Raw genomic sequence first — 144,179 nt, 5'->3', positions numbered from 1 at the left:
ATGACATCAACTCGCTGCTGTACTTAAGCTGACCAGCCCATTGCTAAGACGAGTTAGCAAGGAGTTCCCTCATTGCTGAATCCACTCCATTCTTGAACTTCTGTTCCAGATTCCTTCTCGGTGTGTGGACGCCCTGGGTACCCACTTCTCGGGGGCTCTTCCACGTCCTGGCTATCCGCTCCTCAGAGGGCCTTTCTGCCTTGGACTTCTTCTTGTCCTGCTACTCGGGACATTCTCCTGAGACTTTCACTTGTGAGTACCGATTATGGATTTCTATGGTTCCAGCCTTACTGAAGCCTTCCTACGGTGTACCCCATGCCTCAGGCCACTACCGATCTCTCTTCACTTCTACTTGTTCCAATATACCCTGAGCTGCAGGGAAGTGCCATTCCAGCTACGAGGTCCACTTCCAGGATCTGCATCTCTGACTACCTCACTATCACCATCGTCACGACAGACATCCTCAGCGGGCCACTACCGGATCTACACTTCTGAGGTAATCTCTATTCATCTACAAAGACTTCCTGGTGTATCCCCGCTCTGTGGGCCACTACCGGATCTGCTCCTCTGAGATAACCTCTACTCATCTGAAGTGACTTCCTGGTGTACCCCACTCCGCGGGCCTCTAATGGACATATACCCAGTGGCATCTCTCTGGGTATACCCCATTGCTCATAACTATTTATTTGCATTCCCCGCTCTGTGAGCTCTGCCTTCCTTCCTGCAAAATAAAGTTTCTACCTAACAACTGTGTCCTGCACTGCTGAGAGTACGCCTACCGACGGTGAGGCTCACAGGGCTCCTCCCTGTGGGTGGAGACACCTCTCACCTCGGCCCAGGGTTCACATCCATACAAAAACATAACACAGACTAACCTATCTGTAGTTCTCATCCTCCTCCTTACTTTCACTTTTATGAATAGGAACCACATCTGCCCATATCTAGTCTTCTGGAACTACTACCACTCTAAAGAAGCATTGAAAAGGTCAGACAGTGGAGCTGTGCGATCATCTTTAAGTTCCTTTAGTTTCCTTGGATGTATCCCATCTGGCCCCATCGTCTTATCTACTTTAAGTTTAGTTTGCTTCTCATGAACAAACTGTTCCAAAAATTGGAACAGGTTAGCCGCACTTCCAATCCTATTTGTGTTTGTTTTTTGTGGTCCTGCTCCAGGCCCTTTCACTGTGACCACCAAACAGAAATATTTGTTATAGGAAATTTGCTTTTTCCTCATCAGCCTCTACATATTCCTCCTTTTCACCTTTGAGTCTCATAATGCCATTTTTCATATTGACATATTGGGGTAGATTTTCAAAAAGCGTGCCTTCGCGTACTTTTGTTGGCGCATCAGGCGCAAGCAAAAGTACGCTGGATTTTACTAGATACGCGCGTAGCCGCTAAAATCCTGGATCAGCGCGCGCAAGGCTGCCGATTTCGTGTAGCCGTCACGCGCCGAGCCACGCAGCCTGCCGCCGTTCCCTCCGAGGCCGCTCCGAAATCGGAACGGCCTCGGAGGGAACTCGCTTTCGCCCTCCCCTCACCTTCCCCTCCCTTCCTCTATCTAACCCACCCCCCTGGCCCTATCTAGACCCCCCCCTACCTTTGTCGGGGGATTTACACCTCCCGGAGGGAGAAGTAAATCCTCGCGCGCCAGTGGGCTGCTAGCGCGCCGAGACGCAACCTGGGGCGGTTCCGGAGGGCGCAGCCACGCCCCCGGACCGCCCCGGCTGAAACCACACCCCCATCCTGCCCCCGAAACGTCACGTCCCGCCCCCAAAACGCCGCGCCGATCCGACACGCCCCCTCGAAAAACCCCGGGACTTACGCGAGTCCCGGGGCTCTGCGTGCACCGGTAGGCCTATGGAACATAGGCGCACCGGCACGCAAGGCCCTGCTCACGTAAATCCGGGCGGATTTACGCGAGCAGGGCTTTTAAAATCCGCCCCATTGCATCTATCACTAAAATAAAATGTTTTCTTGCTTTACTGTATTTGCTATTTTTCCTTCTATTTGAATTTTTGCATTCCTGACTACTTTCCCAGCATTACTTTCCCAGATATTGTTGCCTGTCTTCCTTTTTCTGCGATCTCTTGTAGTTTATAAATGCTAATCTTTTCTCCCCTACTTTTTCAGCTAACGTTTTAGAAAAACATATCTGTCTTTTTCTTCTTCCCTTTATTTACTCTGATAAAAAAAAGGTTACTTGCCCTTATAATATTTCTTTTAATTGTGCCCGTTGCTTTTCTACTACACTTAGGGGTAGATTTTTTAAAACGGCGCGTTAGCGTACTTTTGTTCACGCTCCAGGCGCAAACAAAAGTACGCTGGATTTTAGTAGATACGCACGTAGCCGCACGTATCTGCTAAAATCCAGGATCGGCGCGCGCAAGGCTGCCGATTTTGGGCAGCCGGCGCGCGCCAAACCGCGCAGCCTGTCTCCGTTCCCTCCCTTCCTCTACCTAACCCACCCCCCCGGCCCTATCTAAACCCCCCCCCCTACCTTTGTCCGGGGATTTACGCCTCCCGGAGGGAGAAGTAAATCCCCGCGCGCCAGCGGGCCGCTGCTGCGCCGAGACGCAACCCGGGGGCGGTTCCGGAGGGCATGGCCACGCCCCCGTACCGCTCCGGGCCGAAACCACGCCCCTGGGCCCGTCCCCGAAACGCCACGTCCCACCCCCAAAACACTGCGTCGATCGGCCCAGCCCCCCGACACGCCCTTGACACGGCCCCAACAAAAAACCCCAGGACTTACGCGAGTCCCAGGGCTCTGCGCGCGCCGGCAGGCCTATGGAAAATAGGCGCACCGGCGCGCAAGGCCCTGCTCGCGTAAATCCAGGCGGATTTACGCGAGCAGGGCTCTTAAAATCTGCCCCTTAGATTTTACCTTCTTGAGGCACTCTCCCATTATAAAAAGGTTAGTTTTCCTGAAGTCTAGGACCCTTACCTTTGAATGAGCCTAGATCTCTTGCACCCTAATACTGAACCACACCGTCCGGTGATTACTGGATCCCAGATGATCATTCACTGCAACATCAGAAATAATGTCCCCCTTGGTAAGCGTTAGGTCCAGTATTGCCCCGTCTTGTTGGCATTCCATTATCAGTTGACAAAACAATTCTAATTGCAGAAAATCCAGGTTCTTCTTGCTTCTAGAAAACACTGCAACTGATAGGGGTGTGCATTCGTTTTGAACTTAAATGTAAAACGCAATTTTTTTTTTTTTAACTTAAAAAAGTGATGAGGCGAAAACGATCGGATTTCCAACTTATTCAACATAGCTATGTTGAATAAGTTGGAAATCGCGATTGTTGATCCTAAATAAAAATTTAAACCCCTCACCCTCCTTAATCCCCCCCCCCACCCAAGACTTACCAAAACTCCCTGGTGGTACAGCAGGGAGTCAGGACACCATTTCTGAACTCCTTTGCGAGGAGCACGTGATGTCGGCGTCACGTCGGAGTGACGCGGCGTCATGTGATTCCCCGCGCGATCGCTCCGGGGGACCCTCGTTGCACCCAAAAGGAACTTTTGGCCAGCTTGGGGGGGCCTCCTGACCAGGGAGTTTTGGTAAGTCTTGGGAGGGGGGATTAAGGAGGGTGAGGGGTTTAAATTTTTATTTGCACGTATGGACATAGACTCAACTTATGGAATTCTCCATATGTCCATATTGACCGCAAATGGGACCCCCTTTCGACTTATGGACTTATGAACATAAACTTTTGCTCTGCACATCCCTAGCAACTGAGATGTCTCAATCAACATCCAGTATTGGAATCCTCCATAGCACCTCTTTTTTCACAGCAATCCTGTGAATATCCTCTATTAAATCTCTATCTATTTCTTCTGTCAGCGATGGAGGTGTGTATATTACAGAGATATGTAAAGATTTGGCAACAAATTCTAATGTCCACATCTCTTCATATCTCTGCCACTACATTGGTGATTTGATCTACCACTTATGTTTTACACAGGTCTGTTTATAAATTGATGTTCTATTCCCTCTTTCCAGATTAACCTACAGTACCTACTCCTTATCTCGGAAGCCCAGCAATGCTGTTGCTTTAATATTGTGTTTTATATATTATGCCATGCCTCCTCCCTTCATGTTTCTTGGGTGGGTAAGGGGCTATTTTTCTTTCCCTCCTGCACATTTCCTATGTGCAGCTTAAACAGATAGTTTTAGTTTAACTCAGTTTTTACTTCGCAGACAGAGGTGGCCGCTTCTTCATCTCCAAAATGTATTAAAAGGTAAACATGTAAACAGTCTTACTGTGAATAAACTGCAGGGAAAAGCAACCAAAGCAGTCTGGGTCACAGAAAATAAAGACAAATACAAAGAGGATTGCTCTTTAGTGCTAGGGCAGGTCAGCTGCTGAAGCACAGGCTAAGCCGAGCTGATGGACCCAGGAGGAAAAACTCTGGCGCTTTCCAGTCAGAAGTTAATCCTTCAGAGTCAGCTGCCCTGAATGCAGCAGAAGCATTGAACAGGCAGGCTAGCCATCAGCTGGCAATATCAGTAAACAAAGAACTTTATGCAGAGCAAAAGCATGAAGAGCAGTACTATCAAACAGAAACAGACGAAACTGCTGTGGAAGCAGGACACTGTGAAAGCAGGAGAAGAGTTAACAAACAGGAAAACACCCGTGGAGACAGGACAGTTATATTATATGTATGAATCAATCTGCAGATTATGCCTTTTGTCTAAATTGGCTTTGACATCTATAATCAAAGCTTTAATAAAATCATATATTGACTATTGCATGGGGTTCTACTTGGTTGTCCCAAAAAGCTAATTTACCTGAGTGGGAATAAATTAACACAGCTGATAGTGCAGACCACTAGAAGAGAAAATACTTTGCCTGTGTTGAGGAATCTCCACTGGCTGGCTGAGTCCCTTCTAATACAGTTTTAAGATCTTGGTGGAGCATAACATGAAAATGGCACAATCCACACCAGAGGAAGGTACTGAAGTGATGTCACTATGGCACCATCCTCCAGGTGGATGGCATCATTTTTAAAGCCAAACGTCAAAAAAGACGAGATAGAATAGTCTCCACTGCTGTGCAAACTTTTAGTAGATCTCAAATTTTCATAAATTGAAATGTAACCGCATCAGCAAGCCAGACGGTGGCAGTGCAAATCACTTGCCGCCCGGACTACTCGTCACTTGCGGTGTAGAAGTATTGAAAATTGTATATGAAGAACAATCTTGAAAGTTATATCTAGAAACTATGTTAGGATATCAGCTGGTCCCTCAAGGTATGCTTCAGAAAATCCCCGACAGCGGCCGGTGTTTCGCGATACTGCGATCGCTTCCTCAGGAGAACTCTTATGAATAGTTAAAGCGGGTGCTTCTATACGGACGAAAGCGTCTCAAGCATAATTGTAAACGGGACAGCCATCATTTTTAAAGCACCAGAACCTGAGTGGGAGCTAGAGGGCCTCGCTGATTTCCTTTTCAAATCAATATCTGGAAATAGGTAAGTGGGGGCCTGGGTAGGACCTCCCCAGCTCCAAAACTTTTAAATGGGTGGTGGGGAAAAACCCCGTTCTTGGCCACAGCTTCAGGACTAGTATTGAGGCAGTCCTAGCCAGGCTGGGCTTGGGGATGACCCTGGCCAGGCCATTCCTGGGGCAGGCTAGGTTAGTACTTTTTACCCAGGGAGATCCAGCCACAAATACCCCAAACGTCTGGGGTATTTTTCTAGGAAGCTTTTAATTTTTACATTCAGAAAAAAGCAAAAATGGTTTCATTCTTTGCAGTTTTGGCATTAACATCCCTAGTAATTGTGAGTGGTTAGTTTTGAGGGCTGTGGCACGCATGTTGCACCAGTTTTCAAAATGTGCATAGTTTACGTTGAAAACTGGTGTACCTTATGCATGTATTAGCCCATAAATTTGTATGGGCTATTACAAAATTACCCATATTATAATGGTTTCAGGGTTTTAATGGATTGGGTTTTTGGTCTATGTTTTTAATTAATTACGGAATTCAAATCCTGTTTTTCATATTATAATGGTGGATGTTTTATATTTTACTGCTACATGGTCTTATTTCCTTTTTCTGAAGTTAATGGTTCATTATCTTAGGAAGAAAGGCAAACTTATGCAAAAAGGTACCACTACGTTTTATACACACTTATAAAAAGAGGAGTTCTATCAATTAATATGTTTGCTTGTATTTGAATCCAGTCTCTTGCCCATGAAGAGCTTCAAACAGTGTCATGCAAAAGCATTCTTGAATACATCATTTACAAATTCCCACCTACCAAGCTATTTTAATGGAAAATATTTATTGCATAATTATTCAAAAGAAAGTTATTTAATTGTACAAAAATCATTCCTATTCACAATATTAAAAACTTTAAAATCTCTCAAACAGGTTCATTTATAAAATTGTGTTAGGGCCTTATTGCAGTGGAAGGAGAGAGGGAGGGAGAGAGAGAGAACTTCTGAGATAGCATGCAGATACAACTATAGGAGGGTCAACTAGTAACTCAAAGTGAGGTTTTGGTGGTGTCAACATTTTGGGGGGCAGTTTTAAATGCATAGTCAGAGGTACGAACATCACAGTACACATCAGTGAAGAATTGATGTGATTTGGAGTGAGGAAAGGTAAACAAAGATGAGATGTGTACATTGTACTCTCGACCTAGCGTGATAGCAGCTAGGGAGAGAGTGCATCAAGCTAGGTCGAAAGTACAATGTATAAATCTCATCTTTGGGTACCTTTCCTCACTCCAAATCACATCAAATCTTCAGTGATGTGTACTGTGCTGTTGGTATCTCTGACTGTGCATATAAAACTACCCCCCAAACCTAGACCATGACCAGAACCTCACCTCGAGTTACTAGTTGACCCTCCTACAGTGGTATAAATAGTTTACTTATAGGAGAGCCTTATAAAGAGTCTCTCACTCAAAAATTACCCTAACTAGAACCCCCCCCCCCCCCTTTTTTTTATCACGGGCGCTATTCATTGAAATTTATAACAAAATGATAAATCTAGGTCAAAATTAGCAAAACGTGCACTTAACTGGCTATGCGCTTAGAGGTGAATTTTAAGACACGTACACACATGTACAAACGTTGGCTATCTCGCTCACATGGATGCGGCGATTTTATAACATACACACATATATTGGTGTATATTTGTGCCTGTTATAAAATTGGCTAAACGCACTTACAAGTGCATACGACTTTATACTGACACGAGCATGTGTGTGCAAATGCCACCTTGTTCTCGTAAATGCGGGGGGATTTTAGTAGATATGTGCGCTGATCCAATTGCCCGATTCCCCAGTTCATTCCCAGTTCACTCCAGTAAAGGAGAGGACTTCCTAAACTCCCTAGCTAACTTGCCTTCCTTTTATCCTATTAGCCTCAACCATTACAACCCCGCTGACTAGCCTAGTTATTGTTATTTTATTACTTACACGCGTCCATAGCAGAGGTAAAGTAACATTGTGGGGAACCCGGCGCGCATTTGTGTGCGTAACTATTTACACGTAGACTTCATGTTACAGACTCGGCCCGTCCATGTGCCACCCATGCCATGCCCAGACCCCATCCACACCCCCGTTTTTGAACTTTTAGATTTGTGTGCATACCAGGAGATATGCGTATACTCAAGTGGTGTTTAAAATCTGTGCGGCACGTGCTGGGCCTCGTCATGTGCATATCTCCTGGCTTTGGCGTGCGTAGAGATTTTAAAATCCGCCAGTTATTATATTCTTTGCAACTCCCAACACTGCCCATGGAGAATCATTGGAATGCACCTGCTCCATTAGCTACCTAACATTGACAATGTTTCGGTGCTAAGATGATTCCATCATTTTAAGTAAGCTAAGCAGCGCTGCCGGCATCTTCTATCATTCATATGAAATCCATGATGCAGACGTGTCTTAGCACTGAAACATTTTCAATGTTGGGTAGTTTATGGAATGGGAGCATTCCAATGATTCTTCATGAGCAGCGTTGGGAGTTGCAAAGAATACAAAATAGCGCACATGATAAGAAAGGGGGCAAGGTTAGGGTACCACTTCGTGTAGCTATTTTACTGCAACTTGTGTTAAATGTATTCACATCACAAGCCGAGAAGTCCCTGAACAGGCTTTTATTGCATTTTGGGCTGCTGGCTAGAGAAAGAGAGAGAGAGACTCCCTTGAGGTTCACAAAAAAGTTAACCATTTATACCACTGTAAGAGGGGGCACTAGTAACTCAGGGTGAGGTTTGGGGGATGGGTGGGTTCTGGGGGGCCAATTTTACATGCACAGTCATACGTACGAGCAGCCCAGTTACCATCAGTGAAGATTTAATGTGATTTGGAGGGATGATAGGTGAAAGAAGAGTAGATTTGTAACATGTTATAAAATAACCTGGGCATGAGCACATATGCACCCAATTTTAAGTTTCTGCAAGTCCGGCTGTGCATATCAGTTTTCTGTCTCATAAGTCAAGGAATTTTATAACAGGTGCACGTCCATGCCATGTAGGGATGTGAATCCGGCTTCGGACGATTGAAAATATTGTACGATATTTTCAAAATCGTCAGAACTCAGGGGCTCCCCCAAAACGATAGGAAAACCCCACAAAATTGTTCGTGGGCGTTCTCTTATCATTTTGGGGAAGGGCGGGAAAAAGGGCACACAAAAATAACCCCTAAACCCACCCCGACCCTTTAAAACTAATCCCTTAGCTTCCCCCACCCTCCCGACCCCCCCAAAAAACTTTTACAGGTACCTGGTGGTCCAGTGGGGGTCCCGGGAGTGATCTCCCGCTCCTGGGCCGTCGGCTGCCACTAATCAAAATGGCGCTGATGGCCCTTTGCCCTTACCATGTGACAGGGTATCTGTGCCATTGGCCGGCCCCTGTCACATGGAGGGGGCACTGGATGGCCGGCTCCATCTTTAAAAATGGCACGGGCCATCCAGTGCTCCTACCATGTGACAGGGGCCAGCCAATGGCACGGATACCCTGTCACATGGTAAGGGCAAAGACCATCAGCGCCATTTTTATTAGTGCCAGCCGATGGCCCGAGAGCGGGAGATCGCTCCCGGGACCCCCATTGGACCACCAGGTACCTGTAAAAGGTTTTTGTGGGGTCAGGAGGGTGGGGGAAGCTAAGGGTTTAGTTATAAAGGGTCAGGGTGGGTTTTTTGTTTATCGGCTCGGGCGCAGCCGATAAACAAAACCACGATCGGGCCGGACGAAAAAAAAAAAACCACGATGTGAATCGGAACCGGAATCAGAACAATTTATGTGCACATCTCTTGCCTATGTCCTGAAATGCCCACACCCCACCCAGGCCATGCCCCTTTTCTAATCCAAGTGAAATGTGTGCTCAGTGGGAGATGCATGCCATCTCGGGGCTTTGAAAATTCAGTGCATGTAAGCCCGACTTGTATGCATATCCCCTAATCAATGTACAAGCCAGCTTTTTAAAATTCACCTTACAGAATGGGAGAAAAGCCTTAATAAATCAGGCCCTTAAATTGTAAGCCCTCTGGGGATAGGAAAATACCTACAGTATATGAATGTAATCCACTTTGAAGTGCCAAAAAGCAGAATATAAATTTATTATTTATTTATTTATTTTATTTATTTGTTTTTATATACCGTCATTTGGTTTAACCATCACAACGGTTTACAGAATCAAAACAACAATCAGATAAATTATATATAGTTGCAAAAGAAGAAAACAATAACAATAGTGAAATGATAGGTAGAGGGGGATGGTGGGGTGAAAGAGGGGGAGAAGGGAAAGATGTAAAAAAGGAAAGTAACAAAATAGTATTAATTCATCTTAAAGGAGGGCTTCATATTAAATTTCTGAAATTGTAATACTTAAGGTTGATGCCAGTTGTAGTTACTGTTTTTTCTTGTTTGGGTTTGAATGGTTGAACTGATTGTAGAAGGATTATTGTTAAAAATTAGAGATGTGAATCGTGTCCTCGATCGTCTTAACGATCGATTTCGGCTGGGAGGGGGAGGGAATCGTATTGTTGCCGTTTGGGTGTGTAAACTATCGTGAAAAATCGTTAAAATCGTGAGCCGGCACACTAAACCCCCCTAAAACCCACCCCGACCCTTTAAATTAAATCCCCTACCCTCCCGAACCCCCCCCCCCAAATGCTTTAAATTACCTGGGGATCCGGCGGTGGTCCAGAACGGCGGCGGTCCGGAACGGCCCCCTCAATAGAATCGTGTTGTCTTCAGCCGGCGCCATTTTTCAAAATGGCCGCCACAAAATGGCGGCGGCCATAGACAAAAACGATTCGACAGAGGAGGTCGTTCCGGACCCCCGCTGTACTTTTGGCAAGTCTTGTGGGGGTCAGGAGGCCCCCCCAAGCTGGCCAAAAGTTTCCTGGGAGTCCAGCGGGGTTCCGGGAGCGATTTCTCGCTGCGAATCGTTTTCGTACGGAAAATGGCGCCGGCAGGAGATCGAGTGCAGGAGGTCGTTCAGCGGGGGTTCCGGACCGCCGCTGAACGACCTCCTGCACTCGATCTCCTGCCGGCGCCATTTTCCGTACGAAAACGATTTGCGGCGAGAAATCGCTCCCGGAACCCCGCTGGACTCCCAGGAAACTTTTGGCCAGCTTGGGGGGGCCTCCTGACCCCCACAAGACTTGCCAAAAGTCCAGCGGGGGTCCGGAACGACCTCCTCCGTCGAATCGTTTTTGTCTATGGCCGCCGCCATTTTGCGGCGGCCATTTTGAAAAATGGCGCCGGCTGAAGACAACACGATTCTATTGAGGGGGCCGTTCCGGACCGCCGCCGTTCTGGACCACCGCCGGATCCCCAGGTAATTTAAAGCATTGGGGGGGGGGTTCGGGAGGGTGGGAGATTTAATTTAAAGGGTCGGGGGTGGGTTTTAGGGGGTTTTAGTGTGCCGGTTTTCCTGCCCTCCCCCTTCCCCCGATTTACGATTTTTTAATGATAAATCGGGGGAATTGGTATTGTATCGTGGCCCTAACGATTTTTTGACGATTTAAAATATATCGGACGATATTTTAAATCGTCAAAAAACGATTCACATCCCTATTAAAGATGATCATTGATGTAGACTGTATGGAAGAGGAAAGTTTGTAAGTCCTTCTTGAACGTTTTGATGTTAGATTGAGTTCTTAAATAAGGCGGTAGAGAGTTCCATTTTTTGGGGGAAGCAATGGAGAATGCTCTGTTTCTAGTAGTTGATAGTCGAGCATCTTTAATGGGAGGAATTTTTAGACAAGAAGTGCTGTTAGATCGAAGATTTGTTCTGGTAATTTGTGGAGTGATTTTTAAACCAGTGTGTTTATGATGATCGGCATGTATTAATTTGCGAGTGATGATCAGGATCTTATAATCTATTCGAGATTTAATAGGAAACCAATGGAGCAACATTAGGATTGGGGTGATGTGAACATATTTTTTTATTCCTGTTAAAATTCTAGTTGCTGAATTCTGAAGAATCTGCAGAGGTTTAATGCTTGTTGATGGGAGGCCAATCAGAAAAGAATTACAACAGTCTATTGTTGAGAAAATTGTAAGTTGCAAGACGGTTCTGAAGTCCGTTGAATTTTAAAAAGTTTTTAAAAGTCTGAGAACTAGGAGCTTATGATATCCTTCTTTGATTTTAGTTGTTAAATAAAAAAATAAAGAAATAAAAATAAACTTTTTATGATGATATTATACTAATATATAGTACTCTGTGATTGTTTCATTTTACATAAAAAATTGGGGCAGATGATTATAATAAGGCTAGTACCATAGGGGCGGATTTTAAAAGGCCCGCGCGCGCCGGCGCGCCTATTTTGCATAGGCCGCCGGCGCACGTAAAGCCCCGGGACGCGCGTAAGTCCCGGGGCTTTCGAAAAGGGGCGGGAGGGGGTGTGTCCAGGGGCATTCCCGAAACGACGCGGCGTTTCGGGGGCGTGCTGTGGCGTTTCGGGGGCGGGCCCGGGGGCGTGGTCGAGGCCTCCGGACCAGCCCCCGGGACTGGAGGACGGAGCGGGGCTGCCGGCGACGCACGCAAAGTTACGCCTGCTGAAAGCAGGCGTAACTTTGCCGACAAAGGTAGGGGGGGGGTTTAGATAGTGCCGGGGGGGTGGGTTAGGTAGGGGAAGGGAGGGGAAGGTGGGGGGAGGGCGAAGGAAAGTTCCCTCTGAGGCCGCTCCGAAATCGGAGCGGCCTTGGAGGGAACAGGCAGCGCGCGCTGGGCTCAGCGCGCACAGGTTACACAAATGTGCACCCCCTTGCGCGCGCCGACCCCAGATTTTATAAGATACGCGCAGCTAAGCGCGTATCTTATAAAATCCAGCGTACTTTTGTTCGCGCCTGGTGTGCGAACAAAAGTATGCGATCGTGCAAGTATTAAAAATCTACCCCTTAGAGTGCAGTAGCCCGCTACAATATGATTCCCTCCAGAATGAAAAATGATTCATGTGGCACGCTTTGTTTTTCTTAGTTGAAAAAGACATAGAAATTAAAACAGATAAAAATCAATACTAACTACAGGATATCCTGATAATTTGACTGACTGTGGAGTCAATAGGACTGGTTTGGGAAGTTCTGTCATAGTGAAATCTGCCACAAGTATCGTACAGTCCTACTAATCAGAACATTTGATAGTTTTGAAACACATTAGTCTTTCTGTCGATCACTGAAAGATATGGACTTGCCACTAAATTTTATTTTTTTATGTTAAATCATTTTTCAGACATTCTGTTAACTAGTTATTTGCATCCTCTGTATTGTGAGGTCACTGATATAGCATCATGCCGGAAATGAATAAATGGTTTATTTTTAAATATGCCATTAAATTAGCAATATAAACGTGGTGGATGGGAATCAACTGAGTTTATTTCTGGAGCTATGTGGATTTTTATCCAATTCATTTGAAGATCACTTTGAGTGTAAAGAGTAGTGTTTTATTTGTTGGGTTCTGAGATAAAAGACAGTTTCAATTGATTCTTTTCAAGGTCTGCTTGTGTATTTGAAAGTGGAAGAGTGTATAATATACTCGTGCATATTTTTTTTTTTTGGGGGGGGTGCTTTTACATCCTGCATTGAAGGTCTATTAGGCTTTGATCTATAACATGATCTATTGACGCCTGCATTTCCTGTGGCATGCCATATCTATAATGAATGCAAAGATAAGCTGCTTGGTTTAACTACAACTGTTTAGAAATACATAAAGATGTCCATTTTTAAAACTGATTTCAATTTCATACATGACAATAATGACAGGATTTTATTCTTGATGAACATTTTTCTCTGGTCGCTCAATCCTTTAAAATGTAATGTGTTAATATGTCTGACACTCACTGCAAAGTCACACACAATATTCCTTATACATACATAGTGAATAAATGAATGAACAAATGAATTGAAGAATTTCTTATAATAAAAGGTTAAAGGAGTTAATGTACTGACATTAGACACTGAATTAATGCTGTTCTGATACAAAGATGTGACAAACTACTTATGCATGAACTGCAGTTAAAGATGAATGTAAGATTCTGTTTAAATATAGAATTCTACTCTGTGAAGAATGTCCATGACCGTATTTTGCAATATTTTCTTTATATTAACTATTCCATTTTATCTTTCATACTTGTGGAAGCAGCCTGTTTCATTTCCGTGACTCACTAAAATGATCTGTTTTAAAGTCTGTTGTATTATTTAGCAGACTCCCAACATTGTAAACATTGGATTTCATGCCACAGCAATGTAGTATCTCCAGGATTTTGAACTTTCTCACCTTCATTTCCATTTCTATTCTTCTTGAACTATTTAATTTCAATATTTGATTAGTCATTGTAATTGAAAATGCATGTTTCATGGACAGAGATGCACAGAAACATAGAAACATGACGGCAGAAAAAGCCCGTATGGCCCATCAAGTCTTCCCATCCCCCCAATTAATTTAGCATTATAATTCCCATAATTTCCTTAGAGATCCCTTGATTTATCCCATGCTTTCTTGATTTCAGAAAGTGTTTTTGTTTCCACATTATGAAATACATCTCAGAATAAAATATAAGGTGTAATGTAATCATATAAAATTTTGATTTTAATTAATTTAAAAGGCCCAAAATTCTAATGCTTTCATTGACACAGGCAGGTGCTAAGTGCTTTGATAGCCTCAAGTCTCTAGAACATACTTGGCCAGATTTTAAAAGCCTTGCGCGCTGGCGCGCCTATTTTGCATAGGCTGCCGGTGCGCGCACAGCCCCGGGACGCACGTAAATCCCAGGGCTTCGTAAAAGGGGCGGGGAGGGGGCGTGTCCGGGGATATGTCTGGGGTCAGGGGCGGTTCAGGGTGGGACCGAGGGCATGGCGCCAGCCCGGGGGCATGGTCGAGGCCTCCGGACCAGCCCCCGGGTCGGGTGATGGCGCGCCAGCAGCACGCTGGCGTGCGCAGATTTACGCCTGCTTTCAGCAGGCGTAAATCTGCCAACAAAGGAGCGGCCTTGGAAGGAACAGGCAGCGTGCGCCGGGCTCGGCGTGCGCAGGTTGCACAAATGTGCACCCCCTTGCGCGCGCCGACCCCGGATTTTATAAGAAACGCGCGGCTACGTGCGTATCTTATAAAATCCAGCGTACTTTTCTTCGCGCCTGGTGCACGAACAAAAGTACGCGCGTGCATAAATTTATAAAATCTACCCCACTGTGCTTTGCTTGCACTTCTCTGGCATGCAGAATATCTGCTAAATGCCCAAAATTCCTCTGCAATAAAAATATGCAATGCATATAAAGGTGAATTTTAATACTGGCATGCAGGCGCACATGTTTGCATGTGTGTCTGCCCTTGCCCAGGGTCGCGACTGTTTTATAACATACGTGCATAGATGCATACATGTTATAAAATAGCCTGGCCGCATGCACATGTGCTCAATTTTTAAGTGGGGGAATTTTAATAGGGACACGTGCAGACGCCATTGCCAGTTTTCTCAGTTGAGGAATAGGTCTTCCAAACCTCCCTAGTTTAATAGCTTTTCCTCCCCCCCGGATCCTTAAAATCCCGCTTATCTGCCTATTTCTTTTTATTTTAGCACATATCATCCATACCAGAAGTAAAGTTACATGGCAGCGTGTGCCAGATAGCGTAAATAGTTACGTGCATATTTCAGGTTAAAATCCTGGAATGCCCATGTCCCACCCATGGCCTGCCCAGACCATGTCCTCTCCCTGCCCCTTTTGGGAGTTCCGAGGTGTTATCTGGGCGGCAATTAAAATCCACTGAGCATGCACTGGCCTGACATATTCGCGCATTCCCTGATTGATACATGCATTGGGCTTTTAAAATTCACTGATAATGTTTATTCAGTTATTTAATCCCTATATTTGAAGGATTATATACCGCATTATTATTCTATAGCAAAATGTACAAGAGCGATTAAACTTTTATTCTGAAATATTTCTTTTTCTCTGACCATGAGATTGTATATGGAATGTTTTAAAGCTCATAAATGGTAACTTTTAAACAGGCACGCAGGTATACATATGTGAACATTGGTCAGATAGCCGGTCATCCCAGCCGCATTCAGACACTGGCACTCCTCCAACGCAGTTATTGGTGACCAAACATGCAACAGGATATTCAGGCCTATGTGGACTGTTGTCCCACCTGCACGCAACAAAAGCCATTGCTGGGACGCCCCTGGGGGCTGTTACAGCCATTTACAGCCCCCAGGGAACTCTGACCCACCGATTTTGTGATGGACCTCCCAATTACAATGGCAACACCGTAATATGGGTGATCAGCCCATGGCCATTTTATAACATATGCACCAGGGGCATAGGGTAACTCCTGAAGTTGGGGGTGAACTAGAAAATTTGCTGCTGCCTGGTGCCCTAGAACACAGTCCACCCTTCTACATTACCCTTGTGAGCACTACTTTCTTTGATGCAAAAAGCCTATCAATTTTATGCTCACCGCAACCCAATCCTTAAATGGAAAATTAGCTAAATCTATCTCTTAAAATAATCTCCTAATCTACTTGCATCAATTACAATAAAATATGTGAATGAAAAAATATTTTCTGCAAGAACATTCAAAACCATTTTTCTGCATGCAAATGAAATTAATAAAGAGCAAACTTCTGTTTAAATAGAAATGAGGAAGAGATGACCATAATGCTGTAAAAGCCAGTGATGATAAGTATCATAATTTTCACAGCAAAAATTCAAGTTACACAAGAACTGGACCTTTAAAATAAAGATAAACCCTCACCAAATGCAAAATAGAAATATACCACCAAAAGCTGTACTGGAAACCAGAAGCCTGACTGCATTATTATTCCTTGCAAAACATCAAACAATAAAATCAAGAGATATAAAACATAATTCATAATATCAAAACCATGATAATAAAAATAATAAATGTCAATAAAGCCAATGAACATCCAATAATTTTTAAAAACTTGCATAAATTTGTTCTAATATTTCTGAAATATCAGAAAAACATTTCAAAAAATCTGATGAATAAAACATCCAATAATTAAAATATGTTCTATTTCTCAAAAAACCCAATAAAATATTTCAAAGCAATACAAACATCAAATTATACCCAATAATTAAAAAAAAAAAAGGATTAAAAAATCTCCTGTTTTCATAAAAGAAAACTTTTGATTTCCACTCACCCTGAGATTATTATAGATTATGAGGAGGTAGGACCACACAAACTCTCTCTTCTCTCTTTCATTCACACATACATTCTTTCACACATTCCTTCTCTCAAATACATGCCAATGCTCTCTCACACACTCCCTCTCACACACACACACACACACACACACATACACACACACACACACATACACTCTCACACACAGGTTCTCTCTCCCAAGTGCCTGCCTGTGAGAGCCTGCATGTGACACACCAGGCCCTAGAACACCTACTGGGCAAACAGAACAAGCCAGATTGCTACAAATCCCTACAGGAAAACTACATACTAGTCAAAATACTGTACCCCTGTCACGCATGCACAAAACAGACAGACCCTTACCGAATACAGAATAAGGGACTACAAATTAGAAACAGAAATATGCAGGCAAAACCAGAGTCTGTGATTTCTGCAATACTGAAGAAAAAGCAAAATACAAATATATAAGAAATGCAAAATCCCAAAGATGGCATATTCCAATTGCTGAAAGGCAAAATATTTTTTTTTATCTTTGTTGTCTGATCTTATTTTTCTAATCGGTTGGTCCCAATCCCTTCCACCCCCCCTTGTCTTTTTTCTTATTCCTTTTTTAGAGTCTCTTTCATTCTTTCTGTTCCTTCTCTTTCCTCCTGTCTTCCTTCCTTCCTCCATACACATACACAGGATTTTCTCACATGTATGATCTCACAAATAAATTTTCTCTCACACGGAATCACACTGTTGCATGCTCTCTAGGGATGTGCAGAAGGAAAAATGTGTTGCTATTTGGTATTTGTTTCGCCGGGACCCAAATTCATTGCATTCGTTTCATACGGGGGTGGGAGGGGGGGGGGAAACAATTCGTTGATAGTTTTTATTCGTTTTCAGATTCCCCATTAAAGTCAATGGGGGAAGTATTTGCAGCCTATTTTTGGCTGCAGAATTGGAGTTTTCTTATCAATTCTGATCAAACTTCTGGGGAGCTATCTTCAGAACAAGAAAAGAGCTCCAAGGTACTTAGACTGTGGCAAAGTGGCACAAAAGTGGCATGAATAGACTAAGGCACTATAAAGGGGCAAAGGGGTACCAGGAGTGGCAAGAGTGCTTTAACAAAGGTGCAAAGCTGCAACGAGGGTGTCAAAAACACAGCACAGCTTCAAAAGAGAGCACCGATAACAGTTACATGAACCCTCGAAGGCAGCACAACAGGCAAAGTGGCAAGACAAGTGGCATCAATATCCTTCAGCACAATGAAGGGGGAACATAGCAAGCAGAAAGACTAGCACCAACACTCTGAGGAACCATGAGAGTGGCAAGAACACCACAAGGAGTTGAGTGAGTCATCTGGTATATGGAAGCAAGGCAGAGTGGCAGAAAGTTGATAGGGGCAAGACAGGCTAGCAGAGCGGAGGTAGTCTGGTCCCTGTGGTTTTGACAGGGGAAAGGCAGGCTGGCAGAGCCGATGTTGTCAGGTCCCTGTGGTTTTCATAGGGGCAAGACAGGCTGGCCCCAGGGAGAGTTCCCTTTCCTTTGAGCAGGAAAGGGCTCTTGGACTGTCAGGCACAGTGTTAGATGTCAAACCCTCGTAGAGACGTAAATCCTGGACGGACAGGCACAGCATTCAAGGTCAAGCCCTCGTAGGGACATAAGGCCTAGATGGACAGGCACAGCATTAGAGGTCAAACCCTCATAGAGACATAAGGTCTGGACGGACAGGCACAGCATTAGAGGTCAAATCCTCATAGATACATAAGGCCTAGAAAGATAGGCACAGTACTCGAGGTCAAAAACTTTTAGGGACATAAAGCCTGGATGGACAGGCACAGCATTCGAGGTCAAACCCTCATAGGGACATAAGGACTGGACTGACAGGCACAGCATTCGAGGTCAAACCCTCATAGAGACATAAGGCCAGGATGTACAGGTATAGCAATTGAGGTCAAACCCTCTTAGGGACATAAGGCCTGGATGGACAGGCACAGCATTAGAGGTCAAACCCTTTTAGGGACATAAAGCCTGGATGGATAGGCACAGCATTCGAGGTCAAACACTTTTAGGGACATAAAGTCTGGACGGACAGGCATAGCATTAGAGGTCAAACCGTCATAGAGACATAAGGCCTGGATGGACAGGCACAGCATTTGAGGTCAAACCCTATTAGGGACATAAAGTCTGGATGGATAGGCACAGCATTCGAGGTCAAACCCTCGTAGAGACATAAGGCCTGGATGGACAGGCACAGCATTCGAGGTCAAACCCTCGTAGAGACATAAGGCCTGGATGGACAGGCACAGCATTCAAGGTCAAACCCTCATAGAGACATAAGGCCTGGATGGACAGGCACAGCATTCGAGGTCAAGCCCTCATAGAGACATAAGGTGTGATGGACAGGCACAGCATTAGAGGTCAAGCCCTCATAGGGACATAAGGCCTGGACAGACAGGCACAGCATTAAAGGTCAAGCCCTCATAGAGACATAAGGTGTGATGGACAGGCACAGCATTAGAGGTCAAGCCCTTGTAGGAACTTAAGGCCTGGATGGACAGGCATAGCATTCAAGGTCAAACACTTTTAGAGACATAAATCCTGGACGGATAGGCACAGCATTCGAGGTCAAACCCTCGTAGAGACATAAGGCCTGGATGGACAGGCACAACATTAGAAGTCAAGCACTCGTAGGGACTTAAGGCCTGGACAGACAGGCAAAGCATTCGAGGTCAAACCCTCATAGAGACATAAGGCCTGGATGGACAGGCACAGCATTAGAGGTCAAACTCTTTTAAGGGACTTAAATCCTTGACGGACAGGCACCACATTCGAAGTGATACTCCCATAGAAACATAAGGATTGTACGAACAGGCATAGCATCAGAGGTCAAACCCTCATAGAGACATAAGGCATGGATGGACAGGCACAGCATTAGAGGTTAAACCCTCTTATAGACATAAGTCCTGGACGGACAGGCATAGCATTAGAGGTCAAACCCTCATAGGGACATAATGCCTGGATGTACAGGCACAGCATTAGAGATCAAACCCTCATAGAGACATAAGTCCTGGATGGACAGGCACAGCATTAAAGGTCAAGCCCTCATAGGGACTTAAGGCCTGGATGGACAGGCACAGCATTTGAGGTCAAACCCTCGTAGAGACATAAGGCCTGAATGGATAGGCACAGTGTTAGAGGTCAAACCCTCATAGGGACATAAGGCCTGGTCAGACAGGCACAGCATTAGAGGTCAAACCCTTTTAGGGACATAAAGCCTGGATGGATAGGCACAGCATTCGAGGTCAAACCCTATTAGGGACATAAAGTCTGGATGGATAGGCACAGCATTCGAGGTCAAACCCTCGTAGAGACATAAGGCCTGGATGGACAGGCACAGCATTCGAGGTCAAACCCTCGTAGAGACATAAGGCCTGGATGGACAGGCACAGCATTCAAGGTCAAACCCTCATAGAGACATAAGGCCTGGATGGACAGGCACAGCATTCGAGGTCAAGCCCTCATAGAGACATAAGGTGTGATGGACAGGCACAGCATTAGAGGTCAAGCCCTCATAGGGACATAAGGCCTGGACAGACAGGCACAGCATTAGAGGTCAAGCCCTCATAGAGACATAAGGTGTGATGGACAGGCACAGCATTAGAGGTCAAGCCCTTGTAGGAACTTAAGGCCTGGATGGACTGGCATAGCATTCAAGGTCAAACACTTTTAGAGACATAAATCCTGGACGGATAGGCACAGCATTCGAGGTCAAACCCTCGTAGAGACATAAGGCCTGGATGGACAGGCACAACATTAGAAGTCAAGCACTCGTAGGGACTTAAGGCCTGGACAGACAGGCAAAGCATTCGAGGTCAAACCCTCATAGAGACATAAGGCCTGGATGGACAGGCACAGCATTAGAGGTCAAACCCTCATAGAGACATAAGGCCTGGATGGACAGGCACAGCATTAGAGGTCAAACTCTTTTAAGGGACTTAAATCCTTGACGGACAGGCACCACATTCGAAGTGATACTCCCATAGAAACATAAGGATTGTACGAACAGGCATAGCATCAGAGGTCAAACCCTCATAGAGACATAAGGCATGGATGGACAGGCACAGCATTAGAGGTTAAACCCTCTTATAGACATAAGTCCTGGACGGACAGGCATAGCATTAGAGGTCAAACCCTCATAGGGACATAATGCCTGGATGTACAGGCACAGCATTAGAGATCAAACCCTCATAGAGACATAAGTCCTGGATGGACAGGCACAGCATTAAAGGTCAAGCCCTCATAGGGACTTAAGGCCTGGATGGACAGGCACATTATTAGAGGATTTCCTTTGTGCAGCTATGTTGTGGTTTGATCTGTCACTTCTTCAGGAACTGGTTCACTGCCAGAAGAAAATGGCATATTTTTCATTTCTGAAAGATAATTCAATAGAGGTTGCTTTTAGAGCAATAGAGACTGCCATTTGTGAAGCAAGAACTGAGCTGGAGATTATTTGTGAATACCCAGAAGCTATTAACTGTACGTATGCACTTCAGCTGATAACAAAGGAACATGAAGAGCTCTCAGAAGTAAGAAAAACGCTACTCAAGTTCAAATCTACAATATCAACCTATGTAGACTTTGTGGTTTACACAGTGCCCCTGTAAACTATGGGAAGACAGAGGATGAACTAGAGTGCAACTACCAGCAGTTATCGATAGTACTAGAAATATTACTGTTGACATCTAAGAAAGATTTCGGAAACATGGCCCTTATTATGAATGTCAGTAGAACTATTGAGCATATGAACTATGCAAGCTCCAAACATCTGAACAGCTTTTTATGTTCTTATATTCCAAATGTTGCAAAACAGGAAAAGTATATTCTGGAAATAAGTGATGAGCAAATACATGAAACTCAAATTAGAAATACCAGAACTAAACTCAGACAGGCACAGCGTTTCATGTCAGGCCCTTGTAAGGATGTACGGCCTGGACAGTGGACGGACAGGCACAGCATTTTATTCATCTTGCTATTCACAGGGAAAATTTGGAAACCCAAGCAAAGGCAGGTTTATTTTCAAAATACCTAGCATTTCCATCAACTCTTGTGCCAGCCTTGAGCGGTGAGTGCTTATGATATCCCCTGTCATTGAAAATACAATGGTTGGTGGATATGACAGATATCACTGAGACACTTTGGCTAGGTGTGGCCAGACAGTGGACTTGTGTGCCCAATATGCCAGCAGATCTGTCTGCATGTCCTCTGTGGGCTCTGAGAGATACCGTGTCACTGACAGTTGTGCTGGTGTCTCCTTTGCTGAGTGGGCTGAGTGTCACTTATTCCAGCTGCTTTCTCTCTAGCCCATAGCACAAAAGATGAATCTCTATGGGCAACATGCCATTGGCATACTGAAGTGGAGGAGGAGGAGGTACTAGCTGTCGCTGACAGAGTGCTGCTCATGCTTGGGCTAGCACAACTCTCTGAAGTGCCTGCCGCTGTTTCCTCCTCTGCTTCATGCCTAATCTGTCTCTGCCTATGGCGCTCCTGATCACGGAGTTTTGCTAACAGCAAGTCCTTCACAAACAAGAGACAATTGGTCTGTAGGGGGAGTTTCCTTTTCACACGGGGATCACAGACTTTGGTGAGCATGTATGTGTGGTCTTCTGTTAAAGGCCTTAATCTCTCTTGTGCCTGCTGCTGCAAAACTTCCAGACAATGCAGCACCTCAGCTGAAATTCCCTCTTCCTGTTTAAAGCACTCCAAATTTTCATCTAGGACATTAACTATAGGGATGATGTCAGCCAAGGTGGCACGTCTAGAACTCAGCTCCTCCGTGACATCCTTGAAGGGCTGCAGGATTTTTACCAGCTGACTCATGACAAACCAATCATGATGCCCTAGGGGATTCTGCACACCTATGTCCATTGTACCAGAAAGTTCATGAAGGGGTGTCTGCAGTTCCACTAACCTCTGCAGCATCATATAGGTAGAATTTCACCGAGTGGCAATGTCTTGAATGAGATGCTTGTGAAGCATGTCCAAATCAGTCTGCTTTTGTCGGAGAACCTGCCCTGCCTTCACACTTCTGTGGAAGTGCACTGCTATGTTCCTGCACTTGTGTATTAACCTATGCAGGTATTCATTCTCTTGGTGCTTGGACTCCAACCCCAGAGCTGACTTTACTACCAGGTGCAGAGTGTGTGCAAAACATTGGATGTTCTGAAAGTGCTCGTCGGTTATTGCCTTTACCATGTTTGCACCATTGTCTGTGACAAAGAACCCTGCCTGAGGATTCCTGTCTCGCTGGTGTAGTTGCCAGCCCTCCAGCATCTGTCTGATGCATGCTAGAATATTGATGGTGGTATGGGCCTGATCCGTCAGGTGGGTGTGCAGTAAAGCCCACCTCCACCCTATACTGTTATGGCCGCCGGCCACAGCAAGCCGCGACTGGGACCAGGTACTCACCCGCGACGTTGGGGTGAATACCTGGTCCCAGCCGTGGACCACCGCAGCTGGCGGCCATGACAGTCAGCCCCGGTTACGGCTTGCTGTGGCCGGCGGCCATAACAGTATCAGGGTGGAGGTGGGCTTTACTGCACACCCACCTGATGGACCAGGCCCATACCACCATCAATATTCTAGCATGCATTCTTCCCACGGCCTTGGCCGCTGTCTAGGCCGGCCGCGGAGCCCAGCGGGGCTGAGCTGACTCCACCCCCTTCCTGGCTACATTAGAGCTGCGTGCACGGCTGAAGAGAAGATTTAAAGGGGCCACAACAGGAAATGGTCGTGGCTCCCTCCTGAGACTCCTCCCTCATTCCAGGTATTTATGGCAAGGTCTGCTCCTCAGATCTTGGCTTGGTATTGAGGCTTCTGGTTCAGGTTTCCGTGCTGGTGTTCCTGGCCTCCGTTCATGATCTCCATTCCTGGTCTTCGTCCCGCTTCTGGTCTTCTTCCTCGTTGGACTGATTCTTGGCTTCTGACCCTTGGACCGGCTATCGTTCTTCTCTTGGCTTGACCTTGGACTGACTGCGGACCCTTCTCCTGGTTTACTTCTGGATTGGCTTTGGACCCTTCTCCTGGATTGCTTCTAGCCTGGCTGCTGACCCTTCTTCAGGCTTCGACCCTCGGAACTGTCTTTGACTACTCTTCAGCTTCTACTCCTGGACTGACTCAACCTGCTGGAGGCGCCAGCCATCTGGAACCTACGACCTGCAGGAGGCGCCTGCATCCAGACCAATCTTCAGTTTTGAGGGAGTCCTAAGTCCCAGCGGCCGGGTTCCTACAGGCTCCTCCTGGGGAACCACGAGCTTCCAGGGTGAAGTCTTTACTCTACGGGTGAACCTTCAAGCCTTGCCCTCTGACAGTAGGGACCAGAGAGGGTTAACTCCCTTTTTGGCAGCGCTAACCTTACCTCGGAACAGGGGTCCACTTCTGGAACCGCAACAGATACTTAGTCAGTAATAGAGCTGCTGCCTGCCCCTGCCTCAGCCAGGTCCCACCAGTGTGCTGTCAGGGAGAGGTAAGAGTGTGCAGCATTCATGGCAATCCAGATATCGCAGATGAAATGTAAATTCCCCTGTGCCTTAGCTAGCAGCGCTTGGATGCGACTGCGACACTGCTTGTACAGGCTGGGGATGACTTTTCTGCTAAATGTGTTTCTGGAGGAGACTTTGTAATTTCGAACTAAGACCTTCAGCAAATGCTTGAAACCCACATTCTCCACTATCTGCAAGGACTGGCCATCAAGGGCAATCATTTCTCCAATGCTCTTGGTTACAACTTTTGAGGCTGCCTGCCTCCTACCCCGGGATAGCATTATTGCACTCCACCCCATTTCCTCCATGGTGGGTTGTCGCTTCTGCCACATGGCAGGGGGCTCCTGGCCTGCCACCTGACTGCTAGAAGGGGCTGAGTGCATGGGGTGACTCTGCTCCTTTTCAACCCCTTTACGCTGCCTTGAAAAAGGTGTCCCCCGACTGGTACTGCCACCATCCCCAAATGGCAGTACTATTGTTGGGTGTTAGCTCTTCATATGATGTGTCATGCCAAAATTAGATAGATGTCCCATTTGCTTGCCTCTGCTAAACCCTGCCACCATAATTACTGTAAAGTTGTTCCAGATCGCAGATGTCTTTCGTGATCCCTTCTCTATAGCCTTCGGGGTGGATGCTGGCACTGGAGCTGAAGTAGTGGGTGCACCCTTAGAAACAATGCCAGGGGCATCAGTCACACTCTGTGCCTGCGCTGACTGCTCTTCATCATCATCATCATCAGTTTCATCTCTTCTCTGCAGCACTGAAGTGGAGGCTATGACAGGACTAACGAATCCTCCTAATCCTTCCCCAGATGATAGTACTGTTGTTGGGTGTTGCCTCTTCATATGATGTGTCATGCCAAAATTAGATAGATGTCCCATTTGCTAATAGCCCTGCCACAGTAATTACACCGAGCAAAATGCGGGTCCTCCGTCACTTTAAAGTGGCTCCAGATCGCAGATGTCTTTTGTGATCCTCCCTTCTGTATAGTTGAAGTAGTGGGTGCACCCTGAGAAGCAATGCCAGGGGCCTCAGTCACACTCTATGCCTATGCTGACTGCTCTTCTTCCTCCTCATCATCATCAGTTTCATCTCTCCCCTGCTGCACTGAAGTGGTGGCTAAGACAGGACTAACTAATCCTCCTAAAACTTCATCAGCTATTACTTCTTCCGTTTCTGATGAGAATCCCACACAAGATGATTATTCATTGGAATCAGAAGCAAACAGTGCCTGCGCTACATTGTCAATGCTAAGTTGTGACTGCTGTCGCACTGTTGCTTTTGGGTGTCGCCATTTTGTCTTGGATGACCCAGCCTCCCCTTCCCTCAACTCCAAAACTACAGGGTCAGAAACAGGTGATGGCGATGCATCATGATTAGATTTCATTTTTTTCCTGATGGAACTGGCTGCCCCTCCAGAGATTTTAGATTGGAACAGGTCCCTTTTTAACTTTAATGGGGACTGGCACTGCCTTTTGAGGTGCCTCCTCTCCCAATCCCAATCACTCAACCACGTCTAGCTTTCTCTGACATTATGGATTTAATGTCACTGCCTACTAGGCATTTCAATTAGAAGAATTATTTCTAAAAGAGGCCCACTAGGGATTTGGCTTCACAGACCACTGCTGTCCCAATATACATGAGTCTGCAAAACTGGATACCCACAGGCACACAGGTACAGTGCCTTGATGTGCACTAATGTTATGTGTGTGCACACACCAAGCTTGTAACTACAAAAGAGGCCTACTGGGGATTTGGTTTAAAAGAGCACACTGCTGTCCCAATATAGGTGAGTCTGGAAAACTGCCCACAGACTCCCACGGCACTGCCTTCTTGGCTTAAAAGAGCACTGCTGTACCAATATAGGTGAGTCTGGAAAACTGCCCGATGACATCCCGGGCATCTTCCTTTTCTTGGCCACCGATGGCCTTACAGGACTCTTCCTCTTCTCAGCCATCAGAAAGATGGAGCCTACCTGCAGTCTCCTGGGCATCTTCCTCCTCTCAGCCACTGCTCTCCTGGATGTGCATGCAATTGGTTGTGCATGGCATCCCCGTTTTAAAGCTGGTGGTGCCTATGCACCACTGTGCACTATGGATGCTACACCCATGATTAGAGAAAATGTTTTGAAATATGGTGAACATGCATACATGTGTGTGCACCTATGTGTCCAAATGCCACTTCTATCGCATGAGAGGGAGGATTTTAATGACGCTTGTGACAACTCTTTTATCAGTTTTCCCAGTTCATTCCCAGTTCACCCAGGTAAGGGATAGGACTTCCAAACCCCCCTTAGTTTAATAGCCTCCCTTCTCCCCTGTTAACCCCGACTCTCAAAACACCGTTGATCTATCTAATAATTTGTATTTTATTACTTACACGTCCTCCATAGCAGAAGTAAAGTTACGAGATAGAGGACCCCAGCGCATGCTGAATATCACTACTAAGCTGGATAACTTATCCGGCTAAATTAGACCTGCTCATTAGTAGGTCTAAACTTAAATGGGTAAGACTTATCCATCTAACAGGGTCATTGATCAAATCACTTAGGTGCCATAGAATGTCTTTTTCAATGTTTTTATTAGCTGGAGATGTATGAAAACAATAAAACATGCCCGACTCAGGCCGAGTTTCGCCACATACATGTGGCTGCCTCAGGGGCTTGCAAATAACTGTCAAATTTGTAGCAGATTGGAACTTATTTGCAGCAGATTAATATTATGGGTTCTTAGACATAAACCGCAGCACAGGACAGTATACGTCTACCAGCAGCGCTAAATGCATAAGGTACGTATAAGGCACGTATAAGGCACCATTAAGTATATGGAGCCAACAAGTGTATATGAGCCACTTGTTCTTCATTAAGATATGTTGTCCTGTGCTGCGGTTTATGTCTAAGAACCCATAATATTAATCTGCTGAGAATAAGTTCCAATCTGCTACAAATTTGACAGTTATTTGCAAGCCCCTGAGGCAGCCACACATATGTGGCGAAACTCAGCCTGAATCAGGCGTGTTTTATTGTTTTCATACGTCTCCAGCTAATAAAGACATTGAAAAAGACATTCTACGGCATCTACTTTCTTACGTTTGCCCACGGCTCTTCTAGATTGCCTACCTTGTTGCTTTTTCGGCTCAAATCACTTAGGGCCTTATCGTGGGTGTTATGGCCCTTAAGCCCACAATATCACCATAATGCATGCGATAAATAATGCATTGTGAGATGCGTATCCAAATTTTGAAAATGTAGTCAAAGGGGACGAGTTTATGAAAATGAGAGGTGTGTAACATTGTGTGTGATAGTGTAATGCACATTTTAACACTGGAAATAACAACACCTGTTTTCCTGGAATTAAGCAATGTGATATGCCCAAACTGGAATTTGCGATATTTAGCACAAACCCCATTTCAGGGGAGGGAGAGAGAGAGAGAGAGAGCGCACCTCTGGGGTGCTGATTGTCCCATCTAAGAGGGTTAATTTCTAACCCTATCGTGTGCGATACCTAGATAGGTGCGGAGTCGGGGTGGCATCAGCACCGGAAGAGGAGGAGTCAGGGTAGCGGTGGGGCAGAGACTGCGGAAATTTCGCTGACGGTGAAAAGGTAAGGCCCCTTATCGCTGCTAGTAGCGCGTCCAATAGCACCACCTTTTACGATGGTGTTATTGGGTACAAAAGCCGGCAGCAATTGCACCGCAGTGGTGCGATCGCTGCCGGCTTTCACAGGCCCACCCACCACTTCACCCCCCCCACCCCCCATTAGTGCCGGGATTCACAAACCGGTGCGAAGATAGAAAATCCAGGCCTAAGTTAGCAGGATATGTCTATCTGGCTAACTTAGATAATCAGACAACTTTTGAATATTGACCTCTAAGTGTTGTTATTGTTGTTCAATAGAATCCCTGTACCTCAGCTAAGTAACACAGCCCCAATCTGCCCATTGCCTACCCATAACTTGTCTGGCTAACTAGATAGATATACGGTTATATTCAGCGACTGCTAGATAGTCGGATAAGTCCTATTTATCTGGCTACCTGCTGGCTGAATATCAGGCCCATGTCACCAGATTCAAGCTTCATATGTAGATGGTTACAGGATTTGTCTAGACCAGCTTGTGGTTAAAATGGGACAAGGGGGATGAAATCCTAGGAATCTATGAAGAAAATAAGAGACAAAATTAAAAAATATATTTTGATTCATCCCCTAAAATTGATCAGATGTAGTAATATCACAGGTATCTCCAGATGTGTCATGACTCTGTAGTTCTGCAATTTGTTTACTGAGAATTATACTTAAAAATATTCATATGAGGGCCTTTTCTGAATATAAGGTAATGGTAATATAAGAGGACACAGAGTGAAAATAACCAAGGATGAGTCAGAAGAAAAAAAAATGTAGAATCATCTGCCATCTGAGTTAGCTGAGGTAATTCTGCTGGAGATATTTAAAATAAATTGGAATTATTCTTAGATGATAGTAATAGCTAAGTACAAATATCTGAACAACAGCTTGAGGATGGTTTAGATTCTGGTGGCTAAGATTTAATGTTAAAATATGCAAAGTGATGAATTTGGGCTGGGATGCATTCTTTTGGAAATCCTATGTGTGCAGGCTGTTTTCTTCTCCCTGACATGCTACCCTCCCACCCCATACCCAGGTCCTTTTGTTTTAATCCAGCTAAAAGTGTACTCACTGAGGAAACTCATGCATACTTTTAGCCAGGAAGAAGAGAGCAATTTTGAGAAGGCAAAATTACCTGGAGAAGTTGCTTGGAGAATTGCCTTCCATGTGATATCATAGGTTACCGAGGCATTTTCTGCATGAATGTGGTTTTGGAAGGAATGTCTTGAATATAATAGTCTCTTCCTATGTTGCAGGTGAGCCAATAACAGATTTATTTGCATTTAATTTGCATAGCCTCCCCATTTCCTTAGAATCAAGCATGACAGGATGATTGATTTTAGAAACAATTGGTTAATTGTTTAACTGGAGGAGCTCAGCTTTTAATATTTGACAAAGTAAGCGCAATCCAAAAACACATAAAATAATCAAAATATAAATTCCTGTGCTTCTGATAATTTCAAGACTATAGAGATATGATAGCTTTCCTTTACTTTAAAAAAAATGAATTCATGAATATATGTTTTCATACTCCACGCTAATGTGGTTCGGTGCCAAGTTTATTATGGAGTCTCCCAGAAATCTATCTGCAGTTGAGGCTCTGTATTCCTAAGAAATCTCTATTTTTATCTCTTTTGGTTTTTAATACTGTAAGTTAAGCGACTATTTGCTCTTAACCTTCTTATCTTACTATCCACATCAGTTTGAACTGGTTTTATGGATCATGGCAACAGCTATGCATCCAAATTGGTGTTGCACATGAATGCAGTGAATTGGTCATAGTGGGGCAGATTTTTAAAAAGTACGTGCGCGCATACTTTTGTTCGCGCAACCGGCGCAAATAAAAGGTCGGCGCGCACAAGGCTGCGCAGCCTGCCTCCGTTCCCTCCAAGGCCGCTCCGAAATCAGAGTGGCCTCGAAGGGAACTTTCTTTCCAGCACCCCCCCACTTTCCCTTTCCTTCCCCTAACTAACCCGCCCCCTGGCCCTAACTAATTCCCCCCCCCACCTTTATTTCAAAAGTTACGCCTGCCCGAAGCAGGCGTAACTTGTGTGCGCCGGCGCACCATGCTCCGGTCCGGGGGCTGGTCCGGAGGCCGCGTCCTTGCCTCTGGAATGCCCTTAGGCCGGAAGCATGCCCGCGGCCCCGCCCCGACATGCCCCCCGATGACACACTGCCGCGACACACCCACCAACACGCCCCCGAGACACCCCCCCAGGAAAGCTCCGGGAGTTACGCTCGTCCCGGGGCTTGCGCATGCCGCTGAGCCTATGCAACATAGGCTCGGCGTGCGCAGGGGGCGGAAGGGGCAGCTTTTCTGGGGTTACGCGCGTACCCCTTTGAAAATCTGCCCCAGTATTTATCAACCTGGTTTTTTATTCTTATTAATGTGTAATATTTCATATGCATCCTCTCCTGCAAAAAAAAAAAAATTAAAATAAAAAAAAATATATATATATATACATACACAGAAGACAAACCTTTATCAAAACAAAACTCATATTTTAAAAATATTAAAAAGCCTTCTTCCTGTTCACTTAAACAAACAGTATATTATGGAGCTGGTGTTTGTTCCCATGCCAAACACAATCTAATGTTGGTCCTTTCATTGTGAACTTTAATGCTCAGTTTGTCTGAGGCTTTGTTCTTTTCCAACCTGTGCGTATAAATGTAAATGCTGAAAACCAAAAGCAATGTTTATTAATGTGAAGATGCTGGCTGTTCCTTGTTTGTCAAGGCTATTGGAGAAGAGAAAGCACAGGATGATGACTTGAATAAATACTCCTGCTTAAGGCGCTCTGCATTTGTGTATGTGTGGGTGTGTGATTGTTTGTGTTTGGTGGGGGAGGCAAGGTGATGTGAGGATGGAAAAGGTTGGCACTTGAGAGGACCATTTGTGACAACGTTCTATATACAATCATCACTATCTGTATATTTTCCATTGCTCTTATAATCGCTATGAGCCCCCTGAAGTTTTCACTTTCATTCAATAATAAATACAAACTATAAAACTATACAGTACCATATCATTCATGGCTACTTTTGAGTTTTGGGTTGTTTTTTTTCTCTATGTAAAATAGCTGTTACTAAAATCACATACAGCTACAAAGGAAAGCTAGCTTGATGGCTTGTCCCTTGGCTCTACATCACAGACATGCTGATACAATAAAGTGTACTCAGCTGAGTGCTCTGTTTAACCTGGGCTGGATGCGCGTTTTGGACACACGTCCACAACCCCTTATACAACAAGGGGTAGATTTTAAAAGGTTGCGCGTGCGCGTCCACATGGGCGCGCATGGACGCCCGATTATATAACACGCACGCAATTTCGGAGTGGCCTCGAAGGGAACTTCCCAAACCCCTAACCTAACCTCCCTTCCCCTTCCCCTAACCCTCCCACCCCCTAGCCCTGCCAGCACGCGATCCTCCAACACGGCGGCAAATGACTGCTGTGCCAGAGGCCTCTGGCCCCGCCCCCATCCCCAGACCGCCCCACCCCTTTTTCGAAACCCCGGGACATACGCGCTTACTTTGCAGACTCCTTTGAATATTTATCATCTACCTCAGACCAGGTATTTTAACACACATGCTATATAAAAGAGCTAATAGCATGCATTGTGGGTTTCAAGATGAAACGGCTAAGAGCTGAATTGTAGAAGCCTAATGCGCACATTAATTAGGGGATGCACGAAGAAGCCAGGATCACACACCCAGAGAAGATTTTAAAAGTTGCCAAGATATGCACATATCTCCAGCAGCACGTACATCTCAAAAATATTCAGAAAGGGTAGGGTGTGGGCATGGTCTGAGCATTACAGAGCATTAACCTAAGATGTGCGTGTAAATAACTTACACAGCAAGCATCCCCCCGACCTAAGACAGGAACCCTGCCTCCTAACCTTCAGGAAGAGACTTAAGACTTGGCTCTTTAAGCAAGCTTTCCCGGACTCCAGCTAACGTCCCTCAATTTCAAGGGCTATAACACAACCAGCTCATGTACCTGTTCGTTGTAAATATTTAAATTGCTTTTTAACCTTTTTCTTTTTCCTTCCGCTCCCAGTTTTAAGCATCCCTGTTTTTTGTAACTGCTCTCTTCCGCACTACAGTTCCTGTTTGTGTTTTCTGTTCATGCACCATCGTTTTATTGTAAACCAGCATGATGGGATTTTATCTTGAATGCCGGGATATAAAAACCTTAAATAAATAAATAAATAAATAAATAAATAAATACATACATACATACATACATACTGATGTGATTTGGCGTGTACTGAGGCCCCCAGCTGCTTAACTTTACCTCTGCTCTGGACGCTGTGTAAGTTAATATTTAAGGAAAACTAGGCACATCTGTGGGGTTTTAATGGTCGGGCTAACTGGGGAGAGGAAAGGCTATCAAAGTATGTGTGTGTGTGGTGGTGGTGGTGGTGGTGGTGGTGGGGGGGGGGTTGGAGGACCTCTCTCTTAACTGGGTGAACTGGGGATGAACTGGTAAAACTGGGAATGATGTCAGCATACACCCCTTTTAAAATCCCCCAATTTGCACTAGAAGCAGAATTCACCTCTATCTTTCTACATTTAAGGGTAGATTTTCAAAGGGTTGCGCGCGTATCTTACGCTCGCAACCCCCGAAAACCTCCCCCTGCCTCCCCCTGCACGCACCGAGCCTATCTTGCATAGGCTCGGTGGCGCGCGCAAGCCCCAGGATGCGAGTAAGTCCCGGGGCTTGCAAAAGGGGGCATTCTGGGGCGGGGCCGTGGGCGGTGCACTGGCCCAGGTGCGTGCCGGGGGTGGGACTGAGGCCTCCGGCACTGCCGCCGTGCCGGGGGATGGAGAGCCGGCACGCTGAAGTTACGCCTAGACAAGAGGCGGGCGTAACTTCTTTGATAAAGGTTAGGAGGGCGATTTAGGTAGGGCTGGGGGGCGGGTTAGATAGGGGAAGGGAGGGGAAGGTGTGGGGAGGCGAAAGGAAAGTTCCCTCCGAAGCCGCTCCGATTTCGGAGTGGCCTCGGAGGGAATGGAGTCAGGCTGCTTGGCTCGGCGCGCGCAGGTTGCACAATTGTGCAACCACCTGCGCACGTCGACCTTGGATTTTATAACATGCGCGCGGCAGAGCACGCATGTTATAAAATCAGGCGTAGATTTGTTCGCGCCAGGTTGCGTGAACAAATCTGCGCCCGCGTGTACCTTTAAAGATTTGCCCCTAAGGGGCAGATTTTCAAAGGGGTACGCTCATAAGATACGTGCGTACCCCCAAAAAACCTGCCCCAATCTCCCCCTGTGCACGCCGAGCCTATGTTGCATAGGCTACCGGCGCGCGCAAAGCCCCGGGGCACATGTAAGTCCCGGGGCTTTGCTTGGGGGGCATGTTGGGGGCGTGTCATGGGTGTGGTGCCAGCCCGGGAGCGTTCCGGGGGTGTGGCCGAGGCCTCCGAAACTGCTCCCGGGCCGGGGAATGGCGCGTCGGCAGCTGGCCCGGGCAGGCGTAACTTTTAAAATAAAGGTAGGGGGGGGCGATTTAGTTAGGGCTGGGAAGTGGGTTAGGTAGGGGAAGGGAGGGAAAGGTGGGGGGGGGGGAATTCCCTCCGAGGCTGCTCCAATTTCGGAGCGGCCTCAGAGGGAACGGGCAGAGCGCGCAGGGCTCGGCAAGCGCAAGGTGCACAAATGTACACCCCCTTGCGTGCGCTAACCCCGTATTTTAAAAGATACGCGTGGCTACGCGCTTATCTATTAAAATCCGGCGTACTCTTGTTTGCGCAGGGTTGTGCAAACGTACGCCCGCACGCTTCTTCTAAAACCTACCTCTAAGTGTACTTTTACTGAAGACCAAAATAAGTCAAATGTAAGCAACGTCTCTTTCTCTTCTTCCATTCAGACGGAGTCCAAGTCAGACTTGTACTCCCAGCAATGTTGATCCTTTTGAAGATGTTTCATTGTCCACCTTTTAATTTTTCTCCAGCAGATACTCAACCTAATCAAATGATCTAAGGTGTAGACTACACTTTTGTTTTTGTTAGAGTCCAGGATGGCAACAAGTATTCTTTTCTCTCCCCTTACTACAAGGTAATGGTGCATGGGGAGAGCAGAGGCACAGCCTCTCTTTTAGGGGGAACATAAGGCACAACAATTATGCTCCTATTGAAACCAAAATGTGAGGACCTACTCCCTCCTCAGATGTGGCAGCATCTCAATCGGCATGTCAAGGTGTCCTAAAATTGTCCGGCTAAGACCTACATGCACTAAGCCGTGATGATATTTTGCGGGAGGGTTCTCACTATTGCAGGGAGTTGTCATCACAATAGTGGGCCCCTCCTCCCAAAAAACATTACAGCTGTATCACAGCATTGTTTTGTCTTGCTGAAAAACACCGTGGGGCAAAACACCGCGGCACTGGTGCTTTAGGCATGATGGCAGCCCCAAACGTACGGGACCCTCATTGCCTTAAAGGGCCATGCCAAAAAGAAGTAGTGAGAAAAGGGAAAAAGTGTGAGGGGAGTCAAAGCAAGCCCCCTGCTCACCCCAGGGCTGTCACTCAAGGTGGCCCTGAAAACCAAATGTAAAAAAAAATGAAATAGTTCACATGACAACAGCCCCCTCCCCTCCACAAAACTATCAGATTGAAATAAAGTATGTCCCCCATCCCCCGTTCCTTAAAAAATGTAGCAGCATGGTTCCCCCATTCCTCCAACTTTTGTTAAGTCCAAATCATTGGCATAGAGGGCCCCTTAAATGTGTCCCCCTCCCCCATCTCCCAAATGTAAATAAATATTGAAGTAATCCCTGGTTGGGGCCTGGGGTGCCCCCTAGCCCCGGACCTTGTTGGCGCCATTTTTTCAAATTGGTGCCAACCTGACCTTGTCTCAGTCACATAACCGGGAAAAGATTCAGGAATTGGACCACAGGCACATGGCCTGGGTATGATCCCCAGACTGTGCCCTAGTCATGTGACCGGGGCAAGGTCAGGTCGGCGCATTTTGAAAAATGGCACTGACTGGACCTGAGGCTAGGGGGCACCCCAGGCCCCAAAGCAGGATTGCTGGATACTTTTGAGGTTTGGGGTACAGGAGGAGGGTTCAAGGTGTTCAGGAGGGTGGGGGGTTAGGTGTCCACTTGACGCCAATGATTTTTTTTTACATTTGGGGAATGGTGAGGGGTGTTGGAGGTCCCTATACCCCAACAATTTGGTCTTAACGTGAAAGGGAGGAAGGAGGAGAACAATGCCATCATATATTTTTAAGAAAGAAGAGAGAGGAACATACTTTATTTCAATCAGACAGGTTGGGGGGGGGGGGGGGGTGGCATCATTGTGCAAACTATTATTTCATTTTTTTAATACTTGGTTTTCAAGGCTGCCACTCACACCTTTTTTTTGTCACAGGATTTATTGTTTTTTTATTGTATGGCCCTTTAAATCTAATGCAGGAGCCTCAGGACCCACATTAGGGTTCTGGGGCTCCCACGTTAACTTAACAATACTTTCTCAGGAAACATTAATCTATTATCATCAAATTACCTATGAATGAACTGCTTTGCATGGATTTACAAAATTCATGCATGCAAAGCAGTTCATTGTAATAGGGGAGGGAGTCTGGGCAGGGCCATGCAAATTATTGTGCATATCATGCGATATTGCCACAATAGATGTATATCGCACGCTAAACAGTGTGCATTGCAGGATATACACTGTTTTGACACGTTACAGTCCTATTGTGGCTTGATGTATTTCCCTATAACACTGAAAACTCCACCCTGAAAAATGACCAGAACTCTTCTGACTTATATGGATAAGTTTTATCCAGCTAAATCCTTCAGTGAACATTACTGAAATAAGTCAGAGACATTGAAAGTAGTGGAAAAGTAAAAAACAAAACAAAACTGGGTTTGTCGTGCTAAGTCTCAACATAACCAGATGAAGTCCTTTGAATATGCATCTCTATAATACCTCCAAGGTATAAATGTACACAATGCTGGTCTGGATGGTCCTTTGGTCTAACTCAGCATGGTATGTCTTGTGTTTTTGTTTTCATCTAAACCTACTGCACACTAATTATGTTGAGTTCTGATCATTAGAGGCTATTTAGGTTCCTCAATATAAAAATCACTAGTGGAAACTTAAAAGTTGCTTGCATATATATGACACACTTCTAACAGCATGTGGAACAAAAGTAAACATATGAAATAAAGCAAACCCAAGATTAGTTCAACCTCTCCATGGATAGCTAGAGTCATCTGGTAATCATACACATCTAAAATTGGAAACATGCAGGAACAATCCATGATAACCCTCCATATGAGGTTTTTCATTTTTTATAAACATACTCTCATGAATTGCAAGGACATTTGTCATCTAAAGGATAATTGTATTGACTATGGACAAGGTCTAAAATTTTCTAACTGTATTTATTAAAAACTATTGTAGAAACCAATTTTATTTATTGGACTGCAAAATCATGTGTTACTCATATGTATAACTGCAGCAGCTGTAAGACTTGCAGAAAATCAGAAAAGAATACTCACAGTGGCTGGTCTGATACTGTGGAACTCATTATCCAAATCTTTGCAAAAATGAACACAGTCTGAAATTGTTCAAGAAGAATTAAAAAGCCTATCTATTTAATGAAACTTTTGGGTGACTTTCCTTAATTGCAGCACAGAGTATTGCTAGCTAGGGTTAGCATTTTATGATTTGTTGACGCTTGAAGTTTAATAATGATTTTTGACTGACTATGATGCCCAGCTTGTAAAATGATGCACTGATTCTGTAGGAAATTTTTTGTTTGTAATTTGTAAATTTAATATTATGTGTGTTCTTATGTAACTGCTAAGAACTTAAGGCTAAGCATCATACAGGAATTTTAAAATAAATACATAAAAGAATAATGCAACTATGAATTTAATCATTGATTATGCATCATATGTTCAACTGTCTGAGAGAAAGTTTCTTACAGTACTCACTTTTTTTGCATTCTCCTTTGCTACCTTAAGCTCCTACGTGTCAAATCCACTGAGCTGCTGCCCATTACAGGCTAGCTGGAAACTAAAACTGCTTAAAGGAATCAATTTCTTGTTATAGAGCAATCCAGTCAATTTCATCCAAGACAGCTGGCAGCAGAGAGAACTATAGGGGATTCTGTCAAACACCAGCCTGTTGTTTTGCTCCTGTCTGCTGGATTTTAGCTGCATTAAGCTTTATCCACAGTTATAGAGGTCAGGATTTTTTTTTTTTTTGCCTTATAGAAGTTTGCTCAATCTGAGTTTTTAAACTAAGTTTAGGATCACAGTTAAAAATGTTGGAATTGAAACCTTGTATTGTGTTGTGTTCCTCTACCATACTAGTCCAATTCGAATATGAGAAATATTCAGGTACCTACACACTGAAATTTATACCAAAATGGTTTTGTGTACACATTAAAATGGCTCTTAATGGGCGCAGCATAACTTTTTTTTAGCGTATATGCTAAAATTCTTCATGCACACTGACAAACTGAAAAGTGCCTGCTTGAATGGCTTGTTTCTTTCCCCCCTCCTGCCAACTAAATGCACCAACTGAATAACACCCTTTCCAAACTATGACCCTTCCTCCTGACCCTTTCTCAGTTAACTCATATATAGGGTCATTCATCAAAATGCATTAAGGCGTTAACGATGCGATAACGTATTAATGCATGCATAAATGCAATAACACATGTGATAATAGTACTATCACATGGTGCAAATGTACATTTTTGGAAGGGGCGGGATTAAGGAGGGATTTGGGTGGGATTAATTAAAGGGAGGGGCAATATCACATTGTGCGATAACATAATGCACATAATTTGGGGAGGCCTCCTAGGCCACTGCAGATGATACAGAACGCCGCAGCGAGATTGCTGACCAACACTAACCGTGGAGAACACATCTCACCCATCCTCAGAAACCTACATTGGTTACCAGTGAATTTCAGAATCCTGCACAAATCAATCACCCTAATACACAAATCCATCCACAATCAACTTCAACTCGACCTCGAAATCCCCTTCAAACTACATTCCTCCAACAGACCAACTAGAGAAATTCACAAAGGAACCCTGCAATTTCCCCCAACTAAAGCCACACACCTCATCTCGACCAAAGACTGAGCGTTCTCGATAGCAGGCCCATCTGTCTGGAATAACATCCCCTCAGACCTCAGATTGGAACCCTGCCTCTTAACATTTAGGAAAAACTCAAGACGTGGCTCTTCCGCCAAGCCTTCTCTGACCCCCCAGATACACACTAGTTTGCTCTTATTCTATACCTGAACGATGGTCTTATTCTCTGCCTGAACGATGGACTCTGGTACTTCTAAGCACATTATGCTCTAACCTGTCTTCTCTATTGTATTATATTTATAATTACTGCCTGCTTTAACCTCTCTTTCCAGCAGATTAAGCTTCCAAGTTCTTACTCCTTGTTGAATGTAACTTTGCCTCTTCCATTTCATTTGTTTATTTACTTTAGTTGTCGCTCCAGTTTTTACCCTTGTTCGATGTAAACCGATCTGATATGGTTATTACTATGAAGGTCGGTATAGAAAAGAGTTAAATAAATAAATAAATAATGCATGCTATTGCATGGTTTTAATGCCAGAAATAACTACACCTTTTTTCCTGGCATTAAGCTGTGCGACATTCCCAAAATGGCTGTAATGCAATTCTTACTAAATTTTGCAAATTGCATTTCAGCCATTTCAGGGCTTGGGAGAGGGAGAGTGGATGGATGGATGGATAGAGAGAGAGAGAGCCTCTGGGGAAGCCCTCACAGTATTCAACTATTTATATGACCATAAGAGGGCCAGTTAATAGCTCGGTGGTGGTTTAGGGGCCAGTTTTACATGCAGAGTGAGACGAGACATATGAATTGCACAGTACACCTTGGTGAAGATTTGATATCATTTGGAGTGTGGAAAGTCTCACAAAGATGAGATTTCTACTATGTTATCTCAACCTAGATTGATGGTACGTTCATAAGAACATAAGAAAATGCCAAACTGGGTCAGACCAAGGGTCCATCAAGCCCAGCATCCTGTTTCCAACAGTGACCAATCCAGGCCATAGGAACCTGGCAAGTACCCAAAAACTAAGTCTATTCCATGTTACTGTTGCTAGTAATAGCGCTGGTTATTATCTAAGTCAACTTAATTAATAGCAGGTAATGGACTTCTCCTCCAAGAACTGATCTAATCCTTTTTTAAACAGCTATACTAACTAGGGATGTGAATCGTTTTTTGATGATTTAAAAAATCGTCCGATATTTTTTAAATCGTCAAAAATCGTTAGAGTGCGCGATACAATAGAAATTTTTCCGATTTATTGTGAAAAATCGTTACTCCCGATAGTGTCCACTAACGGGAGTTATTTGGGGGAAGGGCAGGAAAACCGGTACACCAAAACAACCCCTAAACCCACCCCGACCCTATTAAACTAATCCCTTACCTTCCCCCACCCTCCCGAAGCCCCCCAAAAAGTTTTATGAGTGCCTGATGGTCCAGTGGGGGCACGGGGACCGATCTCCCGTTCTCGGGCCATCGGCTGCCACTCATAAAGATGGGGCCGGCCATCCAGTGCTCCTACCATGTGACAGGGGCCGGCCAATGGCATGGATACCCTGTCACATGGTAAGGGCAAAGGGCCATCGGCGCCAACTTTATGAGTGGCAGCCGATGGCCCGAGAATGGGAGATCGCTCATGGGACCACCACTGGACCACCAGGTAATTTTAAAATGTTTTGGGGGGATCAGGAGGGTGGGGGAAGCTAAGGGGTCATTTTTAAAGGGTCGGGTGGGTTTTTTTTTTTATCGGGCCATCGGCGCCATTTTTGAGTGGCAGCCAAAATGGCGCCGATGGCCCGAGAGCGGAAGATCGGTCCCCATGCCCCCACTGGACCACCAGGTACTCGTAAAAAGTTTTGGGGGGTTCGGGAGGGTGGGGGAAGGTAAGGGGTCAATTTTAAAGGGTCGGGCCTCACTAAAAAAAAATTAACGATGTGAATCAGAACTGATTCCGATTCACATCTCCACCGATCAGATTTTTTTCTCCCTCCAGCCGAACCCGATCATTAAGACGATCGGGCACACGATTCACATCCCTAATACTAACTGCACTAACCACATCAAGCTAGGGTGAGAGAACATTGTAGAAATCTTATTTTTTGTGAGACTTTCCTCACTCTAAATGACATCAAATCTTCATCGAGGTGTAGTCTGCAGTTATACATATCACTCTGCATGTAAAACTGACCCCTAAACCACCACCGAGGAACTAGCTGGTCCTCCTTTAGAGATATAAATAGTTGACTACTATGAGTACCTTATAAATAGTCTCTCTCTCTCTCTCTCAGTCTGTCTGGAGACTTTGTGAGATGCAAAATAGAACTATCGTGGGGTACAAAATAGAAGAATCATGGGGTGCAAAAACCACGCGATACTACCTATGTGAAGCACTATGTTATCACATGGTGTGGTAATTCTAAAAATTATCCTAAACAATCCCTTTTCTCTTGCCATGGGCGTTATAGCATTTTGATAAATCTAGGGGATAGTTTGGAAGTCCAAAGAGTGGCAGAAATGATCCAGACTGTGCCATGTTTAAACATTAGGGATGTGAATCATTTTTTGACGATTTAAAATATCGTCCGATATATTTTAAATCGTCAAAAATCGTTAGGGTCACGATACAATACCAATTCCCCCGATTTATCGTCAAAAAATCGTAAAGCGGGGGAAGGGGGAGGGCAGGAAAACCGGCACACTAAAACACCCTAAAACCCACCCCCGACCCTTTAAATTAAATCCCCCACCCTCCCGAACCCCCCCCCCCCAAATTCCTTAAATTACCTGGGGATCCAGCGGCAGTCCGGAACGGCCTCCTGCAATTGAATCGTGTTGTCTTCAGCCGGCGCCATTCTGCGCCGCCATTTTGCAAAATGGCGGCGCAAAATGGCAGCGACCATAGACCAACATGATTCGACTGCAGGAGGTCGTTCCGGACCCCCGCTGGACTTTTGGCAAGTCTTGTGGGGGTCAGGAGGCCCCCCCAAGCTGGCCAAAAGTCCCTGGGGGTCCAGCGGGGGTCCGGGAGCGATTTCCTGCCGCGAATCGTTTTCCGTACGGACCCCGGCTGAACGACCTACTGCAGTCAATCTCCTGCAGTCGATCTTCTGCTGGCGCCATTTTCCGTACGGAAAACGATTCGTGGCAGGAGATCACTCCCGGACCCCTGCTGGACCCCCAGAGACTTTTGGCCAGCTTGGGGGGGGCCTCCTGACCCCCACAAGACTTGCCAAAAGTCCAGCGGGGGTCCGGAACGACCTCCTGCAGTCGAATCGTGTTGGTCTATGGCCGCCACCATTTTGCGCCGCCATTTTGCAAAATGGCGGCGCAGAATGGCGCCAGCTGAAGACAACACGATTCAATTGCAGGAGACCGTTCCGGACCGCCGCTGGACCCCCAGGTAATTTAAGGCATTTGGGGGGGGGTTCGGGAGGGTGGGGGATTTAATTTAAAGGATCGGGGGTGGGTTTTAGGGTGTTTTAGTGTGCCGGTTTTCCTGCCCTCCCCCTTCCCCCGATTTAGCTACGGACCGCCGCTGGACCCCCAGGTAATTTAAGGCATTTGGGGGGGGGGGTTCGGGAGGGTGGGGGATTTAATTTAAAGGGTCGGGGGTGGGTTTTAGGGTGTTTTAGTGTGCCGGTTTTCCTGCCCTCCCCCCTTCCCCCGATTTAGCTACGGACCGCCGCTGGACCCCCAGGTAATTTAAGGCATTTGGGGGGGGGTTCGGGAGGGTGGGGGATTTAATTTAAAGGGTCGGGGGTGGGTTTTAGGGGGTTTTTAGTGTGCCGGTTCACGATTTTAACGATTTTCACGATACTCTAAACACCCAAACGGCGACGATACGATTCCCTCCCCCTCCCAGCCAAAATCGATCGTTAAGACGATCGAGGACACGATTCACATCTCTATTAAACATGACTGGTCTCAAAAGAGCTGGCACCATTTTAAAATTTGGCAGTGAAAAGGCAGGAGTGTTTGGGGATATCTCATGCTTTTCTTTAGACATGGGGTTATGCAGATATGGTAAGGAGGGATCTCATGTGGAGGAGAAATTCTGCAATCTTTTTATTTTATTCAGGTGGTGTGCTGCAAAACTGGAAAAAAAATGTCCAATTACACCCCCTAGAGGAGAGTGGTGGCTGGGCTGTAGTCCCTCAGATACTGGAACAGCGATCCCTGGAGGCTGAGCTGTAGAGAAACTGAGATATAGTGAGTAGAGAGGGTATGCAGATGGTAACACTCTCACAATGTCCCAATAAAGCCCAGGAGCTGGAAAGTATAGGCCCTCGAGGAGCAAGTACCTGGTTCCAGGGAAAGCTCAGAGAGAACGATGGTAACTCACAGATGTAGCTGATATAGCTGGTAGTGATGACTTCCAGGCAGAAGAGTATATGAAGCAAGTCTGGGAACAAGGGCCCTCGAGGAGCGAGTACCGGTTCCAGACTGTCACCTGAAAAACAAAGGAGAGAGCGAGGCCCCCGAGGAGCGGGTACCTCTGGTAAGTCCGAGGAGGCAGAGTTGCTTAGAAAGACAAAGCAAGACCGTTGTCAATCCTTGTCAATCCTTTGTTAATCCTTGTCAATCCTTTGTCAATCCTTTGTCAATCCTTGCTAACTCAATGTGTTAGCAAATACTGAGACCTTAAATATCCGAGGGACGCCCCCGAGGTTCGCGCCATTGCTGATGCTTCAGTCAGGGCCGTGCTGCGCGCACGCCCCTAGGCCTCCAGGAACATGGTGGATAGCAGCGTCGAGCCGGTCCGGGAACACCCGAAGACTTGCGGCAAAGGACGCTGCGGCAGCCAATCTTCCCGTGGATGAAGAGGGAGGCGCGTAGGAGGTAAGGAGGGTGGAGAGAGGGCGTCAGGCACCGACGGACACAACAGCTGTGAAGGTTTCTCTGGAGGAGTGGAGCGTGTGACCATCAACTGCAATTAGCAGTCCTTTGCATTTAAAGCACAATCTTTTGGAGAATTGAAGCATGTGACTATTAATGTGGTAACCAGCAAGTACTCTTATGGAAGTGACAAGGATATATGTGGACTTGAGTATATGTTTGCTGGACTCATGATATTCACCTCTAGTGAAAAATTGTTATGATATCCATTGCAACCTTGTATTTAAAAAACACTTTGTGTGATTTGGGGTTAGGCATTGATATGTATTTTATGGGGTATGTATGAATGAGGTAAAGGTATGTATGAATGGGGTAAAGATGCAAATGGGGTATGTTGGTGTGAATGAAAAATTAAGGTATGAAAAATTAAGATATGTCTTGAATGAATTCATTTGTGGAGAGAGTACTATGCATTGCCATTTGGAATCTTTACAGGATAATATTTGTTTAATAAATAAAATTTTGTACTTTCTTTAAAAAGGTGATTTATCATTCTGATATAAGGTAATTAGTGAGCTGGGGGAAAGATAGTTTGGTGGCCTGTTCAGTGTGTATACTAGGGATGTGAATCGTTTTTTGATGATTTAAAACAATCGTCAGATATATTTTAAATCGTCAAAAATCGTTAGAGCCGCGATACAATAGCAATTCCCCCGATTTATCATCAAAAAAATCGTAAATCGGGGGAGGGGGGAGGGTGGGAAAACCAGCACACCAAAACAACCCTAAAACCCACCCCGACCCTTTAAAATAAATCCCCCAACCTCCCGAACCTCCCAAAATGTTTTAAATTACCTGGGGTCCAGTGGGAGGGTCCCGGCGCGATCTCCCACTCTCTGGCCATGGCTGCGTTAATAGAAATGGCACCGGTGGCCTTTTCCCTTATCATATGACAGGGCAAAGGAAGCGCCGGTGCCATTTTGGTTCCTGGCTCCCGACGTCACGAGTGCAGGAGATCGCTCCCGGACCCCGGCTGGACCCCCAGGGACTTTTGGCCAGCTTGGGGGGCCTCCTGACCCCCACAACGGGCCGACGTCGCCCATATGACATAGTGAGGGCAAAGGTAGCGCCGGCGCCATTTTGAATATTGGCAATACGGCCCGCATGCAGGAGGTCGCTCCCGGACCCCCGCTGGACTTTTGGCAAGTCTTGTGGGGGTCAGGAGGCCCCCCCAAGCTGGCCAAAAGTCCCTGGGGGTCCAGCCGGGGTCCGGGAGCGATCTCCTGCACTCGTGACGTCGGGAGCCAGGAACCAAAATGGCGCCGGCGCTACCTTTGCCCTGTCATATGATAAGGGCAAAGGGCCACTGGCGCCATTTCTATTAACGCAGCCGTGGCCAGAGAGCGGGAGATCGCGCCGGGACCCCCCCCACTGGACCCCAGGCAATTTAAAACATTTTGGGGGGGTTCGGGAGGGTGGGGGATTTATTTTAAAGGGTCGGGGTGGGTTTTAGGGTTGTTTTGGTGTGCCGGTTTTCCCGCCCTCCCCCCTCCCCCAATAAAACGATTTTTTTAACCAAACAACTAAGACGATCAGATTTTCCCCCCCCCCTCAGCCAAAATCGATCGTTAAGACGATCAATCACATGATTCACATCCCTAATACACACTCCTTATGATTTAACAAATTTCTTAGAAAATTCTGATATTGAAATTATTGAACATAGAACGTTATTAGTTCCCTTTTTTTCTATTCAGAATCTAAATAAGGTAATGCAGTGATATTTTAGGAATTTAACTTCCATATTTTAAGGTGAATCAGTCAGAATTTTCCCCAATTTAGGCCTGGATTCTCCATTCTTGCACAGAATGGTGACTCCAGCGGTAAACGGGGATGGGCCTGTGAAAGCCGGCACCCATCGCACCACCGCGGTGTTATCGTTGCCAGCTTTCGCACCCAATAGCGCCACCATGAAAGGCGATGTTATTGGGTGCACTACTGGCGGCGATAACGTGGCTTACCTTATCACCGCCAGCGAAGACAGCACCGAGTCCACCTCCTCGCCGCCCTGACTCCGCCCCTCGCCGCCCCCCGCTTGCTATCGCACATGACCCCCTTAGCTAGTATAAAACAAGAACACCTTAGAAATGTTCTTGTTTTACTCCAAGAATCTTTTGCAATTGGCTGTTCCTTTAGGCTCTTTTACCCATGTAGACATGTTTTTAACTTCAATAAAGAGTGTTTCATATTCTTTTTTTCCCGAACAACAAAAAGTTCTTGGAATCAAGGGAACCTGTGACATCTTCTCCTGTAACTACTCAATAGGGCATTTGTATATTTGCTGTCTGATCTATGTTAAGCCTGTTTTTCTTGTTATATTGAATTCATTAATAATACTCCTGTGATATTTTTCTGTCTCTCCTCCTATTGACATTTTGGATATTGAGTTTGTCTTTGTTAAATTGTTTTCTTTTCCAATTTCTTTTATTAATTAGGCAAACATTCCTTTTATTTCTATGGCCGAGTGTTTATGCTTAGTTATTATTGTAAAATTTGATAAAGAAAATGTAAAAAAAAAAAAAAAGAAAAGAAAAAATAGCCTGATTGCATACACTTGTGTGAGAAATTTTAAGTGGATGTGCACCTATGCATGCAAATGCAGCTTCTACTGTACGTGGGGGGGATTTTAAAAGACATGTGCATCAATGCCATTACCAGTTTTACCAGTTCATTCCCAGTTCCCCCAGATAAGGAATATGTTATGAAAGTGGACCCTTGTGTCGAGGTAGTTGGCTACCGTCGAAGGGAGAGGCCTCTTGGACTGTAGAGACTTGCTAGAAGACTTCACCCTGGAAGCACATGACCCCCCCAGGAGGAGCCCGTAGGGGTCCGGCCGCTGAGACTTAGGCGACTCCTCTGAAGACTGTAAGAGGTCTGGATGCAGGCACCTCCTGCAGATCGTGGGTTCCAGACGGCTGGCGCCTCCATCGGGTTGAGACAGTCTGAGGATGGAATCGAGGAAGAGTCCAAAGCCAGTCCAGGAATCAATATATCAGAGGGGTCCGAGTCCAGTCCAGGGTCAAAGCAGGAGAAGGGTCCAAAGCCGTACCGGGGTCAAGCCAGAGAAGGGTCCAGAGCCATACCAGGGTCAAGCCAGAGAAGGGTCCAGAGCCGTACCAGGATCAAGCCAGGAGAAGACACGTCCACCAGTCCAGAAGTCAGCAGCCAAGAATCAATCCAAGGAGCAGGGGAGAAGAGCGGGATGAAGAACCAAGAACCTGGAGCCAAGAACACACTCAGGCAGGAACCTCAATACCAAGGCAAGGACTGAATGCTCAGCCCTTGCCTTAAGTACAGGAAACCGGGGGAGGAGCTTCAGGGGGAGCCATGACACTTCCTGTCCTGGCTCCTTTAAGAATTCTCTTCAGCCGCGCGTGCGGCCCTAAGGGGCAGAGGAGGAGAAGCCAGATCGTTGGAGCACGCTGCCGACAGGGCGATGACAGCGGCCAAGAGAGGGAAAAGAAGAAGGGCTGCCTGCCCCCACAGGCACCCTCAACCATACCTGGCGATCCAGGTGAGTTCGTTTAGCTGCGCCGTCGGCCTTGCCTCAGTCGCGGCCGACTGCGGCCGGTGGCCATGACACCCGGTCCCGGTCGCGGCCTGCACCGGCCGATGCCGCTAACAGTACCCCCTCCTTTAGGCCTCCCCCTAGAAGGTTTGGGTTTACCAGGGTGTTTTGAATGAAAGTCTTTGAGCAACGATTTATCCAGTATATTCTTTGCCGGTTCCCAAGAGTTCTCCTCAGGGACAAATCCCTCCCAAGCCAGGAGATACTCCCAAATGGTGCCTCGTTTCCGGACATCCAACACCTCACGCACTTGATAAATAGTCTCATCCACAGCCTGATGGTGCGCAGGCTCAGGCGGTTTCCAACTGGGCCACCTGAGGATCAATGGTTTAAGAAGAGACACATGGAAAGAATTGTGAATGCGCAATGAAGCAGGTAATTGAAGTTGGTAGGTTACTGGACCTAATTGTCTCAATACCGGAAATGGACCAATATACCGAGGAGCCAGTCTCATGGAAGGGACCCTCAGACGGATATGCCAGGTCGAGCCACACCTTCTCCCCGGGATGAAACTGAGGAGCCAGGCGACGATGCGGATCAGTGAATTTCTTAGCGGAGCGGGCTGCCTTCTGTAGCATCTTTGAGTATGGGCCCAAAGTTGTTTCAGTTGTGTAGCTGTCAACTGAGCTGCTGGCGAAGGCACAGGTAAGGGTACTGGCAAGGGCGGGCGGGCGGGGTTGACGACCGAAGACAATCTGAAAGGGGGATGCTCCCGTAGAGGTCCCAGCATGCGAATTATGCGAAAACTCTGCCCAGGAGAGAAGTGATGCCCAGTCATTTTGTCGAGAGTTGACGTAAAAACGTAGGAACTGTTTTAGTGTTCGATTAGTGCGTTCTGCCTGACCATTAGCCTGTGGAAGGCCATAGTGAAATCCAATGAAATATGGAATTTCTTGCAGAGGTTGAGCCAATATTGAGCCGTGAACTGCAGGCCCCGGTCCAAGGTGATGTGTTGAGGCAGTCCATGTAGACGGAAGATGTGCAGCATGAATAATTGAGCCAGTCATGGAGCAGACAGGAGGGACGGGAGTGGAATAAAGTGAGCCATTTTAGAAAAGCGATCTACCACTACCCATATCTCTGTATTGCCATCGGATGGAGGAAGTTCCACTATAAAATCTGTGGAGATGTGTGTCCATGGCCTAGTGGGAATGGGTAAAGGTTGTAACAGGCCCCAAGGTTTCCCGGTAAGGACTTTATGTTGTGCGCAGACTGAACAGGAATCTACATAAGCTCATATATCTTTATGCATCTCTGGCCACCTGCTGTAAGAGCTCCTGTGTTCGCAGTTGTCCGGGGTGTCCTGCCAATCTGGAATCATGACCCCCAAGCCAAAACTTTATTGCGAAGCCGCTTAGGCACCATCGTCTTCCCAGGTGGTACCGTGAAGGTAGCGGACAGGATGATACGGGCCGGATCAATGATGTGTTGTTCCGGATCCTCAATATCTTCTGTGGAGAATGAACGAGATAAGGCGTCAGCCTTAATATTCTTGTCGGCAGGGCGATATCGTAATTCAAAGTCAAAACGAGTGAAAAAGAGGGCCCAATAGGCTTGCCGTGGGTTTAACCGTTGAGCTTGTTGTAAATATGTTAAATTTTTGGGGTCAGTAAAGATGGTTATGCGATATTGGGCTCCCTCCAACCACTGTCGCCATTCTTCTAGTGCCATCTTGATAGCAAGAAGCTCCTTATTTCCAATGGAGTAGTTACGTTCTGCCGCTGAGAATTTCTTGGAAAAATATGAACAAGGATGTGCTGCATACAGGTAAAATCATATATCATGCCACCTCTTTGCTCTTTGATTTATGCTTTTCCACTACATGTGCAGATGTATGTGATTCAAAGAAGTTGTCTCACTGTATATGTTACCATTATATATGTATGTATTTATAATTAATTACAATTTTAAATTATGTTCTTGTATGTCCTGTATTGTGAGTTATATTTGTTATTTATATTTTAGCCCCTGAGGCAGCCCCGTGTGAGGGCAAAACTCGGCCTGAGTCGGGCACAATATATAAAGAATACGTCTCCATTCAATTAAAGTTTTCAAACGGACAACTCCTTGGCATCTAACCTATTTTGTTGCCCTCACGGTTTTATCGGTCCAAGTATTTGCATGTACATCTCTTGGCCCAACCCTGTCCACCCAACCACACCCCTTTTTTGAATCAGAGTCAGATATTCATGTGTTGGGAGATGCTCACGCATGTAGTTGACTTTTAAAATATGCTGGGCTTGCGCATGTCCTACTTGCGCACACATCTCCCAGTTTTGGCATGCTCCAGGCTTTTTCCATTCACCTCAAAGAGTGCAGCTGGTTGGACTACGATGACATAACTAGGAAAGATCCAGGCTAAACCTGAAGGAGGAGTGGAACAACTAGAACAATGGACATCTCCAAAAAATATTTGGAGGAATGTTTGAACTCTGGTGGCAAAAGTCTCTTCCTCTCACTGCACCTGCAGCTCACATCTTGCATATCCTCTGGGTTCAAAGCAGAAATACAACATTAAATACAGCAGAGTAATAATTAAAAATAGTCATGCATAATTAAAATATAACAGAACAACAATTATCAATATAATAGTTTTCAGTGAGTACAATAGTATCAATGCTCATACAAATAGCCCATAATCACAAAGATATACAAATGTTATGTTCTTTGAAAATTGTTGTGTAAAGTTAATCATCAATGTTATCCGTACAATTATTAGAAATATTTGGTCCAACAAAATGCATTTTCTGTAATTGGCTTCTAAAAACGATTGCCAATAAAATTCTGTAATTTGCTTATAAAACGATGGTCAATACAGTTTTGTTTTGTTTGCTTTTTTTTATTGTATTTCATTTTTTTTGAAAACCTGTTTTAGGTTGTCAGTACATTATAATGGGTAGAACACACAGTATAAAACTGGAGAACCAAGCGATTATTTTTTTGTCCACCACTCAGTTTGTGACCTTCTGTTAATCATTTCATTTCTCTGTACTCAAAACCAAACCATACATTTTTCTGAACATGAACATTCTAAATGAGTTTTTCTCTACGGTTTTGTGTTTACTAGTTGTCAAAACTGAGTAATATAATATTATGAGAGAACAAAATTACACTATCACTCACCAATGTGAATTCTCTCAGTAAAGAGTTGCTTACTGCTTCTATGCTGGACATTAGATAAGTGCAGCCTGTCTTTTATAATTAGATATGTTGTACTGGAACTTGAGGCAATTGTAGATCTGACTCAGTGCATAAGTGGCCCTCCTCCTTCCTAGTGGGACACCTTTGACTGGGCAGGGGCACATTCAATACTATGACTTAGTTCTGACTCACCTATAAATTCTGGCATGGATCCTCCAAGGGAAGGGGGATTTCCTTCAGGATTCAAGGTGTTTAAATGATTTAGCACCAAGGAGACAATACACACAAGGTTCTGATGTTCCAAAATAAAAAGATCTTTACTAAAAGAATTCAAATTAAAAAGTTGCCATTTATACAGTCTTTTAGCAGGAAAAATCATCAAACAGGTACTGAGATTTCACGGGGAGGTTTCCAATGCTTGCTTTCATATCTTCATAGGTTTTTCTCACTCATTTTTCGGAGGGCTCCCTGGGAGAGATGGTATGCTCCCTGTCTCCCAAGAACCCTTTTTGGTACCTGGCTGATTCTCCAGTTGCTTGAATCTTTGTCCTTGCACATCTTTCTCCACATTTGTTTTGGACTTCTAGATCACTGAATCAGAGCACTGGATGGACAGCTCCCTCCTTACACACCCGACACTCACTTCTTTCCCCTATTGATAGACCTTTTTTTCGTCTTTCGTCTTTCGTCCTCTATCCCCCACAGAAAGACTGACCTAGGGTGAGAGATTTTCTCCCTCAGAGAATGGATAATCTCCACTCCACTGCTGGATCCCTCAGGATCAGCTACTTAGTGCAGGATCAGAAGCACAACCAAAGGCACTCTTCTTTCTGGTCTTCTATTCACAATATACACACTGGAGATTCTCAGGACAGATGGTAGGTTTCCTCCATACCCAAAACTCCAAAGAGCTCCATAGAGATGAGAGACCATACTTCTCTCTCTAACACCTAAAGCCACTAAGCTGCAAAGTTTTTTTCATGGGAGGGGGTCCCACTATTTTGGGTGGGGGCAGTGACACTGCGAAAGTGGGCCCCTCCCCCTAAAAAATATTTTATTTATTTATTTATTTATTTATTTATTTATTTAACACTTTTCTATACCGACCTTCATGGTTAGATGACCATATCAGATCGGTTTACATCGAACAGGGGAACTGTAACAAAAAAAAACAGTAAAAAATAGTAAATTGAACAGGAAGAGCAAAGTTACATTTAACAAGGTAGGTAAACTTGGAGGCATAGACAGCCGGAAAGAAAGGCTTAAGAACGCAGTAAACCAGGAGTATAAACAATTGTATAATCAGGGGTGGGTCTTATTAAATACTTGAGGAGGTACAGAGATCCATTGTTCATGAGGATGTTCAGTCATCTATATTGCAGCTTGATGGAGCATTCTTTTGTCTCACAGAAAAAACTGCAGGGCAAAAGATCACAGCTAGCAGTCCATTAGGTGCAATGGAGAGCACCAACCTCAAGGGACCTCCATCTCTTTAAAGGGCTGCTGCCCAAAGGAAAATGCCACAGCGAAAAGAGGTTGAGCAGGGATCAGGGCTGACCCCCAGCTCAACCCGGGGCTGCCACTTGAGGTGGTCCTGACCCCCAAAAGTTACAAAAATAGATGTAGTGTCATATGCAGAGATGGCCCTCCACCACCCCCAACCCTGTCTTCAATAGACTGCACATTCCCCTCTTTCCCTTTGAAAAGTATGCTGCCAATATTCCCATCCCAATAACCCCCCCAAATCACTCAAGGTATAATGCTCCCCCTCCCCATACCCTAAAAGTATAAAAAAAATTCATAGGTCCCTTCTGTGTGTTGATTTTAAAGAAAATTTTGGTGCATTTTAGGATTAGAGCCATCTAACCAGGGATGTACTAGAAATCTTCCATTTTCAATGAAAGTCTGTGACAGAGGATTACATGCTATAACAGATGCGAAGACACAGAGAAGGAAGCCATCTCTTAAGAAGATAAGAACATAGGGGTAGATCTTTAAAAAATACGCGATTGCATACTTTTGTTCGTGCACCAGGCGCGAACAAAAGTACGCTGGATTTTATGATACGCACGTAGCTGTGCGTATCTTATAAAATCCAGGGTCGGCGCGCGCAAGGGGGTGCACATTTGTGCAAACTGCGTGTGCCGAGCCCAGCAGTGCTGCCTGTTCCCTCCGAGGCCGCTCCGATTTTGGAGCGGCCTTGGAGGGAACTTTCCTACGCCCTCCCTAACCCACCCCCCGGCCCTATCTAACCCCCCCCCTACTTTGCGCGCGCCGGCTGGCAGCCCATCTCGTGTTCCGGTCCCGGGGGCTGGTCCGGAGGCCTTGACCACGCCCCCAGGCCGGCGCCACGCCCCCGGGCCCGCCCCCGACACGCCGCGCCACGCCCCCCCACCCCTTTTCGAAAGCCCCGGGACTTACGCACGTCCCGGGGCTTTACGCGTGCTGGCGGCCTATGCAAAATAGGCGCGCCGGGGCGCAGGGCTTTTAAAATCCGCCTCCTAAGAAATTGCCATGCTGGGTCAGACCAAGGGTCCATCAAGCCCAGCATCCTGTTTCCAACAGAGGCCCAACCAGGCCACAGGAACCTGGCAAGTACCCTATCACCAAGAAGATCCCATGCTAGTGATGCAATTAATAGCAGTGGCTATTCCTTAAGACTGCTTGATTAATAGCAGTTAATGGACTTCACCTCCAAGAACTTATCCAAACCTTTTTTGTACCCAGCTACACTAACAGTACAAACTTAGGCCTGGATTCACCATTCTACCACCAAATGGTGAATCCAGCAAAAACAGGGGGTGGGGGGCAAAGGGGGGAGGGCCTGCGCAAGCCCACAGCCTTCGCACCACTGTGGTGCGCCTGCTCCTGGCTTTTGCACCGAATAGCGACACCATAAAAGGTGTAGTTATTCGGTGCGCTACTGGCAACGATAACGTGTCTTACCTTATCGCCACCAGCGAAGACATCATGGAGTCCACCACCTCACCACCCCGACTCCTCCCCTAGTCACCCCGACTCTGTCCCTAGCAAGCTATCGCACATGATAAGCATTTGAAAATGACACCCTTAGATTGTACGCCCTCTGGGGATAGGGAAATACCTACAGTACCTAAATATAATCTACTTTGAAGCACTAAAAAAAGTGCAAAAAGCGGAATATAAATCTAAATAAATAAATAAATAAAAATAAATAATAACTGCACTAACCACATCCTCTGACAACAACTTCCAGAGCTTAATTGTGCCCTGAGTGGAAAATAATTTTCTCCAATTAGTCTTAAATGTGCTACTTGCTAACTTCAAGAGTGCCCCCTAGTCCTTCTATTATCCGAAAGTGTAAATAACTGATTCACATCTACTCGTTCAAGACCTCTCATGATCTTAAAGACCTCTATCATATCCCCCCTCAGCCGTCTCTTCTCCAGGCTGAACAGCCCTAATCTCTTCAGCCTTTCCTCATAGGGAAGCTGTTCCATCCCCTTTATCATTTTGGTTGCCCTTCTCTGTACTTTTTCCATTGCAACTATATCTTTTTTGAAATGCGGCAACCAGAACTGTACACAGTATTCAAGGTGCGGTCTCACCATGGAGCAATACAGAGGCAGTATGACATTTTCCATTTTATTAACCATTCCCTTCCTAACAATTCATAACATTCTGTTTGCTTTTTTAACTGCTGCAGCACACTGAGTCGACGATTTCAAAGTATTATTCACTATAATGCCTGGAACTTTTTCCTGGATGGTAGCTCCTAATATGGAACCTAACATCATTTAACTACAGCAAGGGTTATTTTTCCTTATATGCAACACCTTGCACTTGTCCACATTAAATTCCATCTGCCATTTGAATGCCTAATCTTCCAGTCTCGCAAGCTTGTCCTGTAATATATTACAATCCACTTGTGATTTAACTACTCTGAATAATTTTGTATCATCCAACAATTTGATAACCTCATGCATCATATTCCTTTCCAGATCATTTATATATATATTGAAAAGCACCAGTCCAAGTACAGATCCCTGAGGTACTCCACTGATTACCCTTTTCCACTGAGAAAATTGACCATTTAATCCTACTCCGTTTCCTGTCTTTCAACTATGCTTATCTTACTCCATTTGAAGGATTAATGAATGTGAAGAACAGTACTGGGAATGGGAACTGACACTGATGGAGCTCACTGATAGAGGATTGGCAAATGAGTGATCTTATGGAATGTCTTCAAAATGATTGCAGATTCATTCCCCAAATGCTTGGGATATAATCCTTGTCAAGCTTCATCTGATCCAGAGGATCAACCCAGAAAAATGGGACCCTTATAGTATGGCTACAACTCAATTAATAGTCATCATAGAAGTCAGTCTAGCAAGGTGTTGATCTATATTCTTAAAGGTGAAATTTAAAAGCCCAGCGTGTGCATCAATAATAAAGTGAATTTGCTTTGGATAAGCAATAATTGTCTGTCCAGTAATTTCAATATCAAAAGCTGCTCTAGTTTCCTCCTCTGCATTTTTACTTGTAATACTAAGTACAGCAACTATCTGCTTTCTGTAGGTTATTTAAACTCTTAATTTCACACATGGGATCATTGAACAGGTATCTGCTTGTAAGCTTTCTGAGGACAGGGACAGGGGCTGGCTTTTGTGTTCTGATATGATTAGGTCTATTATGGAAGTCTGGTTTAAGTTTTGTATGTTGTTGGATATTTTTGTAATGATTTTATTATTGATTTTATATTGACCTTGTGATTTAAATTTTTGTAATTTGCCATATTGCAATTATATTTCATTGTTTTAAGTTCTAAAGGTGTTTACACCGTATTAGTGATGCTTGCTTAGATGTTACTTTTATGACTGTAGTGTGTAACCCACTTAGAATTATTGCTAGCTGGGAAATACATATTTTTAAATAAGTAAATAAATAAAAACAAAATACCTACTGTACCTCAATGCACCTCACCTTCAGCTACCAATGAAAAGATATTAGCTAAATCTAAATAGATGAATACATTTTCTATTCCTTTAATATGATATTGACACCTCTGGAACATATTTCAACAACTTAATATGTAGACCCAATCTTATCTTTCCCTATTATATAATGCACTTTAAAAAATGTCTTTTGAAACCCATCATGCCATTTATCTTCCTACATAGTCAGATTTACACCTGTGATAAAAGTATCCTCTAAGAAGTAAACATGGCTTCATTTTTCATAATCTCTTATTATCCAAACTGAGCAACATCCAGAAAGCCCAATACTGTATCACAGCCTTTAAAACAAACAATAAAGGGTGACAGGCTCACTTCAGGCCATGATGTCTGCATCCCTGGGATTCATCTAAGTTTGTTATTTGCCTCTTATTCTGTGGCTTCAGGGTTGTTTTCCTCTTGCTTCAGGCTTTGCTTATTTATTTTGTGTAGATTGCCATCACATACGTTCCCAGTGGGAATTATCACTGGACAGAAATAACCAGTAAATTCCCCAGACATGAAATTAATTCATTTTCTAGGACTCAACCAACTGTTTCTTTCTATATGCATTGAAACAGGTTAATGGGAAAGATCTTTGAGCTCAACCATAATACCTGCAGCTGTGTAGCTGCTTTCACTCATGGTAAAAATTGTCACACCGCAGTTGAAATGCCACAGCTCGAGCTTTCTCCCTCTGATTTCCATCAAGTTGAGAGGAACACCTGCTGGACATTTTTTAGAATATAATTTCTTTTTTCATTAGCACATTACAGTTATGGTAAATCAACTATTTTGCATCCATGCATTTGATGTTACTGATGTTTCACATGATATTGGGAGCAAATAGATTAATCTTTGAAGGACATTTTAACAGTTTAGTAATAAGATCCCAGGAGTATAATTAGCATTTTAAAATCTGATATTAGAAACATTTTCTACGTAAGTATTGTATGGGACAATTTTCAAAAGCACCCACTTTGATGCAAAGTCTGTGAGTCCATTCCCCCATGCCCTTTGCACCAGTTCTCAAAAGGAATGTACAAACATACTTACAATTCGAAAACTACCCTAGGAAAAAGTACCTGCAGTTTTGCACCTGCTTTCTCTGCAGGCAGTCTTTCCTTTAAAAGCACTGCACATATACATTTGAAAATGTACTACACAGGTATTATTTCCTTCCCCTAACTAAACTAAATTCCCAAGGCCATCTCATTTTTCCCAGGATCAATGTGTGTGTGTTGCTGATTCCCACTCAATATTTTACCTAGGGGAAGGCTGAGCAATTTTCAGATATCCAAATGACCCATTTTCCCATGTAAATAGCTAAGGACTTATCATAATCTTCAGGGGTATTCGGGGGAGGGGGGGCTTGGGTGGTGGTTCATAGGGTCAGGGCATCCAGTCAAAGAGGCAGGGCCTCTTTGACTGGATTTCACTTTTTATGCCACAAGGGTCCAGCAAGGGGGAAAGGCTCTTGGTTGATAGGGCCCTCGGCCCACCTGATCACTAGGTTTCTTTTTGCATTTGGACTTGGGGGGGGGCGGAGTTATAGAGCAGTTTAAGAGGTGTAGCTAACTTTTCAACAAATAACATGGCTTGCAACTTTTGAGGGACACAGCATTATTTGATAATCTAATTACTATTTGATCATATGCCAATTTGGATGCATTTGAATATAAATCAGTTCATTGTAATATCTGTGTTTTTTTTCTGCTATGTTTTTAATGAGTAGATAATGTTGATTATCTTTGCATTAAGGAATGTATCACTCAATAAACGCTGTTTACCATGCTGTAAAGCCCTAATGTAGTCTAGTAAAAGACCCCCTAAGTTTGTGTGGATAAAACTTTACCTGCAAAACTTGAAGGATAAAAAGGGGCTGGTTATTTAGCTGCGCAGTGCTACCCAGTCAGGTTTGTGTGGACTAGTATGTCTGCAGAAACAACTATCATAAATCTACTCAGTAGATTTAGCTTAATTATTTAGCAGCACTTTTAACTGGCTAAATGCCACTGAATACCCATATAAAAATGACTGAGTAAATTTAACCAATTATCTTATCTGCTCAGCAAGTTACTGAATAATGATCCCAGCATGGTAAGGGACATTTTATGATTTTTAATACTGTTCTGTCAACTTGCCTTAATACTAATCAGTAAAGGTTTGCTCTGGAACTAGAATGATAATTTATTTCCCTTGGAGATTCAGTCTTTGGGCTTTGAACTAAAATAACCAACTAGAATGCAAATTATCACTGGCTGCTTTTAGCTATGACTGATCTGGGTGGAGTCTGAAACCTCTATTTAGAAGTAATAATGAAGCATTTTGGTCAGGTACTTGGTAGTATAATTAATGACAAGGGGCATGGCCACTCACTGCCTCTTAACCCCTTTTCCCTGTCATGAGGGGCAGTGAATATCGAATGTGCCACATGATGTCTCGTCCCCACATGGTTTGATCTATGTGATGGAAAACTGCCTGCCAATGGTTGGTTAAGAGCAATTTGGGAATTCCGGAGGGGAGGGAGTTGAGGGGTGAGTGATCACCTACAAAGAATAAAGGGGGAAGTGCAGGAGGTACTGAACCACCTTTGGTCCACTGAGGTTGCTGGTAAAAGTATCTCCAGCATTGTTGAGGGATGGTCCATATTCAGCCACTGTGCAGATTGGATAACTTCACCTATACATTCACTGGTGCAGCCGTACTGCTGAATATATCTGGCTAACTTTAGGGCAGGTGCATGGGCTTACCAGAGTTAAGAACATAAGAAGTTGCCATACTGGGTCAGACCCAGGGTCCATCAATCCCAGCATCCTGTTTCCAACAGTGGCCAATCCAGGTTACAAGTACCTGGCAAGTAGCCAAACACTAAGCAGATCCCATGCTACTGATGCCAGTAATAGCAGTGGCTATTCCCTAAGTCAACTTTATTAATAGCAGTTAATAAACTTTTCCTCCAAGAACTTATCCAAACCTTTTGTAAATCCAGCTACACTAAGGGGCAGATTTTAAATACTCACGCGAACGCGTACTTTTGTTCGCGCAGCAGGCGTGAACAAAAGTACACTGGATTTTATAAGATACACGAGTAGCCGCACGTATCTTATAAAATCCGGGGTCGGCGCGCGCAAGGGGGTGCACATTTGTGCAACCTGCGCGCGCCGCGCCCAGCGCGCACTGCCTGTTCCCTCCGAGGCCGCTCCGATTTCGGAGCGGCCTCGGAGGGAACTTTCCTTCGCCCTCCCCCCACCTTCCCCTCCCTTCCCCTACCTAACCCACCCCCCCGGCCCTATCTAAACCCCCCCTTACCTTTGTCGTCAAAGTTACGCCTGCTGAAAGCAGGCGTAACTTTGCGCGCGTCGGCCGGCTGCCCCGCTCCATGGTCCGGTCCCGGGGGTTGTTCCAGAGGCCGCGGCCATGCCCCTGGAACGCCCCCTGGCTGAAACCACGCCCACATCACCCCCCCCGAAATGCCGCGCCCCGCCCCCTAAACACCGCTTCATCCCGCCACGCCCCCGACAGGAAGCCCCGGGACTTACGCGCGTCCCGGGGCTCTGCGCTCGCCGGCGGCCTAGGCAAAATAGGCGCGCCGGCGTGCGAGGGCCCTGCACGTGTAAATCCGGAAGGATTTACGCGCACAGGGGTTTTAAAATCCCCCCCTAAGTGTACTAACCACATCTTCTGACAACAAATTCTAGAGCCTAATTGTGCGTTGAAGGAAAAACAATTTTCTCTGATTAGTTTTAAATGTGCTACTTGCTAACTTCATGGAGTACCCTCTAGTCCTTCTATTATCCGAAAGAGTAAATAACCGATTCACATTTATCCGTTCTAGACCTCTCATGATTTTGTAGACTTCTATCATATCCCCACTCAGCCGACTCTTCTCCAAGCTGAACAGCCCTAACCTCTTTAGCCTTTCCTCATAGGGGAGACATTCCATCTCCTTTATCATTTTGGTCATTCTTCTCTGTACCTTCTCCAATGCAACTATATCTTTTTTGAGATGTGATGACCAGTACTCAAGGTGCAGTCTTACCATGGAGCGATACAGAAAGCATTAAGACATTTTCCATTTTATTCACCAATCCCTTCCTAATAATTCCTAACATTCTGTTTGCTTTTTTGACTGCCGCAGCACACTGAGCTGAAGTCTAGATCTTTTTTTCTGGGTGATAGCTCCTAATATGGAATCTAACATTGTGTAACAACAGCATGGGTTATTTTTCCCTATATGCATCGCTAGAATTTAGCTAGATCAGTTCCTAAATATTAATGCTTCTGAATATGGACCTCATGTTTTTTTTCCTGAGTACTCATTTTTTTCAATGGCTTTGTGATCTGAGGAGTTCAGCAGCCCCTGTTCCAAAGGCTGAGTCAGAGGATGGTATGATAACGGTGCCATGATCTTTATGGATTGATCTTCCTTCTTTTTCGAGAAGTCAAACAACTGGTATGCCTAAGGCTGTGAGGGGGCCAGAGCTTCATGGGGTGAGAGTACTGTTAGGGAATAATACAATCTGGAGGCAGAGAAACTGGCTGTTATTGGCAGCATGCTGAAGCAAGTTGAGCAACGTGACTGTTCTTGTGACATATCTCCATGGAAGGTATGATTTCATGTAACTTCTCAATCAAAACTCTAGTCAATAGAAAGGAAGCAGCAGTAGGATAAGATGGGTTCTGGTGCTTAAGGGTAAAGGAGCTTGGAGAGAGCATTGCACAGGCAACTGATATTAGTACCTCAACTTTTAGAATAATGTTGAAGAGGAACATCATGCATTGTCGACCATTTAAGGGAATGCTTTTGAGAAATCAAGTCCCTGTCACCTGAGCAGCCTGAATCGCAGAAGAGTTGCAGTTGTGAGCTTCCATAGTGAGAAGGGAAGAACAGATTGTAAGTCATCTGCTAGATGGCGAGTCCATTTACAGGTTTCTGCTAGGACTGTGGCACAAACTGGCTTGAGAGGCGTGGCCAGTATACAGAGTTTAGTGTACATGTGGGCCGGCATGTGGGGGTCACAAGTTGCGATTACTCAGCACCAAAGGGGATTACACTTGTCAGTTTTCCCTCTTTGGTGGTCTGGCTTACCATGAGGGGGAATAGATATGGTCTGGCCCACCCTAGTAGAGGAAGAGGTAGTAAGAAAGTAGTGGCCTGACCTAGGAGGAGAAGAACATGGGTATCAACATAAGAACATAAGAACATAAGAAATTGCCAAGCTGGGTCAGACCAAGGGTCCATCAAGCCCAGCATCCTGTTTCCAACAGAGGCCAAACCAGGCCACAAGAACCTGGCAATTACCCAAACACCTAGAAGATCCCATGCTACTGATGCAATTAATAGCAGTGACTATTCCCTAAGTAAACTTGATTAATAGCAGTTAATGGACTTCTCTTCCAAGAACTTATCCAAACCTTTTTTGAACCCAGCTACACTAACTGCACTAACCACATCCTCTGGCAACAAATTCCAGAGATTTATTGTGCGTTGAGTGAAAAAGGAATTTTCTCCGATTAGTCTTAAATGTGCTACTTGCTAACTTCATGGAATGCCCCCTAGTCCTTCTATTATTCGAAAGTGTAAATAACCGAGTCACATCTACTCGTTCAAGACCTCTCATGATCTTAAAGACCTCTATGATATCCCCCCTCAGCTGTCTCTTCTCCAAGCTGAACAGCCCTAACCTCTTCAGCCTTTCCTCATAGGGGAGCTGTTCCATCCCCTTTATCATTTTGGTTGCCCTTCTCTGTACCTTCTCCATTGCAACTATATCTTTTTTTGAGATACGGCGACCAGAATTGTACACAGTATTCAAGGTGTGGTCTCACCATGGAGCGATATAGAGGCATTATGACATTTTCCGTTTTATTAACCATTCCCTTCCTAATAATTCCTAACATTTTATTTGCTTTTTTGACTGCTGCAGCACACTGAGCTGACGATTTCAATGTATTATCTACTATGACGCCTAGATCTCTTTCTTGGGTGGTAGCTCCTAATATGGAACCTAACATCGTGTAACTACAGCTAGGGTTATTTTTCCCTATATGCAACACCTTGCACTTGTCCACATTAAATTTCATCTGCCATTTGGATGCCCAATCTTCCAGTCTTGCAAGGTCCTCCTGTAATGTATCACAGTCTGCTTGTGATTTAACTACTCTGAATAATTTTGTATCATCTGCAAATTTGATAACGTCACTCATCGTATTCCTTTCCAGATCATTGATATATATATTGAAAAGCACCGGTCCAAGTACAGATCCCTGAGGCACTCCACTGTTTACCCTTTCCACCGAGAAAATTGACCATTTAGTCCTACTCTCTGTTTCCTGTCTTTTAACCAGTTTGTAATCCACGAAAGGACATCGCCTCCTATCCCATGACTTTTTAGTTTTCGTAGAAGCCTCTCATGAGGGACTTTGTCAAACGCCTTCTGAAAATCCAAATACACTACATCTACCGGTTCACCTTTATCCACATGTTTATTAACCCCTTCAAAAAAACGAAGCAGGTTTGTTAGGCAAGACTTCCCTTGGGTAAATCCATGTTGACTGTGTCCCATTAAATCATGTCTTTCTATATGCTCTACAATTTTGATCTTGAGGATAGTTTCCACTATTTTTCCCGGCACTGAAGTTAGGCTCACTGGTCTATAGTTACCCGGATCACCCCTGGAGCCTTTTTTAAATATTGGGGTTACATTGGCCACCCTCCAGTCTTCAGGTACAATGGATGATTTTAATGATAGGTTACAAATTTTAACTAATAGGTCAGAAATTTCATTTTTGAGTTCCTTTAGTACCCTGGGATGCATACCATCCGGTCCAGGTGACTTGCTACTCTTTAGTTTGTCAATCTGGCCTACTACATCTTCCAGGTTGACAGTGATTTCGTTCAGTTCGTCTGACTCATCACCCCTGAAAACCAACTCCGGAACTGGTATCTCCCCAACATCCTCACTAGTAAACACGGAAGCAAAGAATTCATTTAGTCTTTCTGCAATGGCCCTTATCTTCCCTAAGAGCCCCTTTAACCCCTCGGTCATCTAATGGTCCAACCGACTCCCTCACAGGTTTCTTGCTTTGGATATATTTAAAAAAGTTTTTATTATGAGTTTTTGCCTCTATGGCCAACTTCATTTCAAATTCTCTCTTCGCTTGTTTTATCAATGTTTTACACTTAACTTGACAATGCTTATGTTTTATCCTATTTTCTTCAGATGGATCTTTCTTCCAATTTTTGAAGGATGATTTTTTGGCTAAAATAGCCTCTTCACCTCACCTTTTAACCATGACGGTAATCGTTTTGCCTTCCTTCCACCTTTCTTAATGCGTGGAATACATATGGACTGCGCCTCTAGGATTGTATTTTTAAACAATGTCCAAGCCTGTTGAACACTTTTAACCTTTGCAGCTGCACCTTCAGTTTTTTTTCTGACTATTTTCCTCATTTTATCAAAGTTTCCCTTTTGAAAGTTTAGTGTTAGAGCTGCAGATTTACTTATTGTCCCCCTACCAGTTATTAGTTTAAATTTGATCATGTTATGATCACTGTTGCCAAGTGGCCCCACCACCGTTACCTCTCTCACCAAATCCTGTGTTCCACTAAGAATTAAATCTAAAATAGCTCCCTCTCTTGTTGGTTCCTGAACCAATTGCTCCATGAAACAATCATTTATTACATCCAGGAACTTTATATCTCTAGCAAGTCCTGATGTTACATTTACCCAGTCAATATTGGGGTAATTGAAATCTCCCATTATTATTGCACTGCCAAATTGGTTTGCTTCCCTGATTTCTCTTAGCATTTCATCATCTGTCTGACCATTTTGTCCAGGTGGACGGTAGTATACTCCTATCACTATACTCTTACCCAACACACATGGGATTTCTACCCATATAGATTCTACTGAGCATTTAGTCTCTTGTATGATCTTTAGCCTGTTGGACTCTATACCCTCCCGGACATAAAGTGCCACACCCCCACCAAGTTGATCCTCCCTATCATTGCGATATAATTTGTACCCTGATATAGCACTGTCCCATTGGTTATCCTCCTTCCACCAAGTTTCTGTGATGCCAATTATGTCAATCTCATCATTTGCTGCTATACACTCTAACTCTCCCATCTTACTTCTTAGACTTCTGGCATTGGCATATAGACATTTCAAAGTGTGTTTTTTGTTTGTTTTAACAACCTGCTTTTCAGTTGTTTGGGATAATTCGGAAAAGGCAGCAAGTGGAAGGACAGAGGTGAGATTACTGTGGGGAGAGAAAAACACAAAAAATCTGTTCAAGAATCACTTGGGGATGGATGAAATGTATTTATTTGATTTACATTCCACTTTTTCAGACGCTTCAAAGTAGATTACATTTAGGTACTGTAGGTACTTCCCTGTTCTCAGAGGTCTTAATATCTAACTGGGAGGTTTACAAAACTGTGATATTTTATCGAGGGAGAAGTGTGATATTGCGCGGAGTGCTCCCTTGATATTTCTCTCTGCCCCGAGAAAATATTGCTGCAGAATCACTGTGTTATTTTTTCTCATGGAAAATCTCTGCAATAAAAAGAAAACATGACAAGAACCCAAAAAACATGCAATAGTGGCCCACCAAATGAGGCTACCATTGTTTTAAAGGTCTCCAGGGCCCAACCCCCACACCCAAAATTTATGTATTTATTTATTTAAAACTTTTATATACCGGCGTTAGTGGGGACATCACACCGGTTCACATATTAACAGCAGAGCAGAAAATTACATTATAACAGGGCAATGGAACTTGGGAGGGGAGAACGAGAGAGAAGCATAGAGGATAGAGAACAAGCCGCAGATTGTTACCAAGATTCCACCCACTCCCTGCTACTTATTAAGGCAGCGTAGATCCAAAAAGATTAAAAAAAAAAAAAAAAAAAGATATTTATGGTACACAGCAATATCTTGCCCCCTTCCCAAACTCCTCCCCTTTGTACAGAATACCCCCTGCCTCAACCAAATACTGCCATTACCTCCTCAGAAGCAGACACCTCACTGCCCCTCATCCCCCTCCCCAAAATAAATCATCCATAGGGGTCTAGTTAGTCTCCTCAGCCTCTCCCATCACCCACTCTTAAATCAAAAACTAGACCCTGGTGGTCTAGAAGGGCTCCTAGAACCCAACCCATACTTTTGGAAGACTCATTGGTGGTACAGTGGCATCCAGGATCACCCCTTAGCTTTAGGCCCAGTCAATGCCATTTTTCAGAATGGTGCCAGCTGGCCATTGCCCCTATTGATTGGCCAAGTCTAGAGGACACTTCAGGCCACCATGTCACCACTGCAATATCAAATTTTCTAAAGGCCTAAGGGGGCCTGGAGAGGTTCAGGTGCCCCCTAGACCACCAGACTCATAAAGGGTGAGGTGGGACTCTCTAGACCCCATGGATGATGATGTATTTTGAGGTGGGAGGGCCAGGGGACTGGGGGGTATGTCTGCTGCTGGGGGAAGTTAATTGGGGGGGGTATTCTCCAGAAAGGGGATGTGTTTGGGAATCACTATATGTAGTTGCTTTATTTGTTTTAAAGATTTTTGGGCCTGATCCAACTTGGTAGGTCATGGGAGGGGTAGAAACGGGTCTTTGTAGATCCCCAGGGGGATTTTTAGCAGTGGAAGGAGTAGTTATTTTTGGGTCTGTGTCTTTAAGAGTCCTCTCAGGGACATTGAAATGAGTGTTAGCATCCAGATGTCCCCAGATAAAATAACTACACCTCCTTCAAACACGCTAAAATAACAGGGCTGATGTTTTTCTAAGTTTGCTACCTTATTTTAATTGCATAAGGTTTCCTATGCATTAGTTGCTTTGCATGGATTTGCAAAATCTATGCATGCAAATGACATTCAAAGCAGCTAATTGTAATAGGGATGTGTTTTGAGCCAAATTATTGCAATCTGGCTATAACACAGGATAAATGCTGTTTTACACACATTAGAGCCTTATTGTAACTTAGTAAATTTAGGCTTATGTTTGCACCTGAAGTGATAGAAAGTGAAATGACTTGCCGAAGGTTACAAGGAGTGGCAGGAGATGTGAATCCTAGTTTGTCTGGTTTGCAGACCACTGTTCTAATAGCTAGGCTACTTCTCCTAAATCCTGAGTTAATCATGGTCCAGGGGGATGGAACAAAGAAACCAAGGTTTTGAAGGTATTCCTAGTATCTACTGTGAGCACTGGAAGTGGGCATCTGCCTAGGAGAGGGGTTCTTGGTGCTATGCAGTGAAAGATGGACTTTATGATAGTGTTGAGTATCTTGAGTGGCACAGAGTACAGGTCCTAATTTGGCTTCTGAGCTCTCTCCAGTGGCTCTCTTGGATTGTAGAGGGTGATTTGATCACAGTGCATTAATTGTTCATTGCCACGTGTACTTACTTGGGGATTGTATAACCTGGGGAATGCAATAGGGAGCTCCTAGAGACATAGTTTGGAGATCAGATCATATTGGGCTCTAGAGGCTTTTGGAAATGGCTTGGTAAGTACAGAGGAGGAATTTTATCGAAGCCAATTTTCATAGGGTGCATTGTGCAAGGGGTTTGTTTTTCTGCATGACAATATTTTTTCATGATATGTCAGATTATATTAGTAGGCAAACTGGCTTCATCAGAGCCCTGGGAGAATATTACAGGTTGGAGTAAGTCCTATTTAGACCTGGCTGACTCTAGGTAGTCTGTCTATTCTGCACAGACATCAGCAGTTTGGTGAAGATATGCTATCCTGAGGATGGTTCTGGGGAATTCTGGGACAGGAGGGCATCTTTTGTCTCATTTTCAGGTGCTTCTATAAGCTCTGCTAGGACCTTGTCTCCTGTATCTGGGACCACTGTTTCAAGACACTCTGGTTCATAGAAGGCATTCTTGCCATGCATAAGGATTATAAAGGTTGGGCTTGGCTCAAATATGGTGAAAGGTTTTGTAATAAGTTGGAAGAGATCAGATATATGTCATGAGGAACTCATGGGTCTAGAGCAAGGTTCCTTTCCATTCATTTTTTTCTTAAAAATGACTCTCTTCATTGTAATCACTCTCTCATTGTAATCACTCTTCATTGTAATCACTCTCTTCATTGTAATGACTCTTTTCATTGTAAAGAAAATGAAGCCATCGTCGCATCCATCTGATCAAATACTAACCAAACTCCTGCTTACAATCCCAAACACCATAACCAAACCACTGGCAGACATCATAAATTGTTCCCTGACACAAGGACACGTTCCAGACTCTCTCAAAACCGCCTCTCTAAAACCTTTACTAAAGAAACCTAATCTTGATCCAACCAACCCTGCAAACTTTCGCCCCATAGCAAATCTTCCATTTATCACCAAACTAATGGAAAAATTAATCAATAACCAACTCACAGACTACTTAGATTCCTACAACATTCTCTGTCCATCACAATACGGTTTCCGTAAATACTTAAACACTGAACGCTCCTACTATCCTTAACTGACAACATCCTAATGGGCCTGGACAAAGGCCAATCCTACATTCTGGCCCTTCTCGACATCTCAGCAGCGTTCGACACGGTAAACCATGCAATTCTCATCAACCACCTAAGGGAAATTGGCATCACAGGCTTGGGGCTCAAATGGTTCGAATCCTTCCTCAATAATAGAAAATACAAGGTGAGAATAAATGACAAAGAATCCCAACCCATCCACTCCAACCATGGTGTCCCCCAAGGATCCTCGCTATCCCCTACACTGTTTAATATTTATCTGTTACCTTTATGCCAGCATCTAGAGAGCCTAAACCTAACTCACTTCGTATATGCTGACGATGTACAGATTTTAATCCCTGTTACGGATCCCACCTCTAGCTCCCTACACTTCTGGAATAACTGCCTCAGCTCCATCAATAGTCTACTCTCAAGTCTCAATCTAGTTCTTAAAAACAGAACTTCTATTCATCTCCCCTAAGGACAACAACCCCCTCACTCTCCATCTCCCACCATTGGTAAACCACGTGAGAGATCTAGGAGCCATACTTGACACCAGAATGAACCTCAAATCATTCATTACCACCACCACCAAGGAATGCTTCCACAAGCTTCGCGTCCTGAAACAAATAAAACCTCTCCTTCACTTTCAAGACTACAGGTCAGTACTACAAGCCATACTGTTCTCAAAAATAGACTACTGTAACGCGCTCCTCCTTGATCTTCCAGCCGCCTCAACGAAACCACTACAGATGCTCCAAAATGCCGCAGCAAGGATCCTTACTAACTCTCGGCGCAAGGACCACATCACACCAATCCTAAAAAACCTACATTGGCTACCTATCACCCACAGAATAATGTTCAAGACCTTATGCATTATCCACAAAAACATATATCACCGATCTACGCTACAACTCAAAATACCTCTCGAACTTCACGCTTCCACAAGACCGATCAGATATGCTTACATAGGAACGCTCCAAGCCCCCCCCAACAAATCCACTAGTCACACTTCCATACAGAAACGAACATTGTCCACTGCCGGTCCGTATCATTGGAATCTTCTTCCCCCGGAACTTCGACAAGAACAATGCCCGATTTCATTCAAAAAGAAACTTAAAACATGGCTGTTCACACAAGCCTTCTCTTAATGGACACCTTACAAACAGCACATCTATGCTCTCCTTTGTCACAGATCCGCCCCTTCCTCATCCTTCTTTCGTACCAGGAATTTTATAGACCTCAAGATTAAACTATTGTCTAAGCTTCCGCCCCTTCCTCCTCCTTCTTTCGTACCTGCAATTTTATAGACGTAAAGATCAAGCGATGATCTAAGCTTGCTACATTCATTCCTATGTTAAACTGTGTTATGTTACACTTAACTATGTTACTATTTATTATGTTAATCGTATGCTTTTGCTCTCTACTCTCCCACCCCGTAAATCCCCTGTTCATTGTAACTTTATCTTCCTAGTTAATCGGTTACCCCTTGTTTCAGTGTAAACCGGTACGATAAGACACTTGTCTTGAGTATCGGTATATCAAAAGTATTTAAATAAAATTAAATAAATAATCTATTTAAGCATTATCACAGTTTTACCTGCTGTGCAATATCCCCATGCCTGATGTGCAGCCTTCCTTCCAGGGGATCCTCAATGAGCCTTGCTCACAGCTATGCCACTTACCTCCTCACTGATCCTACTATGCCCAAGCCTCAGCCCTACTTAACCCAGCCTGCTGAATGCCTCAGTGCTTCTTCATTGAGTCATCCCGGCTCTCTGACCTAGCATCTTTTACCTTGCTATTCTGCCTTGAGGCCTACTCAGGCCTCCTGCCTTGCCTTGCGACCTCTCTTGGCCTTTTACCTTGTTCTGTGGCCTCTTTTGGCTTCTTGTCTTGCTTTGGGCTCTTTCAGCCCTCCCTGCCATGCTCTGAGCCATTCTGGGATTTTCTGGTTACCTTACAGTCTCTGGGTTTAATAGAATTACCTGTCCCAGTCTTGTGCTCTGTTCATGTTCCCTGCTCTATGTCTAGTCTAGTCCTTGTTCAGTCTTGTCCTTGCCTGTACTCTGTACCTCAGCATCCAGCCTATGACTGATCTCAGCTTCCAGCCAGTGCTTGACCCAGCTCCCAACTTGCATAGAAGCTCCCAGTCTATGGTCTGCAAGCATGATATTTTGCAGGAGACAAGTCCCTCCAGCCCCCAGAACCCAAAGGCTCAACATGCAGGAAAGGGGGTTGGTTAGGCAGAAAACAGCTCTAATCCAGCCCTGCAGTCCTGCACTGCTTCTATGGGGGTGCTTACTGAGCCCAGCTCGCTGCGCCATGAAAGAATGAAAAAGCCTACCTAGCTACCCTCACAGGAGTGGGTTCAGAGTCCTCTGCCAGCCTGGTGAGTCCAGAACAGATTTTTCTACTATAGACACTAGCAACTAGAGATGTGAATCAGAACCGGAATCTGATCGGTTCCGGTTCCGATTCAAATCTTAAAATTTGTATTGTCTGGCTCGATTGGGTTTTTATCAGCTGCGCTCGATCCAATAAACAAAAAAACCCACCCGACCCTTAAAAACTGACCCATGGCCGGCCATCCAGTGTTCCTACCATGTGACAGGGGCCGGCCAATGGCACGGATACCCTGTCACATGGTAAGGGCAAAGGGCCATTGGCACCATTTTTATTAGTGGTAGTCGATGGCCTGAGAGCGGGAAATCGCTCTCTGCACCCCCACTGGACCACCAGGTAATTTTAAAATGTTTTTTGGGGGGGTCGGGAGGGTGGGGGAAGCTAAGGGGTCGATTTTTAAAGGTTTGGGTGTTTTTTGTTTTTTTATCGGGCCATCGGCGCCATTTTTATTAGTGGCATCAAAATGGCACCGATGGCCCGAGAGCGGGAGTTCGGTCCCGGGGCTTCCACTGGACCACCTGGTACTCTTAAAAAGTTTTTGGGGGGGGGGTTTGGGAGGGTGGGGAAAGGTAAGAGTTTAGTTTTAAAGGGTCGGGGTGGGTTTAGGGGTTGTTTTGGTGTGCTGGTTTTCCTGCCCTCCCCCAAAATCCCCGATTTACGATTTTTCACGATAAATCGGGGGAATTTCTATTGTATCGCGCACTCTAATGATTTTTGACAATTTAAAAAATATCGGACGATTTTTTAAATCGTCAAAAAACGATTCACATCCCTACTAGCAACTATGCTCCTGATTCAGTAACTCAAGCGATTCTAGATGAAAAGTGGGTTGTTGTTTTTTTTTTTTGGTCTGTCCTGCTTGCCAAGCTTGGAGTCCTCCAATTTTCATTGAGTGCTACCAATGTCATTTCCCTAATCTAGTCAAATGGAGATGCAAAAATTGTCAGTATGTTAGCTCTTATTTCACACAGACCTGTTTATTTTGTGGTGCTTTAGAAATGTCATCCAAGTCACAAACCCCAGCCTGCAATCTACTGTAGAAGCTTCTTCAAAAACCACAAAACTCTCAGCAGCAAATCCAGCCACAGAGATTTAAAGCCATCACCTGTAAAGGAAAATTCTGATTTAATATCCAGCACAGCCTCCTTGAAAAGTACAGCTAATTCAATTCTAACTTGCCAATTTAATTTAAATCCCTTACAAGTAACAAGGGTGAGTTCGGTCCCTGTTTGCAGTACTCCTTCAGTTTCCCTGTCCTGTCTTCAGATGACAGAAATATTGAAACAGAAAGAGCTAGTTGATTCAGGCCACAGCCACCAGGTGCAGGTAACAAACTGCTAAAGAGCTTAGCCCTGACTCACAGGGAAGCAGTGTGCACCATCTCTGACTCTCTCCAGAGTGTATAAGGCTCTAAAACTAACTCCAGTCCTGTTACACAGAAGCCACTCAAGATTGATGATCCCACTACAGCTGCAGTTCTGCCTCTAGGTAAGTTCTGTGTCTCTGTTCAGTCCTTATGCAATGTGAAAACAACTTTAATGTCTTCTGCACATTCTTTATTACCTTCCCAGCCAGAGGAGATAGTAATATCAACTTGAGTTCTCCTGTTCTCAGTCATACCTCAGCTTCTGGATGAGTCCATTCCATCTATTCCACTCCAGGAGAGACCCTATTCAGCAGGTCCTCATCTGAGGAATTCCATTTCAGCTGTTCCAGTCAGCCAGTGCCAAAGAAATGCTGTGTTAGCACCTTTCTGGCATAGGTTGTCTAACACAGCTACCCAGTATTAGAGAAACCTGGCCCAGCCCTCCAGGTTCACAGGAGCTCTGATTCTAGCCTCAGAGCGTCCTTTAACCCACTGCACAGTCGTGGAGAAATGCCCGCATAGCCACACAGCATCAGAAGGATTCTAGCCTGGTACCTCAGTGCTCCAGAGAACCTGATTCAGTGCTTCAGTGCTCCAGACAACATGGCTTTATGATTAAGTGTGAACAAAACTTCGGTTTACAACTAATGACTCAGAAAGATACTGGTCCTAGACCACAGTTCCAGAGACTCTGGGCCAAGAACACTGTTCCAGAGAGACGCCAGTTCAACACTTCTGTGCTAAACACCTTTGTCTTCTGTGAAAATCTGGACTATACTGACTGCAATCCAAAAAAACCTAGTACCTAGTGACTACCAGCCTCCATGGCAAAGGGTACTCAGGAGAAAGGGGTCTTAAAGGAGGGTACTGTCAGTATCAGGAGATCAGGCGGAGGATGAACAAAGACAGGAGAGGAAACACCTGCTATGCGGTCTCCCCATGCCATGGTTGTGTCTGATGCACAACCTTCTTTTCACCAGGAGACCTCAGCGAACCTTGCTCACAGCTCTGCCAGTTACCTCCATCTGCTGGCGGGGAGGCAGGGCCCAGGAGTCAGGACTGACCTGTGGTACTACAGGAAGGAAAATTAGCAGGTAACAACCAATTTTCCTTTTCCCCCCTGATGGCAAGGAGTAGGGAGCGATGGGGTGGAGTTGGATTCAAATGATGGACAATGCTGGGTCCCAACTTTTATGGTCCGGGATACTGATACGCTGATGTTAGGGAAAAAGTGCAAGTCCAAAAGCAAAGCACATTCAAGCAGTAGTGTCTGAATCATCAGGAAGGCTGCTCACCCCATAAAAATGTTGCTAGCAATCATTTTTGTTAATGGGTTTGACAGTGCTTGGTTTTAGTTGTTAATATTACTACTCTTAACATAAACATAAGGCTTGGGTATAACCTGCATGGAGTGACAGTTACTACCATAAGAAACATTCCAGGCAGACTGGATGCACTATTTGGTCTTTTTCTGCCATCATTACTATGTTACTATGTACTACGTCCAAGCCTCAACTCTACTTAACCTATTCTGCTCAGTGCCTCAGTGCAACTTCATTGAGTTACCTCAGAACTCTGACCTGGCCTCTCTTACCATGCTATTCTGCTTTGCCTTGAGGCCTACCCAGTCCTCCTATCTTGCCTTGTGACCTTTCTTGGCCTTTTACCTTGCTCTGTGGCCTTTCTTTGCCTCTTGCCTTGCTTTGGTCACTTCCAGGACTTCTGGCCTTACTCTGCAGACTCTCAGGCCTCCCTGCCATATTCTGTGCCATTCTGGCCTTTTCTGGCTTTTCTGGAGGTGGTCCAGAGAAGGGCGACCAAAAAGGTGTATGGTTTTCATGCAATGCCTTATGAGGAGAGATTGAAGAATCTAAATATGTATACCCTGGAGGAATGGAGGAGCAGGGGTGATAAGATACAGACCTTCAGATACTTGAAAGGTTTTAATGATCCAAAGTCAACGACAAACCTTTTCCATTACAAAATAAATCAGCAGAACCAGAGGTCATGATTTAAAACTCCAGGGAGGAAGACTCAGAACCAATGTCAGGAAGTATTTCTTCATGGAGAGGGTGGTGGATGCCTGGAATGCCCTTCTGGAGGAAGTAGTGAAGACTAAAACTGTGAAGGATTTCAAAGGGGCGAGGGATAAACACTGTGGATCCATAAAGTCTAGAGGACGTGAAAGAAGAGAAGAGGCATGGGGGTGGCTTGCGGGAATGATGGCTACTTCCTGATGATTAATACCCTTATTCAATAAACATACACATGGTTATTGCGACTCTAACATTGCTCTATGCTTCAACGGCAAGAGGAAATGTGGGACAAAGGATTTGCATTCACAAATAAGCATGGGAGTAGCTTGCTTGTTGCGGCGGTTACTACCCCAAACCAATTATGTCTGATACTTCACTTTGAATACATATACAGCGCAGTTCACTGCTTCAACGGCAGGGGGAAATGAAGATAAGAGGATTTACAGTCAGACAACTACCAACTAGGATTGAATTGCATAATCTGGGTAGACAAATAAGCATGGGAGTAGCTTGCTTGTTGCAGTGATTACTACCCCGAATCAATACTTCACTTTGAATACATATACAGCACAGCTCACTGCTTCAATGCAGGGGGGAATGAAGAAAATAGGATTTATATTAAGACAACCAACAAGGACTAAATTGCTCAGGCTGGGTAAACAAATAAGCATGGGAGTAGCTTGCTTATTGCGGCAGTTACTACCCCTAACCAATTAGGCTTGATACTTCACTTTTATGCAGCTCCAGCAACTGCTTTCTACATCAGTGGCAGGGGTGGAAGGAAAATTAGAACCAAAAAGTTACCAATAAGGGCCCTGACCTCAGCGTTCAGAGTAACAGATGAGAAAAATAACTGTGAAAGCTTGCTGGGCAGACTGGATGGGCCATATGGTCTTCTTCTGCCATCACTTCTATGTTTCTATGTTTATGGCCTCTAGGCCAAGTAGGATATCTGGCTCAGTCTCATGGCCTTTAGGGCTTTCATATTCCCTGTTCCCTGTTTAGTCCAGTCCTGTTGTTGTCTAATCTAGCCCTGTCCTTGTTCAGTTTTCATTCAGTCTTGTCCTTTTCCCATCCCTGTCTAGTCCTGTCCTTGCCTGTACTCTGTACCTTAGTGTCCAGCCTATGACTGACCTCAGCTTCAAGTCAGTGCCGGACCCCAGCTCCCAGCGTCCACAGAAGCTCCCTGTCCTTGTCTGCATTATGATGTTCTACCAGAGACAAGTCCTATCAGTACACATAACCCAAGGGTTCTACCTGCAGGGAAGGGGGTTGGTTAGGCCGAAGATCAGCCCTAGTCCATCCCTGCAGTCCTAGTCTGCTTCTACAGGGGTGTTCTGTGACACCAGCTTGCTGCCCCATGACACATTATTGACCTTTGTCAAATCTTCCCTTCTTGGGTAAGATTACTGGAAAGGCTATAAGAAGTCAAGTAAATGTATTCCTTGTAAAAGTAAATGCATTTCAACCTAAATTCTCAGATTTCCTTGCTGGGCATAGTATAGAGACAGCATTAGTTTCCCTTATAAATGAGGTTAATACTATGCCTGATAGGAGTTTAGATGCCCTTATTGTTTTGATTGATATGTCAGCAGCATTTGACATGGTGGACAATCATCTGCTACTACAGTCACTGGTTGACCTAAAAATTGTTGGCAGTGCTTTCTCATGATTTATTTCCTACCAATCTGATCATTCTTATTGAGTAAATCAGGTTAATAAACTGTTTTGAGTCAAGATTTTTCAAATGTGGTTTATTTCAAGGTATTATTTTAGCTTCTCTACTTATAATCTCTATCTTCCTAAATCAGAGTAATGGTTTTGGCACTCTTTTTTTTTTGCTTATGACATCTAGGTTATTGCTAATTTCCAATGCAATTCTGTAGAAGAAATGGACGAATTCATCTCTTGTCTCAATGCTGTAGCCCTGTGATTAAAAGACTAGAAACTCAAGGTAAATCCATAGAAATCTCATGCTATATGGATTATTAGGTGTCAGGGGTAGCAGGGATTGAATTTGAAGCTCTAGATGTTCAAGGGCAGGTGATCTTGTAATGGAACCACTGAGATTCTGAATCACCAGGCACCCTAAAGAAAATACTAAACAAAATAAACTTAGGGAGACCTGGCTCCAGAGGTTTCCCTTTGGACCAGCATTAGGTATGTCCCAAATTGAGGGCTATATGTAAAGAACTCTAACCTGACACACCTTTGCTGGTCCAATAGCCTACGCAGTGTTTGCGCCATGATATCCTGTCACCTGGCTGTATTCCTGCATTTCCTGATTCCTGGTCCACTGATACTCTTATGATTCCTGCTCCAGTCCTGGTCCTTGCTACATTCCTGCTTCCTGCTCTGGTCCTGGTCTTTGATCCTTCTTGCTTTCTGTTTCTGTGTGGGAAGTCCTGACAGCCGCCTGCACTCCATCAGGCTCCATCAGGCAGAACATGGTGGCTCCAATCCACTCAACCTCTCCAAGGTAAGTCCCTGCCTAGCTACCATAAATATTCTATGTTCCCAGAAGAGCAGGCCATGACACTAGGAAACCCAAGTCCCTGATCCTAAATGCTTGTGTGGCTGGTATAAAGATTGTTCCATCTGAGTCAATCTCAATAATTGATTGAAAGATTAACACCAACCTAACCTTCAGTACTCAGGTATAATCCATGATATCATTCATTTTTTCATCTATCATTTCATTTATTCATTGGACTCCATAACGTCCAGACACTAGTGCATAGTCTTGTTCTGACATGAGTTGATTATTGCAACATCCTATATCAAGGTTTGTCATTTATCCCTCTAGGCTGTCTTCAGCTTTTACATGACAGAGAAGCCAAATTGATTTATAGTTTTTAAAAGTTTGATCACGTTATCCCAGTACTGGAAACATGTTATTGACTTCTTGTTTTAGCAAGAATTCAGTTAAAGATCCTGTGTCTTGTTTTTAAACCTCTATATACTAGTCAACCACACTACTTAGCAAATTTGCTGGCCCCTATGCCTGACTAAGAGCTCTGCAATCTTCTCAGGAGTAACTTTTAAAACTGCCTCCACCTTCTGAAATTAGGGTTGAGTATACCTGTCATTCATCTTTTTCCTATGAAGCACATTTATTCAGTTCAGGTTTTAATATTAATTGATTTCATTCTGTTTGCTGATTTTACAGTTTTGTACCTGTTATTATTGTCACTGAATCCTTTTGTTTTTAGGTTTATTTGACTTTATGTTGTATTATGTTTGTTTTATATTATTACATTTTTGTTCTTTTCATTGTTGAGAAATATTTTTCTATGGTAACTTTTTTTGATTTGCTCTGAAAGACCATATAATAAGATCAATAAACAACTGAGCATTGAGTAGTATTTCTTTCATGGAGCCACTCTGTCCTTGGGTAAGGATAGACAAGCTGGGTCTGTTACGGCCCCGGGCCGTGCCCCGGGTCCCCCACCTACCTCAAGGCCGGCCCAGGTCACCGCGGTCCCAATTCGGCCTGTCCAGGCCTTTGCCACAGCTCTCACTCCTCGAGGGAGACGCCGGCATTTCTTCTCGGCTGGCCCTGCCCCTAGGCGCGCATGCACAGGAGCTGGGGATTTAAAGGGGCCAGCGCGGGAAACCACAGGACTGCCTCCAGATGACATCAGATGCTCAGCCCTACTCCTTCCTTGCCTTGCAATGAGGTTCCACAGTCTTCTGTGTCTCTAGTTGCTGCATTGGACTTCGCTACGCCTCCGCTGACTCTTGACTCCTGGCTTCTGACCCTGCTTCGTCTCCTGACTTTGTCTTATTTATTTATTTATTTATTTATTTATTTAAATACTTTTGATATACCGATACTCAAGACAGGAGTCTTATCGTACCGGTTTACATTGAACAAGGGGTAACCAATTAACTATAAAAATAAAGTTACAAAGAACAAGGGGTTTACAGGATGGAAGAGTAGAGAGCGAAAGCACACAATTAGTATAATAAGTTAAACATAACTAAGTTTAAAATAATGGAGTTTAACATATAAACGAATGTAGCAGGCTTAGACAATGGATTAGTCTTTAGGTCTATAAAGTTGCCGGTGTGAGTGAGGGAGGGGGAGGGAGGGGATCTGTGAGAATGGATTGCATAGCTGTGCTGTTCGTGTGGTGTCCATTAAGGGAAGGCTTGGGTGAACAGCCACGTTTTTAATTTCTTTCTGGCTCTGGTTGGATCTCTGACTTCTGGCTTCTGACCCGGCTTCACTCTTGGACTCCGACTCCGACTTCAGCTTCTTCCATCATCTCAGGTATCCGGTACTTGCTGGCCCAGAGGATTCTCCTATGTCCCAGCTGCTCGGGTTCTCACGGGCTCCTCCTCGGGGGGCTTCCGAGGGTGAAGACTCTTCATCTAACTAGGCTCAGCTGTCCTCCGTCCATCTCTTCGGCCGCAGCCCGGATCCTTGGTCACATAGGGTCCCACCTGTCCAAGAGGTTTGGGTCCCTACGGGCTCCTCCTGGGGGGACCTCGGACTTCCAGTGGTGAAACCTCTCCGAGTCTCTTCCATGCCGCCTCCCAGCTGTGATGCTCGCTGTGGGCCTCCACAGCATACCATCCACTGTCTCAGCCGGCCCAAAGGTCCATGATCGTAACAGGGTCAGTTAGAATGGCAGTCGGTGGGGTGAATAACAAGTCTGCCTACAAATTCCAGAAAGCAAATTTAAGCTCATCTGTTTCGCCAGTGTTGCCACCCATCCTGCCAATAACTGTCACAAGTAGGGTAACTTGGTCTAGCATAGATAAAGCGATTTTGTGTGTTCCCTCTCCAGCTAAAGTGGTGGAGGTGCAGTCATGGTTGGATGTGTATCCCAAGAAATCTGAAGCATTGGCTTATTTCTTAGTTTTTCTGAGGGTTTTTGTATTCAATATAGCCAGTCATCTGCCCTATGACTTCAAGGTGTAGTAAAAGATAAACTGGGGGTAGAGCTGAGGCAGGGCAGGATGGCAGGTCTATTTTGAGATCATTAGTTCACACTAATGAAGTTGTCTCTCTTAGCTGTTCTTCCAAAAAAAAAAGAATTGAACAAATACTGATAGATCCTAACATTTGTCATATCCTTTGTCAGTCATTTCATGCCATGCAAGATGTACTCGGTACATCATGCATCATTTGACACCGGGGTGGCATTATTTCATCATTCTGGATGAAATGCTTTGATGGCCAAAGCAGATGTTGAATCTGCTTTTGGGTTTCTTCCTATTTACAGTATCTAATAGGAAATACTATATTATTATTATTATTATAACAGAGCATATGCTATCAGCTAGTGGCACTTAACTAGTACAGAAGCTGTCAGTTCATCGACACTGGAGTGCTTTCTATGATACCGTCAAGGGTAGAAATGTTTCATGGATGACAGGAGCAAAATGTATCCCCCTGTGTCTGGTAATATACATTTAAATGGTATGAACTTTGGAGTTTCTGATTATTTATATTGATTATTCTCTTGTTTTGGAAGCCTATTGAAAAGCCAGTATGATTCATGCTATAACTTGGGTCCAGGTTCTGAGTTTCATTTGCACACATTTACAGAAACCTCGCTTCTCCATTCTTTTTGGATAAAGAGAGTCAGAGTGACAATTTCTAGTAGACAAGTGCCACACAATTTACTAAAAGATTGATTAGTAGTAAGTTGCATACAGGGACCCTAAATGAATATTATAAGTGCAACGCATACCTTAGAACTTACACATTAAAAAAAAAACAACTCTACAATCAGAGTGCATCTTTTGTAAAAAGCTAAAATACAATTCTAAAACGGAATCCGTTGGATTTGATGATCCTAATAATTGATCATGCTAAAGGGATAGAAAGTCAACTAAGGATTAGATAGAATGTTGTCTATGATTAAGTCTTAATCTGTTATGGAAACATATGATACACAACTGGCTAAATTTAAAGAGCATATGGTTTCCTTTAGAAATGATATAAACATTTGAAGTGGAGAAGTGTTTACATGATGAGGTGGATTATAACTATGGTAATATTTATCCTTGTGTAATAAGCCTTCAAGAAAATAAACCCTGAAATCCCCTTCCTAATAAGCTCATGCTACAACAGAATTTTGTTTAATGGCTGCAAGGACAGAGTTAAATAAAGGGAACCAGTGCTTCTAGACATTAACTTTGCCAGGTGCTAATAAACTGACTTGGTAGAGCATCCTCTTAACCACGTTGCAAAAGAAGAGGGTTAAAAAAACATTTCAACTTGCTGAATGCAGGGATGCTTGCTGCATGTGTCTCTGTGGGGACCAAAGTTGTGATTCTCCAACAGGGAGGCCATTCTGCCTCAGACAGCATCAATGAGAGCTGCATTTCCTGCCTTAGAAAGCACAGGGGGTTTATATAAAGTGAACACGCTACAGTAAACCTGAGCATAGAACTGTTGGGACCAATCAGAGCCTGTTACTTTCAGGGTTGAATTCCTCATAGGAAGTCAAGTTTCTTGGTGCCAGAATTCAGTAGCAGTTGCAGGGGAAGCAGCTAAAGATCAGACATAGGCGGAGCTGTAGGACAAGGGTGACTACATCACTGTATTCGAAGAAGGTAAAGGGAAGCAGTTGAAAGCCACAGAGGATTGAAGACAAAACTATGCTGGACATCACAGGACAAATCATTGGAACTTGACTGTAGAAAAGATAAACCACATAGGTTGCTAATCTTATACTGTAAGACTTCTAGGTTTCAGTTTGATTACATTCAGGTATCTCTGTTAACTGAATATAATCCACTTTTTTAATTGTAATATGTCTTTATTTGATTTTCATTGAACAAATAAAAAGAGCTAACAACAAAGGAAAAATGCAATAGACTACATACATTCAGCTTAGGAAATAAAGCATTAAACTAACTTCTAATTGCTGTTAGTTCACAATGAGGGAAAGATAAAAATAGAAAAAAGATATAATAACTTGAATTAAAAAAAAATAAACAAGACTACCTAATAGGGCCTATTCCAGATAAGCTATAAGTTGGGTCCTTCATTTTCAGTTTAAACCAATTTTCACCCATAAATTCCCAGATTTTTCCAAAGGCAACAATTGGGTTAAACCAATATTCACCCTAAATTTAGGCTGATTAAAAAGCTGCTGCAGATGCAGCATTTCAAGGCCTCCAGCCACTGCTAGAAGCCAGTGTGGGCCATTAGTGAAAGCACTCACCCTCCACTGCCACCTATGCAGTGTTTCAAGTTCCACCTCCTCACCCCCCAAGCAGTCAAAATGTCTGCTGTGTCTGATGTCGCAAATGCATCTGAAGCAAGCCCTATCCACCAGAAGCACTTCCTGCAGGCACCCTGGCCCTGCACAAAAGCAGAAGTGCAATTCTGCATGGGAGCCTCAATAAGTATGCTGCTGAAGGAGAGAGAGGAAGCCTGGAACCATAAGCAGTAAGGATGAATGCTTTTGCGGGAATGAATAGGAACTCCTGAGAGGGAGATTCTCGATAGTGAGGGTGCTGAGAGGGACATGTTAGGCAGGGAATGGGGCCAGAGTTGGGGATGCTGCTTAGTGGGAGATCCTGCTCAATGGGAGATCCTGCTTAATGGGGGATTTAGGTAGGGTGGCGGGTTAGGGAGGGGAAGGGAGGGGAAGGTGGGGGGGGGGCAGAAGGAAAGTTTCCTCTAAGGCCACTCTGATTTCGGAGCGGCCTCAGAGGGAACGGGGAAAACATTGGGGCTCCTCTGGGGCTCAGTGCGTGCAAGGGGGTGCACAAGTGTGCACCCCCTTGCATGCATTGACCCCGGATTTTATAACATGTGCGTGGCTGCACGTGCATGTTATAAAATTGGGTGTACATTTGTGCGCGCCGGGTTGTGCGCACAAATGTATGCACTCGTACCTCTTAAAATCCAGCCCATTGAATTTAGGAATCCTGCCAAGGACTTGTGACCTGGATTGGCCACTGTTGGAAACAGGATGCTGGGCTTGATGGACCTTTGTTCTCACCCAGCATTTATTTATTTATGCCATCTTATATTCCACTATCTCTATACATTCAAGGTATTGCATTTTTACATGCATAGATAATATAGAGACAAAAATACTATAAAAAACAAAAACGATAAAAATTATAATATACTCTATAACACACATAATAATAATCATAAGAGATTGGAAACAGAGCACAATTAAAGAATTCTCAATTTAAATAAATCACACCAGGGAGTATGCATATGCCTTTGCAGAAAGAAATACCTTTACTTTCTTTCTAAACCTTAGATAATTGCTTTCCTGATGCACGTCCATAGGCAAAGTGTTCCACAACTTTGGGACAGCCAAAGAAAAGGCTCATTGACCAGTAGCTTGCAGTTGATTAGCAGCACCTGATGGCACCACAAGTAATTCTGATTTGATGATCATAAATCACACACAGGAGCATACAGTTTAAGCTTATTAGCAAGACAATAATCATCTAAAAAAGAGATTTTTATGCCATAGTTAAAACCTTAAATTGATTTTTTTCTTCCATTGGTAACCAATGTAATTTTTCTGTAAAGTGTCAAACTTGGCAAGAGGCTTGACTGAGCCCTTTAAAAGAAAATCTTTTGCTACATCGCAGAGAGGAGCAGGGGTGATTTCTCAGGCATTGTCTTCTGCTGGTATGAATGGAATTCTTCTGCCAGCTGCCTTCCTGAGCCCAGCAGGTGCCAGAAGCCAAGAACTTATGCTTTCCGTGGCAGAGACTGCCTCTGAAACCTCAGCCAAGAGACTGCTCCATGATGAAATGGGAGGTAATATTCTAAAGTTTATTTATTTATTTATTTTTAGATTTTTATATACCGGTGTTCCTATATGAAATAAAGATCACATCGGTTTACATTGAAACAGAACATGAAAATTGCCAAAAGGCATTACATAGAACAAGGTTATGAAACTTGGAACAGAGTACATAAGTTCAAAATTTAACAATAACGTTGTAACATTGATGACCAAAAGATAAAGGAAAGAAAAAGACTTAAACAATTAAGTTGACAGGTCTTATTGAGCATAAAAATTATAACGTATAAGTGAGAAAGTCTCAAGTGTCCTGCAGCAAGAGATTAGATACCGAAGTAGGTAGTGGTATGGAAAATGGGGGTTTGTGAAGAAGATATGCTCTTGCTGGTTGGAGGGGAAAAAATGATGATCATGGTCCTGGAAAAGCTTGGCTAAAGAGCCAGGTTTTAAGTTTTTTTTTGAATGAAGAGTGGCAGAGCTCAAGCCGAATGTCTGGTGGGAGCGCATTCCATTGAATGGGGCCTGCTGTAGATATGGCACGTTTATAATGCGAGGATTTTGTTGAAGGTACATAGAGTGTGCCTTTATATGCTCCTCTGATGGGTCTAGAGGAGGAGTGAGGGCGTAGTTGGTTACATAATTGAAGAGGAGAGATATTGTGAATGGATTTATGAATTACGGTGAGTACTTTATGGTTATGTTATTTAAGTTATGTTATTTAAGTTATGTTATTTAAGTTATGGTGGTAGTTAACTAGTTACATTTATTAATATACCCTAAGCTATGATATGTTTGCCCTGAATTCACTAATGATGCACAGTTTTACTCAATATAAGCCTACGCTGTGCTAAAGACTGTAGATGCATGTGTTATCTATTTTACTCTAAGTGGTAAGCCTGAAATATCTGATCAATAAAACTCTGTTCTGAGACAAACAGTTGTCTTTTTTTGGGCTTCTTAGATTGCATATAAGGTAACAAGTGGTACATTTCTGTAGCACGGCCATAGAGGGAAGGGGAGAGTAGGCGGACAGCCTGCTGCCAGCGACATATTCCTTATATTGATTACATTATAGAGGTGCATTGGGATACACACTCGTCCTCAGGTATGATGTCAACCATTCATATAAAATTGCCTGAATTAGAAAGAGAAGCTAGCCACATTAAAACAGAATCTTACACTATCCAGGAGAATGACAGGCATCAGCTAGCCAAAGAAGTACATAGTTTACTGCTTAAAATTAACTCTTTTGAAGGACAATTATCAAGTAATCAAATGCTAATAGCTCAGAAATACAAAGACTAAACTGAAACAAACAAGCCTAGATGGTAGTACCAGTGAAGATAAAGCACCAAGCCCCTAACAAAAACAGAGCTAAGGGAAAGCAGAGTCTGGTATAAATGCTGGGAGATCAGGTGCTAGATTCCTTGATCAGAGAAACAAAGAATTCCCCTTCCCTTCCCTTCCCAGGAAAGGGAGAGTAAGAAGAGAAGCATGACCCTCCTTAAGATAGATGAATTGGGTGCTGCACTTTTCCCCATTACAGATAAGTGGGGTGGGCTGGAGTATCAAAATGAGCTATTTATGGCCTGGGATTGGAACCCACCACCTAGATTACCATCCTATCAGCCACCACTAGTGGGTGCTGTAGCACACATAAATTTAGTTCAGAATGCAGACTACCCCATTCAAGCAAGGTTTGTGTCTTACAATAGTTACAGTATCTAGCGAAGCTTCAGGATACATTGGACCTCCTGGACATTAATCTTGAGAAAGATTAAATTGCCCTTCTCCCTTAGGGGCCGATGCAATACAGTGAGCTCAGCTGAACGCACTGTATAACCCACAGTCGGACGTGGGTTAAATAGGCGCTAAACCACCCCCTTGCAAGAAGGGGATTAGTGCCTATTTAACACGTGTCCTATGCGGAGTGAATAGTATAGTGCTCATCACATGCAAATGCATGTGAATGAGGCTATTACTCATTCACTCCAAATGCAAAAAAATAAATGTGTGTCTGAGATGCACATTTATCGCTCAGCTATTAATGCCTGCCTGGGAGCAGGCGTTAATAGATGAGCGCATTGAAAAGAAGTACAGAAAAGCAGAACAAACTGCTTTTCTGTACTTCTTTTAAAAGTTAAAAAAAAAAAAAAACCTCAGCCCTGTGACATAGTTTAGGCAAAGGCTATCGGCACCATTTTGAATAATGGCAGGCGACGGCCCGAGTGCAGGAGGTTGCTCCTGGACTCCCGCTGGACTTTTAGCAAGTCTTGTGGGGGTCAGCAGGGTCCCCCAAGACTTTCCAAAAGTCCCTGGTGGTCCAGCGGGGGTCCGGGAGCGATCTCCTGTACTCGGGTCATCGCCTGCCATTATTCAAAATGGTGCCGATAGCCTTTGCCCAAACTATGTCACAGGGGCTACCGGTGCCATTGGTCAGCCCCTGTCACATGGTGGGAGCACAAGATGGCACCGATGGCCATGTGACAGAGGCTGACCAATGGCACCGGTAGCCCCTGTGACATAGTAGGTCAAAGGCTATCGGCGCCATTTTTTAAACTGGCAGTCGGGGGTGTGAGTGCAGGGGATGGCTCCCGGACCCCCTGCTGGACCACCAGGGAGTTTTGGTAAGTCTTGGGGGGGGGGTCAGGAGGGTGGGGGGTTGTAGTTAATTTAATTTTAGCAGAGAAACGAATCGAAATCGACGTATTAATGAATCAGCGTGCCATACGGCCGAATGCAACGTATTCGCCCCCCGACGAATCTGAATCCCGAATGTAACGTATGTCATCCCTCTGCACATCCCTACCACCAACATCTATATCCACGACATGGCAGGAACTTCGGGGGCTTCCCCTCTGAGTGAAGTCATCACATCCTGGTATTTAGCCTGCCCTTAGTTTGCTAACAAACTGAGTTAGCAAGGATTGGATTGGATTGGGATGTCTACGGTCTAAGCTGCTCTGCCGCTTCCAGCTGCCACAGGAAGCTCTCTCTGCCCTTCAGGGTATTCTTCACTAACCTGGGTACCCACTCCTCGGGGGCTCTTCTGCTCTATTTCAGGTACCTATCCTGGGATACCGGGTACTCGCTCCTCGAGGGCCTGCTCTGCCTAATCTGGTGCCTGCCACTGAACAACTTCTGCCTGCCAGGACCTTCTACAATACAGCTTCTGCTCAGTGAGTATTACCTTCAGTCTGTCTCACCTTCAGCTTCAGCGCTCAAGGTTTACATCCGGGACCTGTCCCTGCTATGCTGTGCTGCCTATCACCTACTCGAATATGAGACTGGTCTCCTCTGCTGAGGACCCCTGGACTACTTCACTGGACTATCTTCACTGCTGCCCTCTCCGGGCAGTATCATCAAACTGTACAATAAATACTACTTCTCTGTGTCTGTGTCTGTGTATTAGGGGTGTGCATTTGTTTTGAACTTAAATGGAAAACGCAACTTTTTTTTTTTTTAACTTAAAAAAGTGATGAGGCGTAAACGATCGGATTTCCAACTTATTCAACATAGCTATGTTGAATACGTTGGAAATCGCGATTGTTGATCTAAATAAAAATTTAAACCCCTCACCCTCCTTAATCCCCCCCCCCCAAGACTTACCAAAACTCCCCAAGCTGGCCAAAAGTTCCGTGAGGGTCCGGGAGCGGACGCGTGGGGAATCACGTGACGTCGGCGTCACTCCGACGTGACGCCGACGTCACGTGGTCCATCGCGGTTCCGCTCCCGGACCCCTCGTTGGGCCCAAAAGGCACTTTTGGCCAGCTTGGGGGGGTCAGGAGGAGCTGGCCAAAAGTGCCTTTTGGGCCCGAGGGTTCCGGGAGCGGACCCGCGGGGAATCACGTGACGCCGCGTCACTCCGACGTGGCGCCGACGTCACATGATTCCCCTCGAGTCTACTCCCGGAACCCTCGTTGGGCCCAAAAGGCACTTTTGGCCAGCTTGGGGGGGGGTCAGGAGGCCCCCCCCAAGCTGGCCAAAAGTGCCTTTTGGGCCCAACGAGGGCTCCGGCAGCGAACACGAGGGGAATCACGTGACGCCGCGTCACTCCGACGTGACGCCGACCTCACGTGCTCCTTGCAAAGGAGTTCAGAAATGGCGTCCTGACCCCGCTGGACCACCAGGGAGTTTTGGTAAGTCTTGGGGGGGGGGATTAAGGCGGGTGAGGGGTTTAAATTTTTATTTGCACATATGGACATAGACTCAACTTATGGAATTCTCCATATGTCCATATTGACCGCAAATGACCCCCCCTTTCGACTTATGGACTTATGAACTTAAACTTTTGGTCTGCACATCCCTAGCGTGTATAGAGTCTAGCCTAGTACTGCGGTTCCTCACAGGGCTCCTCCTTGTAGGAGTGGCCATCACCGCAGTACCCAAGAATCCACTCCACCATAAAAAATATTTGCAATGTTGCATTTTCATGGGTAGGATTCTTACTGTTTGAGTGCTGACAGTTAATGCAGTTTTGGTATCGGAGGTTTCCTATAATCCAATTGTAGTTCAGTTTATTCATGGCTTTTTGAGGGCTAAGCTCAAATCCAACACACTTTACAAGATGCCTAATACCATATGGGCTCCAAGTATCTTTTTGGCAGGGTTTTCTCTCTGGGATCACAGCATTGCATGCAAATATTGTTGTAAGTGACCATACTTTGAATGTCCTTTTTTATGTAAAATCTGTTATTCATGCATAATTTTAATTGTGTCTGGTGAGAGCTGGGGGAATGGACACGTGTAAAGGTGTAAGGTTTGCTGAGCACCTAATATCCTTGCACTGGCCCTAAAAGAGTGTGACATGCATAGACCCTTACCATTCATCCATCTTCCATTTCCCCAGGGTGCAAATACTGGGGAAAGGTGGGAAGCAGGTAGTAGGGTTCCAAGGACTATGGCAGGATTGCTAGCTTCTTAGAAATATCACTGACACTCTTATCTGCCACACACCATCCCTGATGGCTCTACATTGGCTACCAATTGATTCACGTATCCTTTTTAAAATGTTATGTACTCTACATAAAGTAATTTTTGGCAACCATAATGACTGGATGAAAGCCACGATACGATTACACACCCCAAAAAGAAACCTCAGATCTGCAAATAAAGGCCTTCTGACGGTACCTTCTATTAACACGGCTATACTAACATTAGTACCAGACAGAGCAATTTCACAAGCAGGCCCAAAACATTGGAACAAAATGCCACCTGAACTAAGAATGCAATCGGATTTTAGAGCTTTTAAAAGAAATCTGAAAACCTGGGTGTTTAAGAGAGCTTATAGCATGGCTGATTGATGCATTTTATTAATGTTATCTTCTTATGCTGTTTAATTTACTTTTTATCTTTGATCTTAATTGTTTTATTGTGAAACTTGTTTTATTGCACTTTATGTATTCTTAAATTTATTTTATATTCAAAGATGTATCTATTTTCTTAATCATGTAAACCGTTGTGAACGTTTTTACTAAACAACGGTCTAGAAAACCTGGTAAATAAATAAAACTCTGGGAACTCTGACCCCTGCCTACCCATTTCCCCAGCATTTCAAATCATTGAAAGGTCCAGACTCCAAGGGAGATACCACCTCCTTGCCATCTCAGTAATTTGAGCTGTGCCACGCCTCAGAGGGTAAGAGAGGAGGGTAGCACCATCTCATCCCTCGCCTCAGGCAGCAGATTGCCTTGAGCCACCCCTGGTTCACCTCCTTCTATCATTGCTTTCTAGGAAGGGTCATCTGCCTATCACTTCTGCCTAAGAGCCAACAACAAATCTGTCTTCAGAGGAATGAAGTAGTAATCCCCACTGAGTTAGCTGCAGCTTTGTATTGTCTGATCTTTAGGCTATGTGTGAAAAATGGCATTTTGTGAGATAATTTAAAATGTGTTTTCTTTATTATTGTTTTTGTATGTTTATAAGAGCAAAATCTAATTACACTTGGCACATTCTCAGTGTAATTAGATTCAATAAAACTTGGAAAGATTCTCTTAGAGTTTCTAATAGTAAGCATTTTTCTTGCTAACCAAGGGGATTCCTGTCAGGGGGCTTAAACCGTGAAGCTGTTTTGCTCTTAGTAAACAAAATAAAAAGCTGCTGTTTTGGTTTGTTGAAAATAAATGAACCATTATTCTAGGGAATAATTTGTAATTTTTCCTAAACAGCCTAAGGCCAATGGATTAGGGGAAACAAGCTAACTCAATAAAACTGGTGCTCCTGTGTACACATTATCTTTGCAATGTATGCAAGCTTTAATAACAACAATTGCCTATTTACCCATTTTGGATTCTGGTACCTTATCTGCCATGAGATTCTGGCAGATTAATTTGGAATACTGTCAGTATGGTACAAATGTGAGGGGTGCAAGTCCACATCAAAATGCTATTTATCTGAACCTACTAGGTGCTTCCTTGCATGTATTCATCAATGGTAATGTGCTTCAATCCCTTTCTTCTAATTATGTCCCTCCTGGAAACACTAAAGGCAATCACAAACTTTAGAAAATAACTCTTGCAAATTGTATCCGCAAACTGTGGTTTTAATTAATTAGAGTGCAATTTTTAAAAGCAATTTATCAACATAACTGGCTATTTACATGGGTAAATCGGCAGTCTGAAAATTGTACACCCTGTATGCAGATAAATGTTTACATAACATTATTATATAACACATATACTTTTAGCTGCATTTAGATGGCATTTTCCTGGGGGTGACTTAAACAAAATGAGTTTGTGATCATGATCGAATTTACAGTGAGCAACAGATGTAGCGCTAAAAGCACAGCATTGTAATTAGCACCCTTGACATCACTCTCAGCAGAGAGACCGAAGAATTGAATGAGCATGGGACCAATTAGCAATTACCCAGGTTGGAAGCAATTCTTTTTGAACAGGATTAGACATTGGCAGGGTATTGTGGAGAAAAACATAGTGATGTAGGTGGCAGATAAGAGCCATCTGTTCTAGGAAGTCTGCTCACTTGTCCCAACCTATTGTGTCACTGAAGCTCCTACTCCCTGTTCTATCTCCAGTCTTCTTTCTTCCTTGACCTTACCTATTCTCTTTGTGCCCACTCAAGCACACTTGAGCTTTATCACTTTCATAGTGACTGCTTCCTCTTCTGATAGGTGAGCAAAGAATCAACTATTCTTTATGCAAATAATTGTTCTGTATATTTCCTTTGAATGCCTCTCCTTCCAACTTCTTATCATGACCTCTTTTCCATGAGCTCTTCTACAGAAAATGCTACCTGCCTTGCACCTTTAAAAAGCTTGCTAGATATCCCTTCTATCATATCCCATTTCCTGATTTTTTTCTTCTAGACTTTGAATCTGTAATCCCTGTATAGCATTTCTGTTGCAGGTCAAGGACTATTTTGGTAGATGCCCTCTCATCTACTTACATTTTTTTCATTGGCCTTACCAATGTACAGTTTCCAGAACTGAACAAATGGGGTCTTGTTGCGCTCGGGGGTGGTCCCATGGCCTAAGGCAGTACGGGAACTGACCACAGGGGGCGGAGCACTGAAGGAGACAGAGGCAGTGTAGATCTTCACCACTGGAAGCCTGAGGTCCCCCCGGGAGGAGCCCAAAGGGACCCGGGCCGCTGGGACTTAGGTGGGCCTCGCAGGGTTTCCTGGGAGAGTCTGAGTCTGGCATGCCCACAGGAACTGGAAGAGCGCTTTTGGGTTCGAGGCTGGAAACAGGTTGGAGATAAATGAACCAGAAGAGTGTTGGTGACGACAAGGCTAGGGACAGAGCCAGAATCGAGCAAGGTCAAGTTCAAGAATCAGTCCAAGGAATGGTCAACGAAGCAAAGGTCAAGATCCAGAGGTCAGGCAGGGTCGAAGAACCGGCAGAGGTCTGGGCAGGCGGCAGGCAGGCAGACGAGTCAGGAACAGGCTGAGGTTTTTGGCATGCGGCAGGCAGGTCAGGAACAAGCTGAGGTCTTTGGCAGGCGGCAGGCAGGTCAGGAACAAGCTGAGGTCTTTGGCAGGTGGCAGGCAGGCAGGTCAGGAACAAGCTGAGGTCTCTACCAGAAAAGCAGTCCGAGGTAAGACCAGTAAGATGAACAACGAAGACAGGAACAAGCAGGGCAAGGAAGCAGGAACAAGCAGGAATGGAACTGGAACAGAAGGATCCTGGAACAAGACCAGGAACAGGCAAGCAGGAACACGAACAAGGACAATCTCAGGAACAAACTGACCCAATTGCCAAGGCAAGGAAGTGAGGCCAGGAACTTCCTTTTAACATCCATTCAATCAGGGTGCACCGCGGAACTAGGCCCCGCCCTAGAACCCATATCAGGGCGGCTGGTCCGCGCGCGCAGATGTAGGGGCATGGCTAGCTGCTTGGGACACTGAGGCCTGGCGTGGGGCGCGTAACAGGTCTTTCCAGTGTCCTATACATGAACAATTTAACTTCTGTCACCCTGTGATAGGGCAAACTCCAAACATGGGTTCTGGGCTTTTTACAATTGTGGTTGATCAGATGGTGTAATTGATCAGTGGGGTAAATCACACCCTGCATAGGACTAACCAGGTTCCTCTGTAGATGATATAAAGTTGTTCTTTAAGACACAGACGAAATTTACTTCAGGAACCCTCTAAATATGTGCTATGCTGGTAATCAAAGCCCAGGTAATTAAGATAGGCTGTAGGCAACTAGCTGTGTTTCCAAATCAAAATCTGTTTTTTATAGGAATAAAGGTAATTGCAGAATCCAATCCAAAGATTTCACAATAAATATTATTATGTTAAAATTCTAAGACAGTAGCAACATCCTTCAAACATTACATCCTCAGAATACATTTAAATGTGATTTGGAAATATGCAACATTCAAGCTCTCATGAGACTTGGCTGAAATTCCTTCCTCTATGAGCTAAAATGTTTTTTTTCCCCTTAACCTTATGCAAATCTCATTTGCAGTTTACTCATTTCCCATTAATAAGACATTATACACAGTTCTTTAGATAAATACCATCAGGATCCTTAAAGAAAGTAGATCTCTATGATTGCACTGCCTGAGTCTCCTAAGGACTTGAACAGGCCCAGCCTAGGAATAAATGGGAAATCTGGAGTATCTCATGCCTTGGACAATAGCTAAACTGATGTGCAGATTACCCCTCTGCCTTTTGCAGAATTTCTTCAGATCTCTAAGGGAAAGGACACAAATGGACTTACAAAATATAAACAAGTGGCTTCTTAATCTGGTTGAGAAAGGCTACAGTGATGTTATCAAAGCAGGGCCCCCAATACTTAATGGAGCATCTTATTATACTGAAAAGGGTCAACGCCTTTTTCCTACTGGTAATGCCTCTTATTTACTAAAGCATGATGGGCATGAGAAACTCTCACTATCACTGCAGACGATACATCTATTCTGTGAATATATGGAACACTTCAGTGTCTTGTGCTGAAAATATATCTTTCATGAACTCAAAAATTGACTAAGTAAATTAAAACCATCTTGTACCAAACAAGGGATAATAGTGAGGAGTTTTGTGTAATTTCTAGTGGGTACTAATTTTTATGCTTGCTTTAGCAAACTCTGAATAAGATAGTCAGGTATTGAAAACTCTGTGTTGTAGGAATTAAAACATTCACATGTATAAAGTACTGTTTAGGAATTAAGTGGTCTCGGCTATCTGTAAAAAACATTTTTTCTCTCCCTTTCAACAATTATGAAATGAGTGGCTAGGGAATTCCTTTGTGCAAAGGCATTATCTTTTACCTCGGCAAAAATAAAATTTCTTATACAAAAGTTGATTTGCTCAGTTAAAATTATAACTTTTAAGTCAATTATTTTTCTTCTTGATTCCTAACTTTCTCAGTTATTTGTTTGATTTAAAGCTCATATAATAAACTCCCCTACATTCGGTAAAAGCAGAATAATAGTTTTCATAAAAGCCAGGATTTATTGGAGGGGAGGAGTATCCTAGTGGTTAGAGCAGTGAGCTATGAACCAGAGAAACGAGGGTCCAAATCCTCTTGCTGCTCTGGGTGACCTTGGACAAGTCAAGTTCCTTTGAATTGCTTCAGGTACAGACTGAGATTGTGAACCCACTGGGGACAAGGGAACATGCAGAGTATCTGAAGTGCCTGAAAAGCAGAATATAAATCACATTTAAAAAAATATATTATTCAATTGGTTTAAACTAAAAATGAAGGTTCCTAAATATAAGAAATGCACTAAAAATCAGCAAATGGAAACAACTAAATAGGCTCTCCAAATCAGGATGACCCTGAACTCAACACCACCAACCCACTTAAGAAACAGGTTGACTTGTTTATATTAGTCCTTATAGGCAATTTACAAAATACGCAAAAAAATAAAGATCTATTTACATTGGATTCATGTCTTATTATGTAGTCTTTGAAATCTTCTCCTAAGTCCTGATGAGATGCCACATTAATTATCAGTATTTTACACAGCAGTTCTAATGCCTCTGGAACCATTTTACTAATTAATTCTAATTTGTGCTAATCCAGCCTTTACTTGATACCTCATAAAGACTATAGCTATGAGAATTCCCAACTAGAAATGTGCAGTTATGTCAAAACACAGTTTGGAAATGTGTCAGAAGATATGAAGCATTCAACAAAATCCATTGAATTGGAACCATGTCTGATAATCCATTGGATTACTAAATCCAACATTATTTACGGTCATTATCTAACAATTTAAAAAGTACAATGGGACCTGTCAGCAGCTTCATCCATACAGCATAATAGGGGCTATGAACAGGAAATGTTTGTGGGAATTTGTGAGGAGCTAGCGGAGAGCAACAAGAAAAAAACAGAGTAGGAGAAAGAGAAAGGAAAAAAAAAAGATGCACAGAGATATATTTTTCTTGCTTTACAGACTGTGTGTTTGAAAGTTGATTTGTGTTTTTATTTTTTGTTTTAGGGGGTTTTTTTTGGTGGGAGGGCGTTAAATAGAACAAGGAAGAATACCAGGGGTTAAGTGTGGAATGCTGTCAGTGCTAAAGAACAAGAGGTCCAGTGACAAGCAATTTTTCCTCAACTACCACAATTTTGTCACTGTAAGACAAGCATCACTATCAGTATCTGTGGCTACCGATGTGACTAGGAATGCCCAGCCTGTTACACTAGTGAAAAAGTCTAGAGGAGAGAGAGGAGAGAGAGGAGAAGAGGTGGCAGAGGTAGATAAAGAGACAAGATGGTGGAAGAGGACAGGAAGGAGGTATCTCCTAGGGATGTGCATTCATTTTCAACGCATTGGCAATCCGCAAGGCATAAGTCCCTATTCGTTGTATTCGTGGGTTCACGAAACGCATCGCAATCCCCCATGAATAGAACATAACATATTAGTTTCATTCTTTTGGCTCACAGTGATTTCTTAGCGGCCGTTTGAAATAGGAAATAGAAAAACCAGCCTTTTCCTGTGAGTCATAATTGACCTCACAGCCCTGTCATAGAATGGGTCAGACAGATTGGCGAGGAGACCAGAATGCAACTTATCAGAGCTAAGAAATTTTTGTAATGCAGCCGATCGCCGATCTCATTCAGTGCTCTGTGACGCTATTCCTGATGACATAGCACTATTTATACGTTAAGCACGTGGCGTGCCACGCACTTTCTTGGCGGGAATGGTGTGGGGAGGTGGTCGCATTCAGAGCTAGTATGAGAATCTCAAATCTGTATTCAATTGCTAGCTACTTTGATAGAATTTTCCATTGAAAAAGATATTTGTTCGATTTGGCTGCAGTGCTACAGCCATCTAGCCATGCTTTTTTTGACCGCACTTTTCCTAATTGATCCGAGACGGTCTCTCTGTCTGTGCCACTGAGAGAAGATGCTAGCAGCAGCATTTTTCTGCTTATTTTACCCCTTGGGGTAGGTTGCAAGCAGGATTTGGATGTTGTGGGTGGGAGATATATTAAATTGCTAGCTACTTTGATAGAATTTTCCATTGAAAAAGATATTTTTTCGTTTTTGCTGCTGTGCCAAGCAAGCCATCCTTTTTATTTAATTCCAGTTTTTCAAATTGAACTCAGGCTGTCTCTTTGTGCTCTTTTAAGCCAAGAAGACACGCAGTGCACTCACTGGGCATCAGTGGGCACTGGGCAGTTTTGCAGACTCGCATATATATTATTGGGACAGCAGTGTTCTCTGAAGCCAAATCCCCAACGGGCCTCTTTTGTAGTTACAAGCTTGGTGTGTGCATATAGCGGTCCCAGTTTTAGTATATAACCAGGCACAGCCTTGTGGGAAAGTGGGCACTTTTGCAGACTCACGTATATTGGGACAGGTGTGCTTTCTGAAGCCAAATACCCAGTGGGCCTCTTTTGTAGTTACAAGCTTGGTATGTGCATACAGCAGTCCCAGTTTTAGTGTACATTCAAGTGCAGCCTCGTGGGCCAGGGGGCACTTTTGCAGACTCACGTATATTGGGACAGCGGTGCTCTCTGAAGCCAAATCCCCAGTGGGCCTCTTTTGTAGTTACAAGCTTGGTGTGTGCACACATACAGCGGTCCCAGTTTTAGTGTACATCCAGGCACTGCCTCGTGGGCCTGGGGGCGGTTAGCAGACTCACATATATTGGGACAGTGGGGCTCTCTGGAGCCAAATACTGAGTGGGCCTCTTTTGTAGTTACAAGCTTGGTATGTGAACACATACAGCGGTCCCAGTTTTAGTGTACATCCAGTCACAGCCTCTTGGGCCTGGGGGCAGTTAGCAGACTTATGCATATTGGGACAGCGGTGCTCTCTGACGCCAAATACCCAGTGGGCCTCTTTTGTAGTTACAAGCTTGGTGTGTGCACACATACAGCGGTCATAGTTTTAGTGTACATCCAGACACAGCCTTGTGGGCCAGTGGGCACTTGTGCAGACTCACATATATTAGGACAGGGGTGTTCTCTGAAGCCAAATCCCCAGTGGGGCTCTTTTGTAGTTACAAGCTTGGTGTGTGCACACAAACAGCGGTCCCAGTTTTTGTGTACATCCAGGCACAGCCTCGTGGGCCTGGGGACAGTTAGCAGACTCACGTATATTGGGACAGCGGTGGTTTCTGAAGTCAAATCCCCAGTGGGCCTCTTTTGTAGTTACAAGCTTGGTGTGTGCATAAAGCGGTCCATGTTTTAGTGTACATCCAGGCACAGCCTCGTGGTCCAGGGGGCACTTTTGCAGACTCACATATATTAGGACAGGGGTGTTCTCTGAAGCCAAATCCCCAGTGGGGCTCTTTTGTAGTTACAAGATTGGTGTGTGCACACAAACAGCGGTCCCAGTTTTTGTGTACATCCAGGCACAGCCTCGTGGGCCTGGGAGCGGTTACCAGACTCACATATATTGGGATAGCGATGCTCTCTGAAGTCAAATCCCCAGTGGGCCTCTTTTGTAGTTACAAGCTTGGTGTGTGCATACAGCGATCCAAGTTTTAGTGTACATCCAAGCACAGCCTCGTGGGCCATGGGGCACTTTTGCAGACTCACGTATATTGGGACAGCGGTGCTCTCTGGAGCCAAATCCCCAGTGGGCCTCTTTTGTAGTTACAAGCTTGGTGTAACTTAGTCAGAAAGGTTATTTGTTAGGAATGTGGCTCATGGGATGGCCCTGAGAGCCGCTGTACAAACCCCAATGCCACCAAAGGCAGCCCAGGACACCATCAGCACACGCCTGCAGCTGGGATGCCATCTCCTCAGCACTGCCGGGCATAGCCCCTCACACCGCCATGCTGCTCTGTCTCCTGAACCTTCTTAGGCACGTGCACTTTATATGGGTCCCGTGGCAGGAAACGCTGAACTGTGCTCTCCAATGACATCAGGGCTGACCTGCCTATTTAAGCTAGGACCTTGCAACATTACCTCACTTCAGCAATGGGTCTTCTGCCTTGCAGTGCATGTTGCCTAGCATTCCTTAGTCCTGTGTTCCTGTGTCTCATCCAGCCTTGCCTCATCCAACCTTGCCTCATTCTGTCTTGCCTTCCTGCCTTGCTTTGTCCAGCCTTGTCTTCTCCAGCCTTTTCTCATCTTGATCCAGTCGTGTCTTGTCCATTTTTCCACATCCAGCCTCACCTTAACTTATTCATCTTGTCCAGTGTCTTCAGTGTGTTTTCATTCACCCTTGGCCTGACTCTCTGGATCATGACTTCTTGCTTGAACCTGACCTCAATTACCTACTGCCTGGATCTGAACCATTGCCTAGACCTGACCATGATTGCCTGCTGCCTGGATCTGACCCCCTTACCTGGACCTGACCACTCTTGCTAGCTGCCTGCCCCAACCTTAGCCTGTCTATGCCTCTGTTAGTGTGCTGCCTGCCCTGACCCCAGTGAGCTCTTGGACTTAATTTATCTTCACTGCTCTAGGGACTCAACTGCATCTTGCTGGCTGCCAGAACCCAAGGGCTCAACCTGCAGGGGAGGTGGCTAATAAAGGTAAATTTCCAGACTGTTTCGCCACAGAGCATGTTCACCCGCTGTTATCATAGGCCTCGCGGGTTAATCCTTGAGGTTGTGTTAACTATGCCACAGCACAGAGGACTCACATCCGCTACCCTTCACATTTTTTGATAACTCTGGCCCACACTGGAATGCCCCCAACATGCCTCTTTCTTATTAGGCCAAATCTTAACTGGATATCGATTAACCTGGCTAACTTTTAGAAAGATAAGCATGGGGAATATTCAAAGCTAGCCATTTAGCTCACAGGTTATCCATCTAAATGGCTTTTAATATTGACCTCATGATAGACATTTCTCCAGACCATTCCCTTGTGCATAATTATTTGAAGCACTTACAAGTAAAACTCCTTTTTGATTGACAGGACTTATCAAAAATCTAAAAAATCCAGACCAGTCCAGTAATTTACAGATCTTAGAACCAATCAAAAATCAAGATTGACAATTTTCCAGACCAATTTCTTCTAAAAAAAGAAAAAATATTGAAAACTCTTCCAACTGGAACATAAATCATTTTTCTCTAAATGTCTGTTATATTCAAAGAAATATGTACCATTCAACACCTGAAGTCAATCATGAAAGTTCAACAGAATTAAAAAAAAAAAATCCACTTTTGCTGCTTCTGTAATAGCTTAAGATCTCGATCACCCCCACTTTCAGATGAAGGTACCTCTTCAATGACTATAAACGAATGTCATTCTTCTAAAAAGTGAGCCACAATTGGATCTGTTTAACACTGTCAATGACTATAAACTGCCTGTATCGTTTGCTAAGAAGGAGGTTGTAAATGCAAAGAGAAAGAAAAATAGAAAGAAAAAACATAGTTTAAAATGTCTGTATGTGAAAGCCAGAAGTCTGAACAGTAAGTTTGTTGAATTATAATGTATGGCATTATACAAAGATATAGACATAATAGGCATTTCAGCGATGTGGTAGTGGAACACTGTGATACCAGAGGGGTGGGACTGGGTGAGCCAGGTGGGTGGGAGGTTACTCATTTTACTTAAAACTCATAGGTGGTAGGGTTTGAAACTAGGGAGTGAGAACAGAGCCAGGCATTTTCAAATTTTTTATGATTACTTTTCCAACTCTAGCCACCTAATGGGGTGGTGGGAAGATGAGATGGGGATTTTTGCTCTACGATGGGAAGGAGCAGAAGATGGGCTGTTAAGGCCCTTTAAAATATAGTGGCCCTGGGATGTGGATCCCCTATTATGTGGTGGCTTTTTTTGGGTCACCTAAGCAATGCATTAGTTCTCTGAGGTAGTTTACTATCAGGGAAAATATTGCAGGATTCACAAAATTGTGGTATTCAGAAACCCCACAGATTAGTAAACAGTCCCCTTAGATTCGTCCATAAATTGAAGCAAATTCATATTATAAAAAAAGGTTTCCTTTAATAACACACTAGAAATGGATGAACTGAGGTCTTTTTAAAATTAACACATTGTTTTTAAAGTGGATTAAAATGGAGAAGCTCTTTAAAAAAAATTATTTAGTAATTTATATTTTTAAGATGTTCTGTAATTATTGCAATCTTTTTCTAGATGATTCATTGTTAATGACTGTTCATTATTTGGAAGGCTTCAGAATTAACAGTAAATTAGCCTGTTCATTGAGGCAGCATCTAATGTAAAAGAGGGCGCTGTACAAACAAGTTATTTTCAGTCCCACCTAAAAATAATTCCATAAAGGTCACCCAAAGTCTGTGCCTGTTTTCTTCACCTTAAACTGTATGCTGAACTTTCATAGACAGAAAGGGTAACTTTCAATAGTGTGCATAACTCATCAGGCACTTAAAATTATACCTGTATTTTATAAACTGTGCAGTGGGAGCTTTCCATTTTATAAAATACTGAGTATTATCTCCCCCAAAGTACATGCATATGTTTCAGTATGCACACATTTTTTATAAAGCAGGAATTCGCATAGAATATTCACTTATTTTATAAAAGTATGTGCATATATTTAGTGCATGAAGCAGTCATTTTTCAAAACTGTCCACCATACATTTGCACATCTAAATAGGCCAACATAGATATTTATGCTGGTATATTCTAAACTAGATGCACGGTTTATAAAATACCAAATAGTTCTGCCTCAAACATACACATCTCTATTTCAGTACACATACAGGGGTAGATTTTAAAAGGCATGCTTGCACGTCCATGTGCAGGTGGTCGTGGTGTGCGCACATGCGTGCCAAATTTTAAAATCTGCGCGCGCATGTGCGGGTGGTGCATGGGGGGGGGGGATTTTAGTAGATTATGTGTGGCGACGAAATCGGGCCTTCTCTTGTTCCCCCCCTTACCTAAACCCCCTCCCCTCCCCACCCCACCCCCTTAACCCATCTCAGAAGCATTCATTTTTTTTGTTTCACTACTTACAGATCCCCTGGAGCAGACGTACTTTGCATGCGCTGAACGACTGCTGGCACGCACTTCCCCGGACAGCGGCTAATAACCGCTGTCCCGGCCAACCTCTGCCCCACTCCACCCAGACCACGCCCACGACTCGCACTCTTTTCAGGGACCGGCAATTGTGCGCACATAGGGTCCAACCACATGCATAAGTGATGATATTTGCGCACGTGGCCGATTTAAAATTCGATTGATATTTTTGTTACACAGAAAATCACATACTTTCACTACCCATTTAATAAATATATGTGCATATATTTTATGTGTGTGTAATAACTAACATTTCATGCTTAATAACCCAGAACACAGTGGCAGGTATTTTATAAGTAAGGCTTCTGATTTTAGGTTTTTGTTGTGCCTGGAGGAGGACCCTTGATCTGGAGCAGGGTTGGTAGGCTCCCTGGTTGGACCCAGGAAGCTCCTGCCACCAGGAGGTGGAGCACAGGAGGAGACAAAGGCTAGCTGGAGCTTCACCACTGGAAGCCCGTGCCCCCCCCCCCCCCCCCAGGTGAAGCCCTTGGGGACCCGGGCCGCTTGGACTTAGGTGGGCCTCGCAGGGTCTCTCAGAAAGGAAGTTCAGTGCTGTGCCGTGCCCACCAGGATCAAGGGTGCGCAGTTGACATCAAGGCTAGAGGTCTGAGGGACCAGAAAAGGCCAGAACAGTGTCTGAGATGACAAGGCTAGGATCAAGGCCAGAATCAAGGAGGCAAGGTCAGTAGTAGCAGAGGTCGTTCCAAAGGTCTGTCTGAGAGTAGTCAGCCAAAGCAAAGGTCAAGTTCCAAAGGTCAGTCTGAGAGTAGTCAGCCAAAGCAGAAGTCAGGTTCTAGAGGTCAGATGTGGTCGAGTAGACAGGCAGGGGTTAGTATCCGGGCAGCGGTCAGCATAGTGACAAACAGGCAGAGATCAGTATCTGGGCAGCGATCAGCATAGTCAAGAACAGGCAGAGGTCAGTACCAGAGAGTCAGCCCAAGAGGTACTACTTGGGGGAACATAGGAACAGACAGATGCTGGAATAGGAGGACACTGGAACAGGACTGGAACAAGACTGGAACAAGCAATGAAACATGGAGGCAAACTAGCACACACATGGTGTCGACCCGATTGCCAAGGCAAGGAAGTGCAGGCAGGCACTTTCTTTAGTACTGCGTTCAATCAGGGCGCGCCGCGGAGCTAGAACTCGCACCTGGCCCTTTAAGGAACTGGGTGGTCCGCGCGCGCGCCTAGGGGTGAGGCCAACGCCACGGAGGATGCCAAGCCCCGCCGTGAGGCCTGGTGTGCTGAGGAAGGCACTAGATATTTTATTAAACTGTTAGGCTCAGCGCGTGCGGGGGGGGGGGGGGGTTGGGGTAGGTTTTCGGGGGTTACGCGCGTAACCCTTTGAAAATCTACCCCATTATATTCAGTTTCTCTACAGTTCAGCCATCCTGGGATCGCTGTTCCAGTACCTGAGGGACTACAGCCCAGCCGGGCTCTTCCACCTCACTACTGCCACCTCTGGTGGTTCACTAAACAGTTTAATAAAATATCTAGTGTGTGTCTGTCTCCCACCTCTCAGCCTGACTGGTGGCCCCTCTCTGGATCTTCCCCCGTGGGCGTGGTCATCTGCCACCAGCCCAAGGATCCACCCACAATTATGACAAATAATAACAGATTGCTAACTCCATGGATCTGGCACAGCTCAATGCCTTGCAGGCCATACTGGGCCTGGCCCTGCGCATTTTGGAGCAGCAAGACACATTCGAGAAACTTACTTCAGTGTTTCATCAGCTACACACAGAGAAGGTTCAAGGCACAGCTTCCAGCCATGTAGGTCAGTTACAGGAGGTAACTAAAGACTGCTGTACCACTGGTGGCTCCAATTCGTTTTTCCGGAGAAATCCAGAAGACCCAGGGCTTTTTAAACCAATGCTGCATGCATTTTGCGTTACAGCCATCTTTATTCCCTACGGCTCTCTCCAAGACTACCTACATCCTTTCATACCTGGATGGTAGGGCTTTGTCTTGGGCATCTACCTTGTGGGAACGCAAGGACCCCATTTTGCAGGACATAGAAGGATTTATGGACTTATTTAAATCCATTTTCGATGACCCTGCTCGAACTTCTGTCGCCAGTTCTGCTTTGGTTGAATCAAAGCAAGGCAACAGATCATTGGCTGAATTTGCGATAGAGTTCAAAACTCTTGTGGCGGAACTCTCCTGGGACCCAAATGTCTCAAGACTCTCTTTTTCAGAGGCCTGGATAACTGTTTAAAGGATGCACTGGCTGCTCGTGAAATACCTGACTCGCTGGACGAATTAGTAGCCTTGGCTACCCGGATTGATCACCGGCTCCGGGACAAAGTGAAGGAACTCCGGCCTAAGGTGTTACCTGGATTGAAACAGGCTAGTGCTATACCTGCACCTTGGATGGTTCCAGTAATCCCTGCTGCTGATAAAGATGAACCAATGCAACTTGGTCATGGACGTTTGACTTCCAAAGAGAGAAGACTTCGGAAGAGGCGTGGCCTTTGCATGTACTGTGGTCAGCTCAGCCACAATATCTCTACATGCTCCATTCGTCCGGAAAATGGACAGGCCTAAGTCCTGCAGGATGACTCTTCTTAGGCCTCACTACGCCCTCTCCTCCACTCTCTCTTCCACTCTCCTTGACCTATGGACCAGTCACGGTTCAGACTCCTGCCCTGGTGGATTCAGGGGCAGGAGGCAACTTCATTCTCAAACGTCAAGTGGATTACTTGAGGATTCCCCTCATCAAGTTGAAAGATCAACTACTGTTATCCTCCATTCATTGAGAGCCCTTACTGGGCGACGTGACTTCCATACCAGTTACTCTCCGCACTGGAGCTCTCCATAGGGACTCACTCTCCTTCTTTATACTGGAAAGGGCCATGTACCCTATCATCCTGGGGTTACCCTGGTTGCAAGTGCACCAACCCCAATTTGACTGGGCATCTTTGGATCTCTCCCGCTGGGGCCCAGAATGTCAAGGGAAGTGCCTTAAGGAAATCTCACCTATCATTTGCATGCCTACGACTCCAGTGATGCCAGGACTGCCGCCCCAATATACATTCGGGGATGTATTTTCCAAAGAAGCGGCTGATATTTTTCTTCCACATAGACCCTATGATTGTGCCATAAGACTGAAGCCCAATGCTGAGCCACCAAAAGGGCGGGTGTACCCTCTCTCAGCCATTGAGAATAAAGCAATGTCGGAATACATTGAAGAAAATCTCCAGAAGGGCTTTATCAGACCATCAAAGTCGCCAGCCGGCACAGGCTTTTTCTTTGTGGGGAAGAAGGACGGTACCCTACGTCCATGTATCGATTACCGAGGTCTAAACAAAATCATGATCAAAGACAGTTACCCCTTGCAGTTAACGTCAGAGCTGTTTGACCGGCTACAGGGGGGCCAAGATATTTTCAAAGCTTGACCTGAAGGGGGCCTACAACCTCATTTGCATTCAGAGCGGCGATGAATGGAAAACAGCCTTCAACACACGAGACGGACACTTCGAGTATCTAGTAATGCCGTTTGGGTTGTGCAATGCACCCGCCATTTTCCAAAATATGATAAACGACATCTTGCGGGATCTGTACAAGAATGTTGTGGTCTACCTGGATGACATATTAATCTTTTCTCAGGGTTTGTACTCCCACATTGCAGATGTCAAGCAAGTACTCCACCATCTTCGCGAACACCAGCTGTACGCCAAACTCTCTAAGTGTGAATTTCACAAAGACTCAGTGCCTTTTCTAGGCTACATAGTGTCGAAAGAAGGCTTCCAAATGGACCCTCACAAACTTGAAAGTATTAAGAATTGGGCCCAACCTACCAGCTTGAAGGCTTTAAGGAGATTCCTGGGGTTCACCAACTATTATCGAAGCTTTATTAAGAACTATTCTTCTTTAACCGTACCTTTGACTGCGATGACTCGCAAGGGTGCCATTGCTTCAAAATGGTCAGCAGAGGCCATTTCCACATTCAAGAAAGTGAAGACTGCCTTCTCCACTGAACCGTGCTTGCGGCATCCAGACCCCAACAAGCCCTTTATCGTCGAAGTTGATGCTTCAGATGTAGGTATAGGGGCTGTGTTGAGCCAAAGAGGAGACTCGAAAGCCTTACGTCCCTGTTCCTTCTTCTCACAAAGATTTTCTCCAGCCGAGAAAAACTATGGGATCGGCGATAAAGGGCAATAAAGCTTGTTTTCGAGGAATGGGGGCCTTGGCTCGAAGATACTCAACATCAAATACCATATTCACGGATCATAAAAATCTAGAGTATCTCCGCCACGCACAATGTCTGAATTACAGACAGGCCAGATGGTCCTTATTTTTTAATCGTTTTGACTTTGTGCTGAAGTTCCGCCCTGGAGATAGAAACACCAGAGCAGATGCTCTGTCACGCTCTTTTCATTCAGAGGATGTGCCTGTTGAGCCACAGCACATAATTGACCCGAAGAAGATCCTCTTGGCATCCACCCAGTCTGTACCCGCTGGTAAAAGAATCGTTCCTAAAAGACTCAGGAAGAAAGTGCTCTTTTGGGCGCACGATTCCAAGCTGCCTGGCCATCCTGGCCAACGCCGTACCCTGCTCAAGATACAGAAGCTGTATTGGTGGCCTACTATCAAAAAGGATACCTATTCCTACATGGCATCCTGCACCAATTGTGCCAAGAACAAACCTGCTTCTAGACAACTGTGGGGGTCAGATGCAACCACTGCCAGTTCCGGAACGACCCTGGTCACACATCACTACTGACTTTGTAGTCAATTTACCCACTTCCGGAGGAATGAACACCATCTGGGTGACAGTGGATCAATTTAGCAAGATGTCACACTTCGTGGCACTCCCTGGCATACCTTCAGCCTTGGATCTTGCAAAGCTCTTCATAACACACATATTCCGCCTCCATGGACTACCTTCTCACATCGTATCTGACCGTGGATCCCAATTCATGGCACGATTCTGGAGGGCCTTGTGCAAGTTGTTAGACATCTCTCTAGACTACACCTCAGCCTATCATCCGCAGTCGAATGGCCAGACGGAACGGATGAATCAAACAATGAAGCAGTTTATTCAAGCTTATGTCACGTCCCGACAGAATAACTGGGCCGAATTGCTTCCATGGGCTGAATTCGCCATCAACTCTCATCCAGCAACATCTACTGGATTGTCACCTTTTTTTTTTTTTTATTTATCAATTTTACAGATTTAATTCAAGAATGCTTGAAATGGAAATACATACACTTCACATGATTCAAATCATTAAACAATTAAACAATTACAAAATAAAATGATATATTTTCATCTAACAATAAGAAATTCAATCTATAATCTAACTATACAATCTGTGAAGTATATTTTATAGCCCACAATATGGATCCAAGATTCACACAACCTTAAGGAAAATTATTTATCATTAATCTAGTATATTGGGTAAGTTGTTTTTTCTTTGATAGACCTTCGGGTACACCTTTAGAAGTTTACATATCAAGTTACAGGAGAGGAGAATACTACAGGACTCTTTTTACTAGTAATAAAAGATATTAATTGAGAGGGTTGAAAAAACACGGATTGTCACCTTTTGAAGTGGTTTTTGGACGTTCTCCAACACCGCCACTTCCACTGAAGCTCTCAGTGACGTCCCCAGCAGCTCAATCCACTGCTGATGATATCCTTCATCTGTGGGTTCAGACAAAGGACATGCTAATCAAAGCGCGTGACCATGCTAAGAAGTACTACGATGCGCACCATTTGCAAGCTCCAGTCTTCAAGCCAGGAGACAAGGTCTGGTTGTCAACCAAGCACATCAGACTTAAACTTCCCTCCTCTTGGTTTGCTCCTCGCTACGTGGGACCATTCCCAGTCCTTCAACGTATTGGCAAAGTCACCTACCGTCTGAAGCTACCATCTGGTCTCAACATCCATAACGCTTTCCACGTTTCACTTCTGAAACTGCTCATACTCAGCAAATTTTCTTCCAAATCTAAGGACCCACCTGTCATCAATGCAGAAGACGACTTAGAGTTCAAAGTCGAAGAGATTCTGGATGTTCAAAAAAGAGGCAATACTTTTGAATATCTTCTCTCCTGGGAAGGTTTCGGCCCCGAAGAAAACTCTTGGGAGCCTCAGATCAATATCCTTGACAAAGAGATGCTTCGTCAGTTCCACATCGCGCATTCTTCCAAATCCAAGCCTCGTACCCGAAGAGGAGATCGCCCTTTGAAGGGGTGTAATGTTGCGACCATCGCTGCCTGACATCTCCACTCCGCCCACCTTACCTCTTTTGTGACTCCCTCTTTGGTTGATGGAAGTTTGGCTGCTGCGGCGTCATCTTGCCATTCTCCTCTGGCATCCCCAGACCAGCTAGACGCTGCCTTCTGCCATGTTCTCCTGAAGCCTAAGGGCGCGCACGTGGTGCGGCCCCGACTCAAGTACCAGCCGTGGCACGAACCTCAGGGGTGTCCTACTGAGATGACGTCATTCTCACCGGATACTTAAGGTCTTCCGTTTTGCTAGCTATTCAAGTTAGCAAAGATTACCTTTACCTAGCTTCCTCCAGGTATCGCTGCGGATGGGATTCGCTCTCCGCATACCTTGCTACTCTGCCTCCTCGGACTTTACCAGGGGTACCCGCTCCTCGGGGGCCTCGCTCTCTCTCTTACTTTTCAGGTCACAATCTGGAACCGGTACTCGCTCCTCGAGGGCCCAGGTTCCCGGACCTGCTACCGAATACAACTTCTGCCAGGAAGTCACCAGTGCCTACAACACCAGTGAGTTACCATCTCTCTCTCAGAGCTTTCCCTGGAACCAGGTACTCACTCCTCAAGGGCCTACTTCATTCCAGCCCTTGGGCTGCTTCAAGAGACTATTGTGTGAGTGCTACCATCAAGGTTCTGTTCCTGAACTGTGCATACTCTGCCTACTCATTATATTCAGTTTCTCTACAGCTCAGCCATCCTGGGATCGCTGTTCCAGTGCCTGAGGGACTACAGCCCAGCCAGGCTCTTCCAGCTCACTACTGCCACCTCTGATGGTTCATTATACAGTTTAATAAAAGATCTAGTGTGTGTCTGTCTCCCAACTCTGAGCCTGACCGGTGGCCCCTCTTGGGATCTTCCCCCGTGGGCGTGGTCATCTGCCACTGGCCCAAGGATCCACCCACAATTATCACAAATAATAACACATACCTGCAGTTCTTTCTCTCCCACCCCAAATCCTGATCTTTCATTAATTCCAGTCTGAATCACAATCTCCTCCACCTTTCCTTTTCCCTTCCCCTTTCCCCCAACCTCAATCTTTAATCAAACTACCCACTCCAGAACTCAAAGCTTATTCCTCCCATCAAATCCTCAAAGTCTCCTCACTATGGCCCCTAGAAGGTGTGCTTACCTCTTTCCTACTCCAACACTGAGTTTAAAATTATGCTGGTAGGTGTATAGATGGTTGTACAGAGCTCAAGTTTTGTATCACCATCTACTGACATTATTTTGTATTCAGCCTTCTCTTTTGTAGGCATGAGGAGGTATGCTGCTTACGTTCTGTAAGCAGCACACCTCCTCATGCCTACAAAAGAGAAGGATAGGCAGGTTTGGGCAGTGCCAGAGCAAAGGTTTCCATCTGCCCTAAGCAGTGATGTCATCATGTGATCTCTCTATCTTTCTCTCTAATCGCATACGACAAATGACCCTAGCTCCTCAAAGAAATATATACCCAAAACTGGAAAATGCCCTCCAGTTCTGTATCTTACACGTGTCACTTCTCATCTCATCTGTCCTTTCAAAACTGCTGCCTTTACCGGCTACTCTGCCACCCCACCCACTTCTGCCATCTAGACCTCCGCTTACCCCACCTACTGCTTCCGCAGTTTGGGGGAAGGGGGCTTGGTGTTGAGACTTTGAGGAAGTATCATGTTCTGAGGATTAATTTGATTAAAGATCAGGGTTCAAGGAATCATATACCTCCGCAATTAAACTTTCTTGCTCGAACTGAGCTCATTATGACTTTTGAGTTTTAAGTTACTGCCCTGCTCGGGCCTTTTTTACTCTATTTACTTCCAAGCTGTAAAGCCTCCAAGTTTATAGTCCTTGTTCAATGTAACTTTCTTGCTCTCTTTCTGATTATAACTTATTGTTCCGTTTTTTTGTTACAAGTTTCTATCCCTCGTTCGATGTAAACCGATCTGATATGGTATTCAACCATGAAGCTCGGTATAGAAAAATGTGAAATAAATAAATAAATAAATAAATAAATAAATATACTGGGACATTATTAATGTGAGAACAAGATTCAGGGGTGTGGAGGGAGATCAGCATGGCTGTGTTAGTATGTGTATGTGTGTGTGTGTGGTGGGGGGGGGGGGTTAATGAGTGAGCAAGATTTGTGGGTTGCAGGAAGAGAGTGTGATTGCCAGTCTGGGGCAGGGGTGTTTCTGAACAGATCAGGTATTTGGGATGGGAAAACTTTTTTTTTCAAATGATTTACCTACTTAACTTGACGAGTTAGGCAAATAGATCCTTGGGGTAAATTTTCTGAAAATTGTTAAGTAGCCAGTTAGCAGAGTTAATTTAGGGCAACCTTTAGCTACAATTTCTTTTCTTTTATTTATTTACTAGATTTAGAAATTGCCTCTTTCCATGAGACTACAAGGCAATATACAACATTAACATGAACACAATAAAACATAATGAACAAAATACACATGATGAAACAAACATTATGCATCCAAAACAATCTAGATGACTAGAATGTAGTTGAAAATTACTCTAATGATAGCTGGCTAAAAATAGTTGGATAACTTAGTCTTTCAGCTGCTCTTTGAAAATTTACCCCTTAAGGATCATTTGGGCCAACTAGACTTCCTAATGTCTACTGATGAAAAATATAGTGGAACCTTGTTCAGTTTTCATGGTGATTCTCTTTTCTTCATTTTCCCACTCTGTGTTCATTGGCTTTATCTTCATCCCTTTTTGATCTTCTAATGTTCAAAGTGATTGAGTATGCAGGGTGTGATGACTAATCCATTGCTAGATTCTCCCCGCTTCTCCCACCAACTGACGTTTGCAGTTCCAACTGACCTAACCACCGTGCATTGCACCTTTCTTAAATTTGCTTCAACTTTGTCATAGTTTTGGTTACTGCTACCTCCAGTGGTAGCTATTCCAGGCATCCATCACCCTTCTAAGTAAATAAATATTTCCTCTTGTTTCTTCCAACATCATATTATGACTTTAGGTCAATGCCGTTTTGAAATTCTCTGTACAAGAAAATGGCACCAGACTCTTAGTTGCTTGATGCCATTTAGTTTAAAGGAAGATCTTGGGATGTCCATGCTAGTATGAGAAACATCACCAGCAAGGCAGGGGCAATTGGGGATCAGTCCTGCCCCTGGAATGGGGGCTGAACCCAACAATACAGTAAGTTAAGGGGAAGTTCAAGAGGCCTATAGGGAGGCAGGGGAAGGAAAAAGTCCAAAGGGACTCATTTTAAAAATTGTTGCTGCTGGGTTGGTTTTTTTTTACTGGCTGCATTATAAGAAACAAACAATGGGGTTGGCATTTCATTTTTTCTTTCATTTTATTTCAAAAGCAAAATGGAATAGGAAATATTAACATTTCCGATTTCATTTCAAATGACACATCCCTAATCGCTAGTGCTGACTCCATCCATCCCTGCTATTATGCTTTACTATCATTCAAAGCTATTTTACACTGCTAAGTGTAAATGAGTCATGGGATAAGAGTCAATGACTTTTTGTGGATTGCAAACTGGCTGAAAGATCAGAAACATCAAATGGTCAGTTTTCTCAGGGGAAAAAGGTAAACAGTGGAGTGCCTCAGGGATCTGTACTTGGACCAGCACTTTTAAATACATTTGTTAATAATCAGGAAAGGGGAATGATGAGTGAAGTGATCAAATTTGCAAATGTCATAAAATTATTTACAGTTGTTAAATCACAAGTGTATTGTGGCAAATTGCAGGAGGACCTTGTGAGACTGGACGATTGGACATCCAAATGGAAGATGAAATGTAATGTGGACAAGTGCAAGGTGATGCACATAGGAAAAAGTAAACCAAGTTATAGTTACACGATGTTAGGTTCCATATTGGGAGTTATGATACAGGAAAAAAATCTGGGTGTAGATTTAAAAAGGTGCGCAAACGCGTCCATGTGCACGCGCTCCTGGCACGCACACATGGATGTGCTGATTTTATAGCATGCGCATGCCGGCATGTGCATATTATAAAGTCCCATGGATGCATACGCAAGGGGGAGGACTTATGCAATTTCTGTGTGGCGACACATCCCGGCATTCCCTAGTTTCTCCCAGTCCGCTCCGATTAAGGAGAAGACTGGGAGGGAACTTCCCTACCCCCTTACCTAACCTCCCTTCCCCCTCCTCTCTCCTCTCCTCCCCTCCCCTTAAACACTTTCGCCTAACTTTTCTTTTTTTTATTTTATTGCTTACTGCTCTGTGGAGCAGAAGCAACTTGCAAGCGCCAGCCGACTGCCAGTGCATGCTTTCCCAGCTCAGCAGCAAATGACCGCTGTACCAGCCACCTCCAGCCCCCCCGCCCCCCCCCCCCCCCCACCGCCAGACTGCCCCTTTTCTGGGCTCAGCAGTTCTGCGAGTTACAGGGTTAAGTGCGTGGCTGGGCCCCTTTGAAAAAGCACACGGCACGCGCAAGGCCCAGCCATGCGTGTAACCCCTGTTTTTATGCGCTTGGCCGATATCAATTTGGCCAGTAGTGAATAATATATTTTATACCATCGTCTCGGTGTGCTGCAGCGATCAAAAAAGCAAACAGAATATTAGGAATTATTAGGAAGGGAATGATAAATAAAATGGAGACTGCCATAGTACCTCTATATCGCCCCATGGAGAGACTACACCTTGAGACATGAGTACAATTTTGACCGCTGTATCTCAAAATAGATATTAGTTGTACTGGAAAAGTTTCAGAGAAGGCAGACCAAAACGATAAAAGGGATGGAATGGCTTCTCTATGAGGAAAGGCTAAAGAGATTAGAGCTGTTCATCTTGGAGAAAAGACGCTGAGAGAGGATATGATAGAGGTCTATAAAATCATGAGAAGACTAAAATGGGTAAATGTGAATCAGTCATTTACTCGGTCAGATAATACAAAGATTAGGGGAACTCAATGGGCTGGATTTTAAGAATTAGGCGCAGGCGTAGATTTGTGCGCGCAACACTATTATCTAAAATACAAACAATATTATATAAAAAAATATTAGCATTCTTTTTTTTTTTAGAAAAAGTGTAAAAATCAAGAATAAAAATTATAATGCATACATGTAGTAATTTTATGAAACAATAAATGTGAATGGAAACACTGCATCCATGAAATATGTAATCCTTCTTTAAGACAACGAACAGTCTCTCAGGGAGTTAATTAATGTTCCATAAAAAAGTGATCTTGCTTTGAACTCAATATGTGTTCAAAATCAATTTGCAATCATCTGTGCTGGAGGTGTGCACTGGGTCGAGTACTATATGGTGTTACAACCTGATCATTGTAAAACAACTCTTCAAGCTTCAACAAAAGGCCTTTGTTTTGACTAAGGATGACTTCCTCATGAGGAGAATGTCAATGCTTTAATGCTTTTGAACAATAAAATTTTTTAAAAATCTAGATTTTATCTTGATATAAAAAGACTCTTGTTGCTTTTATTAAAATAGTAAAAAATTAAGTATTCATAACATAATCTGTCTTTTGTCTGATTATTTAAACATGGAGTTGTAGTAAGACAATTAGCTGAATGTATGTCACAGAAAGTTCAATACGCTGTTAAAATGACAATTGATAAAATATTTTACCAAGTATTTATAATACATTATAGCAAACTACACTTTTTAAAACATATAGGGGCAGATTATAAAAGCCCTACGCACGTAAATCCATAGGGCCGGATTTTAATACCTACGCACGTGGGGTACATTTGTGTGTGCTACCCGGCACACACAAATATACATCCGATTTTATAACATGCACGTGCAGACGGCCGGCTCATGCGAGTTACGCCTGCCTTGGGCAGGATGATTTAGGGAACAAAGGTGGGGGGGGGGGATTTAGGTAGGGCTGGGTTAGAAGGTGGGGGGGAGCGAAAGGAAAGTTACCTCTGAGGCCACTCCGATTTCGGAACGGCCTTGGAGGGAACAGGGAACGGGGCCTCGGAGGGAATGGGGCTTTGGACGGGGCCTCGGAGGAAACAGGGAAAGCCATCGGGCCTCCCCTAGGGCTCGGCGCACGCAAGGTGCACAAGTGTCCACCCCCTTGCGCGCGCTGGTCCCGGATTTTATAACATGCGCGCGGCAGCGCATGCATGTTATAAAATCGGATGTACATTTGTGCGTGCCGGGTAGTGTGCACAAATGAACCCTGCGCGCGCTCCTTTAAAAATCTTCACCATAGGACTTTTAAAATCTGCCCCATGAATTGTTACTAGAAACATGACTTGAGCAGAGTTTACTCACTTTCTTTGCTCCTGCCTGTTACAGGGGAAATCATGAAGGACTGAAGCTTGTAGTGGCACATTGGCATGTAGGCGTCCAAAAAGAATTATTTGTAATTAAAAAAATAAAATGAAAAATGAAAATGAAGGCAGCTATGAATGGACTTATAAAAAGAGCTTCCTATTTGATAACTAATCTGTGTGGATGGATTGTGCACCAGTTGTATATGAATTTTTATTTGCAGCATTAAAGTCACAGCAAGATATTACCACCTTGAAGCAAATCCAGATGTTGAAGAACAAAGAACTTTGGGCCTCATTTTCTAAAGTATTGCAGGCTTGCGATACTTTAGGTAATGAGGGGCGGGCGGCCGAAACGGGGACAGTCCTGCGCTAGCTGGCAGCAATCGCACCACCGTGGTGCAATCGCTGCCGGCTTTGCACCCAATAGTGCCACCATAGAAGGTGTAGCTATTGGGCGTGAAATAGGACGCGGAAAGGCCCTTACCTTTTCGGCGTCCATGGCGTCTTTGTGGAGTCGGCCCCGGTGACGCCCCGACTCCTCCTCTTCCGGGGCCAACTCCGCCCCCATCTTGGTATCACACGTGATAAGGGACGTTTCGCGTGCGAAACGTCCCTTATTGTGTGCGATCCGTCTGGTAAATGATCCCCTCTATTTGTTCTAGAATATGATTGAATTCTATCCAGTGCTTTACTGAAAGAGATTCCAATTTCCTTAGTTCTTATGCAGCACTATTTGAATTTTAACAGCAAGTTTTGTGTGTTCTATATAAAATTTGAAACAAGAGCACAAGATGGCATAAATGACCTGTATGGTATCACAGCCAAAATGTGTTTTAAGCACAAATTTAATGTTAAGGTGAGAATGTTGAAAAATGTGTATCTGAAGTGTAATAGTGGAAACTGTGCAGTGTCCACAGGCATACTGTCCTGGAGTTTCCTGATCATTATTGACAGGTTGAGTCATGGTTGCTATTAATTTGTCTCTTAAATTGGGACCCTGTGTACCTGCAAAAATTGGGGTAAATTTAAAACATCATAAATCTGCAGAATGTGCCAGTGTTCTTGAAAAATCCTTTGGATTTGATAGGATTTGTTTGAAAAAGGGATGACACAGACTGGACGTTGAGAAGTGTGGCAAGATTGATTATTTAGTAACAGGTCACGGTTGGCAAATAATCCTCTTTTATAGGCCCACTTAATGACCTTACATGGGTATCCTTGTTTTAAAAATTTACTGCACATAATGGGGCAGATTTTCAAAGGGTTACGCACGTAAGATACGCACGTAACCCCCGAAAAGCTGCCCCTTCCACCCCCTGAGCGCGCCGCGCCTATCTTGCATAGGCTCGGCGGCGTGTGCAAGCCCCGGGACGAGCGTAAGTCCCGGGGCTTTCATGGGGGGGCGTGTTGTGGGCGTGTCGCGGCTAGCGTGTCATCGGGGGTGTTCCAGGGGCGGGGCCATGGGCGTGGTTCCAGCCCAGGGGCATTCTGGGAGCGTGGCCGCGGCCTCCGGACCATCCCCCGGACCGGAACATCGCCCGCCGGCAGCTGGCCGGTGCGCACAAGTTACGCCTGCCTCAGGCAGGCGTAAGTTGTAAAATAAAGGTGGGGGGAATTAGTTAGGGCTGGGGGGTGGATTAGATAGGGGAAAGGAGGGGAAGGTGGGGGGGCAGAAGGAAAGTTCCCTCCGAGGCCACTCCAATTTTGGAATGGCCTCTGAGGGAACGGAGAATGGCTGCGCGGCTCGACACGCGCAGGCTGCCGATTTTGCGCAGCCTTGCGCGCCGACCCTGTATTTTATAACATGCGCTTGGCAGCGCACGCATGTTATAAAATCGGGAGTAGATTTGTTCCCGCCGGGTTGCGCGAACAAATCTACTCCCGTGCGCACCTTTTAAAATCTACCCCAATGTTTGCTTGCTAGACATATTCTTGTTTAGTGCCACAGATATGTCATAAGCGCAAAACCTGGCCCATGGGTATATTGTTGCATAAGTTCTTGGGCTGAAAGCTCTCATAATGAAGGAGTGCATTCCTATTGGTTGATTTGGTGTATATTGTTTTTGTAAGTTTGTTGCTTTCTCTAATGTCCCTTAAATCCAAAAAAGATATATACATTGTGTGATGCTAAAAAGTGAATTGTAAATTGTGGTCCTAAGCATTAAGCCGTTCTTAAAATGTCTGTAAAGATGAAAAATAATACTTTTTCTTCATTTTCCTTATATATGGTTTATGTATCTAGTTCTTTCAGTTATCCAGATTCAAACTGAAGACAGTCTATAGTGTACCTCATGTGAATGTGATTCATTTTGTCAATTTTGCCCTAAGCACCATTTTGTGTATGCTGTTCTTCATGTGTCACTTGAATGATTTATAATATAATTTTGTAATTCTTCCATTGCAAAGCATTTGGGGATACTTTAGAAAATAAAATTGGGTAATGGCAACTGTTAAAAAGAATCCTAAAGGATGCATTTTTCAAAAACTGGTGGGTGTAATTTAATAGAAATATATTAGTTATATTGTACTATGGTTTAAGTCTTCAAGGAGACAAATGAAGCAATGAACAAAATCAAGAGAGACATCAGGAAACCTTTGTTCATTTAATGACAACAAAATTGTAGAAGTATTGAGTGAATTCTGAGTTAGAAGTTATGGCAGAAGCAGTTTATATCACATGGTACAATATGCTCTCCTGACAATCTAGTGGGAGCACTGAGAGGAGAGGATCACCTTGCTGGTGGCTGAAAGGAATCAGTAAGTTTTAGGGATGTGAATCGTATTTTTGACGATTGAAAATATCGTACGATATTTTCAAAGTCGTCAGAAATCAGGGGCTCCCCAAAACCAATAGGACAACCCCACGAAATTGTTCGTGGGGTTCTCTTATCGTTTTGGGGGAGGGCGGGAAAAACGGCACACAAAAACAACCCCTAAACCCACCCTGACCCTTTAAAATAGCTCCCTTAGCTTCCACCACCCTCCTGACCGCCCCCCCCCCCAAAAAAAAAACCATTTTAAAATTACTTGGTGGTCCAGTGGGGATCCTGGGAGTGATCTCCCGCTCTCGGGCCATCGGCTGCCACTAATAAAAATGGCGCCCATGGCCCTTTGCCCTTACCATGTGACAGGGTATCTGTGCCATTGGCCGGCCCCTGTCACATGGTAGAAGCACTGGATGGCCCGCACCATTATTAAAGATGGCGCCGGCCGTCCATTAATCCTACCATGTGACAGGGGCTGGTCAATGGCACGGATACCCTGTCACATGGTAAGGGCAAAGGTCCATCGGCACCATTTTTATTAGTGGCAGCCGATGGCCCGAGATTGGGAGATCGCTCCCAGGACCCCCACTGGACCACCAGGTACTTTTAAAATGTTTTTAGGGGGGGGAGCTAAGGGAGCCGTTTCAAAGGGTCAGGGTGGGGTTTTTGTTCAGTAGAAACTGAACAAATTTGAGATGAAGACAGCAGTCCAGCAGCAAGAGGGTGGCTTCCCAGTCTTTTGCATCTAGTGTGACATGTATGATTTTTTACCCTCCAGTGAGAAATTATACATGTGCATGCGATGCAAAGAGCTCCTGGCTCTCAAAAAACAAGTCCGTTCTCTGGATGCTAGAATGGCAGACCTGGAGGAGCTGAGGCAGACAAAGAGGTATATAGATGAGACCTTCAGGGATATAGTAGCCAAGTCCCAACTTCAGACTGGCAGCCCTGGTGCTGCCTTGGAGGAAGACAGTCTCATGATTGGAGAGCATCAACCTGGTGCAGCAGAAAAGGATCCTGTAGCAAGGACATGCTCTCCAGGAGGTGCATTGTCCTTTCGCACTGAGGATATCTCCCCAAGGCCTACTGCCCAGGAGGGAAGGGTTAGGTCAGCTATCATAGTTGGTAATTCAATTATTAGGAATGTAGACTAGACAGCTGGGTAGCTGGTGGGTGTGAAGATCACCTGGTAACATGCCTACCTGGTGCAAAGTTGGCGGACCTCACGCATCACCTAGATAGGATTTTAGACAGTGCTGGGGAGGAGCCGGCTGTCGTGGTACATGTGGGCACCAATGACATAGAAAAATGTGGGAGGGAGGTTCTGAAAGCCAAATTTAGGCTCTTAGGTAGAAAGCTTAAATCCAGAACCTCCAGGGTAGCATTCTCTGAAATGCTCCCTGTTCCACGCGCAGGTCCCCAGAGGCAGGCAGAGCTCCGGAGTCTCAATGCGTGGATGAGACGGTGGTGCAAGGAAGAAGGATTCAGTTTTGTAAGGAACTGGGGAACCTTTTGGGGAAGGGAAAGTCTCTTCCGAAGGGATGGGCTCCACCTAACCAGGGTGGAACCAGACTGCTGCCGCTAACCTTTAAAAAGGAGATAGAGCAGCTTTTAAACTAGAACAAAGGGGAAAGCTGACAGTCGCTCAACAGCGCATGGTTCGGAGAGAAGTATCTTCAAAGGATATTAATGATGCATTAGAATTAGGGCATCCCAACAGTGAGGTTCCAATAATAAGAAAAGTAGTCCAAGTGCCTGAAACTAAAAACTCACCTGAGCTAAAGAATTCTAACTTATCCCTATCAATTAAAAAGCAGAATGAAAATATAAGCAAAAAACAAACTTTAAATGTTTGTATACTAATGCCAGAAGTCTAAGAAGTAAGATGGGAGAATTAGAATGTATAGCAGTGAATGATGACATAGCTTCCCTAATTTCTCTTAGCATTTCACTGTCTGTCTCAGCATCTTGACCAGGGTGGACGGTAGTATACTCCTATCACTATAGTCTTCCCCGACACACAAGGGATTTCTACCCATAAAGATTCAATTTTGCATTTAGTCTCATGCAGGATGTTTATTCTGTTGGACTCTATGCCATCCCAGACATAAAGCACCACACCGCCTCCCGGTGCTCCTCTCTGTCATTGCGATATAATTTGTACCCCGGTATAGCACTGTCCCATTGGTTGTCCTTCTTCCACCATGTCTCTGAGATGCCAATTAAGTCTATGTCATCATTCACTGCTATACATTCTAATTCTCCCTTCTTACTTCTTAGACTTCTGGCATTAGCAGTCTAACTTCAGTTAGTCAGCCAGTGACTCACTGCTCTCTTGATTATCAAATGTTGGTACCTAATCAAACCAAATCACACTACCTCAACACTTTTCCAAGGTTAGTAACTGAACTGAACTTTTCTAGGGATGTGAATCAGGCTTCGGACGATTGAAAATATCGTCGATATTTTCAAAATCGTCAGAAATCAGGGGCTCCCTAAAACGATAGGAAAACCCCACAATATTGATCGTGGGGGTTCCCTTATTGTTTTGGGGGAGGGCGGGAAAAACAGCACACAAAAATAACCCCTAAACCCAGCCGACCCTTTAAAAGTAACCCTTTAGCTTCCCCCACCCTCCCAACCCCCCAAAACCTTTTTACAGGTACTCCTGCTGGACCACCAGGGGCTTTTGGCAAGTCTTGGGGGACCCTCCTGACCCCCACAAGACTTGCCAAAAGTCCAGCGGGGGTCCAGGAGCGACCTCCTGCACTCGGACCGTCGGCTGCCAGTATTCAAAATGGCGCCGATAGCCTTTGCCCTTACTATGTCACAGGGACTACCGGTGCCATTGGTCAGCCCCTGTCACATGGTAGGAGCACAAGATGGCACCGGCCATCCAGTGCTTCTACCATGTGACAGAATCTGGCCAATGGCACGGATATCCTGTCACATGGTAAGGGCAAAGGGCCATCGGCGCCATTTTGATTAGTGGCAGCCGATGGCCCGGGAGCGGGAGGACGGCCCGGAGCGGGAGATCATGGGAGTTCGCTCCCGGGACCCCCACTGGACCACCAGGTACCTGTAAAAAGTTTTTTTTGGGGGGTCGGGACGGTGGGGGAAGCTAAGGGGTTACTTTTAAAGGGTCGGGGTGGGTTTTTTGTTTATCGGCTGGGGCGCAGCCGATAAACAAAATGTGATCGGGCCCGATGGAAAAAAACCCACATGTGAATCGGAACTGGAATCTGAACCGATTCCGGTTCACATCTCTACATTTTTCAACCTTTTTACTTAGGTATACACTGCTCCTAGCTTATTTCTAGCTTCTGGCTACTTTTTTTTTTTTTTTTTTAATACAAACACTCAGTTCTGCTTACTAGTTGCCTTACAGACTTTCAAAAATAACACACTAATTACTGCTTACTAGCTGCCTTACTGACTGACCATTTAAAAATACAGTCTAACTTGTTTATTCACTGCCTTACTGATTATTAAAAGCTCAAACACACAAACACACTAAATAATACTCCCAAATAGTTAACTTTGCCCTAATATGTTTGAAAAAGACAATGTCCCAAGCAAAAACTTACTGATTCCTTTCAGCCACCAGCAAGGTGATCCTCTCCTCTCAGTGTAGGTAGAAATGTTGCAATTCCTATCTACACTGCATAACGTGCGCCGGGCCGAGCTATGCGCATATCTCATGGGTTTGGTGCATGTAGCACTTTTAAAATCTTGAAAATGTTAATATGGAATAATATGTTAATATGGAATAATAAAAGTCTTGAAGATAAAGTTTAGAGGTACAGTACTGATTCTGATTATCATGTAACCTGCTACCTAATATATACTACAAGTTTTTTATTATGAAGTGGTTTGGTGGCTCCTGTAATTTCACAGCAAACATAGTACTGGCATAAATAACTGATGTTCCTTGCTTCTGATGATGGAGATAGGACCTAGGATATTTTGTTAGCAGAGGGAGTGGGGTTTAGTTATGGAACCAGGGAGGAAAAATGAGAAGAAAATGAAAGTTTTGTAAGGGCAGAAGAGAAAGAAAACAGGAAGGGTTGTAGAAAGGAAGACCAGGAAGTGAGATGGGAAGAGAACAAGATTAAGTGCAAAGAAAACAACAAAAGGGTTAGGATTGGAGGAGTTTCATTGAATGAACAATAAAGTAATGGTTGTGGGAGCGCTAGGGAGCGGTCCCGATTCTGGGGAGAGTTGTGTGCCCTTGGAAGCACTGAGGCAGGCAAGACGTGTCCAAGGATGGACGGAACAGGCTGACCACCAGAGCCCTAACCTCTGCCAAACTTGCCCGCACCAGTAGAGATCCAGCTGGTCTCTGGGGTAGCCCTCTGGCCACTCGATAGCCCTTTTGGACCTGCCACATGGGAGCAGCAGATGCGACAAGACAGACAGAGGTCGAGGACAGGCAATGGTACTGTAACTTGGAACAAGACAGGAACTCGAGTCTTGGACAAGGCTAAAAGCCTTGAACAAGATGAGGATACTTGCAACTTGAAACTCAGAACTCAGATGAGACGGGGATGCTTGGAACTTGGAACTTGGAACTCAGATGAGATGAAGTCGCTTGGAACTTGGAACTCAGATGAGACGAGGTCGCTTGGAACTTGGAACACAGACAAGACGAGGACACTTGGAACTTGAAACTCGGACGAGACAAGGACACTTGGAACTCAGATGCAAGGTTCTCTGACATTTTGCATCTGAGTTCCATCTGGAAATCAGACATAGACTCAGGAGAGGATTCCAGATACTCAGACAAGGACTCTTGGAACTTAGAACTCAGACAGGACGAGGACACTTGGAACTTGGATAAGACAAGGTTAAGAACTCAGTATGCTTGGAGACTTAGATTGGCACTGCCCCTCAGGGCACCCTACGCAGCTGACGTGGGCTGGTCACGGACCACCCTGTCCCACTGCGTGCCCTACACAACCTAAAGAGGCTGGTCATGGACCATGCAGAGAGCGGGGCATGTGCAGGACTGAAGCTCAGGACGAAGGAGGAATGCGGGCAGTGCTCGAAGACAGATCCAACCGGAAGAGGGCTCCAGCCACCAGAAATGGACACCAGATCAATATGGATTTACTCCCAGGGAAGATCAACTGGAGACGAGGTCTAGGGCATGGCAAAGCTGAACCCAGAGCTAGGAACTAGCAATACTTTAGGATCAGAACTGGACAAAGGACATCAGGATCAGGACTCGGAACTCAGAACTTGGAACATCAGGCTCAGGACTCGGAATGTGGAACATCAGGATCAGTACTTGGAACTTGGAACATCAGGACTGGAATGTAGGGTATCAGATACAGAAGGAAACTGGGACCTAAGGATACCAGGACATCAGGGCATCTGGACATCTAAAGCATCTGGACATCAAGGACCTCTGGAGAGGAGGACCCAGGGACATCTGGAACATGAAGCATAGAACATCAGGTTCTTCTGGAAAAGGTATGTCAGGACAAGGAACATCTGGACATCAGAAGATGAAGACATCAGAAGACAGGAACATCTGAACATCTAGAGACAGGAGAGCTGGACATCTGGAGACAAGGACATGGAACAAAGATGAAGACGAAGGTTCAGGAACCACAGATGAAGACAAGGAACACCAACAAAGAACAAAATGCCTTGAAGAAGCAAGGAAGGATCACAGAGATCTCCTGGAATGAAGAGCTTGGACGGAGGATCCAGGAGCAGTCCAGCCACATGCTTAGCAGGAGGGCAGAACCTTGGAGAGCAGTGTTCATGCCACAAGGAAGAAGCAGGCCCCGATGTAAGCAGCTCCCTGCCACGAAGAAGGAAGATGATGGCAGCCTCCAGGCTGTATGAAGAGGAGCTCTGGGGCGGCCTCCTGGCCGCGGAAGAGGACCTGGTCGGTGGCTCTTCCTGCCGCAAATGGGGCAACTTTGGCGGTGGCCTCCTGGCTGCGAAGAGGGATAGCGGCGGCAGTTGGCCCGCTGCAGAAGAGGAGCATCGGCGGTGGCCTCCGGGCCACAACAGCTGCCTCCAGGCCGCACAGGAGAGATGATGGTGGCGGCTCCGGGCTGCAGAGGAAATCAGGAGGTGCAGCGGCCATGGCAATGGCGGCAGCCTCCAGGCTGCGGGTGAGGCAGAGCACACAACAGTGGCAGCAGTGGAGAATAGCGGTGGCCTCCAGGCCATGAAGATGGACGGTGTGGCGCTCAGGCTGCAAGAGAGTTGATGGCAGTGCCGTCAGTGGCTGGCCATGGAGAGGTGAGAGGCTGCTTGTAGCCTAGCTGCAAGCAGCATCATAACCGCACCCCCTCCTCAAAAGACACCCCTCCGCCCAGGTCTCTTTTCTGCAACTGAAAGGGGTCGAAGAACTGAAGATGAAATTTTTTGGTGGAGGGCTGAGACGATGACGAATTCAAAGCTGGAAAAATGAAGCTGAAGTCGTGGAAGGTCAAGATTCAAAGAAGACGTAAACAAACACTAAAGGCACAGATCTGGCAGGATACAGGAATTGCAGGACAGCAAGGCTGCATCTTAGATTCTAGAAGATGGAAGAGATTGAAAACAAGGTTGAATGAGAAAACAAGGTTGAATGAGAAATGAAGTCGCATCGTAACAGAAACCAGTCACAAGTTACATATTTTGCAACTAGAAAAACTTATGTACATAACTTTCTCACACAAAGGAGTTTATGTACTTAGCTATATTAAAATTTGCATGATAACATCTCTGGCTACTTTTAATGTTACCAGTGGGCTTTAAAGTCAGAATAATGCATCATTACTATGGCTGTGATAAACACAGCATGGCAACAGTAATGCTACCATGGTCTTCAACTGAGGATTCACTGCACTAACAGACCTAAAATAAAAGAGACAGTACAGGTAACACACACACGCACTGTCCTATTCATAACAAAAGATCTCCAAGCCCTCCATAACCGCTCATCTCCCCCAGTATAGCAAAAGACCTTAGAGCCTTGTTTTGGCCTTCTCCCCTCCCTAGTATAGCAAAAAGCCTAGGATCTTGCCCCTAGATTCATCAAAATGTGATAATAATGCCTGTGCTGATAAAAAGGGGTGTGTTTATGGAAATTTTGAATTATTGCACCACATGTTAACATACTGCTTCAAATCAATAGAGAGAGAGAGAGAGAGAGAGAGAACCTATCTATGAAGCCCTCATAGTAAGTATTTATATCTCTATAGGAGGGCCATCTAATAGATTGAGGTGAGGTGGTGGTGGTGGTGGTGGTTTAGGGGCCAGTTTTCCATGTAGAGTGAGATGTACGAACAGCACAGTATACCTCAGTGAAGATTTTACGTCATTTGGAGTGAGAAAAATCTCTCAAAGATGACATTTTTACTATGTTCTCTCACCCTAGCTTGAAGGACTCTATAACAGGTTATCCATAAAGCTAAGGTGAGATAACATAGTACAAAATTTCATCTTTGTGAGACTTTCCTCATTCCAAATTATGTCAAATCTTCACTGAGGTGTACTTTGCTGTTCGTATGTCTCACTGTACATGAAAAACTGGCCCGTAAACCCTAAACCACTACCAACACCTCACCTTGAGCCTTTAGATGGCCATCCTACAGGCATATAAATAGTTGCACACTGTGAGGGCTTTCCTAGAGGTGCTCTCTCTCTCTCTCCCCCCATCTCCCGCAAAAATGCAATTCAAAAAATTTATCATGAATTGTGTTACAGCTATTTTGCACAGTTTAATGCCAGGAAAAAGGTGTAGTTATTTTCAGTGTTAAAACCATGCGATATCATTTTCATTAATCCCACTCAAACTCCTCCTTATTCCCGTTCCTTCCCCAAAATATGCATATGTGCCATGCACTAGTATTATTATTGCATGCATTAATGCCTTAACACATTTTGATGAATGACCGTGCTAGTTCCTTCTTTTCCTCCAATACAGAAAAAGGTCTCTAGACCTACACCCCTACCAATTACTTAGACCCCCTCTTCAGCTCATAAATGTGTCCAGCATCAGAAGGGCTAGAGTTTCCTTCCTGTCCAACTGATATCAAATTTAAAATGATGTTTACGAAATGCATGCTGCACCCTGACACCTAAGATCATTTTGAATTTGGCATTGGCAAGACAGGAGGAGAATCATTTCCTCCTGTCTTGCCAATTCTGTCTTGCCAATTCTTCAGGCCATGACACATTCATGGCCTGAAGAATTATAGAAACATAGAAACATAGAAATGACGGCAGAAGAAGACCAAACGGCCCATCCAGTCTGCCCAGCAAGCCCCACACTTCTCTCCCATACCTATCTGTTTCCCCCAGCTCCCTGGTTCCACTTCCCCTCCACCCCCACCACCAATGTAGAGAGCAGTGATGGAGCTGCAACCAAGTGAAATATCAAGCCTGATTAGCTAGGGGCAGTAGGGGTAGTAACCGCCGCAATAAGCAAGCCACACCCATGTCCACTTGCCCTACCCAGACCGTGTCACTCAGCCCCCACTGGCTGCCCTTCCTCTCCCCTGCCGCTGAAGCAGGGAGCCACGCTGGACATGCGTGCAGCATCAGTTTTTCTTCTCCCCTGCCGTTGAAGTAGAGAGCTATGCTGGATATGCGTGAAGTATCAGTTTTTCTTCTCCCCTGCGGTTGAAGCAGGATATGCATTGAAAGTGAAGTATCAGGCTCATTTGGTTTGGGGTAGTAACCGCCGTAACAAGCCAGCTACTCCCCGCTTTGTGAGTGCGAATCCTTTTTTCTTCTCCCCTGCCGTTGAAGCAGAGAGCTATGCTGGATATGCGTGAAGTATCAGTTTTTCTTCTCCCCTGCCGTTGAAGCAGAGAGCTATGCGTGAAGTATCAGTTTTTCTTCTCCCCTGCCGTTGAAGCAGAAAGCTATGCTGGATATGTATTGAAAGTGAAGTATCAGGCTTATTTGGTTTGGGGTAGTAACCGCCGTAACAAGCCAGCTACTCCCCACTTTGTGAGTGCGAATCCTTTTTTCCACATTTCCTCTTGCTGTTGTAGCTTAGAGTGATGTTGGAGTCACGGTAACCATGTGTATGTTTATTGAATAAGGGTATTATCTCCAGGCAGTAGCCGTCATTCTGGTGAGCCACCCACTCTTTATTGACGGCCTCTTGATTTTATGGATCCACAGTGTTTATCCCACGTCCCTTTGAAGTCCTTCACAGTTCTGGTCTTCACCACTTCCTTCGGAAGGGCATTCCAGGCATCCACCACCCTCTCCGTGAAGAAATACTTCCTGACATTGGTTCTGAATCTTCCTCCCTGGAGCTTCAAATCGTGACCCCTGGTTCTGCTGATTTTTTTCCTATGGAAAAGGTTTGTCGTTGTCATTGGATCATTAAAACCTTTCAAGTATCTGAAAGTCTGTATCATATCACCTCTGCTCCTCCTTTCCTCCAGGGTGTACATATTTAGATTCTTCAATCTCTCCTCATAAGTCATTTGATGAAGACCTTCCACCTTTTTGGTCACCCTTCTCTGGACCGCCTCCATCTTGTCTCTGTCTCTTCGGAGATACGGTCTCCAGAACTGAACACAATACTCCAGGTGAGGTCTCACCAAGGACCTGTACAAGGGGATAATCACTTCCCTTTTCTTACTCGATATTCCTCTCTCTATGCAGCCCAGCATTCTTCTGGCTTTAGCTATCGCCTTGTCACATTGTTTCGTCGACTTCAGATCATTAGACACCATCACCCCAAGGTCTCTCTCCTGCTCCGTGCACATCAGCCTTTCTCCTCCCATCGAATACAGTTCATTCGGATTTCCACTCCCAATATGCATGACTTTGCACTTCTTGGCATTGAATGTCAGCTGCCATGTCTTCGACCACTCTTCCATCTTCCTTAAATCCCGTCTCATTCTCTCCACTCCTTCCGGCGTGTCCACTCTGTTGCAGATCTTAGTGTCATCCGCAAAAAGACATACCTTACCTTCTATCCCTTCCGCAATGTCGCTCACAAAGATATTGAAAAGGACCGGTCCCAACACCGATCCCTGCGGTACACCGCTTAAAACCGCTCTCTCTTCAGAGAGAGTTCCATTTACCATCACACATTGTCTTCTGTCCGTCAACCAGTTTGCAATCCAGGCCACCACCTCGGCACTCACTCCTAAGCTTCTCATTTTATTCACCAGTCTCCTGTGCGGGACAGTGTCAAAAGCTTTGCTGAAATCCAAGTAGATGACATCGAGTGCTCTTCCTCGATCCAATTCCTTGGTTACCCAGTCAAAAAAGTCAATCAGATTTGTCTGACAGGATCTTCCAATGGTGAATCCATGCTGCCTCTGGTCCAGCAATTCTCCCGACTGTAGATAGTTCACTATTCTCTCTTTCAACAGTGACTCCATTACTTTTCCCACCACCGAAGTGAGGCTAACCGGTCTGTAGTTACCAGCCTCTTCTCTGTTCCCACTCTTGTGAAGCGGGACCACCACCGCTCTCCTCCAATCATTCGGCACCACTCCCGTTTCTAGGGATCTATTGAATAGGTCACACAGCGGACCTGCCAGCACATCTCTGAGCTCCCTCAGTATTCTGGGATGAACTTCATCAGGCCCCATGGCTTTGTCCACTTTCAGTTTCACCAGCTCTTCCCATACATTTTCTACTGTAAATGGAGTTACATCTACTCCATTCCCCTCCAGTTTCTTGTTAACTAGTGTCGGTCCTTCTCCAGGGTCCTCTTTAGTGAACACAGAACTGAAGTATTCATTTAATATTTCTGCCATTTCTTCGTCTCTCTCCACGCATTGATCCTTTCCACCTTTCAATTTCACTATACCATTTTGAACTTTTCTCTTTTCACTGATATATCTGAAAAAATGTTTTGTTACCACTCTTTACCTCTTTGGCAATCCTCTCTTTCCGCTTGACTTTTTGCCATCTTGATTAATTTCTTCGTCTCCCTCAGTTCTACCAGATATTCTTCTTTGTGTTCCTCCTTTTGGGATCTTTTATATTTCTTGAATGCTGTTCTTTTAGCCTTTATTTTGTCAGCCACCTTCTTTGAGAACCAGATAGGTTTCATTTTTCTTTTGCTTTTCTTTACTTTTCTAACATATAGATTAGTTGCCTTGGTGATTGCTCCTTTTAGATTGGTCCACTGTTGATCCACATCTCTCTCGTTTTCCCAGCCTTTTAGTTCTTCCTCCAGGTACTTCCCCATTTCATCAAAGTCTGTGTTTTTGAACATCAAAACTTGGGTTTTTGTGCTTCTTTTTCGTGTCCTTTTTGTGATATTAAACCATACCGTTTGATGATCACTGGTGCTGAGGTGGGCACCCACCTGGACGTCTGAGACATTATCTCCATGAGATATGGATAAATGGCAGGGTTATCTCATTATCTCCATGAGACATGGATGAATGGCAGGGTTATTGAAGGCCAAGAAGCTTTTTTCTGTACCAAGGGGAGGTTGTAGAAAGGATAGAGACCTTTTTTTATTGAACAGGAAAGGGTGGAAGGCTTTATGGAGTCCCACTGGTACATTTTTTTCAGGAATGGAGGGGTGGGGAGGGGGAGCTAAGGGATGTGGCTTAACTTTAACATTGCATACTTCCACCAAAGCTGATTACTCCTTCTGAGGTATAGTTAACTTTGGTGCAATAGGTGGGCCATGTATTCATTCATTAGATAGTATCACTTAATGAGCAGATTGCATTTAATGCAGGCATTAATGTTAATCTTCATTAGTGTATATAACCCATTATGCTGTTAACCTTAATCTCCAATAACTGTAATTTACTATACTTTCTGATGATGCTCCAGCAACAAGATGGCTATGGGAATACTTTAGGCAAGAAAGTTGTCATACATTACTGTATATTTCATTTTTTTTTTTTTGGTATTAGAAAATATAATCTGTATCTGGATGTCTTATTTTTCGGCAATATACTGTATTCCTATGGATAACAGGATCAATATTTAATGACTGCTTGATAGCAGTCCTAAAGTTAGCTGGATTGATTTATTCAGCTAACTTTGAGATAGCCGGGTATATTCAGCAGTGTGCTCATGCCGCTGAACATATAAGGATAGCAGGGTTAGTTTTGCTGGATTATTGACTCTGTGAGTCTTGGCTGCATAGACTGTTTATTTCTACTGCGAAAAAACAGTGTCTATACAAAAAGATTTCTTGCCACAAGTTATATTTTCTGAATGACAGTTTCAGGGATGGATGACTGTTATTTCCTCTGCAATTTTGTTATCTGTAATTTCTCTTGAAGTGGAGTGTTATTATTGAAAAATACTTTAGTTCCTCAAATTTGCTCCAGTTATAAAAGGATATTCGATAAATGTGACAAGGTGTCACATGAGTTTTGCGCCAGTTTGAAGGAAGAACTGAAGCATTAGTAGCCTAGGTAAATATGAAGGTAGTGACTCAAAATATCAAACACTAAACAACAATATGCACTATAAAATAAACAATTTATATAGTAGAAAATCAATGCATAAGTAAGGGGGCATGTATCAAATTGCCCATGTTGGTACAAATTCTGCAAGTACTTTTTACAAGAAAGGTTTGCAACAATAATCAAAGCAAAATTACTCAGATCATTTTGCTTTGATTTTTGCCCCCAGAAAAATATAACCCACAGACATTTGTTACTGCTTTCTCTGCAGGTAGTTCTTTGATCATAAATCACATGCATAGTTTTGATTATATATAACTGCATATGTTGTTGCATTTGAACTTTAAGAAAATTGTGGAAAAATACAATGTGTGACTTTGATTGCATTAAAAAAACAATTTAAAATTATCAACATTTTTTTTAGAGACCTGTAATTATATTAGGGAACTGTTCTATAAGCAGGTGGAGCTAAGCAAAGATTTCTGGTATGATGGGCTCACATTTAAATATTTAAATTTTGTTGCGTTTGGGTTTTCGAATGTTTATAGGTTGGATATTTGTGAGTCTCCTATATTTTCCTTCCTTTTGTTTTATTTATGTTATGTAAAACAACTTATATAATACAGAACCAATACAGTCATGTAATTAAAGCAATTTACAGATAATACGTACACAATGAATTTTAAACCAATAATAAAAACAACATATATAATCAGTTAATCTGAGAGGCTTCTAGGAAAAGTAAAAAGTCATGGGATAGGTGGCGATGTCCTTTCGTGGATGGCAAACTGGCTAAAAGACAGGAAACAGAGAGTAGGATTAAATGGACAATTTTCACAGTGGAAGGGAGTGGGTAGTGGAGTGCCTCAGGGATTTGTATTGGGACCCTTACTTTTCAATATATTTATAAATGATCTGGAAAGAAATACGACGAGTGAGATAATCAAATTTGCAGATGACACAAAATTGTTCAGAGTAGTTAAATCATAAGCAGATTGTGATAAATTGCAGGAAGACCTTGTGAGACTGGAAAATTGGGCATCCAAATGGCAGATGAAATTTAATGTGAATAAGTGTAAGATGATGCATATAGGGAAAAATAACCCATGCTATAATTATACAATGTTGGGTTCTATATTAGGTGCTACAACCCAAGAAAGAGATCTAGGCGTCATAGTGGATAACACATTGAAATCGTCGGTTCAGTGTGCTGCGGCAGTCAAAAAAGCAAACAGAATGTTGGGAATTATTAGAAAGGGAATGGTGAATAAAACGGAAAATGTCATAATGCCTCTGTATCGCTCCATGGTGAGACCTCACCTTGAATACTGTGTACAATTCTGGTCGCCGCATCTCAAAAAAGATATAATTGCAAAGGAGAAGGTACAGAGAAGGGCTACCAAAATGATAAGGGGAATGGAACAGCTCCCCTATGAGGAAAGACTAAAGAGGTTAGGACTTTTCAGCTTGGAGAAGAGACGGCTGAGGGGGGATATGATAGAGATGTTTAAAATCATGAGAGGCCTAGAATGGGTAGATGTGAATTGGTTATTTACTCTTTCGGATAGTAGAAAGACTAGGAGGCACTCCATGAAGTTAGCATGGGGCACATTTAAAACTAATTGGAGGAAGTTCTTTTTTACTTAACGCACAATTAAACTCTGGAATTTGTTGCCAGAGGATGTGGTTAGTGCAGTTAGTATAGCTGTGTTTAAAAAAGGATTGGATAAGTTCTTGGAGGAGAAGTCCATTACCTGCTATTAAGTTCACTTAGGGGTAGATTTTAAAAGAAGCGCGATCAGCCTACTTTTGCTTGCGCATCAGACTCAAGCAAAAGTACGCTGGATTTTAGTAGATACGCGCGGAGCCGCGCATATCCACTAAAATCCTGGATCGGCGCGCGCAAGGCTATCGATTTTGTATAGCCTGCGCGCGCCGAGCCGCGCTGCCTCCCCCCGTTCCCTCCAAGGCCGCTCTGAAATCGGAGCGGCCTCGGAGGGAACTTTCCTTTGCCCTCCCCTCACCTTACCCTCCCTTCCCCTACCTAACCCACCCACCCGGCCCTGTCTACACCCCCCCCTTACCTTTGTCGGGGGATTTACGCCTCCCGGAGGGAGACGTAAATCCCCGCGCGCCAGCGGGCTTGCTGCGCGCCGGGCCGCAACCTGGGGGCGGGTACGGAGGGCACGGCCACGCCCCCGGGCCGTAGCCACGCCCCCGTACCCACCCCTAAAACGCTGCTGACACGCCCCCGGAACGCCGCGACGACCGGGCCCGCCCCCCCGACACGCCCCCCTCCGAGAACCCCGGGACTTACGCGAGTCCCGGGGCTCTGCGCGCGCCGGGAGGCCTATGTAAAATAGGCTTCCCGGCGCGCAGGGCCCTGCTCGCGTAAATCCGCCCAGTTTTGGGCGGATTTACGCGAGCAGGGCTCTGAAAATCCGCCCCTTAGAGAATAGCCACTGCCATTAGCAATGGTAACATGGAATAAACTTAGTTTTTGGGTACTTGCCAGGTTCTTATGGCCTGGATTGGCCATTGTTGGAAACAGGATGCTGGGCTTGATGGACCCTTGGTCTGACCAAGTATGGCATGTTCTTATGCTCTTATATTCTTAAGGCCCAGTGGCTGAATCTAAAGAAGAGGAGAGGCGGTTAGAGCGGCTGCGGGTGGAGCAGGCTGGGCCTGGTGGTAAGTGATCCTTCCATGTTTTTCCACATGAATGTACTGTTTATTCTGGCCCCTCCTTTTGTTTTAAAATGCTGCAGAACCTGAACAGGATTAGGAAAGGCCAGGCCCAGCTCCGGCACCAGAACCACCAGCAGCCACTCTGGGAGAGAGCCGGATTCTCCCCCCCCCCAAGCAAAATTGCAGGCGGTGGTCACCTCCCATGCAGAGATGCACCGCGGGCCTCTCCCTAGCCGCCCACCCTCCCCCCCACACACACACATAGCGCGTCCTCCCCATTTTGCCTGGGGAGTTAGGAATGTGGGGACACAGGCAGGCTGGCCCAGGAAGGCATACATGCCCTCTGGTTCCTCTACTCCCTCCCTCACGTCAGCAGCGCAGAAGCTCATCATTGGCAGCACATTCTCCCGATAATAAGCCACTGAGTAGGCATGAGTTTTATGCTTTCATGAGGGGATTGTGAGAGAAACTGAGGGGCATTTATGCCTTCCAGGAGAGGATGGTCTGGAACACGGATGGGATCCTCCGGGCCGTACAGCTACTGGGCGCAGTTGTAAGGGCCCTGTGTGTTCTCATCCGTTGGTCCTGACCATTCTTCCTTGTCCCTGCCTCCCTAACTCCCTGGGGTTTTTTTTTCTGTAAATATTTTTGATCCCTAGTTCTCCCATTCCCATCCTTTTCATTAAAAAAAAAAGTGCTGTTCTCTACAAAAGCTATATATTTGCTTGATGTTAAAATAAATGTTTTTACAGTTTACCACGGGTGTTTTTATTTTAGATGATGGCAGACTGGTAGAAGGGAGGGTGGTGATGGCTGGAAGGGGGAGGGGGTCATGGAAGGGGGATCATGGATGGAAGGGAGGGTCAAGGGGGAAGGGTGAATGTTATGGATGGGTGGGGTTCATGGATGGAAAGCTGGCTCAAGGAAGGGTGAAGGGGGCATGGATGGAAGGGTGGGTCAAGGAAGGGTGAAGGGGGCATGGATGGAAGGGTGAGTCATCGAAGGGGGATGAAGGCTCATGGAAGGGGGGATGGTATGGATGGGAGGGTATTGGCATGGGGTGTGGATGAAGCAAGGGTGGGTGAAGGGGAGATTAATACTAATCAATAATATGCACAAAGAAAAAGAGACTGGTTTCTTTGATGGTAACACTTCAACAAATCTTCCATTGGTCAAGGAGGATCAACCAGCTGACAAGCCAAGGAGGTGTGGCATAGTCAGCATCACCAGCGTTGCAATGAAGATCGGCAGCACCATCACCAGCTACACATACAGTTGTAATGTCCAACTACATGGACATGCAACACATATAGGAAAACATATGACTAAGATTTCCCTAGCTGGGGAGTCCAAGATGGCCACTGATTGAGTAGCAGGGGGAAGTCGTTTCTCTCCAACTTACGTTGTCTTTTTGAATTTTTCTGATTCATTATCTACTAATTATGCCACACACGAAATGAATGGCGAAAGTTAAAGAACCTTCTCAGCCTGAGGCCTCGTTGGAGTTAGTGCAGCAGTGGATTGAACGATTTCTTTTCTCCACGCCAGAACTGGGAAGTGAGGCCATAGTGGGGTTGTAGCGGAGCGACCCTCAGCCCTCCTGGCCAATGAAATTTCATTAAGCCCCGGTGCACCTAGAACACCGACCCCTCCATCCAGAATACTGGCGGTATGTGAGAATTCTTTGATATCTTCTTCTCTTCAAGAGAAGGGAAGGATTAATTACTCTGATACAGGGCAAATGCCGCTTTTGGATGCTATACCTATGGGAAACCTGGTGGGGTTGGAAACTGTTAATACTTCAATGAAGAATCAAGAGAAGATGTTAAGAGCAATACAAGAGGGGTCTAAAGGATTTAATATCCTGCAGAGTGAAGGAGGTGAGGATACAGAAATTCCATCTATGCAATTTAAAATAAGAAAACCTGCAATAATAACACTGGATAGTGTTTGGGAAGTATTGGCCTCATTGGGAACTGCTATTTCCTCTATTACCCGAATTATCTCTGATACAAATAAACGAATATTAGCTATGGAAAGTTTGATTACTGTGCAAGATTCAAAGATTCAAGCTCTGGAAACTAAGTTTGTTTCATATGAAAAAATACAGCAAGGTTTGGTACATTCTGAAATAATTGCCTCCAAGAAAATTGAGAATATAGAAAACACAATAAGAAGCTTGAATTTAAGGGTTCTCAACTTTCCGTTGCTTAAATCCCTACCACCTACAGAGTTCTTTAAAAGTTATATTGTGAAAGTTTTGAAGATCCCAGCTGATGCAATGCCTCTTATAACGAAGGCTTACTACTTACCATGAGAAGAGATAGAAACTTCGGGAGCGGTGGCTTAGGAGCAACATAATATGGATATTACTGATTTATTGGAACTTTCTCAAGAGACAGAGATCTCTCAAAGGGGAACTTTGTTAATTTCTTTTGCCTTTATGAGTGAAAGGAATATGGTGTTAAGGTTTTTCCTATGAAATAGGAGTATCACTTTTCATGGAAAACAGATCTGGATTTATCCTCACGAGACAAGAGTTACACAAGTATGACGAAGGAAATTTCTGTCCATTAGAACTGAAGTTCTTACTTGTGGAGGGCAATTTTTACTACGCTGTCCATGTAAATGTTTAGTGAAACATCTAGGGGCTAATTGTGTATTTTTTGAACCATCCCAGTTAAGGGTTTTTCTGGACACTCACTCCTAAAATGGTTTCTCATGCAGTCTTGGTAATAAGAAGAGACGTAGGCCTGCTCTCAATTTTTTTTTTCCTTTTTATGTATAGTTGGAATCTCTTGGAGCCAGATAAGCAAAAGAATGCAGTTCCTGATAAGATTTGCTCTAATACTGTTCTTGGTCTCCCCCAAATACTTTATTATTTCAAGAATATCAATAATTATAATATTATATACTATGTGGTAAATACCTATAGTTTTTTTTTCCTGTGACATTCCTATTACTGGTACAAGTTATCTTGTGATAATTGTAAATGCAATAAAAAATAAAATTATAAAAATAAAAATAAAAAGATTTCCTTAGCTATCTTCTCATTTCTTCACAGCTGTGGGCGACAGGGAGGCACTCAGGGCTGTGTGGCAAAAACATATTTTGGTTAGATTGAGGTTTATGTGTTTATTTATTTTACACATTGTACCTGTAATACAGCTGACACAGGATAGATTACACACTCACAGGGGTAGTTGTAGTGCACATAAGGATCATAAAGAACACATTGTCAAGGAGGAACTGCTAAGGGACAGAACACCATTGTACTTACCAGCCCTATACCTTTTTCTACTATTAAACAGAGAATGAAAACTCTGCAGTACTATACAGACCATGAAATCAGAACAACTTTACAATGAAAGCAATGTGGTAAAACCAGGACTGGATTGGCTGGTCCCCCTATGCTCACCCTAGGCCTATCTCCTTGGCCACTTTCCACCTCACAAGGTCCCCAACAGAACAGAAATTTCATTTGTGGTCTCTTGTTTTATTTTTTTTTTTATGTAGCCACTTTCCTGAATCTTCAAAGGACAGGGCCTTGTGTTTGTGTAACTGGTAGACTGTGCCCCAAATCTGTGCAGCACAGTGAAAGTGCTCTGTCTCCTCTGAAATTCATATTTAGGCTTCTCTCAGCCACAAGGAATACCTCCTGGAGTGTAAAGCTGGGTCGTGGCTGTATAGAATGCCTGGGGCATTAATAGCTCTGTACCACAGGAGTAGTAATTTGTCTATCTAGTGTAAGATGCATCCCGTATGAACCAAGTACATAACACACCAATTGGCAGTGAGGCAGATTTTATAAATTTGCGCGAGCGTGTACTTTTGTTTGCGCACCAGGCGCGTACAAAAGTACACTGGATTTTATAAGATACGCGCGTAGCCGCGCGTATCTTATAAAATCCGGGGTCGGCACGCACAAGGGGGTGCACATTTGTGAAACCTGCGTGCGCCGAGCCCGGCGCGCGCTGCCTGTTCCCTCCCAGGCCGCTCCAAAATCGGAGCGGCCTCGGAGGGAACTTTCTTTCCACTCCCCCGCACCTTCCCCTCCCTTCCCCTACCCCACCCCCCCCACCCCCCCGGCCCTATCTAAACCCCCCCCCTACCTTTTGTTGGCAGATTTACGCCTGCTGAAAGCAGACGTAAATCTGCGCGTGCCATCACCCGACCCGGGGGCTAGTCTGGAGGCCTCGATCATGCCCCTGGGTCGGCGCCACGCCCCCGGTCCCGCCCCAGACACGCCCCTTTTACGAAGCCCCGGGACTTGCGCATGCCGGCGGCCTATGCAAATTAGGCCGCCGGCACGCGCGTAAATCCAGCCAGATTTACGTGTGCAGGGCATTTAAAATCCGGCCCAGTGTGGTTTTTTTTTTAGAGGATCCAGATGATGAGCATCCTGGACCTGTACCTAGATGAACCCAAAGGTTGTACCATCGTCTGCGGGTAATCCCAGACTCCTCAGACTCCTCAGATTAGGAGGAAGGGGGAGCCCGTGAACAACTGGAACAGCCTGAGGAGGAAGGAGAGCAGCAGCGGCAGGAAGAGGAGCCACACTGGCTGATCTGCTACAGGAACGCCCACAGGACAGCAGTGTGTCTGACCAGCCCAAACCTGAACTAGTTGACAGTCAGGCTGAAAGACTGTTCTTACAGCAAAGCGCCAGCCTCTGGACGCTATCTCAGGCCTGCCTGATTGGTGAGGCAGGAAGCAGAGTCCCTCCATGATACCATTAGGGAGGAATCACAAGCCCTCTGTGATACCATCAAGGAGGAAGGACAGGGGATTCAGCAGGCCATATGGACCTTTGCCGGGCAACTGATGAACAAACGGCAGTGTGGAGGGAGATGCTGCAGCAGTTGCGCCCTGTGCAGCTGCAGCCACCAGTGGCACCATGGCCTTTCATGGTACCCTGGATGCATTACCCTCCATCTTTTGGGCCACCCTTCCCATGAATGGCACCTGCCCATGCTGAAGAGCCCGCTGAGGGACAGCCACCTCCAACTCAGCCTGCATCATGCTTTCCGTCGATGGCCCCACTACCCCCGCCTGCACCACCTCTCATGCGTCCCTTACCACCACCAGAGCCTCTGCAGCCACCGACTGTACCTTCCTGCAGCCATGAACTGGAACTGCCCCAACCTCGTTTATACTCTGAGCATGAGCATGAGCAGTTGCAGGAGTCCACTGCGCAGGAGCTCCAGGTTGGGGCAGCCTAAGCTTCCTGAAGCCAGAAAGAGAAGACAGCCAAGGAAGTGATCTTTTAGTTTCTAAACTTTTATTTATCTGCACTTTTTTTGTACATAAATGCACTTTATTTAAATAAGCACTTTATTGTAAATAAATCCACTATCACTTTATGAAATGGCTTTCTATGAGAGTGCTCCTTTGTTGTATAGCCTGCCTTTGAGTGCCTTTGAATTTCTTGCAATTCATCCTGAGTCAGATGCTCTTCCTCCTACTCATTCTCTTGATGGGCCTCCTCTGGAGAAGGCATTTGTCTGTTAAGTGCAAGGTTATGTAGCATACAGCAGGCTAGAAAGATCTTGCACACTTTAGGGGGCTGTAAAGAATAGGGATGTGCAGAGCAAAATTTTATGTTCATATTTTTTATGTCCGAAAGGGGGTCCCACTTGCAGGCAATATGGACATAAAAAAAATCCAATGAGTTGGGTATATGTACATATGTGCAAAAAAAAAATTTAAACCCCCTCACCCTCCTTAATCCCCCCCCCAGACTTACCACAACTCCCTGGTGATCGAGCGAGGAGTGAGGACGTCATTTCTGCAATCCTTGGCGAGAAGCATGTGACGTCGGTGGCACGTCGAGTGACGCGGCGTCACGTGATTCCCGGCTCGTTCGCGCCGGACGGCTCGTTCGGCCCAAAAAGAACTTTTGGCCAGCTTGGGGGGGCCTCCTGACCCACTCAAGCTGGCCAAAAGTTCTTTTTGGGCCGAACGAGCCGTCCGGCGCGAACTCGCCGGGAATCACGTGGCGCCGCGTCACTCAGACGCGACGTCACGTGATTCCCGGCGAGTTCGCGCCGGACGGCTCGTTCGGCCCAAAAAGAACTTTTGGCCAGCTTGAGGGGGTCAGGAGGCCCCCCCAAGCTGGCCAAAAGTTCTTTTTGGGCCGAACGAGCCGTCCGGCGCGAACTCGCCGGGAATCACGTGACGTCGCGTCTGAGTGACGCGGCGCCACGTGATTCCCGGCTCGTTCGCGCCGGACGGCTCGTTCGGCCCAAAAAGAACTTTTGGCCAGCTTGGGGGGGCCTCCTGACCCCCTCAAGCTGGCCAAAAGTTCTTTTTGGGCCGAACGAGCCGTCCGGCGCGAACGAGCCGGGAATCACGTGACGCCGGCGTCACTCGACGTGCCGCCGACGTCACATGCTTCTCGCCAAGGATTGCAGAAATGGCGTCCTCACGCCGCTCCATCACCAGGGAGTTGTGGTAAGTCGGGGGGGGGGATTAAGGAGGGTGAGGGGGTTTATATTTTTATTTTGGCTCAACAATCGCGATTTCCCACATATCGAACATATCTATGTTCGATATGTGGGAAATCCGATCGTTTATGTCGAATCAATTTTTTAAGTAAAAAAAAAAAATGAGTTGCGTTTCACTAATGCGGTCAATCCGAATGCACACCCCTAGTAAAGAAGGCATCCTCCAGATCTTTCTAAACAGCAGAAGCGGGATTTAAGTATGCTAAATGTTCGCTCTATGACAGCCCTGGTCTTACAGTGTGCCCTGTTGTAGCGAGCCTCAGTGGAAGTTGCAGGGGTAGCAATGGGGATCATGAGCCAGGTTTTCAGTGGATAGCCTCTGTCACCTGTAGGATACGACACAGAAAATCAGAGTAGCATATACCTTCTATGTTTCATTGTGGCACAGCTCACAGGCCAAGTAAACAGGAGCCTTGCTCTGACAAAAAGAAAGCTGGGAATTATGTATGTTAGAAGTAGTGGTTAGCTTACGACCTAGAAGCCATCCCCCAGTGATGCATCCTTGCTGGAAGTGGTCATGGATGCTGGGTTGTGATAGAATGTAGGCATCGTGAGTGGATCCTGGAAAGTGGGGCACCACATTTATGATGATGCCCTTGGCATTGCAGACCACTTGCATGTTTATGGAGTGGAATCCCTTGCGGTTGCGGTATGTGGCCTCATCTCCTCCTAGTGCCCTTAGGGGCATGTGTGTGCAATCAATAGCTCCCAAGACTGAGGGGAAGCGTGCAGTTTGATAGAACTATGTCATTATTTCTTGTTGTTCCTGTCTTCTGAAGGGCAAGGAGATAAAGTTTGTGTTTTATGGAGCAAGGCAGCCAAGACCTGCTCTAGACACCTTGAGGTGGCAGACTGAGTGATTCCAGATGGTACTCCTAGCAGGGTTTGGAAGGTGCCAGTAGCAAAAAAGCACAGGGAGGTAGTCACCTTGATGTGTACTGGCAAGGCTTGGCCACTTTAGGTGGTAGGTTGCAGTTCAGGTTCTGTCATTTGGCAGAGGTACAGTATGGTTTCCTTATTAAATCTGAACCTGTGCATTACTTCCGCCTCAGACAGATTCAGAAAATGTGTCCGAGTCCTGTAAACCCTATGTAAAGGGTAACTCCTCATTCTCAGCATTCTTTATCGCCTCTCTCTTTCTCTTCTGAGCCGTATATTTCGGAGGTCCCATGCAGCTATTATAATCATGTGGAGAAACAGAAATGACAAATATGCCACACAATTGCTGTTCCTTGTGTTTATCACCTCCTGATGCAGTCTCTTACCGTTAGACAAAAATCAACAGTGCATAGGTAAACACTTTACCATTTCCCAGTTACCCCCAGTATGTCCCACTAGCTCTTCCTCCCACCTTCTACCTTCCTCCAGAATCGAGTGACCCAGAGCGAGGAGGCCAAAAAACCACAAACAACCGAGGAAACTTGAAAGTAAGCAGCCGCTTTGCGCACACAGGCAGGCAGTAGTAAATAAACTCGCGTGAGATTAACTGAACGCGCCAGGTAATATGTGTGCATCCCTTATAAAATATGTCATGCACGCATTAGTCATGTATACGCCCCTGACACACCCCCGACATGCCCTTTTTATGCGCACGACTTTGTGTGCGCAGGCACATTAATGCGCACAAATACCGCTATGCAAAATTTGCTTTCCGCTCGCATGACCTACCTATGCACATATATACGGATTTTTAGGCGTGTAGGTCTTTTAAAATTTACCACTATATGTGTACATAGATGCCTGCTGACATAAAAAGTTCAGGAAGCTATGCCTACCTTTGCAGTGACAATTCAGCTCTAAATACACTTTGTCACTTCTGCTTTTTACATATAAGGCAAGGCATTGAGAATTATCCTATAAAATGACAGTTTCTATCCTCTAATTAATTAATTAATTTGCTTTATATATCTTTAGAGAAAGAGGAACTGCATCATTACACCGATTGGCTAAGAAAAAGAAGAACTGCAGTGCTTTGCTCATTAATATTCATTAATCATAGGTGCAGCTAAACCTATGCAATCCTAATGATTTTTTAAGAATTAAACAACTACAGGTTCTAACTGGTTATATTCTTACTTATTTCTATGTGTTTGCTTCATAGACCTCTATCACATGTCCAGCCTTTAGCAGTTTCTTCTAGGAAGAATTAGGAAATTTCAACAAAATTGCCTAATTCATCCTGGTTCGGGAAGCCTGAAACCCGAACGAAGTTTTCCCAAAATTTCGGGAAAAATTCATTTTCGGGGTTAGTGCACGCTAACGTAAAAATGTTAGCGCGCACTAACAGGAGTTAGTGCATACTAATCCGAAATTCGAGCCCCCCAAATTTCCTGCAGCGTGTCGAAAATGAAGCCCAAACCTTTCGGTTTGGGCTTTGCACATCTCAAGTTTCTGCATTATTTAATAATATAGAAGAAAGAGGAACTTAATTCTGGCCCTGTCAGCCTCAATGCATCAGTACACCTGGAATCTTAATCATAGATTCCCTCTAGATCCGATCCATGCTAATTACTTTGCAGTTATGCCAGGCACTTTCTACAATCCCAGACCTATCAGTCCCCGCTAGAGAATTAAATGTTGGACCCTGGTGCTTCTGTAAAAGACAATTCACTTATCTACTGGAATATTTTGACAGCTAAATGTGAGAAAGAGACATCTGAGGATTTAATTAATAAGTGGAATTTAGATTTAGGTACTAGGAGTGGAGGAGTAGCCTAGTGGTTAGAGCAGTGGGCTATGAACCAAGAGACCAGGGTTCAAGTCATTCCTTGTGACCCTAGGCAAGTCACTTTACCCTCCGTTGCCTTAGGTACAAAATTAGGCCTGGTTTTCTAAGGTCAGGGGAGTGAAGTGGGGGGTGGTCCTGTGAAAGCCAGCAGCGATCGCACCACCACAGTGTTATAGCTGCCAGCTTTCACACCCAATAGCACCACCGTGAAAGGTGGTGCTATTGGGTGCACTACTGGCAGCAATAATGTGGCCTACCTAGCTGTTACAGAATCCACCCCAACTCCTCCTCTTCTGGTGCAGACTCGGCCCCAATTTAGCTATCACATACGAAAAGGGACTTTTTGTGTGCGATCCCGTTAGAAAATGACCCCCTTAGATTGTAAGCCCTCTGGGAATAGGGAAATACCTACAGTACCTGAATGTAGTCTGCTTTGAAATGCTGAAAAAAGTGTGAAAAGCAGAATATAAAAATCTAAATAAATAAAAAATAACTTAAATGCCAAAAACTGTTAGATTATTTGGGCGTAAGCTCCATATATGAACTACGGGTTGAATTGAAGGTTTGGCTGCTGCACAAAACTTATCGTAACCCTCTATTACATTCTGCAATTTCCCCAGTTTAATTCCAGATTGTTGGAGAGGTTTTGGTAACAACATTTTATTGCCTTCTCCAAACCTTATCAGCAGGAATCAGGAACTGGATATCATCAGCATAAATATACTCCATGATACCCACATTCTGGAAAAGCCTTACCAGAGGCCTCATAAATATATTAAAGAGCTAAGGAGACAGGCAGGAACGTTGTGATACACCCCTCCACACCAACTCTGATTGAGAACATTCTTCCCCCACCTGAATCATCTGTAATCCATTACTCAAAAAAGAGAAAATCCAATCAACAGCCCTACCCCCCAAATCTATCTGACCACGTCAACCAACTAAAATTCTATAGTCCACCAGCTCAAACACACTAGAGAGATCTAATAAAACCAGCATCATTGTTTTCCCTCCATTCAGCTGTCATAAAATATCAGACTGAATGTATTTGAAGATGCTGACACTTTGCTTCTAAGTATAGAATCTAATTCCAAAACACTAGATCAGTGTTGGTCTGGCAAGTTTGCATTAAAGAACTTCAGAAAGCATCAGATAAGTGTTTTATTTGCATTTGAAAAACTACATCAAAAATTTATTTGTAGGACTGATGATTATAACTTTTGACACATCAAAAAGACATCAGTCAACTTGCATAAAGTACAGTCGGTGTCTTCAATTATATGAAGGTCATACTGTTAGTGTAATATAATGGTTTTCAGCACAACATAGAGTGAATCGTTGTTATTCTTGACAGAATATCTTTCATTCTTCGGGTTTTTTGCTTAATAGCAAAATATCATCAGACAAGGAGAGCAATACATATTCCATATTATGTCTTGGTCTGAAACCAGATTGACTATCTGCAAAACTACCCTTACTTTTCAAAAAAACTGAAATTTGAGTCACCACTCTTTTCCCAAAGATTGTAAATGGGAAATTGACGTATAATTTTCACAATAAGTAGAATCTAACTGAAGGTTTTTTTAATAAAGGCATAACTGCTGACACTTAAGTCTCTTTGGAAGATAACCCTCATTCAAAGAAATATTAACCATCTTAAACAATCACTTTAACCCTCCACTTGTTAAAGATTTAATCAACCCAGGTGGGTAAGGGTTCAATGAACTCCCTGAAGGGACCATGCTCTTCAACAATTGCAGCAAATGAAAATAAATAATCTATTTAAACCACCAATTCTCCTTATACGGTAGCCTCCTCCTGCTTTACATCCATATTCCAGCACCACCTAATTTCAATTCCAAACTAGTAATTTTTTCCTTAAAAAGTTGGCATGCCCATTGCACTCTCATCTTCTGACCCAATAACATATTCATTAGCGAGCTGATTCAATAAATGTGCAGAGAAAATGGGCACTCAATGTTGAGCACCTGCTTTCCTAATGCAAGCCCAGCCACATCTCCTGGGCGTGCAATGTTGCGGTTCTGGCCGCGAGAGCCACGACCAGACCCTTACCTCCGTGTTCCTGGACCTGTTCCTGCTTTCGATGGCCTAGTTCCTGGTCTGTTCGGCGGCGTCCCTGCGAGGGCCGCGCCGCCGGGAAGCCTTCCGTGGATGCCCTATCTCTAGGCTCGCGCGCGCCACTTGGGCGCTTTTCTAGGCCATTTCCCGCCAGTGGTGACTCCGCCCAGTTCCTGACGTCAGACGCCGCGGCCTTGATAAGCCGGCCGCGGACACTCAGTCTTTGCCTTGCAATGGGCTTACCTACCGGATCCCTGTTGCGCTGTGCCTCGGAGCAATCTGCCTTGCTATTCGCTCCATCCCTGCATGCCTGCTACAGTACCTGCTTGTTTCCTGCTTGCAAGCTGCCAGCACGCGCTTCCCTGGAACAGCGGCTAATGGCCATTGTCCTGCTGGCCTCCGTTCTGCCCTGCCTCGCCCCTCCCTGCCCAGACAACTCCCCCCCCCCCCCAGCTCGCCCCGTTTTCAGATCCAGGAACTTGTGCATGTATCGGGACTTACGCAAGTGGCTGGGCTCTTTAGAAAATGTGCGTAGCACGTGCATGGTCCGGCCACATGCATAAGTCCCGATTTTTACAATCTTGACCCTTTAAAAATTTGCCCATTAGCGTGCATTAACACTGAACACCAAAATTTACTAAATTTGGCATTTTTAAATTTCAGCATTAAATTTCCAATAAGTTAAAAAGTGTCAACTGGGGGAGCAGTTCTTTAGCTAGAGGTAAGCTTCTGCATTCCCACTGGCTGTCTTCTTTATTACTTGTTTGTGTTGCCAAGGTTGCAAGGTGCTGTTTGTGGAGGGATGGCCAGTGTCTGGTAATAAGTATCAACAAACAAGTGATGTAATAATAGCATCAAGTTCTAGTTAGCAAAAGCAAAAGCATGCATACAAATGTATATTTTGAATTTACCAATCCCTTTATATTTTAGAAAATGGGCCCTGGCTGTCATGGATGTGAGCCTTTGGACTGTGGCATGATTGACACAGCCTAGTAGGTGAACCTACTAAGCCCATGCTGATATCTGGGGGACACACCTTTACTGCAACTGGAACTGGAGCATTGCTTATTCCAGCCCTGTTCCCATTAATTGAGCCCTGGGGTTCCAGAGGTCAGCAGGACTTAGTCAAGTGACCCTTAAGAAGTGGTCAGACATAGTCCATATACGGGCAGTGTTCAGGTTTGGCAGCAAGGAGACAGAATATGGATCCATGTTGCAGTCAGGATAGACAGTGAGAATTAGTATCAGGGTGCAGGCCAAGTTCAAAGTAGGCAGATGTCTCAGGAGTAACCGGTGTCCATAGCAGAGGTCAGTACCAGGTGGCAGGCAAGAGTGTAGTCAGGGTCTCTAGCAGAGGTCAATACCAGGAGTCAGGCAGAGACAAACAGTCAGGGCAAGACAAGGTACAGGGATGAGACACAAACAGAACAACCAAGGCAAGACAGGACAAGGCAATGAAGAGGCAAGGAAGTGGCAAGAAACAAGAAAACAGCAAGGAAACAAAACAAGGAGGTAAGGCACAGGAACATGGATAGCAACAGTCATTGCAAAGCAGAGGGACCTGTTGTTGAGGCACTGCATGGGAGTTTAATTGGTAGGGATGTGCTTTCGTTTTGAACGAATGCGCAATCCGCAACGTATAGGTCCCTATTCGTTGCATTCATGGGGTTCTGAAACGTATGTCGAACCCCACGAATGGTGCCGGCCATCCATTGCTCCTACCATGTGACAGAGGCCGACCAATGCCACCAGTAGCCACTGTGACATAGTAAGGGCAAAGGCTATCGGCACCATTTTGAATACTGGCAGCCGACAGCCCAAGTGCAGGAGAATGCTCCAGGACCCCCACTGGACCACCAGGGACTTTTGGCAAGTCTTGGGGGGGTCAGGAGGGTGGGGAGTTGTAGTTAATTAAATTTAAAGGGTTGGGATGGATTTTTTTTTTTTAACTTTATTGGGAAACGAATACCATAAGTAACTAATGGACGAATCAGGGTCCCCCGAAAACGGATGTAACGGATTTGGGTCTTGATGAATATGAATACCGAATCTCATGTATCCGTCCCTGCTGCACATCCCTAGTAATTGGGTCTTATGTATCAGCTGCGCTGACTTCATCACCTGGTGCCGCCACCATTTTCCTGCTGTGGAGCCTTTAACTAGGGTGCTGTTGCGCATAATGTTCCTAAGGCTGGCATGCGAATGCAAGGGGAAGGCATCATGGCAGCATCCCTGCCACCAAAGATATTTGTGACTTCCAGGGTACAGCTGGAAGGTTGCGGGGCATGGGTGAGCTACACTTGAAGCACTGGAAATCTAAACTGAGCATAGTTTATGATTCCAGCACTGCCTATCAGAAGCAGCATTGGAACCACTGGGAGCTGGTGAGAGATGACCTTTGCTCCTGGCAGGGATGGGTTTTGACCATCAGAGGGGGGGGGGGTTGGGGAGTTTGAGAGTGAGGGAGGGGTGATCCTATTTCTTTTGTGACTGATAGGTGAGTGTATGGCATTCCGGGGGGGGGGGGGGGGGTACCAATTGGAACCTTTTGAATCAAACTGGGGAAAGGTTGGGAGGGAGAGGGATTGGTAATTTTTGGTGGCTGAGGGGCACTACACCCTATAGGGCCATTTATATATAAGGTAGGTAAGCTGAATTCTGGCCATGGGTCCATTATTTTATTTGTTTGGGGGGATTTTTTGGGTGAACATAACAGCACTACATTATAGGATATTTGTGAAGATGTTTGATTAAGTAGAAAGTTATCAGACCATACAAGGCCAGAAAACTTTAAGCCACTTCTGGTGCAGGTCTAAATTTATCTAGCTCACATAGCCTGATATACTCGATATTCAGCTGTGTTAACTGGATAGTTCAACTCTCCCTGGAATGCCCCTTTTTTATGTGGCCGGATAACTACTTTTCAGGCTATAATTTAGATGGATAAATGTCTGAATATGGCAAAACTGGCAATGCAAATGGATAACTAGTGAGTTATCCATCTAAATGACTTTTGAATATTTACTTCACAGGTGTTTACATTACAATTATCTGTATGTAATACAGCTAGCTTGCAGGTCCAAGTACCCATGGTTATTTCAATTCCAACTGGATTTCCATGTCTGCCTCTACAACCGCTTCTTATCAAATTCTACCCATATGGAGACAGGATACGTGTGTGTGTGTGTGTGTGTGTGGTGTGTGTGTGTGTGTGTGTGTATGTGTGTGTGTGTGTGTGAGAGAGAGAGAGAGAGAGAGAGAGCCACATATAGGCTTTCATATGCACTCATGTACACATAATGTGTTTGTGTTAAGATAGAGCCTATGTGCATATGTAATAACCTGGTGGTGTGTGATGTGTTTGTGTGTGTGTGACAGCATGTATATATGAACGAAAGGGAGTGTGTGAGAGAGCATGGGTGCATGAATGAGAAAGGGAGTGTGTGAGAGAATGAATATAGGGATGTGAATCGTGTCCTCGATCGTCTTAACGATCGATTTCGGCTGGGAGGGGGAGGGAATCGTATTGTTGCCGTTTGGGGGGGTAAAATATCGTGAAAAATCGTTAAAAATCGTTAAAAATCGAAAAATCGAAAAAACCGGCACATTAAAACCCCCTAAAACCCACCCCGACCCTTTAAATTAAATCCCCCACCAAATAACTTAAATAACCTGCGGGTCCAGCGGCGGTCCGGAACGGCAGCGGTCCGGAACGGGCTCCTGCTCTGAATCTTGTCGTCTTCAGCCGGCGCCATTTTCCAAAATGGCGCCGAAAAATGGCGGCGGCCATAGACGAAAAAGATTGGACGGCAGGAGGTCCTTCCGGACCCCCGCTGGACTTTTGGCAAGTCTCGTGGGGGTCAGGAGGCCCCCACAAGCTGGCCAAAAGTTCCTGGAGGTCCAGCGGGGGTCAGGGAGCGATTTCCCGCCGCGAATCGTTTTCGTACGGAAATGGCGCCGGCAGGAGATCGACTGCAGGAGGTCGTTCAGCGAGGCGCCGGAACCCTCGCTGAACGACCTCCTGCAGTCGATCTCCTGCCGGCGCCATTTTCCGTACGAAAACGATTCGCGGCGGGAAATCGCTCCCTGACCCCCGCTGGACCTCCAGGAACTTTTGGCCAGCTTGTGGGGGGCCTCCTGACCCCCACGAGACTTGCCAAAAGTCCAGCGGGGGTCCGGAAGGACCTCCTGCCGTCCAATCTTTTTCGTCTATGGCCGCCGCCATTTTCGGCGCCATTTTGGAAAATGGCGCCGGCTGAAGACGACAAGATTCAGAGCAGGAGCCCGTTCCGGACCGCTGCCGTTCCGGACCGCCGCTGGACCCGCAGGTTATTTAAGTTATTTGGGGGGGGGGGTTCGGGAGGGTGGGGGATTTAATTTAAAGGGTCGGGGGTGGGTTTTAGGGGGTTTTTAGTGTGCCGGCTCACGATTCTAACGATTTATAACGATAAATCGTTAGAATCTGTATTGTATTGTGTTCCATAACGGTTTAAGACGATATTAAAATTATCGGACGATAATTTTAATCGTCCTAAAACGATTCACATCCCTAATATGTAAGTGTGTGAGAGAGCACGAGAGAGAGAGGTAGAGCCTGTGTGTTTGTATGAGTATGTGAAACAGCCTATGTTCATGTGTAAGAACTTATATAAGTATGGGTGTGTATATCTGCATATGTATGTGGGAGCATGTGTATGTGATAGAGAGGGAGTGTATCAGATAGCATGGGTGTATGTTTGAGATAGGGAGTGTGTGAGAGACTGAACATGTATAAGTGGTATGTGTGTGTGTGTGTGTGTGTATGAGAGAGAATAAGAGCTTGTGTATGTGCATATGAGAGAGCCTCTGTGCATGTATATATGTGAGCCTATGTGTAACACATAGACTCTCATGTGCACACATATACAGAGGATCTCAAACATATAATGTGTGTGAGAGAGTGTGTGTCTGAGAGAGAAAAAGCATGCATGTGTGTGTGAGAGCCTGTATGTGCATGTGTGAGAATGAGGCAGCATGTGTGTGTGCGAGAGAGAGAAAAAGCTGATGTGTGAGTATGTGAGAATCTTTTTGTCACATATAGGCTGTCACATGACTGTACACCCACAAACATTGTGTGTGTATATGTGTGTAAGAGAGAGAGAGCCTTTGTGTATGTATAAGAGCCTGTATGTATGTTAGTGACAGAGATCATGTGTATGTGAGGGAGAGGGAGCATATGAGAAAATGAATATTTGTATGTGTGTCTGTGTGTGTGA

The sequence above is a fragment of the Rhinatrema bivittatum genome, chromosome 3, assembly GCF_901001135.1.
Source record: "Rhinatrema bivittatum chromosome 3, aRhiBiv1.1, whole genome shotgun sequence".
In the NCBI taxonomy this organism is placed as follows: Eukaryota; Metazoa; Chordata; class Amphibia; order Gymnophiona; family Rhinatrematidae; genus Rhinatrema; species Rhinatrema bivittatum.
The sequence above is the reverse complement of the archived record's forward strand: the minus strand, read 5'-3'. Positions refer to the sequence as shown.